Source organism: Ammodytes marinus (genome assembly GCF_949987685.1).
Source record: "Ammodytes marinus genome assembly, chromosome: 4".
Classification (NCBI taxonomy): Eukaryota; Metazoa; Chordata; class Actinopteri; order Uranoscopiformes; family Ammodytidae; genus Ammodytes; species Ammodytes marinus.
Genome location: NC_137233.1, coordinates 31,085,866 through 31,218,548, shown reverse-complemented (window position 1 = coordinate 31,218,548; position 132,683 = coordinate 31,085,866). Strand labels below are relative to the sequence as shown.

The 132,683-nt window shown below is 40.8% G+C and overlaps 9 protein-coding genes across 11 annotated transcripts in view; 4 read left to right on the top strand and 5 right to left on the bottom strand.

Moving 5' to 3' along the window:
- Window positions 1-5,054: 5,054 nt before the first annotated feature.
- Window positions 5,055-9,035, bottom strand: myl6 (myosin, light chain 6, alkali, smooth muscle and non-muscle; the record flags this gene model as incomplete). Its single annotated transcript, XM_080026640.1, has 6 exons — window positions 5,055-5,083; window positions 5,571-5,648; window positions 6,328-6,501; window positions 7,442-7,585; window positions 8,890-8,920; window positions 9,012-9,035. The coding sequence occupies 6 exons, from the start codon at window positions 9,033-9,035 to the stop codon at window positions 5,055-5,057; spliced, it is 480 nt and encodes a 159-aa protein (XP_079882766.1).
- An 871-nt stretch (window positions 9,036-9,906) lies between these two features.
- Window positions 9,907-16,583, bottom strand: tsfm (Ts translation elongation factor, mitochondrial). The gene is made up of 6 exons (XM_080026405.1): window positions 16,477-16,583; window positions 15,995-16,147; window positions 15,714-15,842; window positions 15,285-15,407; window positions 11,616-11,697; window positions 9,907-10,698 (listed from the first exon to the last, which is right to left on the bottom strand). The coding sequence occupies exons 1-6, from the start codon at window positions 16,522-16,524 to the stop codon at window positions 10,304-10,306; spliced, it is 930 nt and encodes a 309-aa protein (XP_079882531.1). The 5' UTR covers window positions 16,525-16,583; the 3' UTR covers window positions 9,907-10,303.
- An 8,184-nt stretch (window positions 16,584-24,767) lies between these two features.
- On the top strand, window positions 24,768-32,669 carry endou (endonuclease, polyU-specific; the record flags this gene model as incomplete). Its single annotated transcript, XM_080026402.1, has 9 exons — window positions 24,768-24,825; window positions 24,929-25,051; window positions 25,164-25,286; window positions 30,691-30,880; window positions 30,984-31,189; window positions 31,890-32,003; window positions 32,105-32,211; window positions 32,314-32,456; window positions 32,555-32,669. The coding sequence occupies 9 exons, from the start codon at window positions 24,768-24,770 to the stop codon at window positions 32,667-32,669; spliced, it is 1,179 nt and encodes a 392-aa protein (XP_079882528.1).
- Window positions 32,670-38,946: 6,277 nt separating this feature from the next.
- Window positions 38,947-39,951, top strand: LOC307249599 (neurogenic differentiation factor 4-like; the record flags this gene model as incomplete). The annotated part of the gene is made up of 1 exon (XM_080026403.1): window positions 38,947-39,951. The coding sequence occupies one exon, from the start codon at window positions 38,947-38,949 to the stop codon at window positions 39,949-39,951; it is 1,005 nt and encodes a 334-aa protein (XP_079882529.1).
- Window positions 39,952-52,337: 12,386 nt separating this feature from the next.
- LOC307249596 (zinc finger protein 385A-like) lies at window positions 52,338-75,548 on the top strand (the record flags this gene model as incomplete). Of its 2 annotated transcripts, XM_080026399.1 has the most annotated exons (9): window positions 52,338-52,445; window positions 55,877-55,930; window positions 62,140-62,285; window positions 65,699-65,809; window positions 73,348-73,516; window positions 73,890-74,210; window positions 74,819-75,006; window positions 75,095-75,181; window positions 75,327-75,548. In XM_080026399.1, the coding sequence occupies exons 1-9, from the start codon at window positions 52,436-52,438 to the stop codon at window positions 75,546-75,548; spliced, it is 1,308 nt and encodes a 435-aa protein (XP_079882525.1). In that variant the 5' UTR covers window positions 52,338-52,435. The 2 variants fall into 2 exon arrangements, with proteins under 2 accessions (XP_079882525.1, XP_079882526.1); XM_080026400.1 differs by lacking the exon at window positions 55,877-55,930 and having other exon boundaries at window positions 52,409-52,445.
- A 6,212-nt stretch (window positions 75,549-81,760) lies between these two features.
- gpr84 (G protein-coupled receptor 84) lies at window positions 81,761-82,990 on the top strand (the record flags this gene model as incomplete). Its single annotated transcript, XM_080026639.1, has 1 exon — window positions 81,761-82,990. The coding sequence occupies one exon, from the start codon at window positions 81,761-81,763 to the stop codon at window positions 82,988-82,990; it is 1,230 nt and encodes a 409-aa protein (XP_079882765.1).
- Window positions 82,991-99,052: 16,062 nt separating this feature from the next.
- On the bottom strand, window positions 99,053-111,681 carry stat2 (signal transducer and activator of transcription 2). Of its 2 annotated transcripts, XM_080026390.1 has the most exons (24): window positions 111,550-111,681; window positions 111,073-111,204; window positions 110,810-110,954; window positions 110,421-110,516; window positions 109,951-110,043; window positions 109,765-109,843; window positions 109,523-109,602; window positions 108,981-109,132; window positions 108,593-108,751; window positions 108,408-108,497; window positions 108,141-108,200; window positions 107,974-107,994; window positions 107,765-107,858; window positions 107,463-107,510; window positions 107,254-107,337; window positions 107,040-107,138; window positions 106,374-106,509; window positions 105,961-106,013; window positions 103,256-103,341; window positions 103,037-103,173; window positions 102,722-102,910; window positions 102,481-102,535; window positions 102,189-102,274; window positions 99,053-100,459 (listed from the first exon to the last, which is right to left on the bottom strand). In XM_080026390.1, the coding sequence occupies exons 2-24, from the start codon at window positions 111,201-111,203 to the stop codon at window positions 100,251-100,253; spliced, it is 2,382 nt and encodes a 793-aa protein (XP_079882516.1). In that variant the 5' UTR covers window position 111,204; window positions 111,550-111,681; the 3' UTR covers window positions 99,053-100,250. The 2 variants fall into 2 exon arrangements, with proteins under 2 accessions (XP_079882516.1, XP_079882517.1); XM_080026391.1 differs by lacking the exon at window positions 102,189-102,274 and having other exon boundaries at window positions 100,290-100,459.
- A 2,965-nt stretch (window positions 111,682-114,646) lies between these two features.
- On the bottom strand, window positions 114,647-115,960 carry apof (apolipoprotein F; the record flags this gene model as incomplete). The annotated part of the gene is made up of 1 exon (XM_080026638.1): window positions 114,647-115,960. The coding sequence occupies one exon, from the start codon at window positions 115,958-115,960 to the stop codon at window positions 114,647-114,649; it is 1,314 nt and encodes a 437-aa protein (XP_079882764.1).
- A 13,018-nt stretch (window positions 115,961-128,978) lies between these two features.
- The window catches only part of c1galt1lb (core 1 synthase, glycoprotein-N-acetylgalactosamine 3-beta-galactosyltransferase 1, like b), a 6,598-nt gene continuing 2,893 nt past the window's right edge, over window positions 128,979-132,683 (bottom strand). Inside the window, exon 4 of the mRNA XM_080026401.1 lies at window positions 128,979-132,683. This exon is cut by the window's right edge and continues 86 nt beyond it. Coding sequence (XP_079882527.1) covers window positions 132,470-132,683 — 214 coding nt within the window. The 3' untranslated portion in view covers window positions 128,979-132,469.

The window sequence follows — 132,683 nt, the reverse complement described above, 5'->3', positions numbered from 1 at the left end:
TGCACAGTTTTTGTACTAATCTGCATTGAGATGAGATTGTAATTCAAAGGATGAGCAATAAAGGTTCTTTGAGTTTGTTTTGCATTATTGTTAAATTCATACATGTTGTATATCAAATGTAACCTAAACGTCGTTTATGTGAACCCCTTGAGCCGATTGGAATTTTATTTATTTTAACCATTATTAATTCATTTTATCAATACCAGTATTTTTTATATGAAATTAAACTTTTTTCTTTTCCGGAAATCAATTGTTTAAACAGATAAAACAAATGATTTGCCAATTTCTGTATGTTCAAAAGTTTGTGAACCCTGAGCTGCATTGCTCAAAAGGAGCAGGTAAACACAATCGGGGCCAAATTGATTGAGGAAATGGACCAATGTAATGAGGGATCTTTAGGGAAGAAATTGGGCAGCACAAGGTAAAACAGAGATCCAACCAGGTCAGTTTAGGCCCAAAGTGAACCCATACAGGTCAGACATGCCAAGAGGAAACAAAAACTCAGAGGATAAATCAATTAAAAAAAAGTTTTAGCTCCATCCGTCCACCGTGATGCAAATCATCTACACATGGAGAGCTTTAATAGTGACTGAACATCTGCCTAGAAGTGGACTTCCCTCAAAAATATCCACAAGCGCCACAAGAAAAGTGCTTTTTAAGTTAAAAGCCAACCCAAACATTACATGTAGTGATTTGCAGACCTCTCTTGCAGCATCTGGGACAGATGTGCACGTTCCACAATAAGAACACTCAGTCAACATGGCTGTCATGGGAGGGTTGCTGAAGAAGCCTCTGCTCTCAAAAAAGAACAAAACTGCTTGTCACAACTTTGCCAGAGAGCACCTGGAGTGCTAAAGTCTTCTGGAAATCTATTTTGTGGACAGATTAGTCCAAAATTAAACTGTTTGGTCATAACCAAAACCGCCATGTTTGGGCAAAAACGCAACTCTGCCTACCACCAAAAGAACCTTCTCCCAAGTGAATAATGGTGGTGGTAAATAGTCTACAAATCTCCAGGTGTAATGTTGGCTTTCACCTGAGAAATCAATTTTTTGTGGCGCTTGTGGATATTTTTGAAGGAAGTCCACTTTTAGGCAGATGTTCAGTCACTCTTAAAGCTCTCCATTTGTAGATCATTTCTCTTACGGTGGACCGGTGGAGCTCAAACTTTTTTTAAATTAATTGATAGCTGTCCCCAGACAAATGTGCAACATCAATACTCTATTCCTGAGATCTTCTGAGATTTTCTTTCCTCTTGGCATGTCCGACCTGTATGGGTTCACTTTGGTGGGCCTAAACTGACCTGGTTGGATCTCTGTTTTATCTAGAGCCGCCCAATTACTTCCCTAAAGATCTCTCATTACATTGGTCCATTTCATCACTCAATTTTGCCCACTTGATTGTGTTTACCTGCCTGATATAAGCAATGCAGCTCAGGGTTCACAAACTTTTGCACATAAAAAAATTGTCAAATAATTATTTTGTCTGTTTTAACAATTGATTTCCGGAAAATAAAAACGTTGAATTGATAAACAAACATCTGTTATTTCATATAGAAAAATACTGATATTGATAAAAACGAATTAATAATGGTTAAAGTGAATACAATTACAAAATGCTCAAGGGCTTCACATACTTTTAAGCAGCACTGTATACTGTAGCCCAGAAAGTGATTTAAATGGCAACCTTAACTCAGTGGCGGACTTAGCCATTTGGGGGCTCCAGGCGAACAGTCATTTGGGGGCCCTTGCATCTAATGTACGCATAATGAGATGATACTCCATACTATACAGACAATGCGAACTGACGTTTCCCTTGGATGTTATTTAAAGTAATGTTACTTCAAGAGAGTAAACATGCTCATGAAGAAGTTGGTGGCAATAGTTATTTCTCTACTACAAACCGTTAGCTTAAGCTAGTGAAGCTAACACAATGTAGCATACTCCTCCTAATAACACAAGGTTTTTTGTGTGCTCTGTCGAAATAAAGGTGGTGTTTTGTCCGCTTTCATTCTCAGATATTGAATGATTTAGTGCATTGATGCTATGAAACGGTGAATACATTTTTACAACGTGAGTTTAGTAACAGCCACCCCACAACACTTTTTTTCAACCAAACATGTTGCTTGTATTTACGCCTAGCGACCAGTGTGGTTGTAGTAATGATTGATGGCCACAGGAAGGCGCCTGCACTCACACTCTGAATGATTTAACTGACTCCATACATTTCTGTGGGTGTAGTACCTCATTGTGGTCACATGAGGGCAGTAAAGAGGCGTCATTATAAAGACATTTATGTCTTATTGAAACGAGTTCCTCTCACTGAAAATAGACAATAAACAGTTCTTAAAAAACCGTCATAATAATATAAATTATAAATATAATCTTTCATTTTTCCTTCATAATTGTTTCATAGAGATTAATTAAATAGAAATTAAACATTGATTTTCTTTATTTTTATTACATTGGTCTTTATCAAGTGTATTGGGTGTATGTGTGTGTGTTTGCGTGCGTGCGCGCGTGAACTATTAATACTTCAGATATAGTATTTGTGATCAAATTTAAAATAAAAACATAATAATCTTAATTTTAGACATCTTTTGTTTTTATTATATTTTCTATTCTTATTTTTCGATGATCGTCCCTATACAGTCAGAATATTCAAGGCATTTTTTGCACAATGTACAAATAGCACACATTGCAGTAAATGCACGTTTACAAGCTCTCTCTCTCACACACACACACACACACACACACGCAGGAGTGTCAGCAGTTGCTTTAGACACTAAAGAGATACTACAGGTGTATTTTGCCGATTGCAGGTGAATTAATTTGTTAGCCTATTGTAGTTGGATGTCCCTGTGCCCCTGCCGTGTAACTTCATAGATAGATAAATGTGTATGTAATTACGTACCAACTCACAAAAACCTCTCGTCAAAAGTTAAGACATTTTCTAAAGTATTATGTCTTTCGTTTGTGTTTGTAAACAAATGTACAGTAAGTGAAAGTGAGCTGTTGGCTGTGCGCCCCCCGTGATCTTCAGTAGTAATGCTCCGTTCTGTCCGTTTGGTAGCCTACGCATCCGCAAGCTTGCAGGATACGTGCAGAAATACGGACGTAATGTAGCCTACGCAGAGTACGGACAGAAGGCTCCGTCCTCAGAAGAATTCCACATTGGCAGAATGGGATTTGAACGCACAACCTTTGGGATGCAAACCACACATTGATGTGACCTGTTCTCCAGGTGCTTTAAACTTTTTCTTTGGGGTGTTGAACTTAAAAATTCCCAGGAAGCGACACATTTAGCCTCCAAATAGACTGCTATCCAGTGGGATTCGAGCCAGTCACCACCAGGTTGCATCACTCCATGGCGCTGAAAGGACTATCTGCGCCACCGAGACTGTTCACTCTTGTACGCTGCCCCCTGACGCCCTCATTTCTGTGCTTTGGCAGAGGGACTTTTAAAAATGCCCAGGATGGGATTTGAACACACAATCTCTGGGTCCCGACGGCATCCACTATCAGACTGAGCCAGTAATCAGTTCACACCAGTGAGCTTTCTCTGGGCGATTTTATTTCTTTGATTTGGGTATTTGACTTAAAAACACCGTCAGGATGAGGTTTTGAACAATCAACCTTGCGGTCACTAGGGTGGTCTACTTACTGACTGAGCTGTTAACTCTTCTCTGGAGTGGAATTGTATTTGTTCTTGCATTTATTTGGGGTTTAAGATTGGAAAAATTCCAATGTTTCAAGGCACGTGTTAAGTTTTATATATAATACTTTATTTCAGTTGTTTGTTCAAGGATTTGATCTGTCAACCTCCTGGTATCCAAGCAAGCTTATATTCTCTTGAGCTACTCATGCAGGACACTAGCTCAACAGACAGACAAACTGAGCATTTCACAATTACCTTAAACATATGTATATGTATAAAAAAACATTAACACAATTCAAACAAATAGAGAGGGATTTTGAGAGAAAAAAAACATGACGTTTTTAATAGGTTTTCAGAGGTTGTGTGTTCATACCCATAATTTAAAAAAAGTCCCACCGCTAAAGCACAGACACCCCATATGTTCGCTTCATTTTGGTATCGGCAGGTGTATCTCGTATCTCTCTATCTTCTCCCGCTATTAAATTTATTTGGATTTTACGCGAGCGTGATGCGTATTGGAATAGTCCATGTAGTGCAGACTGAAGGGGGGTGCACGGTTGGCAGTAAGACCGTAAAAATGGTAATAAGACATCCTGATGATACTATAAAGAGATCTTTATAAAAAACAATAAATATGGGGACAAAATATAGAGGACATTTAGGGGGCCATGGGGCTCCAGGCTGGTTTGCCTCATAGCATGGCACGCCTCTGACTGGTTATATGGCATGATGCACCAAAGCCACCCTGCCACAACTTAATCCTTTTTATTTTTTAACACATTTCAATCAATGTTTTATTGTCCCTATTTAAAAACCATTTCTATTTAAAAACCTGTACATTTTATGTTTTTAACATTTACTAATACTCTACTACTTTTATATCATTTTGCATTTCCCCAGACTTTTCCCCACTATTTTCCTTGTTTCTCTAATATGTTTTGTGATGTTATTGAAAATGTGCTATGTGTTTGACCTATAAGGAGGTAATTGCAAAAGACTCACAAGGCTGAACAACACTTTGGAAACCAGGATTTTAATTTTTAACACTGTTAAATGTTACATGCCACATTATCGTATGCATCCAAACAAAATTAAAAAAAGCAGCTGACAACAAGACTGACGGGGTTGATTGATGAAGATGGAACGGGAGAAATCCTCAGGGGAGTGTTACTTCATATAGTTCGTACGCAGCTAAATGATGTCTGGAAAAATGATCTGAAAGGCTTTTCTTCACATTGGACAAAAAAGGCACTTTTGAAATGAATTAAAAATGGCAAAGAAAAGAGAAAAGTAAAACACAGACATCTTGGAGGTAGGACGTGATGGAAGGAAGGGCAAGACGAAAGCAACAACACAAATACAAAAGAATGTAAGCTGGAAGTGTGGTTCTGAAATCCTCAACCGCTCATCACCATCCGCACGAGTTCTGTCATGAGAGAAATGTAGAAACACAACATCAGCCCTGGAATCAACTAGTAGCTACACTATGACAGAGAATAAGACCAAAAACCTAGAATGGATTCAGACGATCGACTATACTCAACATTTGCCATGATTATAAAAAAGCAGGACTATTGTACAAGAGAAAGGTTAGAGGCCAAAGAATAAGCAACAATTCATGTTTAAGTTGTCTAATTGCTGAGGCTCCACTTTGTATTGAGTATGCAGAGCTGCATTCTTTTACTTTACCCCAGTTGACTTACACAGCTCTTCTACCCAAACATCAAGAAAGTTACTTTAGCTGCTTCTGTGTGCTGTGACGTTAACAACTGTTTACCTTCTTCACTCACTATCTACTGTAGATGAAGCAGAGCCCTGGGGGCAGTGGTAAGTTTTTATGCAGTTTTTTGCTTGAATGTCTTGTTTTTGGGGTTTTACTTTTTGCAATCCTTTCACATACTGTGAGGTTTTACCTTCATAGTTAATGCAGCCATTAGCATCTTCATGCCCCGCTAGAAGAGTCTCCACCTCGTCCTCTGTCATTTTTTCACCTGGAGCACAAAGAACAATTACTATAGGAAAGAGGGAATGTCTGAAAGAGACGACACCCGACCCCATTGTTATTCGTACTGATAATGGCATGAAGGGATTTAAAGGTGAAGTAAGCGGTTTATTTATGTTAATATAAGTGTAAAATCGCTCTTTATTCATACAGTGATCACTTACATAATGTGAGCGTTTCATAAAGCTGATCTCTCAGTCAGCTGCTTTGCCTGTAATCGGCAAATAAACTTATTGGAGTATCCCAAAATTTGTATCCAATCAGAAGAGAGAGCGCGACAAACCGACACTCGTCTCACTCATATATAGTATATACACTCCATGGTCTCACTGCCGGTGCACGCCAGAGCAACAGATGGGTGAAGTATGCGCCTACAATGGCGGAGCAGGTAAAAATCCTTCCCAATGTCTGTTTTGATGGTTTTTAATCACGTTTTATCACACTTATGGATCTGAGATGATGCTAGATAACTTTCTGCTTGAAGACCGCAGTGCATTAATGTGGTGACGTGGGGACGAGCGAGGGGACCGCTAACTGCAGTAACTGACAGGAAGTTAGCTAAAAGAACCATTCCGCTTACAGCACCTTTAAGTTGAGATATGCAGACAGAAAACAGACATACAGCAGGTCAGCTGTGATCATCACTGGATAAAGATAAATGCTTTTACCCAGTGTAGTAAGCACATGTCGTAGCTCTGCTCCCATCACTGTGCCGTTGCCCTCCTTGTCAAAGACACGCAGACCCTCTACGATATCCTCAAATGAGCCCTGTTCCTTGTTCTTAGCAATGGCCTGAAGCATGGGCAGGAACTGTTCAAAATCCAGCATCTTGTAGTTCATCTCTGCAGGGAAGAGAAGAATAACAAATGGAAACATGAAAGTGAAGTTGCTAATTGAAATGTATGGAATATGTGTACATGTTCAACTGACTGTTTCCCCCTCCTTCCACCAAAAACACAAGTAAGCCCTGATGCCTAAAGACAATACAAATATTTCAAATGATTTTAAAATGTACAAATATATCACCAATTCTGCTCATTGCACAAATACCAACTACTGTCAACATCTCGCAATACCTTAAAGATCTCCTATTATAGACTTTTCTGGTCTTAATTTCTTGTTAAAAACTGCTATAGACCAACCTGACACGAATCACATCACAAAAAATCATGTAGATTTTCGGGACACTCTTCCTCTCACCCTAGCGAGCACAGCAGTCTCTCGCTACACTCAGCTTTGTGCTTCTCCGCCCCTCCCCCCCTCCTCCTGCAAACCCCACTCCGTTGTGATTGGTTACCTTCCTTCTGGAACATTTTCAGCAGCGCACGGGGGAGATTTCAGAGCAGGAAGGTGGGGGCATGGCCGGAGCTTGCCTGAGCAGCATTATCATACATGGAAACATCCGCTTTCGTGACGACAAGAATATCCGGAAATTCTGAACCGATTTTTCACGTGATTTCTCGACCGGCTGCCCTAGTGTTTAGTGCTCTGCACAGCCACCCCAGACGGTCAGCAGGGAATACGTCTAAATGCATGTACGTAATTATTTGATACGCTAGTATGGTTAAACATGACTATAAATCATTATAACAACGTTTATAGGTCATAAAAGTCAAAAAGTATAATAGGTCCTCTTTAAGCATTGCATTAGGAACAGAGCAGGACTTATTTGTGAAGTGGATTTTATTGGTCATCGTTATAAAAGAAAATTGTCCACTCATGTCAGTACACACAACCTAACAATTAGCCAAGGTAACGCTCATTTGTGAATCTGAGGCTTGCCTTCCAACTTGGGGTTTCCCAGGACCTTGAGCACCTCTGCATTGACCGGGTTCTGTCCGAGGGCCCGCATTACATCCCCACACTGGCTGTAGGTGATCTTCCCCTCACCCGTCCGGTCAAACAAAAGGAAGGCCTCCTTGAACTCTAGCATGGAAACAGAGGGAGTACAAGTCAAGATTCAGCTGTGCAGTATGTTAGATTAAAATATACACATTACTCTCAAAACTTGCATAGCCAATGTACAAACCCACAAAGGGCTTATAATCCTACATGTGTCATTTCATTGCACAAAGTTGTGTTGTGTAGAATAGCTGCTACATCACTTGCAAAAGCCTGCAGCATCACTTGTTTTGACATGCAAGGCAGGAGACATTCCCCAGACGGATAACGCCTCACCATCATAAGAATATTAGGGACATTTCATCAGAAGTACCAATAACTAAAGCTACTGACGGCACCTACATTTAAAAACAAAAAGACCCATATACCATACAATAAAAGATTCTACCAGCGGGTAGATCGTGGAATGACCTGCAGAGGGGGACACCTTTCCCAGAACGATCGAAAGTCTTGTTTACAGAATCAATAACCAAAAATGAATCCCTCTATCATTTTTTTATCATGTCCTGGGAACATGAATGTGATAAAACATGAACACAGTAAACCAGAGAAGAGAAGTCTGGGCCCACCCTGATCCACACTGCTCTGCTCTGTCTTTATTATGACTCCTGATACATGTGTCAGACATTTAATAATAATAATGGATAGGATTTATATAGCGCTTTATTCCCTTAGGACTCAAAGCGCTTACAGGGTGCCAGGTTCCATTCATTCACACACAGTCATACCAGTGGTGGTAAACTACATTAGTAGCCACAGCTGCCCTGGGGCATACTGACGGAATAGTGGCTGCCATTCCGCGCCAACGGCCACTCAGACCACCACCTCAAACATACAGCAGTCATACACATTCACGCCAGCCAAGGTGGGTGAAGTGTCTTGCCCAAGGACACAACAACCATGACACAGGTGGCTGGGTGGGGATCGAACCGCCAACCCTTCGATCATTGGCCAACCCGCTCTACCAACAGAGCCACGGTCGCCCCAATTTGTAAGTGTATATTTCAGTCAAGGCATGCAAATAAATAACAGACCAACATGCTTTACCAAATTACTTTTTTTTTCAGGTGAGTGCAGCAAGTAGCGGATCGTGAGGAGATATTCACTCATTTTGACAACAAGCATTCTCCAGAATTGCTGACTCCACCTTTAAAGTCTCGAGTCACTTGAATGGGGTTTGCAGGGGTAACAGTGGAGCTACAGACTCATAGCAGCAAATGTATATTCCGGATAGGTATAGGCCTATATCACATTAGGATGATGGCATGGTTAAAGATAAAGAGATAAAGAGATAGAAAAAGCTTTTTGATAATCAGATGTTGACTCACCCATAATTTGGTCCTCTGTGAACTTGTCTGACTGGTTGAGGCGTGGTAATAGACAGAGGGGGAAAACAGTTAGACGGATAATAGACTGGCATAAATGTGTTTAATCCTCCATTAACGCTCACGTAGCCAATATCTGACAAAAGCATTGAGGCAAAAAGGCTTAACGGCAGACTAGAGCTTGAATGAGTCAAGCATGCAGGCCCAGGCAGAGAGACACGCAGCAAGCTTAACGTTAACTGGGTTGGATGCGGTTGTCTATGAATGAAGAACGAGGCGCTGTTTGTTATCACATAGCCTACATCTATCAAAAGTAGCTAATGCGATAGATGAAAACAGTACATTTGCTTACCATGTCTGTGTTATGTTGTAGCCTAGTCGGGTGTATATTCTGAGCCGTGAGGAGGACACCAGCCTGCGGCTTCAGCACATCACTGATGACAACGCCGTGGCTTGTCTAGCAACAGCCAATCACGTGCCTGGGCTTTAAATATGCATTGCTGGCATTTTTTATGCAGGGATGCAGCTTCAGGAACACCCCCTCTGTTTTATTATTAGACAATAAGTAAAGTAAAATAAATAAAAGCGTTTACTTTAAAAACGAAAATTAGTATTTTCTGTGGGTCATTTCCATGTGTACTGTATTGATTAGGTAACTAAAGACAGGTAATATTAATTTAATCAACAGAAATACCACAGATTCAATGCCATAGCTTCAGGCTACAATTCCTTTAAATTAAGCAATAGTTAATGCTTGGTTGCTTGACAGTTTCCTTGGGTAATGTTACAACAGTGTGTTCAAACTTATAGGTAAACGCATGGTTTTTCATATTAAAAAGGCAGGCCCCTTAACTCACACTACAACAGCACTGAGTACACGCACTTCTGCAATAGAAGGCGTTTAAGCCAGTGATGTGTTGAATATCTCCTTTAAAAGTCCACCTCAACATCCAATTAGAGGAGCTGCTTTTGACATTTCCTAGTAGAAAGGTTAGCGTCAATGTTTTGTTCAATGTAATTGTTTTATTGCATGATGCACAATTTCTTGGGAGAATGCATCAGGTTGGAAAAAGTAAATAAACAGATTAAAAGGAAATTCTTGTAGACAAAACAACATTTTAAAATAGTTACAGCTCAACAAGTTTCACAAGAAATGCACATTTCCAAAATAATGAATCTTATAATTCAAATACATAGCAGTACATATAAATTAATACGGACTTAAGATATCCAGAAAAACATTTTATTGTTGGATTGGTAAACAGGCACCAATGCTGGTATGCCTACATATTCAGCTTTTAAATTCATTATGACACTGTCTATGACTATCTGATTGTGGAAGGGCAATTGTGTTTCATCTTCATATGAAAAGAAGACATGATGACGGATCCTTTTAGGTTAATTATTCACATTTCTTTCATTTTGCTTCTTCATTGGCCGTTTCGCCACACTGAAATCGGACAAAGTCCAGCACTCTGGCTTGTTGACCTCTGAGGAACTGTGCCACAGTCCTGCTGGGGTCTCCCAGGAAGGTCTGAGGCAGGAGGCGTGTCTCGCTTTCGCCACAGGGCAGGTCATCCATGTTGCCCATGGCCACAGGGGCCTCTCCCACTACATGTTGCCCCAGCTTACGCCCTAGAACGTCCAGCTCTCCTTCCTTTCCCCCTTTAAATACGACCAGGGCTCCGTACCGACCCATGGCCACCTCAGTCTGGCCGCTCACACCGCCGTGTACATACGAGCCGATGTGCCACTCGGCGGGAACCCCCACCGTCACTGCCCGCTTCACCGACATGTTCTCACCCAGCCGACCTGAGAGGAAAGAGGGACACATGCTTTATCAATGAACGCTGAGCCATGGAAACTGGAGTATCAGTTTCGTCCATTGCGGATGAGAGTTGGTAACTAAATACCAGATGACTCAATATTCTGAAACTCAGAATAATGCAAGCAAGAGAGCCATCGCCAGCGTTACTCTGATATGTCATCAGATATTTGAACACATATCTGTAGACGACACATGCATATTCATGGCGTTATTCGACCTTGCTTCACAGGATCGTCATAAACTCTGTGTACAGTTCTTGCTAAATTTGTTTAATCTTTGATTTTTTCGCTGTAAACAAATTTAAATCAAACATGATATCATGGTTGATTTACTTTTAATGTTTGAATATCATTATTGTTCTTTTTTTTCTCAAATTTGAACCTTTTGACCTTGTGGGGTATTGGAAACAAATTTAAATATCTTGTTTCTGTCAACTGGACAAAGTCATATATTCACACTCCTTTTAGCGGTGTTGGTCTCTACCAACTCCTGAGGAGAATAGCTCACCCCTGGACTAACAAATGCCCCGTTTTTTTCTCTCCTGCTAGTGTAAAACTGTGTCTGCTGTTGAGTGCTGAGCAGGTGGTGTACTGTGGACATTTAGACTTTTTGTTTTTGCTGTACACAGCCAAACAGTATGCTATGAGCATGGTGAGAGTGAATGGAAACAGTGAGGTTTGCGGGACCAGCAGCTAAACAGATAGCTTAACCTAACATCTGTGCATGTAGACGACACCATCAAGGTTTTTTAAAACGTGTATGTTAAACCAGCACCGCAATCATGTCTGGGGAAAATCTCAGTCGGAGAAAAAAAAAACTGGTCGAAACACAAGGGAAATTGGTTTCAACCCGTAGAAACTGTGTTCCGGGGAAAAAAGTTGTTAAACATTTTCTTACTGACCTATTGTTAGTGCCACCCGATCTGCAAGTGTAGCTCCTTCAGCCACACTGAGTTTGCATAAGTCCTCACCTGCCAGGATACTCTGTAAACAAATATTGAATGTTAGGAGAATCAAAACAGAGCAAAGGGACCAGGGACCGGCTAATGCGTTCTGACCTCTTGAGTTAACTGTCAGTGCGTTTACATGCAGACTCATAATCGGGTAACTAAACGAATAAGACCTCAACAGGACTTTTAAACTGCATGTAAACTAGGGGTGTGCGGAGACGTCATTATCTGTATCTGTATCTGTATCTGTTCAACCAACAAAATTATCTGTATCTGTATCTGTATCTGTATCCGGATACACAACAAGAAGTGGGCGTGGCGTATACCGGAAGTTTCTTTTACATTAGCCTACATTAAAGGAAGTCACACCTAAATTGATTTTCTAAACTAATATTCATTGTCAATGCAATTGTTGTCCCTTCAAAGCATCACATTGATGTAATGTTGACATATAAGTCAAAAAGTCAGATATATTTCTACCTTTTCATCTCTCTCTCTCTCTCTTCTTTGTTCTCAGAATACGAAGAAATTCAGGGAACGAAAATATTGATAAATAACAGCCCAAATCTGTGCATAGGCTACTCACTGTTAGTAAATGAGGGCCAGTGTTTTACTTTTAACTTAATTAAGGTATCCCTTTAACTGGGGGAAATACAGCTGTATTTCATGATTATTTTTTATCTCTATCTCTCCCCCTCCCTCTTTTTTTACTTTTGTTTTACTAAACTAAGATTTAGGAACAATATATGTATCAACGTACCAATCTCATAAACCCTAAATAATATGTTAGCCTTTCCACAAAGCCACATGTGATTTTAATGTGTCAAGTTTGCAGTTTCCGATTTTATTGTATAGGTCCTGAAGTAGGCCTAGCCGTATACGCATTGATTGACAGCTGAACAAGTACAGGTCCTAAGCATCAGTTTGATGGAAACGTTGTGGTGTTTGAAAGAGTTTAAGCAGTAGGCCTAGTGAATGTAAATACATCGGGGAAGGGCTGACGGTGACTCGGGGTGCAGCATATTCCATCGGTTCGTCTCTTCTCCGCCACGGCAGCGGAGGAAACTCACATAAAAACGGCAGCGAATGCGACAGGTAGAACCCTCTATTCAAGGGAAAGGGCGAACGCGCTGCGTTTATCAGTGGATAAAAAGAGAGAGACCGCGGGTCACGGGACGCGCCCGGTCCTCTCATGTCCACCGCAGAACAGCTGTTAGTGTCATTCTACCTGTTGTGTCATTGAGGCGGAACGCGCTGCGTCAATTAGGCGCATAATATATAAAAAAAAAATCCCCGAATAATAACGGGACTATTCGGAAATTATCCGTATCCGTATCTAACTCATTATCCGTGCTTATCCGAATACATATTCGGATTCGGGCTCATCCCTAATGTAAACACCTTTATCCGATCTACTTCGGACACAAATCGGCACAATAACGGACAAGAGAAGTCGGATAAGAACACCTAGATAACTCGTTCATTGTCGGCTTTCTCTCTGCATGTATACAGGGATCGGACATCGCATATCGGACTTCTCGTTCTGTGCTTGTGTGCCTGCGCGTCATAGACATTATAATGTCTATGCTGCGCGTGATAGGGTTATTGACGGAAGGGAACCGGACGTGGCTCTAAAACCACTTGTTGAAAGCATGGTTGAAAGGGCTACAGCGCCACCTAGCATAGTGGAGACAGCCATGCATCGGACATTTATCCGATTTCTGAAAGGCCATGTATACTCAGACAAGTGACACGGTCCGTTCGAGTGTCTTGTTCGATATATGTGATAATCCAATCTAGTTGTGCCATGGAAACGCACTGAGTGTTGCATACAGCTGTACAGTATATAGTCACATATTCTTTTATTTCAGCATCAAGTCTTAAGCCCCATTTCACAGCTATCAGATTATACAAATGTGGTGAAAAAAAAAACAATTAATAGAGAATGGCAAGATTCTCAGGTCTTGTAAAAATGCATCATGAGGTTTGGTCAAGACTGGACATAATCACGTGACGTGCATCAGTGTATCATGTACATTGTTCTCCTGCTAAACAACTGCTCATGTAGGATTAAACTGTGAAAGGCTATAGAACCGTTAGATCATAGACCTTAATTATGTGAAGTTTTTGCACATACCATGGTTTAAAAGCAGGTTGAAGTGAGAGAAGAAAATTATTTATAAATAAAACAAAACGCAAAGTTCTGATAGTGTTGCTTTATAACCACCCCATGCATATTCAAATAGAAGAATTCATGCTGCAGCTTAAAGCAGCTACGAGTAACATTTAAATATCTTTTAAAAAGCCTCATGTTTCCTCTCATAATCATAAATTACCTTTAACAGCAAACGAGACCATCAGTGCAAAGAAAGACGATTTTATATAGTTTTTATTACTGCGTTTGGTCTGGTCGCACACCCAGTCCGATTTTCGGTTCGCGCGTACAGCCTCTATGGTCACATATCCGTATTGGTCGCAGATTTCAGTGTGGAGCAGCAACGCGATTTGAGAAGCCTATCCCTCCAGGTGAGGGAAGGGGAGCGGGAGCCTTGTTTGAGACAGTTATTTGTCGTCATAATGATTGATAACGGGGCTGAACCATCAAAGAAAAAAAAGAAAATACAATGAAGAAAAGCTAAAAGGGAGAGTGATAGGTGGGCGGGAGGGCGTTGCCAAGCAACGTATATACACAATTTCACGGGAGCGAATTAGACTGCAGTGTTTACTCCTAAATGAATGAGCGGTAGCCTACTAAAACAAAGTTTACTTTGCCTCACCAGCATCATCAGATGACCATTATTCATCTGAAATAGTCATTATTTACAACAACATAACACATTACCTCATCGTGATCCATACTAACTGCCGTCTCTCGTTCATTCGCTTTGTGTGAGGACACGGAATCTTTCAGCTCCGTGAGAGGTGACACTGCATCAACTCATTGCAATCAGGTGTGTGTAGCACTGACTGGCATTAGTTGATGCTGTGTCACTAACCACTCTCACGGAGCCGAAAAGAGTCCGGTGCCCTCACACTTTCAACACACGGACATGCACTATATTGCTTCCTGATCATTTGAATCTCGCACGCCCGGCACGAGCTAGAAAACAGCTTCACGACAGCTGCCGTCGTTAAAATACTAGCGCTTTTGTTCAAAGGGGCCGCCAACGGACAATGTTACTCGTAGTGGCTTTAAATAACAAGGATAGAGCTTGGCAGTTGACTGTCCACTACAATGAGGATGTTAAAAAAACAATTGTGTAATGAATAAATAGCTCCTTTTCACAGCAAAAACAGAAGTTACTCTTCTTTAATAACGTTGGCTCTGTTTTATTTACGCCATGACAGTATGACACTGAGTCTGCATGAACAATTCTAGGACCTAGAAATTGAAGCAGCTAAATGGAATTCAGCCATTATTGATTTAATTATTTACACCTGCACTTTTCCTTGTTTATCATCATGTCAAAATGGCCTTATACCTTTAGATGACTGTACTGACATAGAAAACCGTTGTCAGGACAAGAAATTCTCCACACATCACTGCAGCTAGCAACTTTGTGTGTCTCTTTACATATTAAGTAAAAAATTATATAAAATCAAATCAGTATGTCCGTTTACCTTTACATATCCTGTCCGGCTTTGTGTTTTCGTCTGGTGGTGAGCCAAGGTGGCAAAGGCCACATCCTTCACCAGCTGTTGGAACTTCTCATTGCGGGCAACAAAGTCTGTCTCACAGTTCACCTGCGTCAAGCATACAGGAAGAAAGACAAGGGATAATACTTCATGCTAACATGTCCTCCAAACTAGCCCTGCGTTCCAAATCACATACTTTTTCTTTTTACTACACTACATACTAAAGTACAGAAGAGTATACTCCAAAATACTATTGGAATTAGTTGGTCATTTATGTATTTTTTAGCATATACAATTGACGTGCATGTATTTTTCTGGCATACTAAATAGTAGGGAAGTATGGGGATTGGAACGCAGGGTAAAACATGAATCATAATCAGCTAAAAATAATGATGTCTGAACCACCGATATTACCTCCACCATAACTGCAGCACTATCTCCTATGAACAGGCCAATCAGACCTTCTTTGGCTTTGCGTCCCTCCAGCTTGTTTGCTTTGCTCCAGCCCTCCTTCTGGGCCTGATCGTGTAGCCAGGACTCTGCCTGAACGTATGGAAAAACCACACCAACACCACAGTCACACAGAGAGTAGTTTCAAGAGTCAACAAAGCTGATATATTGTGTATCACAGCTGAATTGTAAGTGCAGACAGACAGACAGACAGACAGACAGACAGAGATATAGACCGGTCTCACCTGTGCTATGTCATTGTCGAACTTCTCCAGTGCTTTCTTGCAGTTAATGAAAGTGTAGCCGGTGTTTTTCCTCAGTTTCATCAGAACGGCTTTGTCAACAGCCAGGAGCTGACAACCTGTGTGTAACGACTGGACATGCTGGCAGATGCTGACCTGAGGACGGGCAGGTGGGAGAAGTTGTAACATGCCAGTGTTTAATACAACTTCTAACAGCCCAGTGACCTCGGCTTACTCTGCATTCAGTCTCATGTGCCTTTAATACAACACATAGGCTACCATGTTGTAAGGCTCTACAGAGATAGATCCAGATCCAGTTGTTAAGAATAAATTAACAAGGTAACTTATTTTAAGTGGCACAGTAGCATTGTATGGTAACTCAGACAGCGATGAAGCTAACAAACCGTGCTAGTGACAGCTCAAGATTCAGGTAAAATATAACAACAATTAAAGAAATGGCTACTTTTAAGGCTTAATGTGCTCACCTTTGAGACGTCTCTTGTAATCCGCCTGAATAAAAAGGGTAACGACATCTTTACAGTCTGCAGAAGTGAAATGTCTTATGAAAGCTCAGAATGTCATTGAAAATCCACGCTGGGTAAGGAAGCCGTGAAGGGCCAAAAGAGTCCAAGTAACGTGTTCGTGTTGCCGCTCAGCGCCCTCTACAGGACGGGAGTGCAGCTGTATTTTCTCATTCATTTCCACTTCAGCTGCGATGGTCGCACCCAGCCGACCTGAGAGGAGAGAGGGACACATGCTTTATCAATGAACGCTGAGTCATGGAAACTGGAGTATCAGTTTAGTCCATTGCGGATGAGAGTTGGTAACTCCCCCCCCCCCAAAAAAAAAAAAATAATAATAATCTGCCAATCACGACGTGGGAGCGTCTCCCAGCGACCGCCAGGACGACAGGTGTATTAAAAGGTCTGCTGTTAAACTAGAAAGGATAAAAAGAACATGTAAGAAAGATTAACAATAGGCTACCTAAGTAGCCTATTGTTAATCATTTTGATACTTAACTTTACCAATATATTTAATGATTTTTAGCCTTAAACATTTGAAGGGCCTATTTATTTTCTTATTCTTTTATAAATCAGAAAGTTAAATGTTATCCTTAACAAATAGCCTAGCCTACTTTAGACTTGGTTATCAATAGGCTATGTAGGCCTTTTCGAACTCAGTAGTGGCTAGTGCGTTCGAGTAGACCCTAAACTGTGGGGGGCTATCTGTGGTTTAAACTGCATTGACAGACAGAAACTGCAATGGTGCCGTTCTACTGTTAGTCCCTCCTATTGTTTAGAAACATAGCCTGCAATCAATTGTCAATAGTTAAAACATTGTCTGTTGAAATAATCTGAAAGCCTCAGAATATACCCTACATTTAGAATATAATAGGCTATATCTCATTTCATTTAACCTTTATTTATTCTCGAGAGATCAATGGAGGGGTGACCCTCATTTGCAATGATGTCGAGTCAAACAATTGCAAAGCAAAAACAACAATAGGCTATCAATATACAATGCAAATACATCAAATACACAACAAGCTGATAAGGAGACAAAACAATTTAAACATTTAGACAGCGATGTAGAATGGCTACAATTAAAATGAAATGGGTGAAAGTACAATATAGCCTAATTAAAACAGTTACGATTTGGCAGATTTAAGATAATATGTCTAAAATATGCCAATGTGAGTCACGTCTTTCTTTAAGAGAGGACCACCCAAATGCTCCATATAAAACCCAATGGTGTGTGTCATAAGCATCGCCCGTGATGAACCTTAAAGCAGAGTGAAAAACAGAGTCCAGGAGTTTAAGAAATGAATGAAATGCATACCACATTTGGGTCATTCCTGGCTATTGGTGACTTTTCAAGGTGTACATTTTATTTTTTTTAAATGCGCATTTTTATTTTTTTTAACCTGTCATTAGTTAATGTCATGTTTAACCTTGAGGAACTTGTATTTTTGGAGCTCACGCATGTTTATTATCATATTTATGGATGGATTATTGAGACATAAACTGTGTGAGAGTTCCACCCTGTTACGGACAAATACATAAGCATTGCAAGTGTTAATAATGTAAATATTCAAAATAATGTAGCTATCCTTACAACTTATCTGTCCCTTATTTCATACCATATGTATTTTTTATTTGAATTATAATGATAAAGGAATTATTGAGAACATTTAATTTTTGTTTCAGAAAAGTAAATAATGGCATAACATTTGCACAAAAAAACTCATGTATGCTGATTGTCTTTAAAGCGTGCCAATTAACATAAAAATATGCAAAGTATTTAACATAGTTTTTCTATTATTTGAAAAGAAAAGGTGAGTAACAGGGTGGAAACAAGCTCAACAGGGTGGAAAGGACCGTAACAGGGTGGAATTATGTGTGAAATTCAACAAAGTATCACTTTTTAAAGATAACTTTATTCATTTAATTTGCATCCACATACAATAAAAATAGTGCATCAGTATAGTAGATTGTATAATAATAAAAATAAGACAGTGTAACTGTTACGGTTGGGTCTGGAGGACACAGGCGCAGAGACAGTGTAAGTAAAAGAAGATTTATTTCAGGAGAAAACCAGCAGGGTGTTAGGACCGTGATCCGGGGAGGGAAACCGGCTGGCATGGGGGTCCAGGGAGAGAGCAACGGGGCAAGTCCAGGGGGCTGAGTGGAAGCAGGCTAGAGTGGGCAGGCAGGAGGGGTCCGAGGAGTAGTGCTGGAGAGCTAGGGCTGGAGCTGGTGGCTGGAGTCAGGCCGGGAGAATGTGTGAGAACAGAAGCTACAATCTGGCAGTGTCTGGAAGGTAGGCCCGGGTATAAGTAGAGCAGTTGATGAGGATTGAAGGCAGCTGTGAATGTTGTTGATTGACTCCAGCACACCTGGCTCCACCCCTGCAATTAGCTCAGCACACAGAAAACAGGTGAAAAGGGAAAACACATATAAGGCCAAGGAGCCCAAACGGGATCATGACAGTAACATATTTATTTTATAACTGTAGAGTTGGCTAAGAACTTACAGAGACATTACTTTTGGTTAAGAACATACTGAAGAACATAACTGGGTCAATAGATGAAAATGGTATCTTTCCTGTCCCTGCCATATGTAAGAACATAACAACTGCCTCTGTGTTTATCACAACAAGAACATTCTGAAAAACATAACTGTCTGTCTGTCTGTCTGTCTGTCTGTCTGTCTGTCTGTCTGTCTGTCTGTCTGTCTGTCACAACACTGGCTCCATCCTCTCTCCTCTGTCTGTCTATACTGCCCACATCGATTTCTCCACATATCTCCATGTTTCTGCGTCCAATTGCACAGACCTTTTGTTCAGTGCCTGAGGCTCATCAATCAGGCACAGTACCTGACTGTCAAGATACCAGCTCAGGTCTCTCCGAGGCCAGAAGAATTTGTTTGTTCCATTTCTGTGCATGCAGTTGACTTGAATATTGTTCTCTTCAACTGCCATGATGACGCCAGGGTATGGGTCATCATCATACTGGACCACACACCACCTCCCAACTTGGTCACTCGTAATGACCTCTGGACGCCACCTCTGGGGCACAGGGACTTCAGGAAGCACATTGTGAAGTGTTGCTTCTTTCAGATCAAAGCATGGGCAAGCCAGCACCCCATTCTCCCTTTGGCAGACACAAGTTATGTCTCTGTACTTAACTTTGCCTGGTGAGGTGCTGAGGATCTGGTGAATCTTCATTGTCCCTTTTACTGCGGTCAAAGGAGGCAGCAGCGGCATTTCCTCCACACTGCTTTCAGAGACAAAGAATAGCTGAATGGTGGAGTCTTGCATGTTCAGCTTGTTGAACAGCACTTCATCATTAGGGATGTCTTCTCCCAGGCGCACAAGTTTGTCGGCTGAACGTTTCAGGGATCCACCAATGCCATCTGGGGCCCCCTTGCCATGACTGGCTTCGAAAAAGTTCCAATTGATGGAGTCAAACTCCCTTTTAAATGGCTCAGTGCAAAGATAGAAAAACATTTGCTTTCGTTTGTACTGAGTTGCTGGCCCGTCGCTGAAAAAGTGCAGCCGTCGCACTTGGGGGAACTTTTCCTTCACCATCTCCAGCACAGGGTCCAGATGGGCCCAGATGGCTGGTGGGTCATGTCTCCGAGAAGGGGAGATACTGCAAAAGCTCTGAGGGGACTGCTGTGACGTATAAAGGACACCGGTGTGGAGGGTATCTTGTTGATGGGATCCCCCAAAGTGGACTGCCTGAACCTCATTAGTGTATTTGCACCCATAGTTCTCACTGAAGTCCACATGAATTAAACATTCATTTTCTGCGAGGTTTTCCCTCAGCTCTCTGTATGCCTTGTACTGCCACCGGATGTTAAAAATATGTACTCGAAATGTGGCCATCCGGTTTTGAAACTGGTCCACCGCTTCATCTTCAGGCAGCATTAACTCTTTTTTTATGGTCACAACAGACGGTTTTTCATCTTTGCTGACCTCAGTTGACCACTGAATGAGAGACACTGGATTTCTTGTTGCGGGCCTAACCAATGGAACGGCAGTAAGTTGGCACTCTCCACAAACACCATAGGCACAATCAGGGGCGCAACTACCCACTTTCTGGGGGGTATGCAGGCACTTAGCAGGCGCCCCCCGCCCCAATTACAGACTTCCATTTTAAGTTGCATATTAGAGCAGGTGATCGGCTCAACCATGACATGTCTGCCTGCACTGATTCTCCCAAAAGTAAAGGACAAAGTGAATAACAGGTTGGTCATCAGAAATAAAACTATATACTGGGCATTTAGGTTTTTGTGGCCTCACTAGTGTCATGTCATAAGACATGAAAAAGGTGACATGTCCGAAAACACACCCCTTTAGGGAGGTCTGGGGTTTTCCCACCCAGAATTTTTTGTGATTTGAACATGTAAAATAAGCAATTTGGTGAACTCTGGTGAAGAGAATTAAAGAAAAATAAAAGTTTTATTTCAGTTCAAAATGAATAGTAAAATGAGCCAAACAAGTTAGTCAGCCAACCTTCTTGACTTTACCCATACAACGTGTGAAGGTATTTACTAAGAAAAACGTTAAAAAAACAGCTCAGAAAAAACGGTTAAATTGGAAAAACCAGCTTGTTGATAAAACAATTTTTTCAAGTGAATGAGAGAGAAAAGGCAATAAATAAGACAAAAAAACTTAGAGCCACCAATCTATCGCACCAAATTCCCTTACAATAAACTATTATATACTCTCTCTCTCTCTCTTTCTCTCTCTCTCTCTCTCTCTCTCTCTCTCTCTCTCTCTCTCTCTCTCCTGTAATACTGTATGTGTAACTTACACACTATTCAAACCGATCCTGAATTGTAATGCTTTGGGGGATTCTGAATTGTGATGCTTTGTGGTGCCCCCCCCCCCTTCCTTAGCCTTGTACATCATACTTAACATTGCACACCATACTTCAAACACTATACATGTACATAAGCCCTGCAGCTCACCCGCAGAAAACATTTCCTCAGAAACATTTTCTTTGTCGTTACACTCATAGCTCCAAAGAAAAACCTACTGTTCTAGTTGGGCTTACACTACCTGGGAATCTTATCTACTGTTTTATCAGGACCTTCAAATATCTCTTTATCATTCATCCAAGCGAATCCATCATCTTGTTCAGTGAATTGGAAACAGAAACTAAGACAAACTGTGTGTGTGTGTGTGTGTGTGTGTGTGTGTGTGTGTGTGTGTGTGTGTGTGTGTGTGTGTGTGTGTGTGTGTGTGTGTGTGTGTGTGTGTGTGTGTGTGTGTGTGTGTGTGGTGTGTGTGTGTGTGTGTGTGAGTGAGTGTGTGTGTGTGAGTGAGTGAGTGTGAGAGAGAGAGAAAGGGAGTAAGGTCTCCTTACAGAGGCAATGTGCCAGACTCACAATTTCAGTTGATTAAAATGTATAAATAACTAAACATGAAAAGTTGAGGTTAAGTTTGTCTAAACACGCCATCTTTCTCCATATCAATCTTCCCGTTTTCGGTTTTGTGCCCCCGAGAGCTTTCTTTTCTGTCTCTCCAACTTTAGGTCCGTGTCATCAGATGACAACACGATTCAAATGAAAGCTCTCGCGCTCCAGCGCGTGCTCGAGGGGGCGCGCACTGGAGCGCCTATAGTTTGGGGAGGAGGAGGCGAAGGAGCGGGGACGCCTTATCACTGACGTGCTTCTGTTATTGATCATATCATTTACACAAACACTGTTAAATACAGAAAAATGCCGACTCCAAATAATTTTCCCCCGATCGCTCTGGCGCCCCTCTAGTGCGGCGCCCCTATGCGCCGCATATAGTGCACCCACTTTTTGCGCCACTGGGCACAATCCTTCACATTTGAATCACAGACAATTGTATCCACCATTTTTTCTAAATCTTTAGAGGACAGAAGTCCACAGCTGAATAGGCTGTTGGACATAAACTGAAGGTTCTCGTGTGTCTTGTACTGACAAGTTTCCCTGTCCGCATCAGTGGGTGCTACAACCCAAAATGGCCTCTGACTGCAGAAAAAAGAGTATGGCACCTGGTGTGTACTTTCAGAGATGAATTTCCTGAATATGTTTTGGATGGTGTCTGTCAGCAACCTCTTCTGCATCTTCTTTTTCTGAAGAGTGATTGTCTGCTTTTTGCCAGTTGTCATTCTGCTAACATCATCTCGCAAGTAAAACAGTACTACTGCCTGTCTTTTATCCTGTCTCTGACGTGTTCCTCTCTGGTAGCTGCAGAGGTTTCCATGCAATTGTGCCCGTTTCTTTGAGAAGCCCAGGGTTTTCTGACTTAATCTCTGAAGCCTGTATTGTTTGATTACACTCCCCATGGTGGCTCTAGCAAGCACCTGTTTATCCTTTTGTTTTTTTTGTGTTGAGGTACTTTTTTCGTAGTTCATCAACCACACAGACATGCAACAACAGTTGTCTGCGTGAGCTGGTAAGCCGAGGATGCTGTAGCAATTGATTAAGTTGTTTGCGAGGGGATGGGCTTTGTTTGTTTTTTTGGCGTTGCCACTTTTTCTTGTACTTCTCCTTTTTCCTTTTTTCCTCAGACAAGGCAGCTTGGAGTTTTTGGATTTCTCTTTCTAATATCTTCTTCTTCTTAACGTGGATACGCTGGCCTTGTTTTTTTTGCCTGAACACATAATAAAGACAGTTAACACACACACAATAGTGGTAGGGAAAGGTAGTGTAGAGTGAAGGGGGAGATAGAGGGGTAAAAATGTAATTATGTCCTGTTACAAGTCTGTATTGTGTTGTTGTGCAAGAGTTTTTACATTTCTAACGTGGAGGGACATGCCACTGGTTGCACCCCTAAAGGTGTTACAGGTGGAGATGGTGTTAAAGGGAGAGGGCCTACAGCTGCTTCTGGCCTGCGTTTTGCCTCCCTCTTCCTTTCTCTCCATTTCTTCCTCCGAGCTCGATGCTCACGCTCACTGAGGTCCTTAGCTTTTTTCTTTTTCCCTGTCTCGTGATCTTGCTGCCATTTCTCCCTCTCTTTCTTGAGATACTGTGCTCACCTCTCAGGATCTGCATCACGCTTAGCCCTGTATCTACACTGTCTCTCTGCTGCACTTAATGCTGGAGCCATTTCCTAACAAATAAATACAATTTAACTTAAGCATATATATATATATATATTTATATAAGCATATTGTATAAACTTTAGAATGATCAATTACTTTGTAATGCATTTACACAGGATGATTGCACGCATGATTTATAACAATTAACTAACAGTTTATTAATAGTCTATTAACTATCTATAAGGGAGTGTTATAAATCCTTAACAAGTCATTAATAACTCAATAATTAACAGTTTACTAATGATCTATTAACTAGTTATAACGGATAGTTATTAAGTGTTTATGTGTACATGATCATGGCTATTGGCTACGGTGTGGCATAATAGAGCCCAATAAATACCCAAATTCCCCCAAAATGATTGTATATGCTTTATATGCTTTATATTGGTAAAGAACAGATTACAATGTATTAATGACAACTCAATATGCACCATATAGAATAGAATACATTTTATTGTATTCTCCTTACATATATAAGTTAAAGGATGTACATGCATCTTTGCTGCATAGTAGCATATGTTCAGTGAAAGCATGTTGGCTCAACTTGTCCCGGGACAGAGAGGCAGGAGTTTTCTTATGTAAACCCTGTGAAATACAACATCTGGTATGGGTAGGACAGCATAAGAAAGGGTCTTCGTGAGCAAATCTATTTTTGTAAATCTAATTTTGTATTGGAACATATTTACTAAACATGCAGCAGGTTAAAATACAACTTGTTTGGATTGAGTAGAGATTATATTAATGGTCAAACCACAGTATGACATCGTTATTTTTAGCATCAATATCTCATGTCATGTGCACCATATTGGTCTTATTCTGACAAATTAAACCATGGGCTGTATGCCAAGCAGGTGTGAAGTTTCACATAGAAAAGATAGAGGGAATGTTTATTGATTTTTTTTTATAAAAAACAATATATATTTAAGAGGCCCTGTTCTACATCATGTCAACGTCTAAAGCGCTACAAATGCTTATTATCATTATGAACAACAGTTTACATTCAAAATGTCAAGTCAAGGGACATCTGAGGATATTAAAACCAAGGCACATGTTCACAATGAATTAGGTAAAAATCTGGGCGGGGTTAATGTGAGTGCTGCGTTGGGATTGGCCAGGGGGGAAATTTACTATAAAAAGGAGACCGTGCGATTCGCCTGTTCACCTTATTCTTCAGGTTGCAGCTGAGTCAGGATGAAAGTCTTTGCTGTCCTTGCGCTTTGGGTGACCCTGTTCCACCAGGGCTACAGCAGTAAGAGATTGTTTCATGCTCTATTAACCTTTTTATTGCACGTTTGTATATATAACCATGTAATACACTAACAAATTGGGATTTGCGTCCTGTTGATTCTCAGACAGCCTGGACTCATGTCAGGCCAGGTGTGGTTATGATGCAGACAGCAGGTACTCCTGTCAGTGTGACAAGACCTGTGAGCCTTTCGGAGACTGTTGCTCAGACTACAATGCCATATGCAAAGGTGAAACTCTCGGACAACTATAACTGACCATTAATGAAGACTTGTGTAGAAAATGTCTTAATTGACCAGTTTGTACCTTTACCTCTGTGTGTTTCTGTTTTCACTTCTATAGCTGGAGCCACGACCTGCAAAGGCAGATGTGGAGAGAAATACAACTCCCAGAACGAATGCCACTGCAACTCCAAGTGTGCCCAGTACAGCAACTGCTGCAATGACTATGCAGATCAATGTAACGGTAAAAAAAAAAAAACCTGTGTCACCTATAGCTGGCTATCGCTCTCACGTGCCACGCAGCATTGTACAACTCTATTTCAGATTACTTCTAACTGCACTCTAAAAAGTATATTTTTGAAAAGTTGAAGTAACGCACTTTTTTGAATAAGTCTGACTCAGTTTTCTGCTTTAGTGATGGCAATGTACTTTTGTGGATTACATCAAATTGAAATTGTACTTTACTACATTGACCTGACATTGACTTGATTTTCTTATGCAAATTAAAGCGATTCAATTAGGTTTTCCTGTCTAACGCCCCCTTTCCCACAATGACTTGCACTGGTCTAAACCTTTGTTATGTTGCTATTTGCACCCTCAGTGAAGGGGATGTTTCATTCCATTACGTCACTATGCATTTTGTTTATATAAAATATCTCTTTGTGAACTAACCGTGATTTTATTGGTTATAACAGAACGGTTTGTGGAACTCTTAAGCCAGATCCCTAGTTCAACTCAGGAGACAAATTACAAAATAAATTAATCATTCCATTGAACTTTATATATTGTAACAAGTGTGTTGAAGTAACAAACAGAAGCTGCTGTCTATGTTTAGAATTTTAACAAATAGGGGACATAGTAAACTTATATAGGGTTGAAACACATCTGCCCAATGAAATATAACATCCCCTTCGCTCACAGTGCAAACAGCAACATAACAAACATTTAGTCCAGGTTGCCTTTATTCAATTAAGTTGGTCCAACTATTTTCTTTTAGGTTCTACAGAAGCAATATTTTACTTTAGGATTAAACAAGAAATTGATTCAGAAAACACTGACATTTTAAGTTGTCGTCCCTTAATTATAAGTTGGATTAATGCAAACTTTTGATTTGAAAACAAACAAACTATTAAGTTGATCTGACTTGAAACAATTGTGTAAGTGTAACTTACATTCTTTATTTCAATAAACTTAATTCAATTGTGTGTTACCGGTTGCCCTAATTCAATTAAGTTGGTTCAACTATTTTCTTTTTAGAGTGTGATTGTGTTCGTCTACACCTGGTCAGTTTCCCATGGTCGATACAGACTTAAAACAGTAAAAGAATGAGCGCCTGATACTGCTCTGAATAAGCTCCATTTCTCAAAAAGTTCATTTCTACTCATTGAGTTGAGTTTAACACCCTTTAGGCACCAAAGTCGCAAAATTGCGACATGACGCTGTACTGAATCAAACAGCTGTTTTCTCTAAAGAGTGTTATATTTTGTTCAAACTCCCCTCCACTAGTTGCCAGACATCCCGTACCTAGACCTTAGCTCAGAAAAATGTCATGCTTGAATGCAAAATATTCGAGGAAAACCGGAAATCCCATCCCAAAAAAAATTCAAATAAAAAATAAGAAAAATTCAAAAATCCCATCCAAACTTTACTTTTTTTGTCATATCCTCCTAGCGATTTTTTTCTGGTGTTATTGAAGACTTTTGTGGTGTTTAGAGACTCTTACGTGATAGCACGTATCACTCTGCAATTACTGTGCTCAACGAGCAGCTGGTGCTGCTGCGAGCCCCTCCCCGACCAAAAGCACTGACAGGCGGTCAGTCTCGGAGCAGCCCATGCCCCTCGGAGCAGTCCGAGCCGGTGACTTGACATTTTCTGCTACCCGTCAGATTTTGCTCCCTAGTGGTTCTGCGCATGCGCATTCCGAAAATAACAATCCTGCGTGAGCAGCCGTCAGATTCTGCTACCTTTTTTTGCTACCGAGTATTTTCTTCAAAACATGTTTTTAACTGCGTAATTATGCTACACATATGTTTAAATTGTGCCTTTTGACCTGTGAGCATGTAGACACTGGCTTTGCTGCTGAATATAGAAATTAAATGATGGCTTTTAACTGTGTTAACTTTACCAGACTCGGAGTGGAGAAAGTTTTCGCCGGTGGTGGTGGGAGGGGGGTGTACATAGGTAGTGGTGTAAAATAACGTGATTCTGTAGTGGGAGAATTATTTGATAGAGACAATTGATCTCACATTATACCCTACTAAATCTATAATAACGTTATAAAGTAGCATAAAAATATACAGCTTTCATTGTAGGCTACATGGGGTGAGTACTGAGTAGTGGTGTCCTGTGAGCCTTTCGGAGACTGTTGCTCAGACTACAATGCCATATGCAAAGGTGAAACTCTCGGACAACTATAACTGACCATTAATGAAGACTTGTGTAGAAAATGTCTTAATTGACCAGTTTGTACCTTTACCTCTGTGTGTTTCTGTTTTCACTTCTATAGCTGGAGCCACGACCTGCAAAGGCAGATGTGGAGAGAAATACAACTCCCAGAACGAATGCCACTGCAACTCCAAGTGTGCCCAGTACAGCAACTGCTGCAATGACTATGCAGATCAATGTAACGGTAAAAAAAAAAAACCTGTGTCACCTATAGCTGGCTATCGCTCTCACGTGCCACCCAGCATTGTACAACTCTATTTCAGATTACAACTGATTGTGTTCGTCTACACCTGGTCAGTTTCCCATGGTCGATACAGACTTAAAACAGTAAAAGAATGAGCGCCTGATACTGCTCTGAATAAGCTCCATTTCTCAAAAAGTTCATTTCTACTCATTGAGTTGAGTTTAACACCCTTTAGGCACCAAAGTCGCAAAATTGCGACATGACGCTGTACTGAATCAAACAGCTGTTTTCTCTAAAGAGTGTTATATTTTGTTCAAACTCCCCTCCACTAGTTGCCAGACATCCCGTACCTAGACCTTAGCTCAGAAAAATGTCATGCTTCAATGCAAAATATTTGAGGAAAACCGGAAATCCCATCCCAAAAAAAATTCAAATAAAAAATAAGAAAAATTCAAAAATCCCATCCAAACTTTACTTTTTTTGTCATATCCTCCTAGCGATTTTTTTCTGGTGTTATTGAAGACTTTTGTGGTGTTTAGAGACTCTTACGTGATAGCACGTATCACTCTGCAATTACTGTGCTCAACGAGCAGCGGGTGCTGCTGCGAGCCCCTCCCCGACCAAAAGCACTGACAGGCGGTCAGTCTCGGAGCAGCCCATGCCCCTCGGAGCAGTCCGAGCCGGTGACTTGACATTTTCTGCTACCCGTCAGATTTTGCTCCCTAGTGGTTCTGCGCATGCGCATTCCGAAAATAACAATCCTGCGTGAGCAGCCGTCAGATTCTGCTACCTTTTTTTGCTACCGAGTATTTTCTTCAAAACATGTTTTTAACTGCGTAATTATGCTACACATATGTTTAAATTGTGCCTTTTGACCTGTGAGCATGTAGACACTGGCTTTGCTGCTGAATATAGAAATTAAATTATAGGCTTTTCTGTGTTAACTTTACCAGACTCGGAGTGGAGAAAGTTTTCGCCGGTGGTGGTGGGAGGGGGGTGTACATAGGTAGTGGTGTAAAATAACGTGATTCTGTAGTGGGAGAATTATTTGATAGAGACAATTGATCTCACATTATACTCTACTAAATCTATAATAACGTTATAAAGTAGCATCAAATTATACAGCTTTCATTGTAGGCTACATGGGGTGAGTAGGCTACTGAGTAGTGGTGTTGTAAGTAACGTGATTCAGTAGTGGGAGCATTATTTGATAGTTAATGGGTCTACAGATCAAATACGCTACCAATTACGTGAGGTAGCATTTTCTGATAGGGTAGCATAATTTGATATAGGCTATTAAACACTAACAGCATCAATATGCTCCCCATATTCCTACAGTGTAGGCTACACTGTGTGTAGGCCTACATAGGGTCAGAACAGAGAGGTGACACACCTCCGCGTCCAGGCTGCAAATGAATCGCGCTGTTGTTTGGTGCGAAATCGGAGACAGTGTGCCACTAAACTATTTATGCTGAAGCTGGATTTAGGAGTTATTGAGAGAATATGGCAAGCAAAAAGTTGACGAGTAGGGAGTTAGTGTTCACTCTTTCTACGGCCCCGGTCACGGTGCGTCCATGCGCAGCAGTGGTGCAGCCATGCGACGCAGCATTATATATATATATATATATATATATATATATATATATATATATATATATATATATATATATACATAAATATATATATAATATTCTTCATTATTATTATTATCATATTATAATAATAATAATAATAATAATAATAATAATAATAATAATAATAATAATAATAATAATAATAATGAAGAATAGAAGACAAAAGTAAATAAAAATGGGTAAAAAAAACAAACATAAAAAGTAATAATGAGTTTTGTGGTGCAGTTCTAGTTCTAGTTTACAACTGTTGTCTTACAACATAGTGGACATCATAACAAATGGATGGAGGGGTGAATCTGATGAAATAAATTCAACTCTCTTTCAAAATATCAGGTATTTCATGGAAATTACGTAATCCAACATGGCCGCCGCCATATGACGTCATAATATGCTAATTAGATGGGAAAATTTACTCCCTAGATAAACTTTAGGTCATTCTCAATATTTGTCTCATTGACACTTTGTCTCTATATCAAACCACTTTCAATCCAGAGCCTTCTGAAATTTAGGTGTCAAAATCTAGTATTTTTAAAAATAAAACCCGGCGCCTGCTCAAAGAGGTCAAATTAAAAAATATTCCACAAAAAAATCAAGATTAGAGAAAAGTACATAAAGAACAGAACCTCTCAGAATGATCATCTCATATTTAATATATAACCCTTTGGAGGGGCCTGTACCCCAGACAGACAACCACTGAACTAAACTACAATTGTTAACGAAAACTCCACCTCGAAACCAGCTATACCAGTAAAATGATAATCAAGAACCAATAATAATAATGTAATTGATATAAGGCATCAATCATAGGGGCCCATTTTTGGTACTTGAAGTTAATTGTGTGATAATACATATTTTCTTAAGCATGATTTTAAATTTGAAGAAAATGCTTTATCCACCACTATTGAGGCCAGCCTCACTTGGTCAAATCTCCATCAGTTTATGACCAGCGGGTGTCACTATTGCGCTTACAATACTTTTGAAAGCAAATGAAGGGTTCGGTTGGTGTTTCCCATAATTGAACATGCTCCCTCCTGCAGTAACAACAGGTTGTGATTAACAAAAAATATATACATAAAGTGTAAGTAAAGTAAATGTACTTATTATGGTGAACAGCTCCTTAGAGTATTATACATTCATTTGACTGATGTGACGCACCACTATAAAGCCCCTTTTACACTTTGTTATGTCCAATTTTATTACAATAATTGCTAGATACAAAAATCATTAAATATATAATCAATCGTTAGAATGGGTCTAATGGATTCTTTTTTTCATAAAATACATTAAGAGTTGTGCTGCGTCTTATAACTGTTACAGTAACATGATAACGACATTATCTGTCTCTGTGTGTGTGTGTGTGTGTGTTTGTGTGTGCTCTTGTACAGGTAATGGAGGAGGTGGAGACGAAGGTGGAAGTGAAGGTGGTGTGATCACTGATGCAGAGATCAAGGCTCTCTCAGAGGCCCTCTATGCTCTGGATTCAAACAAGGCTTCAGCCTCAGAGTTGATCATTGACCCTCAGGCTCGTGTGCCCGACTCTCAGACCAGCTCCAAGAAAGATCTCTCGTCTAAGCGGTGGGAAGACAGTCTCCCTTTCATTGTCTCCTCTTCTTCTTGATCTTGATTTATATGCCCCCCTAGCTCACGCACAATTTGGTGTTTGTGTTTGTGCCTCCAGTTTGTTCAAGTACCTGGATGAGGAGGCTCTGTTCTCCAAACCCACCTACGCTGCTTTCCTAGCTGTGCTGAACAACTATAACAGGATGACCGGACAGAAGGAGGACTTCAGCTCCCAGCAGCTCGATGAGCAAGAGAACTTCATCAGAGAGACCATGTCCAACACTGAGCTGGGCAGGGAACTGTACGCCTTCCTCTACACCAAGGGTAACTAGGTCCACGTGTACTGGGACATCCTGATACTGGTGCATCACTGCACTCATAGGGCAACCCTTCGTCAGACCAAACGTAACAACTGTGCCCTTCAATATCCAAAATGATCATCTAATTTGAATGACTATGTCTTACTTCAACTTGGGGAGGATCATTAATCATGCTCTAAGTTTTGGAAATATGGTTCCAATAGTGTAAAAAAATAGACGTAAAGTATAGTGTTTTCATGAAGTCAGTGAGTGAGCTGTTGGCTTCAATTGTCAAGTGTCATGTAGTCCTGTAGTGTTTAGTCCTGCAGTAGTAGGTAGGGGACTGGACAGTTGCAGTTGAAGAAAAAGATGTGATTGTTGCCTGTATTTATTTAGACCTTTTCAAACAAGTACACTTAAAAGTTCATCGCATTAGATATTTGCAGTGTGCCTAAGGATGTACAGAGAAGAATCGTCACTGGATTACTTTGAAGCAGGATAACACAATTTTTTTTTAAAGATGCTTAGAAATTTCCTATAGTTATTTTTCTGTGATTTACTTTATTTGCGATGGAAAAGGTTATCCATGGAATGTATAGGTCACTTTATATCTGAAAATGCATGTGCCTCTAAAGGGCAAGCAGTATCTTTACGCCAAGTCTCTCCCTCACATTTGTGAAACCTCTGCTCTCCTGTTTAAAGTGTGCGTTCTTCTGTATTCTAAGGCGTCTATGCATCAGAGGAAGAGTTCATTTACGACCTGAAGATGATGTGGTTTGGTCTCTACTCCCGCAACAACAATGCGATGGACTCCAGCGGCTTTGAGCACATCTTTGCAGGTTTGGAAAAAAGATTCAGATTTCTTTCAAACACCACAAATGTTTTGCAATTGATTTTTGTTTTCGCCTCGTGATTATTAACAAGCACAATGGGTTATTAGGCGAGGTCAAGGGAGGAAAGGTGTCCGGTTTCCACAACTGGATCCAGTTTTATCTTCTGGAGAAAACAGGAAAGCTGAACTACTACAGCCACAGCTTCGACGGGCCTGTAAGCACCCTCAACATGAACACCTCCATATGCTGATTAATCCTGTGAAATGTGAAGCGCTCCCTTCATTTTCCCATCTGTGTTTCTTTCACCTTATCTCAGTGGACTTCTTACCCCGATGTCTTGGGGATGCAGTTCATGTGGGATGGGTACTACAAGCAGGTCGGTTCTGCGGTCATTGGCTGCAGCCCCGAATTTGACTTTGCCTTGTACAGCCTCTGCTACATCACTCGCCCTGGAAAATCGTGAGTATATATCTACACGTCCAATTATGTTGTCTTATGTAGGAAACCTTTTCTGATTTAATTTTTAATTTTTTTTCATCGTCCCTTTTTTTCCGCAGTTGTCGCCTGAGCCTTGGAGGGAAACAGCTCAGAATCCAAACTTACACCTGGGAGAATTCTACCTATGGTAATGGAAAGAAGTTCATCGGCTCTGCCTTCCCAGCAACCCCCTGAAGCTGCCATCTGCTAAACAACAAGCGGCTCGCGGAGGAATCTGCTTCTGTTTGATGACACTCACAATGTAAACACATTAAAAAAGATGTCCTCATTCAGCAGGCCATATCAATGTATCACAGCAGCTTATTTTCATTCATTCGTGGTTCAATACAGCAGCCTGGATTATTTATAAAAAGGAATGTATCTTCTTGTATTGCTTCTTTTCAGGAGTGGCCAGCTCAGACACATGCATATCCACTTGTATGGGTAAACAGTAAAGCAGACAGTGTATTAATCCGCAGTTTAACCTTCTTTGGAGCAAGAGAATTTGGTGCTCTCCCAGGGGCCTGATCAAACTGTGCCTAATGGGGCAAAAAAATGCATTTCCACACCCTGAACGGGCACAATACTGGCACCAACCCCTACAGTACCAAGAGCATGTGTGCATCTGAAACAATCGCTTATTGTCTTATAAAAGAGCTAAACAAAAAAAACTAAATGCGGTCTTTTGCAGTATGAACTATAGAAACAAAAAGACATTAACAGATCATGTTCTGCTTGACCTGCTTCAAACAGTAGCCACCCGCTAAACCTGTTCTTATCAGCTGTCCATAGTCCAAGCTGCATGCGTAACTCCCCAGTGTAGGGTTAAGTGTGTGTGTGTGTGTGTGTGTGTGTGTGTGTGTGTGTGTGTGTGTGTGTGTGTGTGTGTGTGTGTGTGTGTACATTGTGAATGGCTGCATCTTTGCGTGTGTGTGTGTGTGTGTGTGTGTGTGTGTGTGTGTGTGAGTGAGTCCAGCTGGGATGGGGGTTGATTTTGCTCTTTCACTCATCTAGGGTGACTAACAGGATAAATTCTGGTCTGCCGAGAGAACAGGGGACACACTTGCAGGCCTGTTTGAAGAAAGCATTACAGGAGATGGATCTGCCACTGATCCTATTGTCCACCAGTGTGTGCATTCATGCAACACAAGAGCACAAGTTTAGTCAGTTCGCAGTAAAACGGTGGCCGTCAGTGATACATCTGATTTGGGCCTCCCATGCAGCCAAAAAGTAGCAGCGACATGACAATAAAGTTAGTCCAGTGAAGAATTTCTCTCCCTATTGTGTCAGACCACATTACATTTTCTGAGCTGGTGACTAGAAATTAGAAGAGTAAATATTCTCTCTTCACACTGCCCCCTTTTTTCAAAACCCTGGTGGAATCAAATTAAATAACAGTGGGGCAAATAAAGGGAAAAAAGATTCAATTGTTTCTTTTGTCACTCACACAACTTCATAATCGAATTATAGCTGGCCACCCGCCAGCGTGTTCTCGCATCTCCCCAAATAGGCTCCCCCATGGCAGATCTCGTGAGCCACCTGACTTTTGTTTTGTAATTATATTATCCCGCTCTCGCTTTAGCGTGTTGTGGCTAATGGCTGCGCGGTCTAGCCCAGCTGCACATGCAGAAACAAAGCTGCTTATGGGGCCAGACAATAGGCCCGTGGAAAAGGGACGCCTGAAGGCGGTCAGCCAATGAGCACGCTCTACAGGGGGGCATCAGAGGGCTTAGGGAAGGGTTAAGGGGGTTTAGGGGTTCGGACAGAGGGGGGGGGGGGATTTTACCCATAGACGGGTTCCTCAATGAGATGGTTAGTAGGAGGACACATGGTCAACATCACCCCTGACTCCTCGGGGTCGGTGCTGGGCTGACAGGGGGGTTCAAGTTTGGCTTAGATGCTGGCCATTTCTAAAGTTGATGGGGGACCATGAAATACTGAGCAACGTTCATTCTCTGGAGTATTAGCTGCTTTCAGAACAATTTGATGGCCGTTTTGTCATTGCTGTTACCAATGGTATACATTTTGAGGTGGATACTAGAATGTGAAGTGAAAGATACAATTATGGTCTACCTATCTATTAGTGGCCTATCGCTGCAGTAAAAGTACACACAGGGCTGCTGATAATTGCAAAATAAAAGATTTTGATTGCTGCACATATACTTCCCTTAAAACAAACAGAGAAATATAAACATGCACACATTCCTCATGCTAGTGACGTTGACATCTGTCAGAGGACTTCTAGTGTGACAGATGGACAAGCCCACGTTCAAACCCCACTATCAGCACACAGAAACTCAGGGGATTCAGAGGAAGGTCATGTTTGTGTCTGTTATGGAATGAAGTTTTATCTGTCCCTCATATTTTCGTCATAATCAACTAAATTCCCATACCACGAAACGTAGAAAAGGCGAGGGAGGGAGGCAGCGTCCTCTGAGCAATGTGAACATGCAGAGTGAGCTGAGAGCCAGTGGAGGATAGATGAGCATCTGAGGCACAGACTGTTAGAGAGAGAGAGATACAGAGAAGACCATCTGTGGCAGGACTTCATCGTGTGCGGTCAGCACTGAGGGAGCTAGGGACATCATGGCACACATAAAGTGTTACACTTTAGCACCACTTGTTGAACAAGGAGAATGGGTGATATTCAATAAGCCGGTTGAATTGAATTTTTTTTAAAGGTGCAAAATAAGTTTGTTTTTCTTTTTTACGACACAGACGTTTAGAAGGTTGCAACTCATATACCTTAAATCAATTTAACACTAATTCAGATTCATTTCAGTCGCATAAACAGTGTTACGAGTTGAGTGCATGCAATGGGGACTCGAGGCCTCGGCTTTTCATATTCCCCTGCTGGTTCCACTCTGGGGATGGCCCCCGTTCTGCTATTCCCATTTCAGGCTGCAGGTGTGAAATAGGAAAGGCAGAGACCCAGGGGGGAGGAGCAGTGAGGAAGGTGGTCGGCCTGGGAATGATAGACACATAGTTGGGTTGTACAGATCACCTCGTAACCTACCTCCAGTTTCTCTCTCTCTTTCTGTTAGAGCATGTGGGGCTCGCTCACTAAATCACGCATCATTATTCTCTGCCCCTGGGCCTCAGTGATGATGAGCAGCAACAAGATAAGATATCCTGTTGTTGTTAACCTCTTTTTCTCAGAATATTAGTGTGGTTCAGGGCCGGATTATGACCATTTTTTATCATGGTGCTTTCCTTCTTCTTATCTGACCAATCTGGCGTATTTTATGCATTATCAGATTATTATTTATCTTTCAAGCTATTTGAATGAATCACGGTCTCGCATAACTGTCCTACACCAACAGGTACGTTTTACTAAAATCATTAATTAGTCCTGTTCAGGGACGCAAATGTCTTGTGTTCCATAAACAGCAAGTCCCTATCCCTTATTTATCAAGTGTCGGTTTTCTCAAAGAAGAGCAATGTTATATTGAGGGTCATCCTAACCATTTCTGTCCTTTCAATATGCTCTGAAACATAAGAAAGTTGATTGAGTGGGTGCTTACGTAAAGATGATTTTACCACCCTTTTAAATATTTCTACATTTTCAGAACAAACTCAAAGGATACTAAATTGAAGAAAAAAATCACATTATTAAATCCAGAAAAGGGAACTCAGTGTTTCCTTAGCATAGTGCAGTTATTGGCCTATTGAAAATATGTATTTAAATTGTATGATACTTTATAATTCTGTTACATTTCAAATGGACGTTTGGTACTTTTTACTCCACTATGTTTTGCAGCTGTATAAAAGGTTCAATTTCACTCAGAAGAACCATTTTAAGTTCCAGTTAGCACATTTACTTTTTTGTGTGCAGCCTTAACTATGCATACTTTGCAGATAGAGATTTTGCATGCAAACAGTATGAACAAATAATAATCTAGCTTTATATTGTGTTCATACATTTGCAAAAATGTGCTCCATCTCAACTAGCTTTAATGATGCACCAATAGTATAAGCTATATCAAGAATCAATAACTAATCATTCATAATAATATAACATAATGGAGATGTACATTCACATAATGAGTTTTGATACTTTAAGTAGGCTACATTTGCTGATAAAGATGCAAAATCCAATATGCATGAACCTACATACTGCAGAGAGAAGAGGCTGAAATGAGTCCATAAGGGTACTATAACTCTATAACTGCACACCTCATATGAGAGAACTTAAACCTCGTCTGGTCAGAGCAGTCTCTTGGGGTAAATGAACTTGTTCAACAGTCTGTCTCTGCAGAGTGGAGGGATGGACGGCTGGAAGAGGGGATGGAGCAAACACCTGCTCACATGCAACTTCAAGCTGTCACATACAGTTAGGATCAGCCGACTGAGCGCGTCTCCCCTCCGTCCAACGTGCGGCGGATTTGGCGGCCGCCAAGCAACAAAGGCCTGGGCCTCTCCTGTTTGTCTGGAGTGTTTCAGTGAGCTTATGCACATAGGCCTACCCCTGACCCCCCACCCACACCCATCTACACACACACATACACACACGCACACACACACACACACACACACACACACACACACACACACACACACACACACACACACACACACACACACACACACACACACACACACACACACACACACACACACACACACACACACACACACACACACACGAGCCACGGGCCAGCCACGCGCGAGCTTGGAACGGGAGTAGGAGGAGCTTAAATATGGAGGTTAAAACCCAGAGCCCCCGCAGGGTGACCCACGCTGAGACACTGTTGGACAGCGCTGCGCAGGGAGACAGCGCGCAACTTAACCACTGTTTGACAGAGACACCAAACTGTGATCCGTGCAGAAGGAAAACAGACATAATATCATCTGCCAAACTTCCTGAGGAGTCCTGGGACCAACGGGTACGTCTCAAACTGTTTTTTAAAGTTATTCAATTAACCACAGGACTCGTTTGTGTGCGTGTGTATAGGCCGGAATCAGCTATCAGCATGTTTTAGACAATTGTATACAGTATAGCCTTGTGCAGATCAATCTCATCGGTTATTTATTTTAATTGTTTTGGCACAGCCCTGCAGCTTTGTCATCTTTGGACTCCGACTAAAACAAATGATTGTCAATAAGCAATAAATGCATCAAATGAAAATGAATATGTCGACATTTACTATGCAGCTGCTGCTCAAACAGGCGATTTTGGCGATAAAATATTAATATTCCTGCGTTTTCAAATGCCTGATTTCAATTCCATCTGAGTCGTCTGTCGCTGATCTGGGGATGTCGATCTTTTCATTTTAATCCCATGGTCGTCGCTTCATCCACGAAGCAAATCCTTCGATGCCCCAGATTGAAGTCCTGTCGGTGACTTTATCTCGCCGGGGCATTACTAGTTCAAAATATGATGACCCTGGGCAAAGGGGCGAAGAATAGTAATAGATAACGCAAAGGCTATATATGGAAAGTTTTATAGTTGATCGCTTCCTTCTGCAATATAGTAGTTTTGGTCAGCACTAACACCTGTGGCATATGAGAGTCACCCGGCAGAAGGGAACTGTCCGGTGCTGAAACCTTCAGGCCGGTTTCAGGGCTGCTAGCAGTCAAAGCTTACATTAACAGTTAGGTTTTTGGTTACTTTTGGCGAATAAAAACCTACTGGATCCTTTACAGGGCCATAATCAAGACTTGAGATTTGCCAAGATCCCCCCACAAGCTCCCCCTGATGCAATTTTATCAGACAACAAAAAGTGGACACCTGAAGTTAGATTCATTTTACCTTAAAATGGTTCACTATCAGTGAAGAGCCTTTTCAATTCAAACCGGCATAAATTGGTTTATACACAACTCACTGAATACTACCAGTTCTTTAGATTGGTGTAAACCTGACATTGTGACAGTATGCCATACACTCTTAGTTTAATTTGTAGAGCATTCATAAACAACCTTTATTCGTGAGACAATATTTTTTATATTAACATGTGCTGTTGGGTTTTCTTTATTGATATAAAAGTAACAAAACCACCATCTAAAAAAGGCATAATGGTTTTTATTGAACTTTTAAGAAAAAACCCAAAAGTAAAAAGTAGACATTATGCAGGTTCCCCCTTTTTATAGTGTTACATAATTATATTGAATTATTATTACTGATGACTTGACATTCATGCAATATTTGAATGCATCGTTATTTTTTTTGTGACTGGTTGAGTTGGTTTTGGAAGTTGGACTTAATTCATACCCATATATAATATTTCATAAACGTCTGTATGTGATATCTAAATTTCAACAACACTGTTAAACCAAGTTGAGCATTAGGGAGAAAGTTGTTATCACTCATAATGCCCCCGGAAATAAAAAAATACACATATTACGGGATTTTCTCTGCGAATCTGAATGCACATCATGTCTGTATTACAGGTGCTACAGTGGTAACTATTGAACACCTGTGTGCCCTGCTGCACATGTTTTTGACAAACATACTTCTTGTTTCTAGAGTACTATGATGATTAAGCCGTGTGCGAGGCAGGCAGAGGGCGAGGAGGTGGTCAGCCCTCTGCAGTGGATGGATGGAGACATGAGCTCCCCTGATGGAGATGCGTCGGGCGCCTCCCACCGCTACAGACTGGACCAACAGGGCAGAGAGATGGGCAGTGAGGACGCAGAGGAGGATGAGGAGGACGAGGAAGAGGAAGAGGAGGAACAGGAACAGGAGGATGAAAACGAGTCCAAGCGACGAGGGCCCAAGAAGAAGCGGATGACCAAGGCACGGCAAGAGCGATTCCGTAACAGGCGCGTGAAGGCCAACGCCAGAGAGCGCTCACGCATGCACGGCCTCAACGACGCCCTGGAGAGCCTGCGCTGCATCATGCCCTGCCACTCCAAGACCCAGAAGCTGTCCAAGATCGAGACGTTGCGGCTGGCCCGCAACTACATCTGCGCCCTGTCCGAGGCCCTGGAGGGGGGCCTTTCCACGGAGAGCAGGTCCTTCATGGATACACTGTGTAAGGGCCTCTCTCAGCCCACCAGCAACCTGGTAGCTGGCTGCCTGCAGCTGGGACCAGTTTCTGGGGGTGGGATGAGGGCTGAGGACAGACACAGAGTTCGGGCAGCACCCACACATCTCGGTGGCATGGTGAACTACTCCTCGCCGGGCCTGCCGAGTCCGCCGTACGGCACCTTTGACTCTGCTCACCTGCTTCACCTTAGGGCGGTGAAAGGGGGAGTGTACGAGAATCACTCGCCAAATGAGTACAATGGTGGCGGTGTGGGGACCCCTCCATATGACGGGCCCCCTACACCACCTCTGAGCATCAGCAGCAACCGGGTTCCCAAACAGGAGCCTTCACCTCACTACCAACTTCCACACCACTACTCCCCCTCCCCTGCAGACCATGGCCTGTATCAGACTCAGACAGGCTACGACGTACATCTAGAGGGGCCGTATGACTCCTACCATCCACCACACATGCCCCCCCAACAGATAACCTCCGTCTACAGAGACTAAGACGGATCAGGAGGGTCCATTGTGCTTCAGCCATCAATACAATCTTTTACGACGTCATGAACACTGACTGATGCTGACATCTCCAGAACTGTAAGACCAAAGGATGAGTCTTTATCCGTAAGCACAGTCTAGTCTGATAGTAGAAGAAATGTACAATAAAATGGTTAACGTATGTTGTGCACTTAGACTAGCACTGCTGAACATTGTTAAAAAATTTAAAATACTTGACTAAAACAAAATACATTTTCAAAAAAATCTTGGAGACTTGAGAGTCCTGTGTTGCTTTAGCCATTTTGTGTGTTCTGTTACATTTTGTATGTCCTGTTACTGTGGTGTAAGCACTTATCATTTAGCTTTGGCAACATCAGATATTCTACATAAATGTAAAGTATTTCTATTTATTCTCTTATTTAATACAATGTATATAGACTTAGTTCTGATGTGTAGTTTTCCTTCTGTAAATATTTCTGGTCAAGGCTTTTCTTTGTTTGTTTCATAAACTGACAGTTTTTTCTGTAACATTTATTTTCTGTCCACGTTTCTTTGTTGTTCATCATAGTGTTTCATTTTTTGCACTCGAAAAAACAAATCCAGAGGTAGATTTTCCCTAGCATTATAGCTGATCCTTGGGAGGTGTCAGCTATGGAAGGGATGGATTTTGCAGAGAAAAACAGTGGGAGGGGGGTGGGGGGGGGGGGGGGGGTTTGGGTGAAGCAAAGGATCAAGATGAAGAAGCAACAAAGACATTCTCAGGTTAACATTGTGGAAATTAACAATTTAATTTCCCACTGGTTTTGCATTGGGCACAGTGTTTTTTTCTTCTTTTCGAACATTTGATGTTAATAAAATATTTAAGAAATCAATCAGTCGTTGGATTCTACGTTTCCTTTTTTTGTTGATAGATAGATAGACAAATTAATAGACAGACAGACAGACAGACAGACAGACAGACAGACAGACAGACAGACGGACGGACAGACAGACAGACAGACAGACAGACAGACAGACAGACAGACAGACAGACAGACAGACAGACAGACAGACAGACAGACAGACAGACAGACAGACAGACAGACAGACAGACAGACAGACAGACAGACAGACAGACAGATAGATAGATAGATAGATAGATAGATAGATAGATAGATAGATAGATAGATAGATAGATAGATAGATAGATAGATAGATAGATAGATAGATAGATAGATAGATGGATAGATGGATAGATGGATAGATGGATAGATGGATAGATGGATAGATGGATAGATGGATAGATGGATAGATGGATAGATGGATAGATGGATAGATGGATAGATAGATAGATGGATAGATAGATAGATAGATAGATAGATAGATAGATAGATAGATAGATAGATAGATAGATAGATAGATAGATAGATAGATAGATAGCATCACAATCAGCACCACGGGATCGTGATCTCATTTTTCTCCCCAGATCTCAGTGGTTTAGCTGCACTAATCCTTTGGCCGTCATTTAATGAAAGGGGCGGATGTGCGCCGCAGGATTGTAAGATAAAGATGTATGATTAACATGGCTGCCCCGGGCCATGCACACTTTCATCTTCACTGACATTGCAACAGCATAATCCCATCTTGACATTTGTTTAGAACAACACAACTCGTCACTCACATATGTCTATAAACACGTGTGTGTACATTCACACCTTTGACCTTTCATATGCACACACAAAGAAAGGTGAAGGACAAACACTGAACGACAGCGGGTAGAAAAGAGAAAATATAATAAAAAGACCAACGACAGAAAAACAGTGGCTTGAAAATGTACTGTCAAAACGGACAATGAAAGAAAAAGAAGATCTGATCTAAGAGCAGCCACTTGTGTTGATTCATGGTCCAGGCTGGTCAGTGCATGGGCCACCCACTGAGAGGTCAGTGAGATGGGGTCACAAGGTCACACTGGGTCACGGCTCACTGGTGGGAATGGTCTTAAAGAGCCAATGGCGGCCAGTGGTATTATTTTTTTTAGCTGGCAAAATGATCTTCATGTGTATTGCTGCACAACATCTCACGGTGTCCTTCCATTTACAACAGTGAGTGTTTGGTAAGTATGAGGGTATATTATGGATGAAATGCTTGTAATCCTGATAAACATGCTGATGAATATCCCATGCTTGACCTGCACTGGGAGAAATATATCACTTTGTTTTCACAAGGATTAGTATAAGCTTGTGACTGAGTGTGTATGTGTGTGTTTGTAGAGCATTTGCACCACTAAGCAGGGAAACCAGGGACTAACTTTGAAGGCAGGATGAATAACAAAAACAAGACATCTCCCTGCTCTTTGGAAGCACAGACTGTCCTCAGACAGGACATAAGACCCTAGATAAGTGGGACACTCCTTATTTCTCCACATGATAGATGATCAACAGTTGATGGACCAATGTCTTAACGGGACAAAAGACTTTCCTATTGAAAGGGTGCTTTTGCACCCAGGACAAATGAAGGGCTGCATACGCCATCACCCCTTTTGACCCTTCACCCCTATGACTGTGATCAGGATGAGCCTGTGTTGGCGGCAGACATGATATATGTGTCTAATGTACTGCTGCCGTGCACGGCGCTTCTTTAAAGAAGTTCCAATCTCAGCAAAACACATTTCTTGTTTAATGAATATCATTTGACAGGACAAGTGTTTTCAGTATAAACACACATTTTCAATAAATTTCCTTGTGAGGATTATATCATTTGGGAATAAAGACAGTGTTGTCAATATCAATGTCAAGTTATTTAGCGAGTGCACAGGTTCATTAGAACATACAAAAATGTGAAATTAGTCTACATTCATACACACAATTCAACATATCTATGTAAAATAAGGTGCCAAATAAAGAAATACCAAGGAATAATTATCTACTTGGGTTTAGAGCAGTGCTTTCAAGCTGTTTCATTTTTGCCCCTGGAATGTTAAGTTTAACAGGTTACAAATTTTCTACACATTTTTTTAAAAATTACAAACCCATAACATGATGCATTATTGTTTTTCTTTTGTTGTTGTCCGGAAAGCACCTTCGTACTGCATGAATATTATCTGCAAATCAGCTATATGATACTGTATATGAAGATTGTGTGTTGGATGGAACTATATGTACGGTATATCCATGTCAGTGCACTGTGTGTCTGTGGAAGTGCACACATTGTGCGTGTGTGCTTGTGTTATTTGGGATAAAACAGTATTAAGCAGCATGATCAGAGCTCAGTGTCTGAATGGTTGCATTAACTCACTAATCCGGAGGGGAGAGGGGCAGTCGGGCAGAATCTCCTCTGCTGCACAACAGAATGCAGCTATTGTTCACAACAACAAAGCATGTGATACTGAGCACTCACTCAGGGACCGATAAAAACATATTCACTCAAATTAAGTTCAGGAAAAAAAGTAATATCCCGCAGTGCACTGTACTGTATATGCTTATGAGGAGTGCTTTAGCCTTTAGCCATAATGAGATGCACTTGTCAGTACTGAATCTGTACACAAGGAGAGTAGAGTTGCACTGCCACCAAGTGGCAGAAGTTTTTTGCTGATTTCAAATCCTCAGTTGAATGAGAGATTAGCATTAGGCCACGAGGTGTCACCATCGGACAACCTGCTGTAACTGTGAAGCCTGGCTAAGGCCTTTTGGAAATACTGGGTATTTGAAATAGGGAGACCTGATCTTTCACCGCTTGAAGAATCTGTTCAAGCGGTGAGTGATTGAAATTCAATAATCTGTTAAACACATTCTGCCGGAAAAAGATGTTACAGCATTTGAAGAGTGCAACTGATGTTTGACAGCAATGTTGCACGATGTGGAGCCTGCATGCTTGAAAAAGATAACATTGAGTGAGCTTTCATCTGTTCAAAAACAGCCTGCTGGTGGAATGAGTGAGGGGTGGGAATAGAATTAACCTATTTACATGTAAACTGGTTGGTGGAGTGTGTTTGGATCAGAATAATCAGGCTAATGAAGGTACCTAGGGAATCGGTTCTATTAGGAATCCTCACGCTGTCATCTCTATCCAGCGAGCGATCGTATCAAACTCTGCAATTATTTACCATGAAAGGACGCGAGAAAAGGATTAATCAAGGAAATCTGACTGATTAGATCTTCAAAGGCAGCCCTGAAGAGCAACGGCTAATATTGAAGAAGGATGTGGTGGGCCCTTTTTATCCTTGAGGTGGTAAAAACACAGAGCTAACACAGACACAGTGAGTTGAAAAGAGGCCAAAGACATTGTTGGAAAACAACACAACTGGCAACATTTAGGGGCTTGAATGGTATTGTTGGTAAGGAAAAAATGTATATAAAAAAATATATAATTTATATATGTAATTCTGTTCACACACACAACGCAGACATTCCCCTATAATACATTTCAGGAAAAGGCAGCTTTCTCTTGATAAATCCCTGTTCTAATAAATAACAATTTTTGGTATGTATTAAACATATTTCAATCATTTCGGAGAAGACTGTCAAGTGTTAATGATCTTCCGAGGAAAGTGTGCAGCAGTTTCCTTGTTTGACCTTCCTCTGAGGACAGACATTGCCCGCCTCGATGTATAAGGTGTCCTATTTCTTATGGACTATTAATTGCCTGAGACAAAACGCCAACCTAGGCAACAAAAAAGACAGAGAGCTGTAAAAGTGTAACTGCATGATTGTGGCCAACAGTGGTTTATGTTGTTATATCAGTCCATGCAGCTCTACATGTCGACAGTAATGGAGATGTACGTAAACGTTGATGAGCCACATAAAGTTCAGAGAAAGAGAGGAATGCAATGTCCTGCATTACTCTGTCGGAAGCAATGGTGAGCAGTCTTGTAAAAATGTTATCGTAGAGAGCTAGAGAGAGAGAGAGAGAGAGAGAGAGAGAGAGAGAGACAGTGAGAGAGAGACAGAGAGAGAGAGAGCTAGAGAGAGGGAGAGAAGCGACCCTGAGAAGGGGAGGGAATATATGTGTGTGTGTGTGTGTGTGTGTGTGTGTGTGTGTGTGTGTGTGTAACTCTATCCCCCTGTTGAAATGTGCTTACTGCTCCAGTTTGCTGTCCTTCCCCACTGTCCCTTAACCTAACCCCTATGTGGCACATTGCCAGACGCCGTTGGTGTATGTGTGGCTGTCTATATTACACTAATGAAATAAAAGTGAAGTGTCTGTCTTAAACTGAACTATGAAACGAGTATACATGGGCAGCTCTTCCTCAGCTGTGTCACTGTTGGATCCTGCCAAGCTACGCGCTGCCATTACAGCTTTTAGTGCGGGGCCCTAAGCACTTTGTTTTCTAAAACAGACAATCTCATTAACACGAGAGCACTTCACATGCTGAACGACCTTAAACTGTTCATATAGCGTATGGCCTCTTCGCAGGCCTCTTTAGCATGTCAGAATTAGACTGACATTTGGTTGACATTGCGCCATGCGTCAATCTCACCTCAGGCCTGGCCTCCTGCTCCTACCGAATACTATCCTTCCTCTCTGAAACGTCACTTGCAAGCACATATGTGACATCCGATCTGAATCCACACATCAACCGGCAGCTGCATGGAATCGACATGTTGGCACCTTGGCACACATGTGTCCAACTGTGTCATGTTTTTAAATTTTAGTGCAACTCCCATGGCAAACATTTAATTACATTCATCGTTTGATTCTTCGCAAAATGCGACCGCACCAACATGCCATCATTCTCAGACAGCTGCTAAAACTGAGTTGGGAGTTTTCTAGACAATCGGTGCAAACTATTTTAAACTATACATCAAATTCAGTATTCTTTATTAACCCTATATAGTGTCACAATCTGTTTGACAACCTGGTTGATGTCTGGAGGGACGTCTGTTATCAGCAGTAATTAAAAAAAAGGAACATTTAAAATGAAATGATTTCATGGGTGTCTGTTTAGAGTGGGCAGTATGTTTACAGTAATATCCTCTACAGGGCCTTTGTAATCTAAAGATGAACTAACTGATATTTTTAAATGAAAGGATCAAATTACTTTGTGTAATGTGAGATGGGTTGCTCGTGTTGATAAAGCCAAAGATACATATCAGCACAGCAGTGTGGAGCATTTGACTGTCTTTCAGCTCATTGTTTAGGCTGTAACTTTTATTTTTTTCTGTTTTGATCTCACAGCATAAGCTAGTTCCCAGTTAGCAACTAGCTGGTGAACTAATTGGAGCAATTAATAGCTAAAGGGTCCGTTATTTCCCTCAGGAGATGTCTGAGACTAGAACCAGAGCTTAAAGAGGTGAAAATCGGACTCCAATACAGTGTTCATGTTGCTCAGATGTGTAACAAACTTGCCACAACAATGTTATTTATCAATTTTACAAGGTGAAAATTCAGTATGTCAGTGTGCTAACAGCTGGTAAAGTGTCCACAAGTGACCAGAAATAATGCTAATGCAGGTTTGAGATTGCAATATTGATGTGTATGCAGTGATAGTGCATTTTTAGGAAAATCAATTGAGAGACAGTTAATAGACTAAATGGATAAAACAGGAAATGTTGTTTGTTGGTTATTAAGAGAGATATAAAAAGTATAGTCAACGAACATGGAAAAAGATCATACTGTATATCCCAAATGTAGCGTCTGATGAGGTTTTTGCTCTGTAGAATCTCTAGAACAACTTTATAACTTAAGTTCTGTCATTTGCATATGTATTGCGATATAAAGCCAATCTGATGTAGCCTAAAAATGTATGGTTTCTCTTTTGTAGTTATACAGGTTCAACTTATTTAAAGTGGTTATTCTTTTTCCAAATCCCTTTTTCAGTCTCCCGACTACCTCTTTCATCTGCCTTTTCAAGTCACGCATGAATCAAAAAGTGCCATGCGACCTTTTCCCCCCTCAAACGTAATGTAGTATTTGAGTCATAGGCTAGTTGTGTGACTAAGGACCTTTTTATCTATCATTTATTAGAGCCATGGACTGTTTGACATATTTGAGAGAGAAACCTGTTTGCCAGAGCCATTTGTGTGTAAAATCCATTTTCAAATCAAACAACAACAAAAAAACCTTCTAAAAGATCTGCCTGTAAGTCATCTGTTTCATCTGCCAATCATAGTTCCCTATGATTCACCATGTCAATATATTCATCCTCTCCGTGTATCTCGAGTTTCAACGGCTGGCTTGCCACCCTCCGAGCTCGACAACAAACACACACACACACACACACACACACACACACACACACACACAACACACACACACACACACACACACACACACACACACACACACACACACACGCGCACACACACTCCAATCCATGTCTTCCTCTGATCTGCCATCCGTCGCTGTGCCCCCCTCCTCTCTTGTCCTGCCCCTCCTTTTTTTACTGACACTCTCTCCCACAGTTGTCCTCACATATTAGGTTCCCCCCCTCGTCCTAAGCAGCAGAATTAGCCTCTGGAATCTTGTGCACTTGTTTCCTCTGCTCCCAGGACAGAGGTGACGACGTGAAAGGGGGAAAAACACGCAGAAAATAAAGGAGAAACCGCAGAAAGGGATTAAAAAGGAATCTGAAAAAAGACAGACAAAAAAAAAGAGAAAGAGAGTGACTGTGAGGAAGATGAAGAAGCCGAACATCAAGCCAGCCGCTGTTTGATGCAGCGAACACTGTGGGCATGTGGTTGCCTGCGCCGAGCATTTCCCTCTCCACCCTCCAGCTGACTGCTGCGAGCTCTCCACTCCTGTCGCTCACTGCTACTTTTTTTATCCCTTGGCAGTAACGCGAGCGTATACTTTGATTTTTATTGCACTCGGAGAGAGAGAGAGAGAGAGAGAGAGAGAGAGAGAGAGAGAGAGAGAGAGAGAGAGAGAGAGAGAGAGAGAGAGAGAGAGAGAGAGAGAGAGAGAGAGAGAGAGGGTACTTCTGTTCAAATGACTTTACGCTGGCTGACACTCTGACCTTTTCGACTCTCCACTGGAACGCAGGATCACTAGGAGGCTGGTGAAGGAACAGAGGCCACCGATGTGGGGCTCAGGTAAGCTCATCATCATGTGAAACCAACCACACCACTCTGAGCATTCCTCCCTTTGATCACCTTAGAATGAGCTGAGAGGGGGGTGGAAGGCGGCATCCCCTCATTATTGCAATATTCGCAGCAGAAAATAAAGAGCGAGTGACAGTGCTATATGAGGCTTTGAAGGTTTTTCCCTCTTTGATGAAAAGCAAAGGGCCGTCTCCAAAAACAAACGTCTCAACGTCAGACAAGAACTTTGCACTTAGATCTGGTTTGACCCCCGGACCTTCCACTTCCATCCTCGGTACGATGCAGGGCAGGAATGATGGAGGGAGGGAGGGAGGGAGGGAGGGAGGGAGGAGGGGTTTAGAGGGAAAGAGAGGCTTAAATAAAGAGGGCACTGTGTGTAAAACCTGCTGTCCGTAAACTTTGTGGCATTCCTGAAATTGTTCTATACTTCAGCAGTGTCGCAGCGGGATAGACAGAGTTTGGCAGATGCAGTAGAAAGAATGAGCAATGTGGGATACAGTGAGAGGAGGTTTTCTGTTTAAGAGGATCTGGATTGCAATTATTGTTGTTGGTGCAGCCCTGAGCACATGCAGAAAAACCTGGGTTGGAAGGCTGCCGGAGACAATTGTACCATGGAGAACTCATTTTAGCCCAAAGAAGACATGCAGTTGGTTAAATCATCGTTAACAACATTGAGCAGTTAATGTTATTTTTACGGTTGGTGTCCAGTGTCAGTTTCGGGACAAGATTTTGTGCTTTATTTGCATGTTGCTTAGTGTTAAGGTTATTTAAATCTAAGGTTCTGCATACGTATGTGGAAAAGCTTTCTGGAAAAAGAGATGCCAGTAAATGAAGTAGAGTAATCTGTCATCAAAACATTTGAAAACTATTAAATCATCAGTGCTTTTCCATACAACATTAGTTTTTTGAGGTTTCTACCTGTTATTAGGCGTAAATGGACACCGTTTCCTTATGTGTAACAAAACAAAGAATACATCTTGATAGAATATTCACTTACAAGCTTGATACTGGAAATGTAAACGGCCCTCAAGGTCTTCTTCAGGAGTTGGCTCAGTTTGTGATCATGTGATCTGAATATGGAGCCCTGGTCATGTGATGAGAGCTGATTGTAAATGGGGGTCGATTGAACACCCAAGTCTCTGACGGGGGTTGAAAGTTCTGGAGAATTATTATAATAACAGAAAGAGGATTACTGGCAACAATCGCTAAAATGTAATATTAAACTTAAAAAGAGTAAAAGCTGAACAGTGGAGCCCATTACCCAACAAAAGTTGTGATGACATGTGTTGAGCCCAGTGTGTGTGTATTTCTGTATAGTTCAAACAGGTCAGTCCCAGTTTCCAGCCTAGCAACACCCATTTTAACCTCTGAGGTGCAGTAAACAGCCGCTCTGCTCTCTGGCTTGTGCCTTCACTCAGCCACTAAACACACTCTGACATGGTTTTTCTCTTTACATCAACTATATACAACCGAAAAAAGCTGTCCACTTTAAGTTTATGTGTTTAGACCATAGCCGCAGTCCCTGACCACAATGCAAAAACATTCAAAATTGTTATCATCTGTCCAGTTTGCCCTGTAGTGGCTGATTTAGCACATGCTCAAAGCCCTTTCATCTGTACACATCATATGAAGACTTCATTGAACGTTGGCAGGACTCCTTGGGACTCACAGCTAACAATCACGCTTAAAATAAGAGCTCAACGAGCCTGTCGACACAGTTATGGCCTCCTGGGGCGACACTAGAGAAGTATAGGATGGTTAAGGTCTCATGTGTACATTATGGAACACACACATGCATGCATGCACACACACACACCCATGCATGCACGCACACACACACACACACAAACACAAACACTCACTGCCTACAATGCAAAGTATTTACAATCCCAATACAAACATATTGGGGAACTGTTTTTATGCAAAAGAAAGGTTGTAGCATGGCGAATACAATCCCTACTCTATGTGTTACGTGCTTTTGCAAAACATGGTTATAGTGCCCACCACCAAGTCCATATTTCAAAAAACACTCAGTAAAATTCTGTGAAACGATGATACAGTAAGCTTAATCCAAAAGCCTGATTTAAAACAATACTGTATACTACAATTTGTTTTTTCTTTAGTCTTGTGAAAAAGCTGTTCCTATGAAGTGGGACAAATGTGGCCTTCCAACAAAAACAGTTTCTGAAAGTTTGAGAGTTTTCCCTTTTATAATGTAACAAGACTGTAGACTGTATCAACTGTGGATGATAATAGCAATACAAAACTCATCCAAATCCTCATAAAAGAGAGGCATGCAAACCACAGCACTGTACCTCATCCTGTACAACGTTATGTTGGTGATATTATGAACTGTGCAAGGTGCTGAAATGAAATTGAAATCTATGAAAAATGTCAATCCATCCAAAAGTTATTTCATTCTGGACCAAATATGTTGACAAGTAAGCCAACAACCTTCAGTCAGTTTTATACTTAAACAAATTAAAATAATAATAAAGACAGAGGCATGTGTCTTCATAGCTCCTACTTCTACATTTGACATATAACGGTAAAAACTTTCAGGCCATAATTAAGTGTACTGTAATCCATCAACATCATTCAACTCCAACACTGAGAAACAGCCAAATGTTTTAACAAATGAGCAACCTTAAGTCTTACAATACATCCCCCAGGATACACAACACACACACACACACACACACACACACACACACACACACACACACACACACACACACACACACACACACACACACACACAAACACACACACACACGCACACAAGCACAGGATGGTGTGTCACCCGAATCCAGCGGTCCAGTTTCAGTTTCCCATGGTGACATCCATTAAAGTCATGCTCTGTCTGACCCTCCACCCTCAGACGGCCACATTAGCACCTGGCCCATTGGCCACAACAATACACCTACCTGCATTATTCAGCCCAACTCAACTAATGAGGAAACCTCATCTCCCACACACACACACACACACACACACACACACACACACACACACACACACACACACACACACACACACACACACACACACACACACACACACACACACACACACACACACACACACACACACACACACACACACACACACACACACAGAGGCTCAGACCCACACACACAGGCTGTTTTACAGCGTTATCAGATTTACTGTGTGTATTTTTGGTTATGAGTGTTAAATGATGTGGACACTGTGGGGTGACATGATCTTGTCATATCCGAGGTCATCCAGGGACAGTGTTGCCTGATCATGTGGAGAGTTTGGAGTAAGTCTTGAATAAACGTTAGCACAGCACTGTCACTTAGAACATATCACTGTGGTGATATCACGTTGGTGCAGACGTACGTGCAGGAAGCTCCTTTATCCAGCTCATTCAGCACTCTGCCTGTCAAACAGCTGTCAGCGTCTGCCTTCACCCTGCTGTTCCAACACGTCTTACACATTTCCTCACCTTACTACTTTCATCCCCAGTCAGTGAGCGTTAACCTCAAACATCCCACGCTCCATGGAGTGTCTCGGGCTGTCAGTCTCCGGCGCACCTCTGTGTGTCTGTGCTTATCTATTTTGCTTCTGCTGCTTCACACTGTCGTCTGGAATTGCAACTAGAGCGTGAACTTGCTCAGCATTTTTTCACAATGTAACCCTGCTCTTCGTACAAACAACCCCTACGCCCCAAAAACACAGGTAGAACGGGGGAACCGAGCAGATGTCTGTAGGGGAGGGGGATGCTGTGAGAGCGGATATTTCAGATTCCCCCCGGTGTGAAGCATGAGGCAGACTATAGCGCGAGACAAAGGGAGGAGAAAAAAAAATTGTCAATTGTAAACAGCGGGGAGAGGGTGACAGAGGGAAAAGGAGAGCGGAATCGACAGCAGCATTATCACTCCTGCCTCCTGATTCAAAACACCCCAAGAAAAAACACTCAGCACAGGCATGCTCTCATTGGTCCAGCCTCCAGCCAATGAGAGCTCAGGAATGCAAGGTGCCTTTAGGTTATACCCAACCCCAAAAAATATGAGAGAGTGAGAGAAGGGAAGGCATGCTGCGGTGCGGAGGTTTCCTCCAGTAAGTCAGGGCTCCATCTCTCTCTAAGCTGTATCCTCCGGTGTGGAGTGAATATAGAACAGGGAATACATTACAGGCTCCCCTTTGCAGTAGACTGAGTGCATGTTGTGTCAGGGCTGCTGCTGCTGCTGTGCTCTTCCTCTGGCAACAGCCTGCTGAACAAAAGAGGTGCGTGGAGCATCTCCTGTGGCAGAGCGGAGGAGACCCAGCGTAGGGATGCAAAGTGAAGCTTGTGACGATGGATGTCCTTTTTCTTTTCCGTGTTGAGTATTGAGAGGCAGAGAGGTGGGCGCTGAAGGTTTGGAGTCAAGTCAGCAAGCCGATCGAGGGTGAGAAGAGACCAGCAAGGAGGATAGCGTGGGAAACTGAAGTTGACAGTGGAAGGATACAGGATGATTTTGGGTAAGACAGTGGCAAGAACGCTTTCTTCTCCCTTTTTTTTCCTCCTATTGATCCAATTGATTTGTTTCTTTAGAGTCTGTCAAGGTGATCACTCATCTGTGGAAGAAAGTTTTGGTTGCATGTATGACGTGCTGCTGTCTCCAACTTAGATGTGTCTTGAGGTGATCTTTTAACTTTGTAATTGCGTGCATGGGACAGGCTAGAAAATGAGCAGTGCACGGATGAAGCGTTGCAATCTTGTGGAGAATGTGTATGGACGGTGTGAACAAGTCTTTCCTTGCCATTCCTGTCCATGTGATGATCCTGGAACAACATTCATAAGTCAACATGATATTCATATTTTCACTTTTTTTAGGCCGACCAAAATCAGAAAAGACTGGGGAAAAAATTAACCAAAGAGGGAGAAGGTTAGGTGCAATTTTTTTTGTCACAGAAAGATCTAATCATTGTTGAACTCTAAAACTCATCACATTCAATTATTCAGAGATTTCAGACATGTTAGAAAATATGCCAAGATTTAAATGAAAGTATAGCAACAAGAGGTCATACTTCATTTTAAGTATTGTAATCTGACCCTTGGTCAAGGCACTTCTTGATTATAGTCTAACCTGCATTTCATGGTCAGTCTCCAGTTTCCTGCTGTCTAAAGTACAAGTACACTCACCGCTTAGAGGACGCATGAATGTCCTTCATCAATTCAATCCCCTGCCTCTTCATTATGAAGCAGAATTGGGAAAGCAGACACCTCTCAGTTCTCACGCTCAACGTCCATATGTTCATTTAGTCTATACAGCAGGCATTACTGGCTAGCCCTTACCGACAAGTCTTCCCTGCTGTCTGTCATTCAATATGTGTCAATACAGGGCTCTAAAATACCGTATTTACTCAGGTAAGGGAGACGCACGCAAACACATTATACACATGACTGTCTGTAGATTTTATGGCACAGACATAAAATAGCATTAACTGGAATACCAAACAGACAGAAGGGGTCAAAAAAGCCACGTGCTTATTTATACAAGGAACATTCCCTAGAAAGCTTTGAAGTCCAAATGCTCTGTACTTAACCTGTTGGTTAAAATCTAGTCAAGCGAGGTGATTTTTATCAAAAATACCAGATTCCAAATTTTTTATATTTTTTAATGTGACGCAGTTCGATACACTAGCACTTCACCCATTTTATTTTAGCATTTTTTTAGATTCAACATTTTGTCTAGTCACTTTTACCGATATCAACACTACAGCTTCTAGTCTTACATTTGATGGACTGCTACGACCTTGTTCCGTGTACGTGCGTGTTGACTAAATATTTGAGCACTTCATTTTTGTTTGCTTGCTCTTCCCCCCTTGCTCGAGCCTACCAGTGAGTGTGGGTTTGAGCTTGTGGTAATCCGTCCCCTGAGCTGGAGCTTTAAACTGTGTGCGCAGTAGACATTAAACACACTGTCACAAGATCAAAACAACACGCGGTGATGGGGTTTTAGATACTGTATTGGTTTCATTTTATTGAAACAGAGATGGAGGGTCCAGAGGCCTAAATAGTTTCTACGAAAGGTGATTACAGTCAAAGTGTTGACAAGAAAGTACGGACGGATACAATCTTTTCTCTTATCTGTCTGTCCATCACTTACAAAAACCCTTTTTATTGGCTCTCCATCCACACTAATCTAAACACTGTTACTTTTAATGAGAGGCCACATCCAAACATATGGAGTCGGACCCAAATGTCAGTTGAGTATGTATGAACTGTGCTAAAGCTGGCTCATCTCTGAGTGCAGAGCATGGGCAAAGCAGTTGAGTAACTCTTGTGTGATTTTAATGATGAATATTTTAGACCCAGAGGTTTGAGCTCTTTATTTATTTAAATAAAGGGCCAAGACCTCTTCTTTAGTCTGACGAAAAGACCTCACTCAGCCAATATGAGAAAAAAAACGGTTTGTAGCTTATCACTGTTCACTCGACCACTACAAAGTAAACCATTGGTGTGTGTGTGTGTGTGTGTGTGTGTGTGTGTGTGTGTGTGTGTGTGTGTGTGTATATGTGTGTGTGTGTGTGTGTGTGTGTGTGTGTGTGTGTGTGTGTGTGTGTGTGTGTGTGTGTGTGTGTGTATGCATTCAACCATAACATAACACACACACACACACACACACTCGCTCCACTCATCAATGTCCTTCAGCAGAATTACAGGTGCTTGTTTTCCCTGATCGACAACATGACCTTTAAATAAAGCCAATGTAGTGGGGGATGAAAATAAGTGACATTTAAAATGGAGGAATGTGCCTGTCAATGTAAGTCTGACAAATGACACACATTTTGTACGTCTGTGAAGCCCAAACCTTTGTATAGAACAACACCAGCACTGGTTAAGACAAGAAAATAAGTATACACTTACTGTCTCTTCTGACAATAACAAGCTTTTGTAGTATATTCAAATGCCTAAAACAAGACGCATATATAATGTTAATCTGAGGAGGAATTGAGGAGAGCATGTGAGTTACAACTACCTGCACAAAAGTTAAGAGGAAAAAGTTAAGTTACTTTTATTTGCAACACAAAACCTTTGCATGCAATGCAATTAGTGAAAGATGGCAAGCTGATTGGTCAGCACATGTAGGCTACAGCGTACTACTATTACTCTTTTGTAAAAAAATATTGGGGGGGGATATGAAATTATTGTATATAGTTGTTGAGACACTTTCCATAAAAGCCAGTTCAATGGAGGCACTAATGTCTTTGGAATTCATCCAGCAGATACTTGACAGGTTAAGTGAAATGTCATTCGTTTTTTTCCTCTTTGGCATCTTAGGCACCCAGATATTAACACACAACAATCTCAAACTGTTGTTGGGCCAACAGATAAACGATGTCATCCAAGTCCCACTCCACTGCATCTAATAGTTTTGGGAGTAAAAACTATGCCAATATGCGTCTCAACTCATACATGTTGTTCTGAAAGGCCGTGGCAATGATATGTTTGTCATTCAGTTTGGAGGACCTGTTGACCTGTACACAGCCTGAGTGTAGAGTCTCTTTGCTGTTTGTTGTAATGGTGCTGTAGTTATGCAGACCACAGCTGAGCCAGCAGTCTGACTCTTGACCCTGCACAACCCTCACGTGTCACTTCAAGACTGAGCTATAGCATACTCAGCCCTTGGACTGCAACAAGCTCCAAAAATATAGCCTGTCATTTCTGCCTGTGCGTAACCAAACCATATGCAATATGTATTTAAGCTGCATACATCCTCTTTTTGTTCTATTCTGATTTTTCTCTTTATTGAAGACCAGTTATTCTTTGCCTTTGTGTGTTCTCTATTGTAAAAAATAATAATAAGGAAATGCACCTGGTTGTTTCTGTGCATCTGACGCCATTGTTGCGTACGTTTTTGTGTTTGCACATGTGCCATTGTGCCTTTGTGCTTGTGTACTTTCAGGTTGCGGTTGTAGGGCCTGTATCTGCAGTAGTGTGCTCTCCCAGCTCCCAGCAGGTGTGTAAATGGCTTGACAAACTGAATAATAATGTGGGGCCAGGGCTTTGGGTCATGTTGACATGGTGGATCTCTTAATGGCCCCTTACTCTTGCTCTGCATGGTTTCGTGCAGCGGTACTCTCTGTTTGCCTCAACCTGTGCTAACTCACGGCCGCAGTGTAATATGAAAGACAAAGTCGGCAGCAAAGGTTCAGGAGGTTCCAACCCCCCCTCCCTTAAGAGCTGCTGCCTGAGAGAGGAGCTACAGTTAGGCAGACTTTCATGAGCCTCTTTGGTGATTAAAAGCTTTCTATGATCCATCATGTTAACATTCAAAGAACGGCCCAGAGCTTAAAGGCACAGATGGATTAGATTGATATAAATATGTTTAGTTCATGTACTTTAAAAACCAAATCATTACCGTCTATCATCCTTTCTTTGCCTTAAAGGGAAATTCCAGTATTTGTTAAGTGAGGTGCTGACCTGCATAATGTTGCCTATTTGTAACTTTTGGTAATGGTAACATTTTACTCTCTAACTTTTGCTCTGGATATTTCAGTAAGCATAGAGTCCAGCAAGAGCGATGTTGATTAGGGCAAGGTGAGAGCTGGCCTTCCTTCAGATTTCCCAAATAAATTCCCTTAGAGAAATACTTGTCTTTTAGATGGAGTGTTAAGACAGAACACATGGCCAAACAATATGGACGTGGCACGATAAAATACAAAGCTAATGTAGAGAATAGGACCTCCTGCATTTGCGTACTTTTGCACACCAACATCACTTGACTTCCTCGTTTGCTCCCGTCATAATTAGGCTCCTATGGCCTTCAGTGGGGTTTGACACTTGAACGTAAACGGGTGTCTTTTTGCTTAAACAACCGATGCTGTCATTATTCACTATTATCCTGAGGCTTCATGAGTCAAATTCATAAATACACAGAGATGAGAGGAAAAGAAGGAGAGGCGCTCAAAGAAAAACAACAGTTTCAGCAGAACACACAATGATGTGTACTTTGCTAGCTCGCTATACGTCTTTACAGGTGGCCCACAGGCAAAGAAACACATTCTGGCCATCAAAATTCACTTAACACAAAGCAAATATTTCCCTATCTTCTGTTTGAACACACCATGAGTCCAACACAGGAAGGCACTGGAAATCCAATTTGAACAGAAACATTGCTGTGTTTGTTTCTATATGGTGAATTGTTTGTGGAAATATTTGTAGAAAAAATGCTGCAATCTCTCACACACACACACACACACACACACACACACACACACACACACACACACACACACACACACACACACACACACACACACACACACACACAAACACGCACACATACACACATAATGCTGGACTAATTTTTCCAAACGGCAAAGCAAAATAACCTAAAATTGTTGACAGTTTGACATTTGACATGCGACGACCAAACATTAACTCTTACAAGCAGCTGTACCAACTGGACTGCTTTAAATGGTGTGCGAGATGTTTTAACACATGTGCAGCACAGTACGTCGCCTGTCGTTGCTTCTTCCTTCGGTTAACAGACAGCAATCCGCCTGCACATTAACCCGCAGGTTAACAGGGCTCTTTGCCTCCTCTGTTCACCTTGGACTCACCTCAAAACATGCGGCTCCCTCCCTCCCCCCTCCTCCAAGCTTTCCCTCTCTTTCCACCTCATCACCCACTCCTCGTCCAGACCTCTTTTCCTCGCTCTATCGACTCCATCCACTCAAACCTCCACCGCCATTATTTTTCTACCAAGCCCCCTCTTTACCCGTCACATCCAGTCAGGGAGATATCGTCTCTTTATGATATTTCATAATCTGTTTTATGAAATACAAACCCTAATAGGAGAGACGGACATCATTTTCACGAGAAATTGTTTGCAGGGAAAAGTCCAAACAAGGCAATGTGCTTTCGTGATTTCATAATGATTTGGAATGTTTTGATTTGATTCGATTTATTTTGAATATGTAAAAAATGAAGCAAAAAGGTCATGCCGAAAACCACAAGTATTACACAAATAGAAAGCAAATTGCAGACCTGAATTGTCAAACACTTCATCATTCGGAGTGGGAATAATTATACACTTTTTGAATCCCACGCCTTCTCCATATAGGTATAAATGATCTAGTTTCCTTATGATCATATAAGAATTTTAAGGGGAGTGCATGGTGCAAAATATGTAAGGGGAAAAACAGAAGGCTTTATCATTACAAAAACTGCATGGAATATAAGGGACTGTATAGCTGCAGAATGACTAGCTGATCTCAAGAGCCCTGCAAAAACACAGACACACAACACTCGCAGTGAAAGGGGACTTTGAGATTTCTCTGGGAGGTGGGTGGCATTTAAAGTCTGGCCACTGGGGCGCAGAGCATCTATCATTAAAACAAAGTGCCTACTGAAATCAACTGCGTTCCCCCCACTCTGCTCTCCTCAGTATCACGTCCTCTCCTCACTTTACCCAGACCTCCACCAAGACAAACACCACATTAATCAGCGTTAAGCTTTTTTAAATGACTGCTTTTTTTAAGAGCATCGTTCATCCACTACTACAAAGGTTAGAGTGTGTGTGTGTGTGTGTGTGTGTGTGTGTGTGTGTGTGTGTGTGTATTGCAGTGTGTGTCCCCCCCCCATACTTATAGGTTGAAACAACTGCCTTTGACTCAAGGCTAAGTTGAGCTGCAGTAAATTGGATTTCATGCATGGTTCCTCCCCAGTTGCAGTATATGCGACACTAAGACAGAGCCATCCCCCTCCTCCCAGCAACCACGCAAAAGTTAGCACTTTTTTCTTCAAAGGTTAGACCCTCTAACACAGTTGCATTACAATTACAGTCCATGGAAGAGAGCTGAAGTGACATATCCTTTACAGCGCTGTGGATATAACGTCGCCTAATGCCAAAATGTGTCAGCTTTCCTCTGCCACAAAACAACCAATGGGAGTCAATAATCTTTTGAAAGGAAACGTCAGCATAGGGATGGGAAAAAACGAATGATGAACTCTGTTTTTTTTAAAAATTGGTTTGTACACAAAACCTGTAGGGGAAAGAATAAGGAAAAAACAGTGGATCCATATAGGCTTTTGGGTTAACAGACACACTGCTGCCAACACAGACTTGTCCCTCTCTCCACTGCAGTGACAGTGAGGGGGGATTTTGTCGGAGGAGGCTAATCTGCCACAGGAACTCATTTCAGGGTTGTCTGTGCACAGCAGCCCATTTAGATGCACATGTGATGCGACTGACATCGTTTGCAGAGCCAGTTCTCTTGAGCGTGGGCCTGGAACTGAAGGTTGATGCGAAAATAAAAGATATTTAAAAATCTAATTCTATTTTTCCTTTTTCTTCGGCGGGACCCTGCAATGATTCTGCCTCTCATCAGACTTCATTGTGTTAGACAGCATGTCATCACAGTCTCCTGTCTCCCGTCCCTCCCCAACCGGTCCCATCGCGGGGCACAAAGAAGGGGGGGAGGGAGGCATGGAATACAGAGAGGTTTTCGGCGACATCACTGACATTGGCATTACCTCTGTGATCATTAAGGCTAAATTGGCTAAATGAATTGCCAATTTGAGAGGCCTTAGTCACAGCATATTGGTGTGTGCACACGTCGGGGGTTTGGGAAATCTACTGTGACGATAAGACTCTGTCTCTCGCCTGGCCACCCCCCTCCTCCCCACCCCACCCCCTCCTGCGTCTCTTCATTTTCTGTCCAACTACCTCTCTCTCACAATCTACACCAAAATTCAATAAGCTATTACACAGCCATTGATCTTTCTTCTCGTCCAAACATTTGCATTAGGGGAAAAAAGCATTCAGATGAGGGGCTGGGTGAGACGGTTGCTGTCAGTTCATTTTAGAGGAGTGAAGGTGGAATAGATGGCGAGGCTTCTGGATTTATAGAGTTTGGCAGAGCTTTAACACTTTAACGCTCCTCAGAATGTGTCCAATCAATGTGCTCCCTCTCCGCGTGGCCGCTGTGCAAGAGACGTGGCGTTCACTTATCTGATGTCATTGCAAATCACTCAGGAGGGGAGGGTAGGTCAGGGGATGCTGATGCCGAAAACACACAGTGTGCATCAACGTTAAATACATTACTGTGTGTGGTGAGTGAGTGAACAGTAGCTACAGGTTTTTTTTACGTCATAGCAGACAGGCTTTGACCTTTACATTGTAATATGTCATAGAAATTTGATGCAGATCACCTGCAGCATGTCAGGCATACGCTTCACTACTGCCCTCAGTGTGCCTTGTCAACCACATCTTTAGTTGGCTCTAGACATCCTCCACATTTTTTAAAGCAATAACTAAATGCAAGAAAAAATCCATGTTCCTTTACTACCACACACACACACACACACACACACACACACACACACACACACACACACACACACACACACTGTAGTTTATTTTGAGTCAGTCCCACATGCTCTGCCCTGTAAATACTCACAAGCACTCGAAATGTATATTAAACCACAGCTAAAAAAAAAAAGGTCCCCAACAAACGTGCCATTTACTCCCGTCTGACTAGGGGTTTCAACAAACTACAGCTGTTCTAGGGAAATGATGTCGCCCATTTCTTCAACTATAAAATATGTATCTACGACCCATTTTAATAGACTAACATCTTCAGTCGGAGAAGACAAGATTTGGTCTGAGGGAGATTTGTTGCTTTCATATCCTTTAAAACAGCATACATACGGTCCTCCTCATTATCCTTTAGTATTTAACATTTTGAACACTCAGATACAAAAATACATCCAACTCTTTATGATGATATAATAAGGAAAGTCTCTGGATGATTTTCAATATAAATGTATATATTTCTTAACCAGTGTTCATCTACATCTTGCCACTACACTCATTCCTTCAAGATATCTGGTTTTGATCATCACTCATTCCCTTGTATGTGTGTATCAGTTTTTTTTCACTCTGCACAAATCTTGCCATGGCTGGATGGTTTGAAGAGGTGTTAATCGCTGGCACTGTGAGCTGTGGGATTCATGGCATGTCTGAAGGACATTTAAACCGTGACCACCACTTTTGAATCTTGTTTCTTTCCCTCCCTTCCTTCTAAACTACCTCTTTCTCACACGGCGTATATACTGTATGTTACAGTGGCCACACGCAAATGACAATAGCTACAGCTGAGCTTGGGCTGCCACAGCCTCCCCAGGACTGATACCATCTGAAGAGGAATGCCAGAAGGAGAAACTTTCCCCTCCATCTATTTCCGACCTTGGCATCATATTTTTTTTTACATCTCCCCTGCTGTCAGTGAAAGGAGTCTATTCTGCTCTTTCCAAAATAGCCTTTTCTTCCCCTTGTTTCGACGTGTGACCATTTTTTTCTTTAACAAAACTGTTCAGTAGTCATCACAAAGTGGTGGCAATAAAGGATGACGTATAATCTCAGGAGAAAAGATTATACAAATTCCCTCTCTGCGTAGCCAGATTGGGCCTGAAGCAGCCTGCTGCTTTTGCGCTAAATAAAAGAATAACCAGGGGGAAGCAGGAGTGTAAAGGAGAGACAGAAACAGACAGATGATGAGGAGAAAGAGGAACAAAACAGCTAGAAGGCCCAGTGCTGGAGGGAGGAGTACAGATGAGGGATACAGAAGCAGACAGAACAAGCAACCATGAAATGGGGATGAGAAACTGGGCCTGGTGAAAGAGAGACAGAGGGAGAAACGGAGGGGGGGGAAGGCTGATATCTGCAGCACCCCAGCTGCGAGGCTTAAGGAGCTTAGCCCCCCTACCCATCACAGAAGACTCCTCGAGTGTAGGCATTCACTGCTGCTGAGCTACAACTGAGTGTGAAGTGAGCAAGAGAAGCAGAGAGAAGAGAGGTGTGGGCGGGTAGGAGAGGATGCAGAAGATGAGGCTTTAGATTTAGAGAGGGAGGGGGGGGGCAGTATTATTTATTCAAACGGTGAAGGTACTTGTTCTGATGTGATGCTTAGCTTTGAAGAAGTAGGTTTACATTTTAGGAAATATCCTGCTTCCCTCTCTTGCCGAGAGTTGGATGAGAAGATCAAAACCACTTGCGTGTGTGTGTGGTAACTATGAAGCTGTTACCGCAGCATCTGTCAAAATGTAACAAAATCCACGTACCAGCAACTCTCAAAGGCTCACTAACGAAGAGGTTAGATCTGGTGTGTTACTCTCTTTTTTGATTTTAATGTGTTATTGCCTGTGTTTATGTATCTGCAGGAAGCGTAAACCGAGCAGGGCCGGTCCCTGCCTTCCTCCGGAGCCCTCATGTCCTCCCATCCCCTCTGGACATGAAGCCCTTCCTCCAGTTCCCCATGGAGTCTCCTCACCCGGCCAGCATCGGCCTCTTCCACAACTTTAACACGGTGAGAGCTGCGCAGAAAGGCATACCTGTATACGAGCGCCAGTACACGTGTGCACACATGGCGTCTGGGATTCGTTATCATCCTGTTTCGCTTAACAGGAGACAGAGCAGGTATTCAGTTTGTGTTTATCCTGGTGCGCTGCCTCACTGATATGAGTGAAGACGAGTGATGAAGTGCTGGGGATTTATACTGTATAATCCAGAACCATAAGGTGACAGCTGTTTACTTATTATTTGACGGACCGAGCTTGCGCATAATTGAGAAAATGCCCAGGCGAGTGTTTTACTGCAATAAAATGAGTAACAGCTAATCAATTGTATGAGAGGTGCAGGCTATGTTCTCTACAGTCAGCGTTTTCTGTGGCTCCTTCCCATTCCCAGATTGGGTTTCAAGTGAAGGTCAGCATGGCGACAAACACACACGAGCCGGCGCACGCATGCGCGCACACACACACACACACACACACACACACACACACACACACACACACAAAGAAAAATATAATCGTCAAGCTCATCTTCATGTGCTTGTGCAAAATGACCCTTAACAGATAACGATTCATACTGCTCCCAAAAGGACATTGTGTGTGTGCCACTAACGCCAGAGCTACTCAGTCCAAACCCTTCTATTTCAGCTCTGTTAAATTTAAACAAATGTACGATGCTGCGGCCAGCCTTTCCCTGGGAGCACACAGGACACACAAAAGAAAAAACACTCGACTACTATATTTATTGTTTCAAACTAAGTTATGGTCCAGTTTTGGGTAGACACTTTTTTGGTGGAATGTGGAGTTATCTTGAGGTCTCATATCATATCTGACTCAAACAGGATTACAGGTCATTTCCTGACACACAGGCATAGTGGGTGCAGAGGGAGAAAATGAGCCTTTCTGGAATGTTTACTGTTCTGTATAGGACTAACATTCAATGTACAAATTATTAGTCTCATCCTCAGTGAATTAAGATTGGGAAATAAATGCAAGAAACGTTTCATTATATCAAAGCCCATTCAGATACTATTTATGGTTTTTGCTTTTTTCAACAACAGAAATTCAATATACTGTATTATGTGTAAGCTATAATTGCCTCTCTATAGAGTGGTTTCCATTGTTACTATCCACCTTTCACACTGTGCCCCAACTGGCTGAGTAGTTTCTCTAACTGGGCGAGCACTCATCAGAGACCACAGCACAGATTTAGAGGTCTGGAACCAGGCTAAATGTTGTCTCTATAGTCTTCCTTATTAAACATGATCAATCCTCTCACTCAAGCCCACAATATCTCACAAAAGTGAGTACACCCCTCACAATTCTGCAAATATTTCATTATATCTTTTCACGGGACAACACTGAAGAAATGACACTTTGATACAATGTAAAGTCAGTGTACAGCTTGTATAACAGTGTAAATTTACTGTCATCTCAAAATAACTCAACACACAGCTATTAATGTCTAAAGTGCTAACTCTAGGTGTGGCAGAGGATTAAACTGTAAAATAAATGCAAACACAATCTCGGACCAACAGAGAACTCACGGCGTTTGAGAGCTTGGGTATACAGTATAAGAAATGGATCTTCTAATATATCACTATAGACTCGACATGTCCATATAACACACGGACTGTGTACTCATGGTGCAACAAAAAGCTCCAGTGTTTGGGGCGAGGAGAGAGTGAAAGAGGAGACAGTGGGTGGACTAATAGGTTAATGAGGTTAGAACAAATGTATAGAAAGGGATCCTCAGGAGAACAGGTGGTGGCAGCCAAATGCACACAATGACGAGAGAGAGGGAGAGAGAGAGAGAGAAAGAAAGAGAGAGAGAGAGAGAGAGAGAGAGAGAAAGATAGAAAGAGAGAGCGAGGGAGAGAGAGAGAAAGGGAGAGATCAACAGTCAACAATAAGAGTGACCGGACAGCTAGAGAGAGATCCTCCTTTTTTATTTACCTTGGGGGCACACCAAATCGACACACACACAAAACACACTCACCCACACACATGCTTTCATACCTTCAGCCACACCCAGTATTGGCACAGAGACAAGTGTGCAGGTGTAGAAGCAACAAATTGGAAGTGTTACAGGTCTCCTAAGACAAAGCTGAATAGGAGAGATGAGTTAGAGACAGGAGCAAAACAAAAGAAAAAGCAGTCTATTGATATGTCTAACAATACACTCAGACAAGGTTTAGGTTTCCAGACCAATTATATCATTGCCTGGAGCATGAGAGGGTAAACAGTCTCTCATTTGGAAGCATACGTTTGCATACTGTCTAAGCAGGAGATGAGAGGCTGAGTAAAACCGCAGTGTACTTTTGGCTGCTTAATGAGTGCAACACCCAGCGCTGTGGTTGTTGAACCCTGCCAGTGGGTCAGAGAGCTCGCACGAGTCTGAAAACCACACAGTCAACATTTCATCGGAGGATGACGTGGCATATATATGTGCTTGATATTCGAGCGAAAGGCCTGGTTGGTATTTTTTAAAGAGAAAGTCACGGGCCAGTGTTTTCAATTTAGTTTTAGATATCTTAAATATGTCCGTGATCATACTGTAAGTATTTTTTTACAATGTATGACTGTTTTACAGTTTAGTTTTTATAATCTCATTAAACAGTTTTTGTTTTCTGATATATCGGTATACTGTTGGCTACATCCTAATTTGTTTTAATTCATTGTTTAAATCATTTAATGTGACTCATAATAAATTGGAGATAGTATAGGTTGCATTTTCGTATGATAGGATTTATACTTCATTTGGATTAATCTTTTATATTTCAACCTCCTGTTCATTGTATATGTATCTCAAGTTAAGTCAATTCCTAAATGCTAAAAATACAATCCTCACTTCATTTTTAAAAAAAATTTACGACCAACAGCATTTGTAATATTATCAATACATTCCTCTAAGGTACATACAGCAATCAGATGAATCTTAACCAAAATACCTTTTTATCTGAAAATATCTATTTAATTTAGCAAATTACTCGATTCCTACTATGATGTTTTGAAAATCTGAATTTTCTTAGCACATAAACAAAGTTCCCATATTTGGAGGTAGGGAGTCTGTAATTAGGCCCTTCTAACCCCAGCATGAATTAAAGCGTTTGAACAGCACCCAAGAACTCCATCACAGACAGCAGCACCAGCTGCTGCTGAGAAAACACACAGGCTCCTGTCCACATCAATCACGACTCCCTCTTCAATGCACTCTTCCCTGCTCCTTATAAATCTCCCGGCTTTCTCCCCCTTTAGCGGCTCCCCCTGTCATTCACCTGCCATTTAGCTTGAACACCTTTCTGTCTCATACATTCACTGCACTGTGTTTAAGAGGAACGCTGCCCCCTCCCCCCCCCCTCTCCCCCCCTGTGCTCCTCCTGTGTTGTTGAATCTTTGATGTGACCTCTGGGTTGTCTCTCCTCAGATGGACCCGATCCAGAAGGCTGTGATGACGCACACCTTCGGGCCACCCATGGTCAAGACAAAGCGGCCAATCATCTCATGCAATGTCTGTCAAATACGATTCAACTCAGAGGTATGAAACCTTCAATTAGTTTGAATAGATGCTTTGCTTTTACAGACAGCATCCTTCTGGATGGTGCAGTAGTAAGAGTGATATATTTATAGAACTTGGAGGGTGGTGTCTTTTTTTACATTTTCTCCAAAACCAAAACCACAAAAGTGTACAAAATAAATATCTCAAAGACTGTCTATCTGCTTAAAGGAAATGTTAGCATGTTTGGCTAAGTAGCTACCTAAGGGGTTACAGATCATTGTAAACTGGTTACCCTGTCCACAGACAGGTGCCCCAATAATTCCTAAAAAATGTGCTCAGTGGGCGCATACGCAGAAAAAAGCTTGCTCCTTTTCAAATGATGATGTATGATGGGAAAATGCCTTTTGGGAATGAGGTGGTGATGATGGCATTACTTCGTGCAGCCACTACTCCAAATCGCTGCACAGCCCAGGGCCATTCCTGGGGGATAATTGTCGGCAAAATAAACAAATGCTTGCTAAAAAGGAGAAGCCTACTTTTACCTCTGAAATCAAGGACACATTGTTCCAAAACATGTGTATGAATTTGTAGTGGTAAATCTGCCAGTTATCACTGTAAACTGCTCACGTCTGCAAGAACAGAACACTTGACAGGCGTTGCAACAGGAACTTAAGTTTTAAACTGAACGTGCACTCTGGACATATTAAAGCATGACATAGAAAATGTGTTTGCTAGTCCATGAGTTAGTCGGCGATTGACTTTTCAGCTAGAGCAGCTGAGAGCTTCATTCACAGTTTCTTTTGCACTTTAGTCATGAAGGAATGTTGTTTTATAAAAGCAGATAGAAATACAGCATGCAAGATTTAGTAAGTGTGAAGATTATTTTATATTTGTGCTCTGATATGTTGGAAACACATTTTTAGGCGTTAAAAGCGAGTCTCTGAGTGTTTGAGGCCCTCAGATGAGGTTTTAATTAAAGAGTGTGAGACATGTGAGGATAAACCGTAGCTAACCCGGGCTTGTCCCCAAAGCTACCTTTGAGCTGACAGAGCACATTTTCTGCATTTCAATCTTGACAATCGTGAGGCAGAGAGACTGAAATAAAAGGCGTGATGAAACTCTAGAGGAAAGATTTGAGTGTCCCCATTAAAGTGGCAGGGGCATCAACTTAAAGCTGGGGTATGTGATTTCTGATTGGTCAAAATTAACATGAGCGGTTCACTTTGACCAATCAGAGCGAGGCTCCGATTCTAAAAAAATAAATAAAAAAAATCCGATTGTCTGTTCTTATTGGCTGTTGGGACTGTCCATTCACTTTGGCACCGACGTTGTTGGTGTAGAGCGTGTCAGGGAGCGACCATAGGGGAGGGACCAAAGAGAACAAGTGGAGCGGTTGAGGTATTTGGATTCAAATCTCTATCCCCACTGCTATTTTCTCACCAAATTCTCCACTACAGCTTTAAGTCAAAAAGCAAATAATAATAATAATGTGGACATCCAAAACTCCGACGTTGTGATATGTGTGTCAGAGGGCTGGGCCTTTTTACAGTGGATATCTGTTTGTGAGTACATGTGCAGTGGAAATATTAAGACAGTCTGTCTTTGCATGGATAAATGATGGGTCACAACCATATATAGTACATAAAATGGATGTAGCATCCGGGCTGACCTCAGTTATTCCAACTGCATCCAATTCTCCTGGCTTATGCGCGTCGCCAACTTGTGAGATTTTTACTCCGCCTCACTCCTCTTGCCAAAAAAGGGCATTGATGTGACGTCGGGGGTAGGGAGGTACTTCCATCTAGCTGACGTATACCTCCGAGGCGAAGTGAGGGACAACGGGCGGATAGCTGTCACTCAAGTGTTGTCATGGAGATATGAACTAAACATACAGACTAGAATGTTTTTTTGGACCAGGCTGTAAATAGGTTTAATAAGACTGTGAAAACGGCCTGTTTAACAAGTGAGTCAATGAAAAATTGCTCACTTTTGGTACCACCTCGTAGTGGCCACCCGGTGCTACTGCAATGTTTGTCACTTCCGCATTGGATGCTGGTAGAACTCGGTGTGGTTTGGGCTTGGCCACAACACACTCCACAACATTTCTGATCACGCTGCCTCTCCACATTTATCCACAGTGTGATCTCTCTAAGTTTATTTCTAAAGTCAATCAAAAAATACATAACTCCTGAGGTGACTTTCTCACGAAGTGCAACTGAACATCTTGATTGAGTTTGAGTGTACTCATCAATATGGAAAGGGCTTTTTAGGGATGGAATTTAAAAAATAAATAAAACATTTTATTAGACAGGAGATACAGAGATGAAATGGGGCAGAGAGGGGAATGACTTGCAGAGAACGACCACAGGCCGGATTCAAACCTGCTGTCGGCTGCTTCTGAGGACTGAGCCTCTATGGGCCTGCGCTCTAACCACTTCACCACAAGCGCTCCCCCGGAATAATCTTTGTGTTTACGACCTACACTGTAACCTCTAACCTAAACATGAGTGGAAATCAAACAAGCTAAAAATATAAATGTGTTCCAGCAATGAAGTGCTAAATACTTGCGCTCTAAATGCAATGGTGTGTAAAGGACATAGACAGGGAGGGAGTCATCTAAAACTTGTGTACCGTTGCCATGTTCTCTCTGGGAGGGGCCCCGCTAAATTATGTATCTCTTGCTCAGTCCCACTTGTTCTCACATGGTCTACACAGGAAGGGGAGCTCATGAGCCTGGGTCGCTTTATATTAACTACAGCCATGCTCATATTTACATACTGTTTGTGTGGAAACATGAGCGTGCATGTGTGAGAATGCATGTGCGTGGGTGCATGAGTGTGTCTCACTGGTGTCACGCATGTGTTGTGCGGTGAGAACTCTTAGACCGAGCCACCTGTTTGTCCTGCCTGCAGTTTTTCACTCGTGAGCCGCGGTGTGCATCTGCTCCGATGCGGCTCTACAGAAGTATTTTCCACAGTAACCTGAGAGACATGGGAGCTTAACACAAGATGGACATTCTTAAATAATGAAGCAGAATAACCTGCTTACTAATGGTACAGTTCTTGGCTTACTCGCACCGTCTGGTCTGTGCTGTGATTCAAAAGGCAGAAAAACAATTCATTATCCTCCATAATGTTCTCTTCAGGCCTTCATATACGGCACCAAAGCACATAACAAAGGTCTAACATATCCTTCCCCTTTTTATGTCCGTGGGGCTCTGGTGTTAAATGGGAGTTCCGGAGCACTTACACAAAGTGAAGGCCGGATTGATTGATTGTAGCCAATCAGAAGCAGGTTCTTCTCATTGCTATTTCACCGTAGCCACACATGTTGTTATTTTGACACTGCAATTCATTTCAGGCCACAGAGGACAGATTAGCCTGAGCAGTGTTTAGCTGGCCTCTGCTGCAAGGCTGACGTCACACCATGCTGCATTAGCCACCGTCACCACTGCAGCAGCATGGACACCTCTCTCTCTCTCTTTCTTCCTCTCTTTGCTTTTTTTTCTCAGGCCCACATCAAACCTTGGCCCATTTATATCTGTGTGTGTTTACAGAAGGGTTAGTTTGCCCTCCGTTTTCCTAGTCAGTTTTCATGTTTCTGCTTCTACCCTCTGTGGGGTATACTGTGTCATCTGTCCCCCCAACTCCATCTCTCCACCTCCTTCTCTCTCCACCCCCGCCTCCTGCCGCTGCTGCCAGTACCCGGTATAGTAGATTTGGCTGCTAGACCCTCTTTCTCTCTGCTTTCTGTGCCTTTGTCGCTTTATAGATAAAACATCAAAGCACATCCTGCTTAGAGAGAAAAAGGATTTCGGGGACATTCACTTGCTCTCATTTTCTCCCTCTTAAGTCCCATCTCTGCTTCTTCATTCATCTTAATCCCCATTTTTCCATGAGCTCTTTTGCAGCTTCTCTCAGTCCATTTCACCGACAATGCCAAACATCATTTATATTTGATAATTTTGCCCCCTTTTCCTCTCAACTCTGAAGATCGGATGCTTCATTTCCCTTATACACCCTTATTGTCTTCTGCATCCCTCTTCCAAGGCTGCTAAAGATTTTCGTGCTTTTTATTGATGGCATCCCATCGATTGCTGAGGACATGCCACAGTAGGTCACAGTGTTAGTGGAAGTATCAAAGTCCAAGCAGAAAAAAGGCAATTTGGACTTGCAAGAAAGGGAGAGGAAAACCAGATTAGGACGGCAGCGTGGCAGAGTGTGGAAAGGACGGAGCATTGGGTATTTTTTGCCATTGGAGCTTCCTGCTGTCATTTGTTTGTGGAGTTGTCGGGCTTCATCTTGTCTAATTGCAAGGCTTTGGGCCAGCAGCAGGCCGAGTACTTGGGTTACACCGGCAGAGCTATATCTGCCCTTCTGTCATCACCAATCAGGATGTGGGCTATATGGGTAACTATCATTGGCAGTTAATACCTCAGGCTTACAGAAGCATCCCGAACACGTCCCAGTGGTCCATGTTCCCTTAGTAAAGCATCCTACACCAGCAGAGCCCCCAACATGTACCTGTCAAGTGCCTTATGCGGCTCTCTCAGCCTCGCTATTGACATAATGAAACCAAACTAATCACAGCAGGTGCGTACACATGCACATTTAGTCACACACGTTCTTGTATTACTGTATTAATAAGGAGGAGCTTATAGGAACTATATTTGTGACCTAACATCTTGCCCTGTCCATTGATTTCTATTTTGGCTTGGACAGTAACACTGATTTCCTAGATCACTAAATCTTTTTATTACTTTCCATGTTGGACATTTCCGCTCGGCATACCTTTTTACTTACTATCACCGCAATTTTTCCCAAACTTTAACCCTGTGTTTTAAGTTACATAACCCTAACCATTTCTTGACCATAGTTTATTTTCTAATAACCAAAATCCCTCCCTAATCATTAGGGATGGCTCAATACCACTTTTTCTTTTCCAAAACTGAAACTAATATTGATAATGCAACCTTGAGTTACTGAAAAAATGCCAACCAATACATTATCATTTTGATTTCATGTCAATCTTCGAGGATTATGACAACTCTCTCTCATCATTACCTAAACCTTAACGCTGATAAACTAAAACCCATTTCCCAGGTTTAAACTGATCCTTTGAAGTGCAATCAATAGGAAGGGCCAGGGAAACACACTCTCGGACACCAACTCCTCTTGATTTCCTCCCTCTTTTTCTCTCTCAGTTGCTGGGAACTGTCACTAGGCGCCCACAGCCCTGAGCCCATTTAAAATAATCCCACCACTCAATAATCATCATCAGCTCAGCATGCATGTCCAGTGATTACACGAGTAGTCAAGGAAGAAGAGAATATTCTAACGGCTAATCTTCTCGGACAGCCTCATCAGAAAATCAGATCCGCAAACCATCAGCTCAACGGCCATTTGCTGTAATGCACCGAAAGCGCAGTGTGAATATACTTTATATCTGAATTTGAAAGTAATTTTTGGATAGTCCGTAGGGTAAAAAAGAAATGTGGCTGTTTGTTTTTTAAATGTATGGTATGAACTACACAAGGTGCCCTTGGTTAGAAATAGACCCTCAGTCATACAATTCCTTCTCAGTTATGACACATCCACACCTGGAAGTTGCCCTTTACGACCACCGACTTAAACCGATGGTTATCTGAAACTGGAAATCGTCGTTGAAATTTGTGACAACGACGGGTGCTTTGTTCACAAATATCTCATTGTTGGATTTGAAAACATACGGCAAAGCAGAGGTACTTGCAAGTGAAAATATTTTTTTTGAATTGTCATGTCATCTTCAACTGCTTACCCTGAGTCGGGTCGTGAGGGCAGCAGCTTGTGCAGGGGACGACAAACTTCTCTTTCCCGGGCCACATTGACCAAGTCGGACTGGGGGATCCAGAGGTGTTACCAGGCCAGCTTGGATTTATAATCTCTCTAGCTAGTACTGGGTCTTCCCCGAGGCCTCCTCCCAGCTGGACGCTCCTGAAACACCTCCCTAGGGAAGCACCCAGGGGGCATCCTTACCAGATGCATGTACCACCTCTACTGGGTCCTTTCGACACAAAGGAGTAGCGGCTCTGCCCTGAGTTAGACCCTGTTTCCACCTGGCATTAATATGTGGTTTTTAGGATCCGATCGCACTAACTACAGGTGGAAACACGCTCAATGCGCATTGAATGCGCATTGAAATTATCCACATTCGGAGGTGGTTTGAGACCACTTATCCACATACCCATTAACAGTGGAAACGCGTATGCGCATCTCATACACATTAGGCCCCGCCCACTCAACTGCGGCGAGTGACTGGGCGGAAACGCGTACTCATTCACGCGACAATTCACGTCATAAAAGCGCACCGTTGCAGGTAAACAGCAGGCCCCCAGGATGCTGCCTTCTCCGAGCAGCCAGCATGGACATGTGGCCAACCCATTGGTATTGCATGATAAGGGGTGGAGCTTATTTTCATGCGGCCCGTAGGCAGATGTCCCTGTCCACATAGTACAAGCAGCGAACAAGATTGTGTCTCTGCACATTTTTTCTGGATATCAATCATAGGCTCATACTTATCTTTAGACCATATACTATTAAAATGTAAGTTTTCTCATTTCAAAACGCCACCTCAAGCGTTTTATTAGCCCAACGGCTTTTAACGGCTTTCAGTTTGTTTTCGCCAGGCTAGATGCTACAGAACGAGACACCCGCCTCCAGTCCGGTACGCTTGCCGCCCTCTTTCTTGATAGGTCCATAATGCCGCTACGTCCATGCTACGTAATGCTTTGGGCCGCATGGAATTTCCGGATTATACTTCCTTGTTGCTTCTCTGCGCCTATGAGCAGCTTTCATAGGAATGAATGGGCGCCATGTTTCAATACGGTGTCCATTTCTTTATATGTCCATGGTAAACAGACAACAGAAAACAGAAAACATTGAAGATGGAGTGTATAAGCGGAAATGATGTACGAGCTGATTTCCATACAGCGCGGGGAATTCGAATCCGGATCGCAAACGCGCATAGAAGACGCATTGTTAAGGCCAGGTGTGAACAAGCATATTACATTTACATATAACGATCGGATTCCTCAGAACCACATATTAATGCTAGGTGGAAACAGGGTCTTAGACGTGAACAAATTGCACCGAGCACCTTTTAAATAGTGACTTTCAAATTAGCAAAAGGGGAAATCCGTTTTACAGAACACTTTCATGTTTTAATAAAATATCTGCAATTTGCACTGATGTATTGACAACGTACAGCAAGAGAAATGACAACGATATGTCGGCATATGGATTTTTTGTCCAACCCCTAGTGAAGACAAAGCAGACTGGGGGGAAAAAAAGACACACTCTGCTACTAATAGCACACAGCTCATTGAACAGTACAGTGGAATCTGCTATGATAAATCCACTGCACATGGCAGTGTGGGTTCACTTCACTGACCCCACTGGCTATACGTAGTTAACTCAATATGAGTGTGGGAAAATGGGATAAAAGATAACCGACATGGTAAACCATGTAAAATGTTTTGTTAAAAGTGGAAATGAGAATCCAATATCTCTTATGTGTCTTGTTCTTCTGGCTTCTTCCAGAGCCAAGCAGAGGCCCACTATAAGGGGAACCGCCACGCTCGGAGGGTGAAGGGGATCGAGACATCCAAGACAGCTCGTCTCCAAGATGGCGAAAAGCAGCACCCTCCCCCTACTACTTCACCCTCCCCACCAGGGCCCTCGCCATCCAGCCCTGACCCTAATAAGCAGGGTAAGCATCACTTGTGACAAATGATGTTAAACACACACACACACACACACACACACACACACACACACACACACACACACACACACACACACACACACACACACACACACACACACACACACACACACAGTTGTTGTATGAAACAACAGGATAGTATCTAGAGCACAGTATTGGTGCTCCTGTACTAAGAAATGTAGTGTCAATATAATTTCATCCAAACAGAAACATAATTAAACATTAATTCCATAAATAATGGAAAAGCAATATCCTTATTTTCAAACTTTTATACCATTATCATAAGAGTTGAAACGGTAATGCATGGTTGACTTTCCACAATTAATTCACTTACCTGAAAACGTTGTGCTCTTTACAGAGGACACCCAACCCTTTCTCAACTCTATCATGTCACCTTTGGCACCTAGCTGCCTTCCAACACCCACACTGAGCTCAGCAGACACAGAGTGCCCCCTCTTGCCTTCTGTCAGCATGCCTTTGCCATCCTCTCCCTCCCCCTCTGTGGCGCTCAGTACCCCCCCTGCGGATCCATCAGTGGCTGGTCTTCCTGAAACCCCGTCCCCAGCACCCAGCCCTTCATCAGGAGAGTCAGAGGAAGAGAAAGCCAAGAAGCTTCTCTACTGCGCCCTGTGCAAAGTAGCTGTTAATTCTCTCTCACAACTGGAGGCACATAACAAAGGTACAGCTCTGTTGGAGTGCATAAGTGCATTCGAGTATGCATAATCTTCAGAAAAACAAACCTCTACAAATTATAGAATTAAGCAGTGCAACTTCAAACACGCTGAAACAGGGCTCTTTAGAAACACTTGTTCTACATTTTAAGTCTGAAAAAAATTCTAGCAGGTACATTAGTGCCACTTAGTGGTAGGAATGGCACATTAAAAACTGTATAGTTTGACACTGAATATTGCTAATGCATGCACAGGCAGGCATTCCCCTCCCATCTCAAGTTGATGTATTTTCTTACATTTACAGAACATGTCCTCTGAAATTCTTAACAGCCAGTTGAGTGAAATTTCTCATCCCATGTCCATTAAGTAGCTGATTTGGATATTTCTGTCAGTCACAATCCTTGTACAGTTTGACAAGTTATGTGGGAGAAAGTTTGGATTAGCATTTTTCTTTTTTCTTCTTCTTTGTTTCGCCATTTAAGGACTCCTCGTCAATGTTGATTTATAGCCAAGATTCAAAGTGCATGTCAATTGACCATGTAGTCTTTAGTAGTCTTTAGTTGAGAATATGCACATGGTCAACGTACGATTACACCTTTGTTTTTATTGTTTCCAGGTACCAAACACAAAACCATTCTGGAGGCTCGTAGTGGACTGGGGCCCATTAAAGCATACCCACGTCTGGGTCCTACACCTAGCCCGGAGCAGGGGGGGGAGCTGTCCTCTGACCCCAACACTCAGGAACGCACCTTCCACTGTGAGATCTGCAACGTGAGAGTCAACTCAGAGCTTCAGCTTAAACAGGTGAGAATCCCACACAGAGATCCAAAGACCAAGTCTGAGGTACTTTCCTAGGCAATCAATATCAAATATCTCTAATTTTCTGTTTCAGCATATATCCAGCCGAAGGCATCGGGATGGTGTTGCAGGGAAACCGAACCCTCTTCTCAATCGGCACAAGAAGCGCACAGACTTCATGGTAGAAACTAGTAGTTTGTCTTTCTCACAGTCATATTTAATATTTCTCAATTCTCTCCCATAAAAGAAACGTTACCAATTAGGTTTTAGAATCACTCTTACATGTCCCAATACTTAAAGTTGTGTTTTCTTTGACTTCCTAAAAGGAACTTCCAAAGACTCTGGGGGCCGGACTTTTACCAAGTCCTCTGGCTGTTGCTGCAGCGATGGCAGCTGCCTCCAATCAGCTGGCACTACGTCACCCTGGCCAGGCCTCCCTACATCATCCCCATCACCACCTACTACAGGGAACTCCCCTCAGCCTCCTGAGGCCGGCCCCGGGTCCCATCCGCACCACGCATGGGCCAATCCTGTTCACTCCTTACTGATGTTGAGAGAACGAGGACGAATCAGGAAGAAGCACACTGTGAAGTGGAGGTCTGCAACCTGCTTGCCATCAAGAGCCCAATCAGCTGGTGTGGCCCCAGCTGGTGTTTCATTATGATTGACAATGAACATAAAATATGACTCTACACTCATGGTGTATACTGTGGTTGCAGACCGCTACTGTTACGTTGACAGGGAGAACCAGAGGTAACTGTCCATCCTCCCTAGTTTCCCTTCATCACTCAACTATCAGCCATCATCGAGTCATCTGCAGAAATGTTGAAGAGGAACTTCCAGGTTTTCAACAAGTTTGGACTTATTTGAGTATCCCCCAATCAGCTACTGACTAATTATCTTTGTCCAACATATGATCCACTGTATCTGACTCTAAACCCTACCTCTCTTTTTTTTAAGTTCACCTCAGCAAGGATTCATGACATATCCAAAGCATTAATAATATCAAAAAGATGACCACTGGGTTAGATCTAGTAGTTTTATGTTAGTTGGTATCACACTGTAGCTGTCACAGTATAGTGGATTTTACCACTGTTAAGTTCTGTTTTTGTGGCCTATAAATACAAAAGGGTACAAACAAATTCTGTTTTGCATTTACTGGCAAGCATTTCTCTGTACTGTTTGTCAACCTTTTTACAGCTGGCCTGTTGGTCTATATTTACCTCTGTGGGACAGAAAGGGGAAGTCAAGGAGGAACAAAAGGGTAGCACTTACCACGTCTTAACTGTACTGATACATACATCAAACACATTTATGGTTTGGCAGAGTCCTAATAAAGAAGTAAATGCTACTAGTGCACTATGCAGCTATCAGTTGTTTATTCTAACAGTCTGTGTAAAACACTGTAAGTTTAGAGTAAACAGGAATAGATCAAGAGGGGAAAACCATGCAAAATTAGTTTATTCAGTGTTTCTTTAGTTTCTGTAGTGAAATGGTTGCCCTGATGATTCCCCAGATTCTTTCCGAATGGCCGTCAACACCAACCACGTAAAGTACTGCAAAGCACATATGTAAAAGTTTGCATAACAAAGGCAACATGCAAATGGTTTCAGTACATTTAAAATGAGGATCTATCACTTAAGGCCAGGACACACCAGCCCATTATTCATCTGCACCTCACTGCGCAAAAACAGAAAGCTTTCAGCGTCTTAAACAAATAGCATCAACACTGTGAGCACAGCAGTTAAATGGCAGATTTATGACTTTTGTGGCAGTTATACACATTATGTGCACATTAATGGTACAGACCACATTCTTCCCATACAATGAGTGTGACAAAACAGAGGGATGAAAGACACCAGCATTGTGTTAGAGAAAGAAAAGGAAAAGGACCACATACAGAGATGAGTAGTAGTATGCAAAAAATAAATAAAAAATGAAATTAATAACACTGTTTTTGGTAGTATTATAGGATTGTATTGGGATAAACGTGTTTGTCCTCTTGTGCTCCAACTTCTACATGACCCTGAACTACTCCAGTGCAAACTGTCATGATGGCCTATGAAACCTTAGAGGAAAGCTTTAGGAAACAAAGACTGTAGCAATACTTTAAGCACTCCTGCTAATGTTTCTTGTTAACTGCAATAAAAAAAAGAAAATGTCTACAAATGTATGAAATGTTGCCTAGGAGAGATGTATTGAAAAATTACTGTTACTGTAGATTATTAATGATAAAAAGGTCAATGTTGGGCTTCCTTTTTGTTAAATTAAAAGAAAACTGTAAGCAGTATAAAATCATTAAACTGAGTTGATGGTTGTAAGCAATGTTAATTGGTGATTTAATTTTCTTTAATTTTTTTCAAATGTAATGAGATATGACAATGACAATAAATCACAAATGCAAGTGGTTGTATGAGTTTAGTAATGTGATCATGTGAGAACACGCTGTGCCCAATGTAATGTTTAAAACATTTCAGCTCACTTTCTGTTGTTGACTGACAAACATAGTTGACATACTTATGCAACATAACACACATTTTGGCTTTGTGATAAGAAGTTCATATTTGTATTAATGTTTGTTGAGTTTTTTCACAGGTTAGTGCCATATAATCATTAAGATATTGAAGGGAAGAATATAGTGTTTGTAGAATGAAACAACATGTAAAGAGAGACAACTACAGTACGGGAGTAGTAAGTAATCAACATCAAAGGGAGAAATTGAACACCGCACACTTTTTTTCAATTCCTAAATTATTACATAAAAACTGAAAAAGAGGAAGGGCTGAAGGCTAATCTGACATTGTTTGGGTTTCTGACTGTTGGCTCAGTTGGCCCCCTTAGAACTTGTGTTGGGAATTGTTTCCGAAATTTCTACATTAATGGGTTAAAGTAATAATAAATCAACTTATTTGAAAATTAAACTTTTCATTAGTTGCAACTCTTGTCTAGTATCATAGCGTATTACTAAATGAGAAGATTCAGATGTCAACTGATTTGTGAGCAGCAATATGTGCTGATGTTTGCCTTTAAACATCACTTAGGGTGTATTCACACATGGGAAGTCCGTTAGTTCACTTGCTTTGGTCCAGACCAAATAGAATTTGGATTTTTTTGTTTGGTGTGGTCCACTTTCATATTGCCCCTTTTGCAACTGAACCAGCATTACGAAGCAAAACCACACGTGATCTAAGGTCATTCATTCTTTGGACAGACATTCTGGGGTGGAGAGAAGCAGGAAGAACGAAGTAAAAACTGCGAATTTATCATTGATATAATATGGGGTTAAAAATAATAAAAATGCCTACATCTAGCCTATAAATAAAGAAGAAAAACATCAAATTATTGTTGTTTCATATGTTTATAATATGTAGCCCTATGACAATGCCACGTTATGTGGCTTCTAGCCTACGATGTGAAACATAATCTTTACTGTATTTTTGCTGCTGGACGCGCGGCTCGCGTGAAGAATAGGCTCAAACTGAAACACAGCTGATTAAGCTGTGTATCAGCTGGGTGTCAGTTCGGCACAGTTCAGCACCAAACTGACACGGGGACAGTATTGACGGTCCCGTTGGGAAGAACAATAAAAACACACACTTCATGCAAAGCGCAGCGTGAACCTGTTGGCACTGTAGGCTACGGGAGACGCTCCTCTCCATCTGATCGCTGATCCGCACGCGTCATTATCAAATGTAATATTTTCGCTCGGGGCTCCCGGTCAAACCACAACTAATCTTCCTAACAATGGCGACAACAACACTTTCCCATAATGTGAAGCTGATGGCGATTTATTAAAAAAGAAAAGAAAGAAAAGGCGCAGTGCTTCCTGCAATTGGGTCGGATCGAGTCCGGCCAAATTCACACCACTAACGAACTGCAGCAGAGTGCGTTTTGAAGCGCATCGAGACCACCTCTTCAGCTGGGTCTCGGAGCGTTTGTTTGGTCCGCCCCCGAGTGCGATTGCTGTATTCACACCTGTCTGAAAGATGCGCACCGAAGGTGGAAGTGCACCTGAGTTCGTTTCAACCGAACTAAACACAGCATGTGTGAATACACCCTTAGTATGAAGGCTACAGACAAGGGTGCATTCTATAACTTTTAAAGTTTTTGTATCTCTTTGTTTGACAAGTGGGTGATAAACTAATGGTGCTCCAACACTGTTTCTCTTCATTGGTATGTTTTTCAGTGATGAAGTTAAGGTGTACATTTCAGGGAACTCAAATACAGTGAAACAGCTTACTGCAATGTTTTCTACAATGTAGTTTCTGTGCTTGCCATGGCCTGTTCACTTAAAAGTCAGCCCACCCTCACTCCTGTAGAGAAACATTTGATGTGGCAATCAGCAACCATTTCCTGTCTGAAAACCACTCTTGATTCCTGTTAGGTGACCGAATGCCAAGTGAAGAACACAAACCAAACAGAGGAAGTCCTCCTCTACCATATAAGCAAAGCATTGACATTATCAAAAACAAGCATAACACTATGTCTACATGGTTACAGACAGTAGCTGCATTTTCAGAAACACTTTAGCTCTTTTATTGTGTCCCAAAGGGAATGAGTCACTAACAATTTCAGTACTTTTTTGTTATTGGCTCACATTTAACCTAATTCTTAGTATGTATAGATTTCCACACTTTGGCCTGTTTGTAACGCTATAATTACTCCTGTGTGACAAACAGGAAGTCTATGCGCAACTGCAAAAAGGTCCAAATTACATTGTCTCTTCACGCAGTTATTAATTATTGCAGTTGCAGTGAAGAAGTAATAATGCAGCCCTCAATGTTTGACACAATGACAAGGAGAAAATAACATGAATGTGGTAAATATTATGGGGAAAATAATGTTATTTATTTTCTTCTGTTTAACACTTAAGGAGCAAATGTCAGCACATGAGATGGAAAAGCAATCTAACACACACCATTTAATTGTGTAATGAGTACGCATTACGTTATGCAACACAATGCACGTGAGATGAAACAACCAGCAGGAAGCCATAAATTCAGTGCACCAGATCCGAGAAATGACAGTTACATATCAGCCACTAGACAGACTAGGAGAAATCTACCGCTTTAAGGTGAGAAATTTGATTTGCCTCATATATTACGCTATAAATAAAATGCTACATTTGTTTTGAATGTTTTTTTAATCATTTTATTTTAATCTTTGCTATATTCTAGATTTCTTGTATGCAATGTAACAGTTTGAGAGTGAATGACAGTTTAATTGTGACAGTAATGTGACCATATTCTAAAGGAGATGAATATAGATTAAATAATCTTCAAATCATTTCTGAATTATTTAGTCATACAGAGACAGCAATTATTGTGTGGTAATTCTGTACAGGATAGTATATACAAAAAAGGTATAATTTATTTATAATAGCTAATGATGAGAAAATATATGCTTGTTGTTGGACAACGTATTTCAGGTTACTTGAGCCTCGGCAAAAGTTGTAAATGAAATCAGATTAACCTCAAACTGCTGAAAAACCCCTTGAAAATGTTTTTACACTTAAACTGTGCTCTTAAAAATATAATGGCACAAAATGATGAACAAAAATTGAGGAAATACAAACCAGCTCTTTGTTAAAAAATGAAGTGAACTATTTAGGACAACTTCCCTTTCCTGTGGCACTTCATATAACCGCAAACAGAGGTGGGAATGTTCATATGATCTCAAATGATAGAATGCTTATATCTGCGATAGGAAACATTGTATGTATCGAATATTGTAAGCTCTGCTTAATGCTAAACTGTTGCTGTTTTAACCGTCTGCATTTTGAAACTTCCAAATCCCCCCCTCTCCACGTACTATGTGTATTCCACACCTACACCCAGCCTATTGTTTTCAGACTGTCCCTCCCTCCACCCCCCATCCTCAGACACACCCTTTAGTGTTATTTAGGACTCCTGTCTATTGTTTAAGTGTAAACCAATCACATGACAAAGATGGTGTCATGTGATTGATGCTTTGTCTAAATGGTTTAAAGAGATCCTATTATACTACTTTTCTGGTCTTAATTTCTTGTTAAAAACAGAGCAACCTGACACGAATCACATCACAAAAAACTATGTAGATTTTCGGGACACTCTTCCTCTTACCCTATCGAGCACAGCAGTCTCTCTCTACACACTGCTTTGAGCTTCTCCGCCCCTCCTCCCCCCCTGTTGCAAACCCCACTCCGTTGTGATTGGTTACCTTCCTTCCAGCGGCGGGAAATTTTCCAGGAAGGTGGGGGCATGCAGCCGGAGCTTGCCTGAGCGGCAGCATTACCATACATGGAAACATGACAGAAACGACCCGAGCGTGACAGAGAAAACCCGGAAATTTGAACAAGTTCGGCTCGACCGGCTGCCATAGTTTTTAGTGCTCTGCATAGCCACCCCAGACGGTCAGCAGGGAATACGTCGAAATGCATGTACGTAATTATTTGATACTCTAGTATGGTTAAACATGACTATAAATCATTATAACAACGTTTATAGGTCATAAAAGTCGAAAAGTATCATAGGTCCTCTTTAAATAACTTGTGTTTTCACCTGAAGAGGATCTTTTCGTTCTGTAAGCTCTGGCTGTACACGACGAAAACATCCTCGCGAGAAACCATTGATTTGAATTAAACTCTCATGCTTAAACTTTTTAACAGCTTATGTTGACTGATCTAACTTTCACACTACACTGGGTTTGTCCGTCTGAATAAAACTTGTGATTCCAAAGAAGTTATACTATAACGTTTTGCTTCCTGTTAGTAATCGACAGAATGCTGATGAACCACACAAACCAAACAGAGGATGGCCTCTTCTCCTGCTACAGCCCTTCAGTCGTAGGCTACCGGTACTTTGCAGTACTGTGGGGATGTGCTGTGACTATCACTGGTACCGTGGGGAACCTGATGACCATCCTAGCCTTCGCCTTGGACCCACGTCTGAGGACTCGCTTCAATGTGCTCATCGTCAACCTGGCTGTAGCTGATCTCCTGTACTGTACCATACTGCAGCCCATCTCCATCGACTCCTATCTCTACCTCAGATGGCGCAGTGGTCAGCTCTGGTGCAGCATCTTTGGCCTGCTCCTCTTCCTCTCCAACGCTGTCTCCATTATAACCCTCTGCCTGCTAGCGGTGAGCCGATATCTCCTGGTGTCTAAAAGGGCTGTGTTCGACCGTGTCTTTTCAAACCGTGGTCTTCTCCTCCTCCTGATCTCTGCCTGGGCACTAGGCCTGGCCAGCTTTGGCCCACTCTGGTCTGTTTATGTGTTTGTGCCTCAGGTCTGCACATGCAGCTTCCATCGTACCAGGGGTCGCCCCTACAGCACCATCCTGCTCTTCTTCTACTTCTTTGTGGGCCTGGGATGCGTTGGAGCCTTCTACCTCCTCATTTACAGACGTGTCCGGATTGCATCAAAGGCTCTGCTGCGCTACAGGTTCAGCCGCAGGTCATCCAGGAAGAAAACAGCTTCTTCAGTACAAGGGACCGATGACAGTGGCATGGAGAGTGGTACGGCCAACACATGTAGCTGTGAGATGAGTAGCCAGGTGGAACAAGCCCAAAATAAGGATGAGGTCGCTTGTGAAACAAGCTCTGCCAATCCCTCAAATTCATCAGCGGCCAATAAGTGTCACCCTGACATAGTCCCTGCATCATCTATATCCAAACCTAATCCCAACGCTGCAGAGACCTCCTCCCATTCAGCAACTTCAGGGGATGATGGTGAATTTAAGCGTGTGACACGCATGTGCTTCACCGTTTTCCTGTGTTTTGTGTTCTGCTTTGTCCCCTTCCTGTTGCTCAACATAGCCGACAAACATAATCGTGCCCCACAGGTCCTGCACATGTTCTGTGCAAACCTCACCTGGCTCAACAGCTGTATCAACCCCGTGCTCTATGCTGTCATGAACCGACAGTTCCGACAGGCATACCATATGCTGCTCATCAGGGCTGCAGCACCTTTCACTGGCCTCTGGACCTGGCCACCAAGTCCGAGATCCTGACCTCCTGAACTCTTAACTTGCCTGATGTGTGTCCTCCTGTCCTGATATTAGCCCAGCCAGCCTATCTTTTCTTAAGGATTACAAGTAAGATTCATTTTACACAACAGCTTAAGTTGGTTTTGCTGTGTGATTGAGAGGGAGAAATAAGGCAAAGCAGTTGGGCGTGGTGTCCGCGTTACAATAATTTTGCATTGGCAACATTTCAGGCAACTTAATTTCCTTAACACAATCCATGTATTCCTCTCTTGTGGTTTGATTTTACAGTATGTAAAATGTGTGTCATGTATCTATTTTGTTATACATAACACAGTTGTATTCAGGATATTGAGCAACAAGTAATAACATGGTGATGACTAAAAACATCATCACCACTTTTCTAGCCGTCTGTTACATCATGAGAAAAACACCAATGTTGCAAAACACAAAATGCTTTACGTCAGCAATTCAGGAACGTGTGAATCCCCTCTGTCTCACCTCTGTATAGGCTCTTAAATTATGATACTATTACATGACTAATGATTTTTAAAAAGGGGTTCAGGTGCTCTGGACTATAGCTTGACACGTGGGTGGAGTCTGCTTGGGTGAGCTGTGTCCACAATTACATGTTGTAAAAGTACTTTTGTTTCGTATCCATGTCTTATTCGTTTCAATGCTAAATGACATGTTTCATAACTTTTGCTCAGGACTAAATAATACAGTTGTATAAAACAATATCCTGTTCACAAACACATAAGCTCACACATACAGGTGAAACTCGAAAAATTTGAATATCGTGCAAAAGTTCATTTATTTCAGTAATTCAACTTTATAGGTGAAAATAATATCTTATACAGACTCATTACATACAAAGTGAGATATGTGAAGCCTTTATTTTTTATAATTGTGATTATTATGGCTTACAGTTTATAAAAACCCCAAATTCAAAATCTCAGAAAATTAGAATATTACATAAAATCAATAAAAAAAGGATTTTAAATACAGAAATGTCGGCCCTCTAGAAAGTATAATCATGCATATGTACTAAGTACAGTCATATGAAAAAGTTTGGGAACCCCTCTCAGCCGGCATTATAATTGACTCTGCTTTCACACAAAAAAGATAAAAGTGGTATGTCTTTAATTTACCAGGAACAGCTAAGTACTGGGATGTTTTCCAAACAAAGATTTTTTGAAAAGCAGTATTTAGTTTTATGAAATAAAATAAAATGTGAAAAACTGGCTGTGCAAAAATATGGGAACCCTTGTGGTCTTGCTGATTTTAATGCATGTAAAAGCATGTAAAACTGAGGACTTTAAACACAAAATTGGTTGGATTATGTTGTTAAGCCTTTAACCTCATATAAAGGTCTGTTTAATCAGGATAAAAGGTATTGTAGGTGCCTAAATGCAAGTTCTACTTCTCTTTGACTCTCTGCAGAAGTGAGACAGAATGCGATCATCAAAACAGCTCCCAAAAGATCTTAAAAATAAAGATTATTCATTGTCATGGTTTAGGGGAAGGCTGCAAGAAGCTTTCCCAAAGGTTTCAATTGTCAATTTCTACTGTAAGGAACGTTGTCAGGGAATGGAAGGACACAGGCACAGTTGCAGTTAAACCCAGGTCTAGCAGACCAAGAAAAGTACAAGAGCGGCATATGCGGCGGATTGTGAGAATGGTTGCACACAACCCAAAGATCAGCTCCAAAGACCTGCAAGAACATCTGGCTGCAGATTGTGTATCTGTATATGGTTCTACAATTCAGTGCAATTTGCACCAAAACATCTGTATGGCCGGGTGATGAGAATGAAGCCCTTTCTGCGCCCACGCCACAGATACAGTTGCATGGAGTATGCAAAAGCTCATTTAGACAAGCCAGCTTCATATTGGAAGAAAATGCTTTGGACTGATGAGACAAAAATTAAGTTATTTGGTCTTTATAAAAAGATGTTTTGGTGCAAATTGCGCTGAATTGTTGAACGATGTACAGATACACAATCTGCAGCCAGATGTTCTTGCAGGTCTTTGGAGGTGATCTGTGGGTTGTGTGCAACCATTCTCACAATCCTCCACCTATGCCGCTCCTGTTTTTTTCTTGGTCTGCCATGCCTGGGTTTAACTGCCACTATGCCTGTGTCCTTCCATTTCCTGACAACGTTCCCTACAGTCGAAATTGACAATTGAAACCTTTGGGAAAGCTTCTTGCAGCCTTCCCCTAAACCATGACAATGAACAATCTTTGTTTTTCAGATCTTTTGGGAGCTGTTTTGATGATCCCATTCTGTCTCACTTCAGCAGAGAGTCAAAGAGAAGTGCAACTTGCATTTAGGCACCTAAAATACATTTTCTCATGATTAAACAGACATTTCTATGAGGTTCAAGGCTTAACAACATAATCCAACCAACTTTGTGTTTAAAGTCATCAGTTTTACATGCTGTTACAGGCATTAAAATCAACAAAACCACAAGGGTTCCTATATTTTTGCACAGCCAGTTTTTCACATTTTATTTTATTTCATACAACCAAATACTGCTTTTCAAAAAATCTTTGTTTGGAAAACATCCCAGTACTTAGCTGTTCCTGGTAAATTAAAGACATACCACTTTTATATTTTTTTTTGTGAAAGCAGAGTCAATTATAATGCCGGCTGAGAGGGGTTCCCAAACTTTTTCATATGACTGTACTTGGTTTGGGCCCCTTTTGCATGAATTATTGCCTAAATGCGGCGTGGCATGGATGCTATCAGCCTGTGGCACTGCTGAGGTGTTATGGAAGCCCAGGTTGCTTTGATGTGGCCTTCAGCTCGTCTGTATTGTTGGGTCTGGTGTGTATCATCTTCCTCTTGACAATAGTCCATAGTTTCTCTATGGAGTTCAGGTCAGGAGAGTTGTCTGGCCATTCATGCAGAGTAATACCATGGTCAGTCAACCAGTTACCAGTGGTTTATGGTACCGTGGGCAGGTGCCAAGTCTAGCTGGAAATGGAAATTGTCATCTCCATAAAGCTTGTCAACAGACAGAAGCATGAAGTGCTCTAAAATCTTCTGGTAGATGGCTGTGGTGACTTTGGACTTGATAACACAGTGGACCAACAGCAGAAGATGACATGATACCTCAAATCATCACTGATACAAACACAATGTTTCGTTTCATTTGGAAATCAAGGTTCCACGGTCTAGAGGAAGAGTGGAGGGGCACAAAATCCAAGGGGCTTGAAGACCACTGTCAAGTTTCAACAGTCAGTGATGATTTGAGGCACCATGTCATCTGATGGTGTTGGTCCACTGTGTTATCAAGTCCAAAGTCACCACAGCTGTCTACCAGGAGATTTTAGAGCACTTCATGCTTCTGTCTGTTGACAAGCTTTATGGAGATGCTGAATTACTTTTTCCAGCAAGACTTGACACCTGTCCACAGTGCCAAAACCACAAGTAACTGGTTGACTGACCATGGTATTACTGTGTTGATTGGCCAGACAACTCTCCTGACCTGAACCCAATAGAGAAACTATGGACTATTGTCAAGAGGAAGATGATACACACCAGACCCAACAATACAGACGAGCTAAAGGCCACTATCAAAGCAACCTGGGCTTCCATAACACCTCAGCAGTGCCACAGACTGATAGCATCCATGCCACACCGCATTTAGGCAATAATTTGTGCAAAAGGGGCCCAAACCAAGTACTTAGTACATATGCATGATTATACTTTATAGAGGGCCGACATTTCTGTATTTAAAATCCTTTTTTTATTGATTTTATGTAATATTCTAATTTTCTGAGATTTTGAATTTGGGGTTTTCATAAGCTGTAAGCCATAATAATCACAATTATAACAAATAAAGGCTTGAAATATCTCACTTTGAATGTAATGAGTCTATATAATATATTAGTTTCACCATTTAGGTTGAATTACTGAAATAAATGAACTTTTGCACGATATTCTAATTTTTCGAGTTTCACCTGTATATACACTCAAATTGTTCAGTTTCTTATATCATTACGATTCTCATAATTGTTTTTACTTAATACAGTATTAATTTATCTCCAATTTAATGTATTAATTTATTTGATGTATTACGTTTTGTTATGACATTTTTAAATGATTATGATTAAGGGGGCTTCAAATAAGCCTAGTGTTTGTTTTTTTGCTTCTACCTGCACTGTATTTGTTTGTTATCTTTGTCATTCTGTACATTTTAAATTGTGCAAATATTAGTAAAAAAAAAGAGAAAAAACTAAACCCCAGGCCTTCATTAATTGATTGTGGAAATATTCATGCTCATTCTGATCTTAATAAAATACCAACACAAAACGCTTACTGGGCCCTAAAACAAAGGAAAGCTACACACCACTTCTATTGTTAGGCCTTCTTCAAATATTATTGTCAAAGACACTAAACATCACTGCAGCAATATCTTGGGTGACAATAACTTTGACTTTATGTTATGAAACATACAAGATTACAGATATCAGTAACCTGGAAGCAATGGTAATGAGAACTCTGTCTTTCAGGGTTAATAGAAAAATACTACACAGTACAACAACCCCTTCAAATGGGGTAGGGCCTACAAACCAATTAAGGAATAAGAAAAACGTAAATAATGACAAGAGTGGCAAATACCAACTCTAAACCTTGACTTTAGACTGTGCTTTGCATCTTACCAGGCTTTGGCACCAGGGGACAGTCCATGTTGGTACCTAAAATACACTGTTAGACTTTTCCTTGCTATTTTACAGTAATAAGCTGGCAGCACGGTTGCCAGCTTAATACTGTAAAACATATTACAGTATTAAGCTGGCAACCGTGCTGCCAGCTTATTACTGTAGAAACATATTACAGTATTAACCTGGCAACCGTGCTGCCAGCTTATTACTGTAAAAACATATTACAGTAATAAGCTGGCAACCGTGCTGCCAGCTTATTACTGTAGAAACATATTACAGTAATAAGCTGGCAACCGTGCTGCCAGTATCTTATTGTAAAAACATATTACAGTAATAAGCTGGCAACCGTGCTGCCAGCTTATTACTGTAGAAACATATTACAGTAATAAGCTGGCAACCGTGCTGCCAGTATCTTATTGTAAAAACATATTACAGTAATATGCTGGCAACTGTGCTGCCAGTATCTTATTGTAAAGCTCTAGTTATTTACTGTAAATAATTTACAGTAGTGTACATTCATTTTACAGTAACATTCTGTCAATTAACCTTTACAGTATTTTGCAGGCAACCGTGCTGCTAGTATCTTACCATATAACAAAGTCTTAACAGTGCCCTTACTGTTTAACAATAGGAAAAGGTTACTGAAATGATTGTTGTGCAAAACTGTAGTGCAGTGGCTTGTAGAAAACTGTAGAAGAAGAAAAAACATCTACAATGATATGCAGTAAATACATTTTCTTTTATTAATTAATTCACCAAGTCACAATACAAATACTCACACATCTTAAGAAGATTGGACAAGATAGATTTAAAATTACCACCAATACCAGGAAAATAGTTCAGGGTTCGGACAGCTTTTTAAGAGTAAAATGCAATAACTTTTCCAGCACTTTCAAGATAAAATGTCAACTTTTTCAAGGAAGCCAACGCTTTAAATATATACAGTATATACAGTGGCTTGCAAAAGTATTCATACCCCTTGGAATTTTTCACATTTTATCACATTAAAACCACACACGTACATTTATTTTACTGGGATTTCATGTGATAGACCAACACACAGTGGTGCATCATTGTGAAGTGGAATGCAAATAAAATATGGTTTTATTTATTTTTTAGAAATAAAAAACTGAAAAGCGTGGCGTACATAAGTATTCAGCCCCCCTGAGTCAATACGTTGTAGAACCACCTATCGCTGCAATAACAGCTGCAAGTCTATTGGGGTATGTCTCTGCCAGCTTTGCCCATCTAGAGACTGATATTTTTGCCCATTTTTTTGGCAAAATAGCTCAAGCTTCAGATTCAGCATCAGATTGGATGGAGAGCATCTGTCAACAGCAATTTTCAAGTCTTTCGAGATATTCTCAATTGTATTGAGGTCTGGACTTTGACTGGGCCATTCTAACACATGACTATGCTTTGATTTGAACCATTCCATAGTAGATCTGGCTGTATGTTTAGGGTATTTAACCTTCTGGAAGGTGAACCTCCACCCAGTCTCAAGTCTTTTGCAGACTCTAACAGGTTTTTCTGCCCTGTATTTGGCTCCATCCAGCTTCCCATCAACTCTGACCAGCTTCCCTGTCCCTGCTGAAGAAAATAATCCCCAACGTATGATGCTGCCCCCACCCTGTTTCACAGTGGGGATGGTGTGTATAGGGTGATGTGCAGTGTTAGTTTTCCACCACACATTGCACTTTGCGTTAAGGCCAAACATTTCCTTTTTGGTCTCATCTGACCAGAGCACCTTCCTCCAACACTTGCCACAAGCCATGCGGGGGACACAGCATATTCAGATGAGACCAAACTTGAAGTTTTTGGCCTGAATGCAAAATGCAATGTGTGGCGGAAACTAACACTGCACATCACCCTATACACACCATCCTCACCGTGATACATGGTGGTGGCAGCATCATGCTTTGAGGGTCCTGTTCTTCAGCATGGACAAGGAAGCTGGTTAGAGTTGATGGGAAGATGGATGGAGCCAAATACAGGACAGAAAACCTGTTAGAGTCTGCAAAAGACTTGAGACTGGGGTGGAGGTTCACCTTCCAGAGGGACAGCAAGCCTAAAAATACAGCCAGATCTACTATGGAATGGTTTAAATCAAAGCATATGTGTTAGAATGGTCCAGTCAAAGTCCAGACCTCAATACAATTGAGAATCTCTGGAAAGACTTGAAAATTGCTGTTCACAGACGCTCTCCATCCAATCTGATGCTAAATCTGAAGCTCAAGCTATTTTTTAAAGAAGAATGGGCAAACATGTCAGTCTGTAGAAGGGCAAAGCTGGTAAAGACATACCCAAATAGATTTGCAGCTGTATTTGCAGCAATAGGTGGTTCTACAAAGCATTGACTCAGGGGGCTGAATACTTTTGCACGCCACGTTTTTCAGTTTTTTATTTATAATTTTTTTTTAAAACCACGTTTCATTTTCATTCCACTTCACAATTATGCGCCACTTTGTGTTGGTGTATCATATAAAATCCCAATAAAATAAATGTACGTGTGAGTATTCATACCCCTTGAAATGTTCGACATTTAGTCACGTTACAACATTGCCTTATCTGTAAAATGGGAGGGTGTTCATAATATAATGTATATGGACAATCACCAAATTGGAGAGTATGGCCCTAAGGAGACCTTTATCAGTTTAGTTCATATGCCCAAAATGACCATTTATCAGGTTAATAACAACATGACTATACTTTTCAGGTCTCCCTTGCAAAAGAGTATTCGGTCTCAATGGGATATACCTGTATAAATAAAGGTTAAAAAAAAAAAGAAAAAAGAAAAAAAAAACTTAAGCAATATCACATGAGAGGGACAAATGTTGTCACTATATCAGCGCTGCAGTGCTTCTGTCGAAAATGCCATAGCGATAATCAATAGGTCTAGATGTAGGAAATGGTTACTAATTAGAAACATATTTCACTCACACACACACATGTAAGAAAAATTAAAGAATAACAAAGGGCAAATACAGCCTTTGCACTCCTTTTTTTCCCGGGCTGAATTTTAAAAATATGTATAAATGTATGCCTAGATATTATATATTTAAATACATTCTTGAGCTTGTGTATGACCAGACACTTTCAATATTGCTAGGTTGCCAGATTACAGTTTGTGTATCTTGGTGTGTTGCCAAAAAGTGATCCTCCCAAAAAGGTCTTACAGTCAAATAAAAAAGGTATTTAAGCCAATATACGTCCATGATTTCAGAACGTAAACGGGACTAATGGCGCTTTTCCACCGCATGGTATCAGCTCAACTCGACTCGACTCGCATTTTTGGCGTTTCCACCGCAATTTCATGGTACCTGGTACCTGCTAGCGGCTGCTTTTTTAGTATCACCTCGCTCTAGGGACCAAGTGAGCTGAGTCGAGCTAAAAGGTGACGTCGGCAGACGGCCGGCCGCTGATTGGCCAGAGACTACCGTCTGTCGGCTTCATTCTGTTGATTATTCCCCATGATTCTCAACAACTCTCAGGGACTTTTATGTGTATTTTGTCTCGCCGCGTGCAGCCTTCTTTGGCTCTCTTTCATTTGATTTGCATCACAGACCCGATTTTTTTCTCTCCATATATTCGCTAAGCTCACAGTTGTGTTGGCTGTTTTGGGGAAGTTACTTTGAACATACGAGAGGAGACATCGCAGCTAGGCTAATAAATAGCCTATAGCAGCCAGCTGGGACAGACATGATAGCGAGCGATTACATTACAAGCCTCGGACTGCACTGATTACCTCAATAAAATATTCAGGCTGAGACACGGCTTGCATTTGAAAACACGTATCCTGAAACAAGCACTTAACAGTCAACTTTATCATGCCCGTGTTTACGTGCATAGGGATGTACGTGACGCATCCCTACAGCTGACTGTGTGGCAGTCACACATCAGGACACAAACCCTCCCTTTTAATGGCCCGTAGCAATATTCTTCTACTTCTTTTAGCAAACAGATACAAGGGGAGTATTTTCTTAAACATTTTTCATCCGTGTTTTTGGCGGTTGGTTCAGTTAATAGTGCAACAACTGCTCGTAATTTCTGCTTTGCTACTTGACTCCGGAGTTGGCTTTCAGCCCCTTACGACGACCCCGCCCACGTTCAGGAGGTACTATTTTCGGTGGAAAACGACCCGTGCTGCTACCAAACCAAGTTAAACTGAGTCGAGTTGAGTCGAGTCGAGCTACATTTGCGGTGGAAAAGCGCCATTAGAGGGCTCTGGTCCAATAAAGCATCAGTACAAATGTGCCGACATAGCGTTAACATGCTGGGACCGTGGACTGAAATAACTTTTTGGCAGCACACCGCAACGACTCTGACAGCTTCACAAAATTAAAATTTTGGATCTTGGTTCTGTAACTAATGTTACCAGTGATTAATGGATTAGGTTATACATTTTTTTAATGGAGCTGCATCGAGCTAACCCAGCTGAGTGTAACATCACGTTACAATGAAGTAACCCCCGAGCTTACGTTATCTATAGTCTAGGTCCTGGGTAAGATTTGTATGCGCTTCATTTAGCGTAGAATATCTCAACTGTTATAGACTAATATGACCCCAGTGAACAACATGGGATGTGTGACAAAATCTCTACCGGGGCGAAAGTCCTGAAAATGACCACAACAGGTTACACTAGTATCACACTACGTGGTGAATGGGACTTTTTTTTTCCTTTTTAGATATCCTCATACTTTTTTACCAGATTCATCTTCATATTAAGATAAATACTATTTATATACTATTTGACCTCAACTACTAGCTAACAACATGAATTTGGAGCAATAAATTATTGAGAAGTAGCTGGTCAGCTAATTGCTAACGGTGTTGAGCGTCAATTTAGCATGCTATTTCTTTGTATCTACAAGTCAATAACAAACACAAACTCGGGATTTGGTGTAATTTACAAAGGAGAACATGAATGAACAGTCAGAGTGACATTGTCCGATAAGTTTAAACGGAAAAAAAAATCTCAACTGATTAACCTTGGCATGACTTCTGAATTTTTTTTAAATTTACAGAATAAAAAATAAAAACAATAGTTAAATTACAACACTGCAGAGAAAATCCAAGCACAAGCATCTGTACGAACCCTGATAGTTGCATTTGGTGGGGTTCAATAAGAAGAATGGAAGTAGCTGATGGAAGAAGGATTTGTCCAGCGTGGGGTGTCTTTCTGATGCACATGGAGGGGAGAGTAAAATTAAGAGAATGTCAGTAAACAAAATCAAATAAACTAAAAAGGCGTACATTCACATTTTCAATTTACATCCATTCAGTGTGTGTGTGTGTACTTACCTACTTTGAGGTCTTCCATTGAAACTTAGTCAATTGGTGAGGAAAGTCGTCATCCAAGGGTTTTGGGAATACAGCTTTTTGTTAACCAGGCGGCCGTCTTTCTGATGGTTCCGACTTTGGCGGCGCACTTAGTTCCCTCTACTGGGTTTATCCTGAGAAATCATTTTTAACACACAAAAGCAATAAATTAGTTATCTAAATATTTTCTTGACCCACTTCATGGTTTTGCTTTTTTCTGAACTGATACAGTACATGACATGCATCATGGTACTCCACAAAGGAAAAATGCAAGCAAACAAGTTCACAAAGAATGTATTCATACTAGGGATGTGAACAATGTGTCGATTCTCGGCTCGATTTTCGACACGTGCTTAAGACGACTCGAAAAATAGAAATCGATAAATCGGGTGTTTTACTTTATTAGATGTTTTGGGGACATGGGAGACGTCCGTCATGCGAGTTCATGTGTGGTCGCGAGCGCGCTGCAGGTCCGGTGTGTGTCAACAGTGCAGTGCAACATATGCAGCATAAAGTTAAATTAACATCACGGTCGTAGACGAATATTAAAAGGTTATGCTTTATATGTTGCACTTTCTGTTTTCAGCCGAGTAAGTTACATTCACCTCCGACGCATGGACAGCGTTTTTAAAATTAAAGCCTCTCTTTATTATCAAAAAGCTTTGATGCAGATGAAGTCTGAACACACACAGCGGGCGGCAGCAGTGTGTTTAAAGGAAAGTGCAGTTTATCAGCACCACAACTACGTGATGCTGCCGCAAAAAAAAGGAACACTGCCTTTTTTTATTTATTTTTTTAAAATGGCACAGTAAATCGATCGATTTGTCGATTCATGCCTCCGACACGTCGACACGCAAACAATGACTCGTTTAACATCCCTAATTCATACATTTGAGCCACTTAGACAAAATAGTATGGCAGGAGTTTCTGTATTAATAAAAAGGTTTCGGTGCTCACCTCTGTATCAATTATGTTGTGCAGGCCGACCCCCTTGCTGTAGAGATAGAAGCAATCGACATAGGAAGCCAAGGCAGCAGCAAAGTTGTGTTGCTGACTGATTTGATATGCCACCTTTCCCTTGATGCTGACCATCCACTGGTCAGCGGACAGGAGCTTTTCACCTGAAATAAACAAACAAACACAAATTATAATAAATGTATTCAAAAAAAATGTAAATGCAACCCTTTGTATTTGTCTTTGCTCCCATTAAGAGTTAAGATAAAACACAAATTAATAAAAACTTTCTGTTAACACAAAAGGCTTATTTCTCTCGAGACGGAGCGCTCTCTCTGGTGTACATACCTGTGGTCAGCATGCTACATGGATTTGCTATCTTTGCATAAGATCATTTTAGGGTGGCATATTTTCAATATAATTTGGTAACAGAATGAGAGAAATAATCCCTTTGAATGTATAGAAAAGGCCTGAGATGTTGTACTTAAACTCATAAAAAATTGAAGTAAAAACCAAAGTGTACCCGTTACTTGTAAACCAAGGTAGAACGCCAGTCCAGCTCTACTATGTACAGGAATACAAAATCTTAAGGAAGATGCCATATTTTGGAAAATATCGCCTATTTGACATCCTTTCAATAGTAGGACGAGAAGAGAGATGCCCTTATATTTCTGTTCAGCAGAAATCTAGGAACACACATCCAGAAAGCTTAGCACAATAAAAGGTAGTCTCTAGTATACACAGCCTACCTCCGTCAAAAGCCATCATTTTAACATTCCTAGAACCCCAAAACACACTCATGTACATGATGACTGGCACATTTACCCCACTATGAAATAATAATCTCAAAAATGATCTAATAATTTAAAATTATTTTCCTAATGTAGGGTATGTGGAAGTCACAATATGTAAATGGGGCGTTTTGGAGTACTATTCAGCTAAGTACAATGCTTGGCTGACTAGCAGGGGGCACATTTCTAAAGGTCCCTATTCCCCAGAGAAGGGCACATATATTCTTGTTTTTTGAGGAAAAATGGAAAATAGGTACATTACATTTTAATTTAAAAACTTGCTTAACCTTAATAAAAACCCACAGTGTGACTTTGCTACGTTGCATAGCTTTGCACGATGCCATACGATACTGGTTACCTAACCAACAAACCTAACACAACAACTATTTTTATCTTACCAAGTATAATGAGTCTCTTCTTGACATTAACAGTGGTTTGGTTGGCATTGTCTGCAAAAAAAGGAAGAAAAAAAGAATGTGAAATCAAATGAATGGCTTCATCAATAAGTTCAACATAGTGTGTCACATAAATCACCCAAACAAGCTTAACAAATGTAGTGTGAAATAAGAGTGTACAAGTTAGCTTTTTCCCTCCCAAATTTAAAGTTAGCTAGGCTATATAGAAAGAGAGCAACCCTGCTATGCTACTTCTCATTCAAATTCCCCAGTGAAATAATAGTTTAAAAAGCCTACTAACTATGTTTGCACCCAACTCCAACACTGCATGCGGTTAACATGTGAGTTAAAATGGTTAACACAATGTATCATCGACAAACCATTTTAAACAGCAGTACAATGTTAACCTGGCTAACACCAACTGTTACCTTGCTAATGCTAGCGCAACATATGACTTTAGCAATGGAAAACAATCACTGAAATCCCTATTTGCGCATTGCGCCGAGCGTTAATTAACAGAGCGTTAATTATACGAATAATCTCGTCAGCCGATAAAATATTCAAAACTTACTGTGGGTTTTGTTGTATGCTTCCAGCCATCTCACTGGAGACATTTGAGAGGCTTTTGAGGATCAAGTTCTTCGTCTCCTTCTCCATCTAGTTATTTTGCGCAACGGTTATGCTGCGTTCAGGGACACAGGGAATGTGAGACTTTCTTTCCATTACAGAGACATCAAGTGTTTGTAATGGTTTGTAATGAATGTCCGCCAGTAGGCTACAATGTCAGTGCCAAAGAGCCTATTTTACCACTGATAACTTAATTTTCATTTTAAATCAGCACTTATCCAAATTGATCTCAATGTGGGTTATGTAGGCTACAAAAGGAAGCCCAAAAGGCTGTTTTAAAGCCAAACACCTTCTTGTTCTTCTTTTTTTTAAATTCTTAACATCACCACGCTGGTTTGAATGTGTGTTACAAAAGAACACTACAGCTAATATAATAATAGATAATGTTTTTGCTTTACTGGGAAGTAATACAATTCCAATTGACCGTTTTTTATGAATGCAGCATCTGTAGAAGAAAGTTCTAGAACATGCATACATTGGTTGCTTACTGTAAATAGTGTTGTAAATTACTGTACTGTATGTGTGTACCCATAATGCATTACAGGAAAACAGTATCCTACCACATTTTTTAATTATACAGTAAATAACTGTAGTTTATTAGAAATTTCCCATGGTGCATTGCAGGAAAACAGTATCCTACCACATTTTTAAATTATACAGTAAATAACTGTAGTTTATTATACATTTCCCATGGTGCATTGCATGTTACAGTTTCATACTGTAAAATGTTTTAAAAGTATTTTACTGGGCATTTTCTGGTAATTAACTGTAGCGTTTACAGCAAGGGCTAACAGTGTAGAGTTCATCTTCAGTACCATGGCAGTGAGTTTTAGGGTCATCTAGGGTCTGGGGCTGCATGAGCCACAACTTTCCTGGTCGCACCTTTGTTGCTCTTTTGAAAGTAGGCCTATAGTTATAGGTAGGCTATATTAAATTAATTCAATAATAAGGCCTACAATTTGATGCCATAGACATTTCCAGGGATCTCAACCCTCACGCAATGAGAGTGAGACACACGCATTTCAGGCAATTCACACGCTCCACGCCACACCTTGCATTTCTCACGCAAATTATAACTCTGCCAAACAATTTTTTTTATATATAGCCTATAGCTTCGATAAATCCTGGCCTTCACCACCATCACCTAGTGTTGCCACCTTATTTATACTATCTATGGTTGCCACCCGTCCCGTTTTTCCCGAAATTGTTCTATTTTTTCACCAGCTGTCCCGGAAAGAAAAATCTCTCCCGGGACACAATTTGTCCCGTTTTTGGGGGAAAAACTCATTCGTTTTTTTGGGGGAAAACTAATTTGATTTCCTTCGTTCAGTAGTTAAGGCCGTTTCACACGGGCCGTGGCGTTTGTTGCGCCCACTAATGCATTCTGCGAGAGCCGAGCGGGCAGAGACAAGGCGCAGCGTTTCGTCAGGCTACACGACAAGCGTGCAGGGGCGGTCCTAACGATCTCGGGGCCCGTTTCAAGACCCTGTGTGGGGCCCCCCACATTTATTTTTTATTTTCTTCTATGAATAATGCTTGTGCATGCTCCCCGCAAAAATAAAAAAGATTGTGGAAACTAGTTGGTTCATAGACGGATTATGAGATAATAGGCCCAGACTCTTAAAGCCCCCCCGCCCCCCTCCCTATCCAGTCAGTTACATTGACTTTTCCGCAAAGATACATACGTTTACTGGCATAAACATATTAAGGGAGTCAGTGTTTCCCACAGGATGTTGGGATACTGTGGGAGATATCCTGTACCTTGTTGGGGGGTCCGGGGGCATGCCCCCCTGGAAGAAAATTGGTACAGTTTTAAAGTAAAATGCATCAATCTGAAAAATCAATCTGGAAAATTTAGATTTAAATCAAATCTTGAGCTGCAGAAGGAACATTATTTTTCTTAAACAGGCAGCACTCTTTACTCTGCAACTGTAAAAACATTTCAGAAGATTGGTCTGCAGACCCATGTTATATGATGGAGGGGCCCATTGCAACAGATACAGGGTGGAAAGCTACTTTTTATGAACAGTATATCATTTACATGTAGAAAGTTTATTCCTGTATGTGTGTGGGGGCCTTAGAGGCCCCTCATGAAGCCCATAAGACATAGCTAATAATGCTTTTGTTTTGCACTTGCTTTTTGATTTTTCACCTACTAGTTGAGGGGCCAAGTTGGTTTTAGTGCTCCCACATTCAAATGCGGACGCCGAAAGAGTCTTCTCCATGGTTGGTCTTCACCAGCACCAGAAACAGACTAGCCCTAGAAGGAACATTGTCCTCCATTATGATGGTCTAAATGGCTGGTGTGGAGCCACAGTGCTTCAAGTGGGAGCCAGAAAACCCCTATCCTGAAGGCCTCAAAATCTGCCACTCGAAGCTACAACAGCGAGCATCAGTAATATCCAGTATCCATATTTGCTGAACTGAACGAAGAGTTTTACTGAAATAACTACCCCGAACAACTACCCTAGGCCTACACCCATCTCACTAGTCTGGCATTTGGTATTAATCCAGTTATACTTTCATCATAAAATTACTACAATAGGCTATATTTTAACTAAAACAAAGAAATTATATTGAACTGAACTTGTGTTAAAAACCATTATTATGCTTTAAATTAATAAATAAACACAATAAAATTTCGCTTGCGCGCATCGCGCGCTCGCATGGGAAATCCGCTTCTGTCTCACTCTAAACAATTTCCAAAAGTTGAGAACCCTGCATTTCACTGGAGCCAGCCTACCAAGATTGCTAAATGTCGAATGTAGGCCAGAATTGGGCTGTCATATCCTAAAAACAATGCTAAAAACAGAAACTGTTGGATTAATTGACATATTAGCATTAGCTGCCAACTTTAATTAATCGACATAGTAGCCTACAGAAACACAGTAAATATATCTTATTTGTTTGACCACCTGGAGAAATAAATGCTGGATTCACTGAACTTTTAAATCTTGTTTTGTCTCCACAAAATCCTGGGCAAAATATCGAGACCTGTTCTTCAGTTTGCTAGCCACTAGCTTATTTACCGGGCCGCGCGGTAAGCACGCACAGGTTGTTGGCTGAAAACAGCTGTCAGCTGGAAGAGGGTGAATAAAATCAACCATACTGTAGGCCTAAAACCCTATGCCTAAAACCTTAAAATCTCCCTACAGCACTTGTTTTCAGTTTTAACATACAACAGAGAGTATGCAGTCTGAAATAGGCTGTGAATTTGAGTCATTAAACCTCATGATATAAAAACTTCTCATAATTTGTTATATTACAAGATTCGATTATAAATACATGTATTCAATCAGTCATTTTCTTTAAAATTATAACATTTATTTATTTATTTATACCAAAATGAGGGGTTAATGTACAAGTAGCACATTTAAATGAAGGAAGTGACATGTTACAGACAGTATAGCCTACAGGTTATCACAAGTAGCAACATTATAACATCAAAAGGACTTACGACAATAAAACAAGAAATGATGTGCAGTCTGCGCATTATACTATAGCCCACATAACCTTAAAGAGGACCTATTATACTACTTTTCTGGTCTTAATTTCTTGTTTTACACTGCTATAGAGCAACCTGACACGAATCACATCACAAAAAACTATGTAGATTTTCGGGAAGCTCTTTCTCTTATTTTGGCGATCCAGCACATCCTGTCAACACTTGAGTGTGTGTGCTTCGGCAATCTCCGCTCCCTCCGCCTGTGCATCGGCCATCTCCGCTACCCTCCCCCCCCTCCTGCAAACCCCACTCCGTTGTGATTGGTTACCTTCCTTCCGAAACACTTTCAGTGGCGGGAAGCGCGAGCATGGACCTATAAGGGCGCGAAGCAGACGCGAACAGGGAAGTGACAGCATTACCATACATGGAAACATCCGCGTGGTCACATCACCAATTTTTATGCGACGTCACCAATTATGAAAGGGTAGACCGCTTTGAAGACGTGACTTCTCGACTGGCTAGAATAGTGTTTAGTGCTCTGCACAGACACCCCAGACGGTCAGCAGGGAATACGTCGAAATGCATGTAAGTCATTATTTGATAATTTAGTATGGTTAAGCATGACTATGAATCATCATAACAACGTTTATAGGTCATAAAAGTCAAAAAGCATCATAGGTCCTCTTTAAATAAACCTTTGCCCACCAGTTTACTTTGTTTTACAGGATTCCTTTAATTTATACAAAGGTTCACTGAATGCATACTTTTTGTTTGTTTGATTGAGTGTGCATGAACTCATAATGTATTTAGAATGCTTCATACCTTGACATGGTCTCACTGAATCAATTTTAACAGTATACAACATAATAAAGGTTATTGTAATGTCAATGTGCACGAAAATACTGATTGCAAAAGCTATTCTTAAATATAAACTATTGGGATAAGCAGAGGGGCTGTTGGGTATTTGAGATAAAATAGCATTCAAAGAAAACCATTATGTTGACACTGGATTTGCTCTATGTTGACGTGAGCTTAAAGAGATAAATGATACAGGAGTTTGGTCAAATATGCACAACATATAGGCTTATTGGAAAATGCTTCCGCAGGATTGTGGGGTCAGGCTGTTCAATCCTTGAAGACTGAAATCAGGCTGCTCCTCTTCATCTGGCAAGAAGTCAGAGCAAAAGAAGAGACTGGGGTTGTTCTGATACAGCAGTAAATCGTCCTCTTGGGCCGTAGCAGCGCCAGACAGCATGGGATCAGGGTGAAACATTTCAAGATTCCCGTTTAGTTCTGAGAGAAGCGAGAGGGAGAAGAGAAAGACACTGTTTCTGCTGTCATGGCTTAGTTTATTCTTGGTACTGCTTTCACTGAGGAAATGAGAGTGACAAAAAATGTGCAAACCACCAAAGTACAGCCTGATGCTCTATATCGTAGGTACAAACCAGAGGGATTTCATTTTTTGCAACTTACTCAATCAAAAGTACTTAGTGTACTATTGCCCTTAGTATATCACTGTAATCAAAAAGGAATAGTGCAACTTTTTGGGAGCTACAGCATTACTTACTATAATTATAAGATCAGTAACACAACTCGTATCTGTCCATGCAATATAAAGCTTCAGTACAGCAAGCAGTCGGTTAGCGTAGCTTAGCTTAAAAACTGAAAACGGGGGAAACCACAAGCCTGGCTCTGTCAAATGGCAACAAAATACATCAACTAGTATCTGCCATGTGCCATGTGACTAAAGAGACTCCAATAAGTTACTGGTCATGGCCAAGAAACAGACCATCACACAACAATCCCCAACACAGTCTGTGTATGGATGCATATACGAAATAAAGATCACTTATTAGTGATTTTTGTAGGTACAGTTGGGTAGATTTTGTTACCATTTGATCGATCAGTGTATTCTCAAAACTTTTGCTTCGACCAAAATGGAAAAACGGTCCCCATGCAAGCTCAATATACAGTATCTGCTGGACTGATGGAGAAAAAAAGGATATCCCAAATATTCATTCCCATGCCACGAGGAATATAAAACCAATGGTCTTAAAGGTGGAGTAAGCCATTCCAGAGAAAGCCGGTTAATATTTGAACTGATCACCAACACAAAAACACCCCTCCTGTCATGCTCTGTCAGAAAACCTGCCCCGCAGATGTGCCTTGCCTTGGCAACAGAAGACTTAAAGCTGGGGTATGTGATATCTGATTGGTCAAAATTAACATGAGTGGTACACTTTGACCAATCAGAACGAGGCTCCGATTCTAAAAAAAAAAAAAAAAAAAAAATCAGATTCTCTGTTCTTATTGGCTGTTGGGACTGTCCATGAGGGACCAAAGAGATCAAGTGGAGCGGTTGAGGTATTTGGATTCAAATCTCTATCCCAACTGCTATTTCCTCCCCAAATTCTCCACCCCAGCTTTAACTAACTACCTGTCCAATAGCATTGTTGCATCTAACGTCTGTCTGAACGCTGCCTGAAGCTGATTGGATAGTTTACGGAGCAAGGAAACGGCGAGTAGATTTTCGATGATTTTAACAAAAAGTGATTGGATTAGATTAGAATCAATTACTCCACCTTTTATATTGAATAATTATATGATTAGATGGCATTGTTACCATTATAATGCCAAAGGACATAGCTTCTTATTTTTTTAACAGTGTCTTTTAATGATTTCATGACATACACCAAGAAACGTGTTGATTATTCAAGCATCAGAAGGTAGAAAAATTTAAAATAAATGTGTTAAGAGTTTTGCTCACACCAATCACCTTCACACCTGTTAGATTTTATGTTCAGTAGAAGCAGCCAACAGCCCTGCGGGGTTATAAATTAGATGTTCAACATTATCATAGCGGTCTTCTGACATCTATAGACACCATCTTCCCCATTGATTTCCTACACCACAAGGCCACACTAGAGAGGGCAACACAGAGGCTCTGTGACAAAGGAAGAACAATTTGATTTTGTGAAGGTTTTTAAGCTGGATGGGTTCAGCAAGGAGAGCCAGGACTCACCGGCTGCCTCTCCACACAGGCCATTCAATGCCTCCAGAGTTTCACCCTGTGACATGTCAGACAGTGACCTAGCCTCCAGGGTGTTCCTACATGACCAATGACAAACAGTCATTACAACAAGTCGCAGAAAAAAAGGGCATGGGTACACTACTGTAGATGTAGAAGTGTATTTTTAGTTTGCTGTTAAAGTAGTTTTTCTGTAGAAGGAGCACATTTAGAATAAAAGGGGTCAATTTTGTCAAACATGCAAGACACTGTAAAACAGCATTGAGAAAATGAATAATATACTTACTCCTTTGAAACAAACATCAGCTTGGTTTTGATGTACTTAATGTAAGCACTTTCCTCTGAAAGACAATGAGTTTGGATGTGATTTAATAATTCAGTCATTACCCACAATATAAATATAGTCTCATTTCACCCGCCAGTACAGCAAAGTATCGCACCAAAAGAACAAATGATGTGTAAGGTGTGGTTTTATGTTTGGCAGATTTATTAAGTGGCAAACAAAAAGTATAATTTGATGCCCTTACCTCCACTCTTCTCAGAGTAGTATTTTCCAAAAGCCTTGTCTTTAGGTGTGTCAGGATACAGGTAAAGTAGAGGATTTTCTGGGATATTTTCCTCTTCAAATATTTGGAAATTCCTGATGATTTCTTGGAAGGGGATCTGGGAAAGGTCAACTTTGGTGAAGGGCTGGACTGTCTTTACTTCAGGCTCACCTACAATAGACAGAGGGTGATAATGGGGAAAAAAGTGAGAGGAAGTGTGTAGTTTGTATTCTATCATCCCTTGACTGCCATTCAAAATATTTTCCAGGATCAGTATGAAATTTAAAAAAAGATCACCATTCATGTCAATGTCCACCCAAGAAAAGGTGATTCCTCCAATGACACTTTCACTGAAGCGCAACAAGAATGTGCCTCTCTGTTTCTTCTTCAGGAGGGACTTCTCTTTGCCTTTGCTCACAAAACCCATGATGAGGCTATAATACAGAAAAAAGTCTCATAACGTATTCCCAAAGAAATGTATCGCATGAGCTAAACTGCTTTTTATTGACAACATACCCATCCCTCCACAGGTCTTCAAGGTATGATTTCACCATTACCAAGATGCCATCAAACCACACCCAGAACGTGTCAGGAGTATTTTCCTTTGAGAAAGAGAAAGTCATCAATACACACCTAAAGAGTACATATATTCATGATTAAAAACAAGCTACGCTAAGGCTCCACAGCGATGCCAGCATCTCTGTAGGTTTGTAATGCTCAAGGTTAAGGTAACCAAATTGTAAGACGAATTAAAGTTAGGGGTCATTTGTTTTTTGATCATAATCTGTCACAGTGGATTTGAAGCTGCTGGGGGTATGTGATTTCTGATTGGTCAAAGTTAACATGAGCTGTACACTTTGACCAATCAGAGCGAGGCTCCGATTCTCTGTTCTTATTGGCTGTTGGGACTGTCCATTCACTTTGGCACGATGTTGTTGGTGTAGAGCGTGTCAGGGAGGGACCATAGGGGAGGGACAAAAGAGAACAAGTGGAGCGGTTGAGGTATTAGGATTCGAATCTCTATCTCAACTGCCATTTTCTCCCCAAATCCTCCACCCCAGCTTTAAGGTGGAGTTAGCGATTATGGAGAACGCTTGTTGTCAAAATCAGTGAATATCTCCCCACGCTCCGCTACCTGTCCGTACTCAATTGAAAATCCGCCGTTAATGCATAGCGTAGGCTCTGTTAAAGGGTATGTAGACAAAGTGGCTCGGCCTACCCACCATAGCTGGCAACAATGCTATCGATATGCTAAAGTTTATCGCTATGAAAATATAGGTAGCATGTGTAGCAGGTGTGACAATAAGCCGGTCAATATTTAAATAGGTGTTGAAGACAAATATTTTTTCAAAGCCTAAGTTTAAGACAATCAGCAGGTAAGCCTATATACAGTCATATGAAAAAGTTTGGGAACCCCTCTCAGCCGGCATTATAATTGACTCTGCTTTCACAAAAAAAATATAAAAGTGGTATGTCTTTAATTTACCAGGAACAGCTAAGTACTGGGATGTTTTCCAAACAAAGATTTTTTGAAAAGCAGTATTTGGTTGTATGAAATAAAATAAATTGTGAAAAACTGGCTGTGCAAAAATATGGGTACCCTTGTGGTTTTGTTGATTTTAATGCCTGTAACAGCATGTAAAACTGATGAATTTAAACACAAAGTTGGTTGGATTATGTTGTTAAGCCTTGAACCTCATAGAAATGTCTGTTTAATCATGAGAAAATGTATTTTAGGTGCCTAAATGCAAGTTGCACTTCTCTTTGACTCTCTGCTGAAGTGAGACAGAATGGGATCATCAAAACAGCTCCCAAAAGATCTGAAAAACAAAGATTGTTCATTGTCATGGTTTAGGGGAAGGCTACAAGAAGCTTTCCCAAAGGTTTCAATTGTCAATTTCGACTGTAGGGAACGTTGTCAGGAAATGGAAGGACACAGGCACAGTGGCAGTTAAACCCAGGCATGGCAGACCAAGAAAAAAACAGGAGCGGCATAGGTGGAGGATTGTGAGAATGGTTGCACACAACCCACAGATCACCTCCAAAGACCTACAAGAACATCTGGCTGCAGATTGTGTATCTGTACATCGTTCAACAATTCAGCGCAATTTGCACCAAAACATCTGTTTTTTATAAAGACCAAATAACTTAATTTTTGTCTCATCAGTCCAAAGCATTTTCTTCCAATATGAAGCTGGCTTGTCTAAATGAGCTTTTGCATACTCCATGCAACTGTATCTGTGGCGTGGGCGCAGAAAGGGTTTCCTTCTCATCACCTGGCCATACAGATGTTTTGGTGCAAATTGCACTGATTTGTTGAACCATGTACAGATACACAATCTGCAGCCAGATGTTCTTGCAGGTCTTTGGAGGTGATCTTTGGGTTGTGTGCAACCATTCTCACAATCCGCCGCATATGCCGCTCTTGTACTTTTCTTGGTCTGCTAGACCTGGGTTTAACTGCAACTTTGCCTGTGTCCTTCCATTCCCTGACAACGTTCCTTACAGTAGAAATTGACAATTGAAACCTTTGGGAAAGCTTCTTGTAGCCTTCCCCTAAACCATGATAATGAATAATCTTTGTTTTTAAGATCTTTTGGGAGCAGTTTTGATGATCCCATTCTGTCTCACTTCAGCAGAGAGTCAAAGAGAAGTGCAACTTGCATTTGGGCACCTAAAATAAATGTTCTCATGATTAAACAGACATTTCTATGAGGTTCAAGGCTTAACAACATAATCCAACCAACTTTGTGTTTAAATTCATCAGTTTTACATGCTGTTACAGGCATTAAAATCAACAAAACCACAAGGGTACCCATATTTTTGCACAGCCAGTTTTTCACATTTTATTTTATTTCATACAACCAAATACTGCTTTTCAAAAAATCTTTGTTTGGAAAACATCCAAGTACTTAGCTGCTCCTGGTAAATTAAAGACATACCACTTTTATATTTTTTTTGTGAAAGCAGAGTCAATTATAATGCCGGCTGAGAGGGGTTCCCAAACTTTTTCATATGATTGTATCAATAGCATTGTTGTTAGCTACGGTGGGTAGGTCCGAGCACCATTGTTAACATACCTGTTTACGGAGCCTAACTGTATGAACTGATTTTGATAAAAAGTGAATTTCACAACAATCGTTCTCCAGAATTGATGACTCTTTAAATGTAAAAATGGTAATTTGTAGTCGATTTGTTAGGATTAGAGTCAGTATTCTTACCTTGCTAAATTTTGACCAAGCCACTTTGCAGGTGTCGTACTGCTGCTGCTTTCCTGGTGGGATAGAAAATAAATGTTGCATTGTGCCTAAATGCCATTAAGGATGTTGAATTATGGTGTGCAACGCAATCGTTACCATATTCTGACAAAGCAATGTAAACAGTGCACAAGTCCAGCTGATTGTCATCCAAATTAAAATACATATAATTAAAGCACTTTACCAAAGGGATAAGCAACAGTAACGGCTATACATTAAACAGCTAGTTGTTGGAGGTAACGGTGCAACCACACTTTTGAGCTTGACGTCATTTTTGTCTCACATATTAAATAATTCAGCCCCGATTGAAAAACAGAACAACCACAAAAATAAGGAAAGACAAGCAAATGAAGCAAAAAAACAAAAGCCGACTTTACCAAAGAGTCTGTGTGCAATCATTTCCTTCTGAGCATCATTCAGACCAAGTTTAGTGGCGGAGAGAAACTGCCAGCTCAGCATCTCTCCAAACTGTGGCCAAGGGGCTGCAGGAGAGTTGGCGAAGAACGTGACGTCCTGGAACAAATATGCAAGATCAATTTAAATGTCTTATAATAGCACAACTTAACCGCAAAGTACTACATGGTAGGGCTGTGAATCTTTCGGAATCCCACGATTAGATTCAAATAAATTCGATTTCGATTCCTCAGGTCACGATTCGATTGAAAATAGTTTTTTCGATTCCAAACGATTCTCCAAAAATGATTTGTGGATTCAGTTTAAAAGAAGATTACAGGATCTACAACTCCAGTCCACTGTGTGCTGAGAGGCGTTGTGGCAAATTATGGCATGAAATCAAATTAAAGTCCATGTCTCATTTATCTTCATTTAAGTCCATTTTAATGCAAAGCTGGTAATGTATGGGATTTTAAGGCAAGTCAACATTACCCTTGCTAGCAAAATACATATTTTCTTTTAATCGTTTTTGACAAATAATGAATCAAATTAAAATAGCAGGAGTTAGGAATCGCGATGTGTACATGAATCATTTCTTTTTTTATCACCCCTACCACATGGCATTTGTGTTCAGTTAGAGGGTCTCTCACCTTGGTGTCCTGACTGAGCATGTTGAACCAGAGTATAGACGCCCAAGAGTTCTGCTGCTGGCTGGAGTTGGAGATGATCACCACTGGGAGGGACGAAGCCTATGTTGGGTGCCATAAACTTTTATTTAGTTTTAACAAAACAATATAAATAATTAATATTAATACAGAATAGTCACATAAAGTCATATAACAAGAAAAGTAGTAGAGACTCCACCTGCAACTCAACTGACAAGCCTTTCATGTCAAAAACAGTGTCAAAGTAGATCATGTGCAGCTCCTCGGTAACACTGAGAGAAATCTGTCATACACAAAACACACACAGATCAATATTCAGTTATTCACATATTTTTGTAATAAGGTATGAACTACTGAGTTAACCGGGAAGGACACATGGTATTGTTAGGGTTGCCAAAGTAAACTCACATCACTGACTCCTTTGCCGCCACCTCCAGACTTCTGCTCCTTCAGAGTCTACAGACAAATAATAGCACACCAAAAAAGTCAAAAACTACATCACAACTTGAGATTAAAGAGCGATTTAAGTGAGGCTTTTGTTATTTTAAACTCTTCAGACTGCTTTATGTTTGTGCTTGACAACATCAATAGAAATTACATGACAGTCATTTTCCTTGGAATGTTTCAGATTCCGAAAATTAATGAATGGCTCTATGCGTAATGGTTATTCAGATTAAAAATATGTATATTTTAAAATCATTTTCACTCACCAGATGTCTAAAGTCTGCCACCATGCCTCCATTCTGGCTCTCTGCCATGTTCAAGGCTTTGGTTTTGGTCCCCAGAACATTAAAATGCCGATATCTACCGACATAACAGGTATATAGTGAAAAGGAATTCACATAAAATGTGAAAGTACAACTGTTAAACAACTCTGGAAATACCAATTGATATTGAAGCTGAAGTTATAAATACTCACCCTTTGATCTGAGGAGCTTCCCTAAATTCAAAGGGGAGTAAAACAGAGCAGTGACCACAGGGGGGCGACAACACATCATCCTCTATTGTTTGAAGTCGAGAACAAAGTTCTGCTACTTTGCTCAGGGTGCAGTGAAAGTAACTCAGACTAAAAAGAATGAATCTCACCTGTCCATGGATACATTCACCTTCATGGAGTGGTTCAGCTCAGGAAACTTAATGAGAAGTCTGAAAAAATGGAAAGAAAATAGAAAAGCAATACGTTATCCTCCTTATTATCCTTATATTATCGAGTTCAGAACTGCAATAGTGTACCAGCAGTAGTGTGTTATTGTACCAATAAAAGTTCTATATACATTATGTAACAAACACATACTAATGGTTAATTAAAAAAAAACATAGAAGTGCAATGATTGCCTGGAGGGGCACACTGACCTGGTTTTGACTGAGAACTGGACGTTTGTGCGGAGCACCAGGGGTCCTTTACCCTGAGGCATGGATGGCTGCGTCTCCACCACAAAGGAACTTCAAGAAACAGTCAAACAATAATGTCAGCAAATTTCCCAGAAGAATCATAAGAGAGCAATAGAGTGCAAGAAAGTGTTTCCTAAAAGAGAGACCTCTTGAGTAAGTCTTGTAGAAGAGTATCTGCTCTCCTCTGCAGTGCGGGTTTTTGGGCTTTCACAGGGTCGTTTTCATAGGACACTTTTCCAACCAGCTCCTCCAGCTTACCAAGGAACTCCCGTACCTGGAACAGACACACTGCAACACAGGTGAACCTACAAAACCAGAGGAGAAGAGCAAAGGTGAAGATGTTCCCACAGGTCTTAAAAAAATGAAAACATATACCATGGTGGTAAGGATAGTTGCTGTGGGATTGGGGAAGTCTCAAATCTAAAAAGATTAAAATAAGAACCGCAATTCATTGACAGAGGAATTTTTTGATACAACTATTACAATAAACATCAAAGATTAAAACTGATGTGAAACTGCCATAGATAAACACACCACTTTTCTAGCTGATTCAGACAAACATTGTCTGGAGAGCCAATGCAGGCTTTCTGCTGCCTCCTCTGCCAGTCCACCAGCTCATTCTTCACCAATAGGTTTAAAAGGTCCTCGGCCCGGTCCAGGAGCTTATTCAAGTCTGACAGTGTGCCCTGAGAAGGGGATTGTATGAGACAACAACAAAAACATTAACAACTCCAACTGTATCTGAAGTCCTCTTGCATCCACACTATTCACTATTCATATTTTACTTTGGTACTTCCATGTAAACATCTGGTCAATGATTTACCCCTTTGTGATTTTCTCTACTTATGACATCTATTGCAGGATGTCTGTCCTGGGAGAGGGATCCCTTACTCTGTCAACTCTCCCTGAGGTTTCTAATTTTTTTTAAATCCCGATAAAGGGTTTTTTACTGGGAGTTTTTTTCTCAGCCGAGCTAAGGGCAGGGTGTCATACTGTACGGAATGTAAAGCCCACTGAGGCAAATGTCTATTTGTGATATTGGGCTATACAAATAAAACTGATTTGATTTGACATACCTTTCTACATTCATCAAGTTTGTTGACAAGCTGCTGAAAAACTTTCAACTGTTCGTTATTCGCAGCCTCGTCTCCCACAGCTGCATATCAGTTTCCACAGTGGGGTTATAGTTTCCATGAAAGAAAGACAAAAACAAAAGCATGGTGAACATGGTGCTGTGATGCATGTCCCTTTATTACTCATTTGTCACATGACATTATCAGAGAATGCAAATATAATCAGAACTAAGCAATATTCTTACCTTCCATCTTGAAGGTTTGGAATTTAAAATCAAACTCATCTTGCTGCTCCTCCAGACATAACATTGTATGTTCCATGCACTATATCCCCAAAGTACAGAGAAAAAACAGAATGTGTGAAAAGCCCTATATATATATATCTCTCTTAGAAAGCCAAACATGATGGCATAAAGCAACCTTATCTGCACCTGCACTTCATTCCTGAGGCCAGCCATTTTACGTTCAAGGTCCTGCTTGCTGCTTATCTCCATGGCTTCCTGTGCTACTTGCAAACACTGGACCTGAGACAAGGCGAAGGAGTAGGAAGAGGAGGTATGGTGATATAGACATTTTCAGATGTCATCGCGGGTAATATTGTGGCTGCGCAACAAAATATGTGTAATTGAAAGTGGCAGTTAAAACTATTTATCACTGCTTTGTAGCCAACACTGAAAAAGTCCTGTAGTTTGTATTCAGTACATGAGGCCCTTTATAATTAAATATTTAAAAGTTATGAATTAAGATAGAGTACTGCAGACACGCAACACATGAGCCATATGGGCAAAAAAAAACAGCCACAACTTGTTTACCAGGTATGTGTATAATGTTTTTCATTTGCATGATGTTTCCATTGTAATGTCATGAGAAGCAGGTGAATGAAATAAATATTCCCCCCCACCTGCTCCGCTAGATCAGCACTCTGCAAGATTTCCTTCTCTTTGTCCAGAAACCACAGGATTGTGCCTGCCAGGGTACACGGCTCATCCAGGTACCTCTGTCAGTGGAAAGAGGTCAGATGGATATCAGAATCAAAGTCAATTGAAAAATTATGGAATGCAGGATGATATTAGCACAGCTAGTTAGCTTGCTTTACTGTAGTGAGTTAATCTCACAGGAAAGTAGAGGAAACTCAAAATAATTTCCTTCACTCAAGCAACATGCGAGTATTTAATGATCCCATGCTAATCGATGAAAAGGGAGCAAATTCGAAAAAGTATGGACATCATATTCAAAGTGGATCTTTCACCCGATGCTGTAGTAGTTTAAGCCAATCCCAGCCAGACAAACCTGAAAGTTGTGTTTATAACGTCTGATGTTGTGCTGCAGTAAGAATTCCTCCTCCTGGACAAAGCGGCTGTGCTGGATATCCAGATTCTCCAGCAGGACCTGGAACAGCACCATAGCAAAGTCATATTCCCTTTCTGCTCGTTTCCTGAGAGGAAAAAAAGACAAAACAAGATACTTAACAAACAGGATATTTTACTGTCGACATTCAATTACATATTGTGGGTGGAACGATATAAGGAGTGAAAGAGATAGTGCTGCCTTACCACTCTTGCTTCTCTATCCACACTGACAAGTAGTGCCGGACATCCATAGGCAGAGCATCCCTGTCATAGAGCTCATGTAACTGCTGTCTGTACACAGCAGGCAGCAGCCTCAGTCTATCCCACTGAGCCATCCTGAGGTTGATCAAGCAAACAGAAACCCCACTTAATTCGCGTGTGCATGGTATGAACGCTTGTACCGACTTGTCTTAAAACTATCAGTATAAAGACAGTGCTGCTGTATTATGTATGAATAGTTAGTAAACGTCTAATAGCTGATTCAGCAAAGTTCAAATTCTGGTAAAAATAATTTCTTGCTGTGACTGCTTTCTACGTATTAATTATGACATGCAAGTAGGCATACAGCAAATACTGTTATGTAGGCCTATAATGTAAGCTACACGCCGAGTGTATTTTATTTCTATGATAACTAGCTAACAGCAGAGCGCTCGAATCATCAGTAATAACAAATGTACTCACCTTACTATATGATATCGGTTCGAGTCACTTAGAAATGTCTTGGTAGCTAGGCCTACCTGGAAAATTAAGACAGGCGCATAGCTAGTTGATTTTTCTCTCGTATGAAGTTGCTGTTGGACCTTGATAAGGAAACATAACTTACAAACAGAATGGAGGCGTGTGAATGTTATTTACGTAGTGTTGTTTTACTCGATTCTCTGTTTCATTGGATAATGTACTTCTCCCGCCCAAGGTGTCCCTATCAAGCTAAACACGGGCGCCATGTTGGCTCTGTTACAATTGTCTTTAAAGGACTAAATAGCCGATATGTCCGACTCGGGTGGAACAGTTTCCTCGTGAGTTCAATACAGACAGCTCATTGGTCGAGCCAGACGCCGAGCCGCACATGTTGTTGGTTCACGTGCATGTCAATCTCCAGTGACGGGAGTGGTGAGGAGCAAAATAGAAACTTATGGCCCAGTCTGAACGTTTCCCAATAAATGAACCACGATTTTTTTTTCTTTCAGTTCTTTGTCATTTCTAACGTGAAAAAATAATCACGTTGTTAAAGTTGTGAAGCGAACATGATCACGTGATGCATCATCGATTTGATGATGCAACACAAAACCTGGTTGTAGGCTATGTCCCGATAGTAGGCTAAATAACAAACGCTACAACGACTTTATTGTTTATTTTTGTGGCAGAGCACTATATTTTTTAAGTAGGCCTACTATAGCAATAACACAATGGTAGTAGGCCTACTCTCAGGTAAAGACCACGTTGAAAGCAAACATTGGACTTCTGCTAGTTAACTATAGGCCCAATATATAGACTATATAATTATTTTAGACATACCTTGTTTTGTGTAGGCCTAGAATAATGTTACTAGTTGTTTTTTATTTGTATTCATCCCTTCAGTTTCCATCATCACCAGTAGATGTCCCCCCTGGTCACATTTATAGAAATGAGTTTGTATGTTGATCTGATAGAACCTGCCTGTAAGATTGAACTACTACCATTGTTTTGGACTAAGGCAGTGTAATGGTAGCCTATTGAATGTACAATTATCATAATTCAACCAATTGTTACTTAGATGTAGACTCGTTGTCAGGTTGATAAATTCCTCTGAAAAACAGGACAGGACCTCATAGTCCTTCAACCAGCCGCCTGAAGTTTTCTTGATGCGTGTTTCCCAGATCTAGGCTACCTTCGATTTTTTTTTATGAAAACGTGAAAATTGTTACATCAAGATGGGTCAAATCTGAGAAAGAGATTATGAGGTTTTAGAAAATCAGACTTGTAATGTAATATTATTAAATAGATCTTAAACTAGTTTGGCTCCTTTAATTTAATCAAATCCCATTTTGCCATTAGCAGGAAGCAGACTGTTTGTTCTACTGGGCTTATCTGATTAAACAAAAGCCAGCTTGTTTCTTAATTTCTTTCCATTAGACTTAGAGAGCTAATGTGATAAGTAACCCTGTATACTCTGTATTTGTTTATTCATAATGCCTTGCTGAGATTTAGATTTAGATTGATAAATGCAAAAATGTGTGTGTTTGGCAAAATGTGTAATGAGAGCAGAGTTTACAGGACAGCGCTCTCAGAATCAAGAGAGAGGAGAAGGAATACTATTCAGCCCTTCAGCTGTGTCACTCATTACTCAGCTCTGTTATGCTCTGTAACAAAAAAAATATATTTTTAGAACGTGTGCTGAGCTACACTTTTGTTCTGCATGCTAAGGAGGAATGTAGTCTGAGGAGTGGAGCAGGTTTTGTTTTTTTATGTTCCTTCAGCTCTTTCTCTGCAGGGGACTGTTTATCTTTATTTTTTATAAAACATTGTCTATTTAAAAAATCATATTACAGACATGAGATGTTCAATATGTTTCATGTTCAGTTACTTTATTCACACTGCGTTACCTTGCTCTAATCCACTAGCCCCAACCTTTTCAGAATTATAAAGATTGTTGCACTCCCACATCGACAGATGAGTCAAAATAATAGACTTGACATAGATTTTCTATTCCAGTTTAAACAGACCAAACTGACAATGAAGGCTGGCTCTGTGCAGGGGGACAGGTCTGGAGCCCCTACAGTTGGTTTGGGAGAGAAGGATGTTACTCAAACTGAGAAAGATATTGGAACGCATGAAACGCCATACACTATGTGTTTCTATCCATCTATTTAAAAAAAAAAACAAGTTTAAAATATACAAGATCAGTTTAACAATTATCCTACAGTGACAATGTATTTGTGGTACAGAAGGTTCACCTTTATTTAGGCTTTTTTTAATGTGAATATGCACATTAAACAATATTATCTTTCTGTTTCTCACTGTGTCATTTAAATCAAATGTCAGTTACAATACAGTTAATATGAGTGTGTGCTCAACTACCACAACTCTTTGGACAAAGATGTTTTATACAATTTATTGGCAGTTTAAGACAAACTTATCCGTCAACAACATTTAGTTCTCCGTCTATCGTCCCTGCATTAACAACACCAGAGGTGGGAAGGTGACACTGAACCAACAACACCATTTGATGGGATGGAACAAAAACAACATGAGTGATGATTGACAGGGAACAGAAGAAAATAATCTATTGAAGGTTTGATTTCCTGAGACCAGTTCTTTAAAGGCTGCTGCTTGATATGATCAATTGTTCAACTATTCTATCCATTGTACACTCGAAGAGCTATTGAACTAAGAGGTTACAAAACTTTATTCATGACCGCACCTATTTCTGTATATTGTCCAGACATTCACAATTCATGTGCACCGTTATCAACTTTAGCAATATTTTCTTTACATTTTAGATGTATTCTTTTGAATTCAATTGAAATATCAATGAAATAATCTCTTTCAAAGAATACTTTTTCTCTCAAATTGTCCAACATGATGTTTGTGTGTGTGAATGCACAAAGGAAAAAAGTGTTTTTCTCCTTTGTGAAACTTGATCCACAATACAATAGGGAGTAATCGTTTTCAAAATAATCTCTGGTGAAACAATTTGTTATTTCTTAATCCCAGTCAGTCTGTCAAACAGAAAGAAGATAAACTAATGACAAGGATATTTATGGCTAAAGCTTCACATGCTGAGTAATGATCCTTAAGTCTACTGGATGTTGATGACGCCGTCCTCCGAGCTGAACTGGTTCACTAGCACGTCGTCTTCCTGCTTCATGTTGTTGAGCAGATACCTGACGCCTGCTTTCACACTGGTCTTCACCCCAGCACCCAGGGCGTAGCCGGCCACCCCGGCGGTCCCCCCTGTGGCAACCATGAGAGCATCCGTACTGAGGTCCACTGCACTGAGGATGGCTCTCTCCTTGGCTGTTGCGGTGCAGTTGACTGAGGCGTAATACACAGCTGTGCCAAGGTTGTAGAGGGTGCTGACCGCTGGGATCCACTCCACCACGTTGTACACACGCTCCTCCCTTTTGTTGATGCAGTTACTCTGGGGGCTACGCCTCGGCCTTCGAGGAGCAACAGGGATCCAATCACCCTCCTCCCTGCTACACTGACGGATCCAACATTCAGACTCCGAGGATGCAGAGGGCAGGATGTGACTACCTTTCTTGAACACTGCCTGGTATTTCAAAGGTTTAATAAACAGTCCACTGTGGGTCACACCAGCACACAGGACACCCAGTCTCTCGCAGGTGCTCACAGCCTCCTCTAGATCACCAGTGGCTCCTTCCACGACGGTTCCTGCCAGCCTAGTTCCATTCACCCTGGTCCAACCCTCACAGTGCCCCTCCTGCTCTGATGTGCCTTCTCCTAAGACGGCCAGCTGCCGGATGTTAAACATCACAGCCTCCATGTGGCGCCCTGCTCTATCCCACTCTGAAGGCAATGCTGCCGATGCAGGTGAAGGTGTGGATGCAGACTTGCTCATACTCCTCTCTATCAGACCCTCCACCTCCATGAGGAGCGCCTCCGTATCCCCCACTCCCAGCAGGTCGTACAGCCTCAACACAAGGGTCTGTGCCTCCTGTGTGCAGCCTGCAACCGCCAATACGGGCACTAAAGAGAGACCTAGCAGCTCCTTGGGGAACATGGAGGATAAAGGGTCATCCAAGGTGCTGGCAGATAGCAGCTCCTCACAGCTGACGTGTCCCTGAATGTGGAGAGGATCTTGAATCTTTCCCTGAAGCTTGGCCCTGAGGACTGATATTATGAGTTTGGCAGATCCCACTCTTTCTTCTTCTTGAGGACCAGATTTTCCTGCAGGTAGGAGACCAAGCTGGAGTTTGGATCCCAGCAGAGACTGATCATCCTGTTTGGTGGTCTCCTCTATCTCTTTAAGGAAGTCATTTCCTGGAAGTGCAGTGTTTCTCTGCACCAGAGGAGGTGTGACCCTGCACAGAGCCTGTTCATTAAACAGGAGCTGGATCACAAACAGCCACTTCAACTTGGATGACATCATACCGCTCTTGTTGCAGCTCTTTATTCCCGAAGCCACTACATTAAGCATAGGAGTAGATCAGAAACAAGCCAACAAATGAGTTATTTGTGAACATTCTGAAATCACGAGTTTCCATCGTCTTAAAGTGCCATCGTTCTAAAATAAAAAGTGCCATTGTTCTAAAATGTTCCAAGTATAAACTAAAGATATAATAAATCATATTTGGTCATGTTTCTAGTGTCAACATTGGACATGTGTCTATACATTGTGACACAAGAACCCTGACCAAATGAGAATTTAATATTTTTCGTTTCAATTTTGAATACTTTATCATCAGCAAGAACTCTGATCTGAGTTTGTCCCTCCATGACTGAGCAGTGGTAAAAACACTTGTCCAAACTGCCAACACATTTTTAAAAATCTACATTGTTTTTGTTTGATGATTTTCTTAGCATAGCCTCCACTCTTAGCTGAGACCTTTGTACACGTCCTTGTACATGTTGTTCTTGCACTGACTACGACTTAAGATAATAAATGTACTTCCAAACACAACTTAATAATTTCATTACACATTTTGATCTTGCGGCAGCTACATATCCAGCACCTACCTCAGTAGTCATCCGTTCTGGAGTGCGAGAATGCTTCAGCATGTAGGATGCTTTTAGTTTTCCTTTATTCCCTTTTCTTTTACCTCAAAAGATGCATAGCAAATCTTCTTTCTCTTTGCCTCCAATGAGAATCTCCTTCTTTACACGACAGCCCTCCCTCTGTCTCATCTGTCTTTCAGCCTCCTCTTCCCTTTGGCCTCATTGCTTAACAGGGAGACCGGGGCTTGAATATTGATTCAAGTGGGGAAAGTCCATGTGTTCTAAAGCAGTTTTGTTTGCCTGCCCTGCTATCCTTTCATACCCCCTCCTTCGTCCCTCTGCTCCGTCCCTCTCTCTGGGTCGGTAGGTTTTGTTTTTGTCCCAAATACTTAAAAGAAATCTCTGCTCATGCCGTGAGCACATTCTATCTCTCACACACAGCCTGGACAAGTAACAGGGTTATCTGAGGTAAAGGCTGGAATAGGATTTGAAATATAAACTAAAAGTCTGGTATATTTTTTGTTACTGCAGACCTGTTCACTGTCTGTGTATTTTTACATTTTAATGCAGCACTTTCTTGTACACCCGTACAAGGAAAACACCAGGTCACTAAGTATGATAACTTTGAACACACATACTCTTTATGCTTATCTCAAATATACCGGTCACCATAATATGAGATTCTTGGTTTTAATTGGATAACAATTATACATTGGCGTCGGTAAGAAGTGTAACCTGAGACTCAATGTGATGATCCAACTTTGTAAGATTTAAATCTACATCAATATTCAATATATCTTTTATCTGCTTTAATGCACACATTCTACCGAATGAAAACTAAGGATGGTCATGTCTACAAATTCGCAAGCAGCATTACTTATCTCTCTTTATAGTTGTGTTTGCTCTGTGACCAATACTCGGTACAAAAGACCACTCTCATCTTATCTAGATGCAAAGGATTTCTCCTCGTCTCTCTCCCCACTTCTACTACATCTCCCTTTCTTCTCTCCCTTCCTTTCTACTCCCTCTTTCTTTTGCCCTTTGATACACACACACGCACACGCACGCACGCACGTACACACACACACACACACACACATACACACACACAGACACACACACACATCCTCTAACTCCCCTATCATGTGAGAGCCCTCCAGCGCTCTTGTTCTCTCCCTTCTACACAGAAAGGATGAGGCTCATTGAATGGTCCACAGTAGCCAAAAACAAGCATTAAACAAGAGAAGTCTTTTATCACCTGAGAGTTGTCCTACATTTCAAGAAGCTTTTGTAAACTGCGGCTTCTGCAAGGGGACTCTTCAACTACTTTGGGTTCAGTCTTACTGTATGTGTATAGCCTTCCCATTTATAGTGCGGTATGTATGACCAGATACTATATGAATGCAAAGTTTTAGGAGAGCAGTGCCCTAAAACAAGCAATAAAGGAAGAAGTATCAAAATATATTTTATTAAAAGTAGAAAGTAGCCAGTAGCCAGTTTAAGCATTGAGTAACTGGCACCATCCCTTGTCAGTGCTAAGTCCCTTCCAGTGTGTCCTGAAGCTAAAGCTCCACTTCAAATGAGAAACCACACAGACAAGAGATTGGTCATCTGTACGGTATGAGGGTGTGTTAGGGAAAGTATCATTGTGTTATTAAAAATAGGTGAAGTTTTATTGTTGGATGATTGTTGTTATTATTGTTGTGAATAACTAAAAAGAAAGGAACTGGCATGAGTTAAAGCTGGGGCGGAGGATTTAGGGAGAAAATGGCAGTTGGTATAGAGATTCAAATCCATATACCTCAACCGCTCCACTTGTTCTCTTTGGTCCCTCCCCTATGGTCCCTCCCTGACACGCTCTACACCAACAAAGTCGTGCCAAAGTGAATGGACAACAGCCAATACAAACAGAGAATCAGAGCCTCGCTCTGATTGGTCAAAGTTTCGGCTCATGTTAACTTTGACCAATCAGAAATCATATACCGTAGCTTTAAGCACATCAGACTTTTGGTCATTCTTGGCTTTTTTATTTGCCTGCCCTGTTGACTTCAAAATGAGAGAAGGATGGAAATGAAGGGATAAGGAGGAATCTTATCGCTTTCATGGAATCCTCTTGAAAGGGGAAATGCTGGGGAGATGCTGCTCCTTCACTGCCCCCTGCTGGAGGCGGAGGAAGTGATCTAACCAGGAATAAGAGGCCTGACTAGCAGCTGACCTATACGTTATACAGAAAATAAGCTAAATTTAAGCAAGCTCGGATACACAGTGATGTAGCTCTCAGTAGCTGTATGTTCTCACATGTTTCATGCCTGGATATGATAAAGCAGCCCACCTGATTTCAACAATTAAGCTTTCCAAGAAAGAACTTGCTGGTATGGTTATTCATATATAGCCTAGTTGTAGCACATCTTACATCGTAATTGTTTTAGGGAACTGAGTTTAATGGAGACTAGTTGTTGGATAAGAGTAGGCTACCCCCCAGAGTCCAATCAATGACTGCTTTACTCACAGCTGCATGGTTTGATTAACCGGCTGCGTTTTTTGCTTCAGAGTAATGGCTTATTTGAGTCACCACTGTGATTGATGATCACACTAACAATCCCAGTGCAATTATCACAAGTCTATCACATCTATAAATATAAAACAAGAGTGAAAGGAGTGACATTGCAGCCCCCTGGTATTATGATTTGGATGATCATAACTGCGTTATTTAGAGTGTGAAAGAATGAACTGCTAGTGATGACACGCCCCTTTTGAACCCTTCAATCGGGAATAAGCTGGAAGTTACTCCTGATTGGAGAGGTCAAAAGTCCAACTTGGATTTACTCTACTAAAGTAAATTTGTCTCTAAATCAATTCCTAAGTGTAAGGAGCTATATGTAGAAACTGCTATTATGCATAAATGTCTGGGATTAATTAAAACTATTCTGCAGGTGTCTTGTTTATATATATATATACACACAAAACAAGACAACAAATGGAAACCCTGCTTGTGACCCTGACGCAGGCCTTTGTGAATTCAAATGAGCTGTTTGACAGGTCAAACAACATACTGACAGAGGTCCTATAACAAGTTTGTTACATGATTCATTAATGATTCAATTCAAACTTTTGCCTGATGGTTCCTGTCCATGTGAAATCATGACACACAACGTCCGTCGGCGAAAGAAACCCAATGATCCAAACAGCTTCTGAGGTGTTAATTAAGTGTGATTGATTCACTCTGTGGTTAAAGACCTGTGAACAAATCCACACACACACACACACACACACACACACACACACACACACACACACACACACACACACACTAGTTCATGAAGGATTAAGTTTTCCTTCATGGGTTGAGAATATCATCTTATAGTTCTTAAAAACTGGAAAACTGGAGCATTTATTAAGCTATAGTTCAACATATGTCATCTGGCTTCACTATATCACAAACAGGATAAGCAGTGCGCCAGTGTCACAAAAATTAATTTTACGACCAAGGTTTATTGATCTGTCTCTGAGCAGATTCATATAAACCACTAAATAAATATGTACAAATCAGGTCTGCAGACATTACACAAACTAAAGCTTTGCATAGTGGCAAGCTACAGTGTCAATGACAAGAAAGTACAAATAAAAGTTAGTATTTAAAATATGTGTTTTTCATTGCTCAGCAGTTACATTCTACCTTAATGATTAACATAGGTAGAATGTCAAGGCAACTTTGCCTAGTGTGACTTGTTTGACACATGGTCACAAAAGTGTTAAACATACACTTCTCTGTAATTTGTCACTAACACTTGTAATAAACATCATTAGAATTAGAATGTGGTGGATAACAGGCAACAGTTGGAAGTCTAAAAACACATAGGCTACCTTTAGTCCCCAAGGGCCGGTAACACTTTACAATAAGGTACACAAAAAAGAGTAGTTACTGTTTTAAAAAAGAGTAGTTGCTCTTCAAAAAAGAGTAGTTACATGTTCTTCAGAAATTGTGAGTTGGTGTTGATGTATCATGGGCCTAGCAAAAAGAAAATGCAAGACCATTTCTAGAGACTGCAGGGCTGTCAGCACAAGCTTTGACGTGTCACACTGGCACTTATTTTTTTAATATTTTATTTATACAACTTTTTAATACAAGTGTGTTAACAATACACAGAAAGACAAGTACATACAAAAGACACAATTTGACAAAAACAATAACAATAAAAAAACAGAAAAACAGACAGCAAGCACTCACTCAGTACAAATAACACTCAGGATACAACACAAGTCATTGAGGTCTTTCCCTCTTAATGTATTCAATGAAAGGGCCCCATATGTTTTTGAATTTTGAATTGGAGGAAGACAAATTAAACTGAATTTCTTCAAGGTGTAAACAGGAAACCATATCATTCAGCCACTTTTGGAAGCAGGGAGGAGAAGATGACTTCCATTCTCTTAAAATAACCCGCTTTGCAATGACCACACTGGCACTTATGCTGCTTTCAGAACATGACAGACAATGTAAAGCAAGGGAAAGTGTCACAACCTACAACACCAACCTGGCTCAAAAGAAAGTGAGCAAAGAGGGAGGCCACTCATCGTATTTGAACAATGCTAGATGTTTTGATTTAAATAATTCAATGAGCCTTAAAATAGGGTGTGTGTGTGTGTGTGTGTGTGTGTGTGTGTGTGTGTGTGTGTGTGTGTGTGTGTGTGTGTGTGTGTGTGTGTGTGTGTGTGTGTGTGTGTGTGTGTGTGTGTGTGTGTGTGTGTGTGTGTGTACGTGAAGCATGTTTAATGCAATGTGTGGTTGAACATCGCAATCAAGGATGTGTGTATTGGCGGTTGATCTACGGTAAACACAAAGTGCAAACAAATGACATTTGGTGGGCAAGAGGAAGAGCGACAGCTGTTTCATATAATAGCCTCCTGAGCCTTGGACTGTAGGTTTCACAATTGTTGCTATCTATATGATCACTGTGTTTATAGGAATTAAGCAATACTTATAACATTGTGATGTAAGATCTTTAGAGGTAATAGGCAGATCATTTAGAAAGAGCCAGGCTGTTTCCCTATGTTTCCAATATTTATGCTAAGCTAACAGGGCTGTAGCTTCATAAATAACAGAATTTCCCAAAAGGTCTAATTCTGCCTTTAATGTTGTGGCTAGGTTACATTTAACAAAGCCTCAATTGTAATATGCTCTCTACACTTTATTCTGCAAAGTAACTGAAGCTGTAGGAGGAACTATGTGGAGACCAAAACAGGGAAGTCAAAACATGAAGTCTTATAAAATGAAAATAGGCTACTAGTACTTCCAAAGTACTTAAGTAAATGTACTTTTGTTCTACAAGTCTGAGTATACACAGACAAATCCACGCATGCTATACAGCGCAAACAAACTGACCCTATAAGGCATTAAACAGGATGAGCTACTCTACCGCAGTGCAATAAAACAGTTAATCATTACTCTCCACTATCTCTAATGTGGCCAAGTCAAGTTTTTCCACAATGTTTCTAAACACCTCCACCACAGTGAACATGCAGTTTCCTAATATTAAAGCCTTAAAGTAATGAGGCATTTTGAAATGAAGTCCCTCATTGTCCTTTGAATTCAATGTGTGTACGTGTATGTGGGTTAGCTTGCCAAAACTGCAATGGAAAAGCAGCATTTCTGAGTAAATGTAGAGAGTGATGGGGCAGTGAAATACCAGTTTGTCTAGTTAGGATGAGAGTCGGCAATGAAATACCAGTTGAAACAATGTTCAAGTAAAATCACTTCATCACTTGCAAGCAGAGTGATCAAAACAATCATCAATGGGACTGTAGTAATGACTGAAGAAAAGGCAGTCTTGCTTCAGTAATTATAGTAAACTTTATCTGTTACATGAATAGAACATTTGTAAAACCACAACAGTTTATCAGTGGTAACATAGTGAGCCATAACACACATACTTTGACACGATCTTAGTCTCCAGTACATACTATCTCAGTTATAAACAACCTTACTTTATCTTACACAAAACTAAGGTCAGAACATCTTGACAGTTAGATTACTTGTATGAAGATTCACAATTTATGGCAATATGATATATATACACATACACATACGTATATATACACACACAACATCCATTTCTATTACAAGGGTTAATATGATGAAGATGGAAGAACAGATTCAATTATCTTCTACAGAAAAAAAAAATTCCATTGAGGAACAATACCATGCAGTTTGGTCCCCAACAGTCTTTTTAAAAATAAAACCGTTGTTGTGATAATAAGCTGTCATGAGTGCAGTCTGTGTTAACACTGTAGGGAAGAGCTGATTTGCGGGTTCAAATATGAACTTAGAAAATTCCAGGTGGGTGGAATGAAACTTTTGAGTTTTTGTCTGTGGGAGTAAATGGTCAGGACAGGAGAGGCTTCTTCCGTTTGTCATTTGACTGCTCATTGATTCAGAGAGTGTGGGAGTTATTTGGCTCTCTGCTGCCTGTCACACACCAGTTAGTGACAGTGTAGACGGAACAGCAATATCCTCTTGCAGGGCGTACGCTGATCAAAATGTCCATCCTTGTCACAGGCACACACTGTACATCTATGTTCATTTTCTCATGAACAACATACACACACTTTTTTTGCAGTTAAAATAAGACACAAAAACTACAATGTTTATAATAAATAGACCAATATAAGGCAATATTAAAACCTTTAATGCTTCCATGTAAGAATTCTTTATAACCGGTTTCCATGTCTTTATAAAAAAAGAGATGGTTTCCACTTTTCAGACTCACTGGATCAATTGGTACAGAGTTGTTACGTCATTAATTAATACTTAGTCACATATGTACTATTTAAAAAGGTTTTGAATGTGTATTTCATTAAATAACCGGTGAAAAGATAGGCTACTTGCATGACTTTTATTTTCCTATATTAGATCATTGTAGCTGCATACAAAAAGCTTGTATTGTGCTCTAGGATGCTACATTGTGCATGTGTCTGTGTTTGTGTGTCTGTGTGTGCACGTAGAGAGGGGTGGGATGGGGATTTTGGTGGCGTATAGAGCTCTAATTGGATAACAAATGAGCTCAAGGACTATAATAAATGAGGTAGAGAGGCTGCTTAGCAGGAGAAAAAAAAACATATTTGGAGTTGGTGTAGAGCTCCTTTAATACCAGTAAACCCCCGGATCTGATTTAAGAATTTTCATCACTGTAAACAGGTAAGCCTTTTAACAATGTTTTCATTCATTTGCAACAGATTGTTGTGATAAAGAAGCCTAGACATGATGATAGGTTACTCTGTTCATTCAGATAAGAAATACAAATACTGTTTGTTTTGTTATTTGACACTTGTTGTGTTATTGAAATAATGAACAGTGGTGGTTTGAAATGGATTACATATCTTTACTGGAAAAAAAACAATGTTCTGCATGTTAAACCTTCATACTCATAATGCTGATTTATTTGATTTGATCTCCGTTGGGCCATTTTATTGCTTATTGGCACTATGTGTCCACTATTTCCTTGTTGTAGTGTCCTTACAATTTGGTGGAGGTATCCTATAATTTAAAGAACTTGATACTAAAATCGACTAAAATTACTTTTACAAAGCTTATAGTTATTAATATGTTTAGAATTGTATGCTGAACTGAATAAAGTTGCAAACAATCCATTTCATTGGAAGAGCCAAACAATTTTTTAAAGATGTGATTCTCCCCAGTCGACTGTACAGACTAATGTAAACAGCATCAAAAGAAGAGTCTAAGCTACATTTGATAGGCAAGGCAAGGCAAGGCAAGGCAAGTTTATTTATATAGCACAATTCAGACACAAGGCCACTCAAAGTGCTTTACAGGGGCAAGATTAGAATACATAAAACACATTATAAAACATTTAAAAGTGAATAAAAGAAGCAAATAAAAATAAAATTAAAATTAAAACTCGATTTAAAAACATAATAAAAGAAGCAAATAAAATTAAAATTGCAAGTTAAAAAGGAAACAAAAAAGTCTTCAGACTCGATTTAAAAGAACTGAGAGTTGCAGCAGACCTCAAGTTCTCTGGGAGTTTGTTCCAGATTGTTGGTGCATAAAAACTAAAAGCTGCTTCTCCTCGTTTAGTCCTAACTCTAGGGACTGTAAGTAGACCTGTCCCAGACGACCTAAGGGCTCTGGACGGTTCATAATAGAGGAATACGCTGTCATTCTGCATGCATTAATCACATTAAAATACATAAATCATTCAGTTATTGATGCAATAAGAGTAAATAGAGGCTTTAAAACATGCATTGTGTGGGCTATCGATTCATCATTCAGCTGATAATAGCTAACAGGGTGGCCCATCATTGAACTGTTAGTAGCCTATAAATGGATGAGATTAATAAAAAAAAATGTGGTTCATAAAAGAGTATGAACACCTGAGGCAAGGAAACTCTCCCTGGCAATAAGATAATGAAATACTGTGTACTTCCAAAAAAATCAATCAGACAGCTTCAGCTAATTCAGAACGCTGCTGCTCGAGTCCTCACTAGGACCAAAAAAGTGGATCACATTACCCCAGTTCTGAGGTCTTTACACTGGCTTCCTGTCACTCAAAGAATTGATTTCAAAATACTGATGTTGGTTTATAAAGCACTAAATGGTTTAGCGCCAAAATACATTACTGATCTGCTGATACGTTATGAACCGTCCAGAGCCCTTAGGTCGTCTGGGACAGGTTTACTTACAGTCCCAAGAGTTAGGACTAAACGAGGAGAAGCAGCTTTTAATTTTTATGCACCAAATATCTGGAACAAACTCCCAGAAAACTTGAGGTCTGCTGCAACCCTCAGTTCTTTTAAATCGAGTCTGAAGACTTTTCTGTTTCCATTTTAACCTGTACTTAATTATTTAATTTAAATATTTTACTTCTTTTCATTCGCTTTTAAATGTCTTCTAATGTGTTTTATGTATTTTAATCTTGCCCCTGTAAAGCACTTTGAGTGGCCTTGTGTTTGAATTGTGCTATATAAATAAACTTGCCTTGCCTTGCCTTGTACTCCCAGCTGAGCTGAGCCTGTCTGCTCTCATTGCGCATCCAATACGAGGAGCTACTTTCAAACAAATGAGCATAGCTCTAAATATTTGAAGGTATACTTTGCAAAAAAAAATATATATTTCAGTGTATTTTTTTTCTAAATCATTACAGTTAATTCATTTCAGGAAAACTGTTTCTTTGTAGTAAATAAGGCTTTGCTGAATGTATCAACATGTAGTGTGTCTAAAACTTGAAGTTGCTAAAAAGAACAATTGCAATATATATCAACTATGGTAAGATACACTCCTTGTAACTACTTTCTTCTATCACAACTATCAAAATATATTTATTTAGTAATTTTTGCTGCTCTCGCTGTGATGATTAATTGGGATTGGTTACAGAATATGTTTATGTAAAACACAAGGGAATAAAATCCAAATCAAGGGACATCTTTAACACAGGGGCACATGGATAAAAAAAACTCCTCAGTTTAATCCCAGTGAAGATACAGTACATCCTAAAGGATTTGAGGGATTCAGCCTGACAAATAACAGTGGAGATAGTAATGTGCCATTGTGTTCTACTTTGAATTTGATTAACATTTTAGAGTGATGGAGAGAACTCCAAATTGCGGCACGGCTGCTTCGCTGGTGGCTTTAGTGATCCTTGCCTTACTGCCTGTGAGGTCTTGGTGTGAGGAAGAAGCCTACATATCCCAGCCAGGGGTGAGACTATACCTTCAATTATTTAATATTATAATACAGGGGTTTTCAAACTGTGAGAGAGTGAGCCCCCCCTCAGAGAACACATTTCAGCAGAGCCCCCCCCCCCCAACATTTTTTTTTCTAAATCCCTGTGTGTTTTGAAAGATCTTTTCATTATTTTACAAATTTAAACATATTTTTTAAAAATGTTTGTGCGTTTTTAAACACATTTATTAATACATTTTAACATCTTAATCTAGTGTTTTAATCCTGCTTCCTTTAAGCATGGATAGTAGTGACTGAGTGAGAAGTGGAGTGAGAAAGATAGGCAGACAGACTTTCCCAAATTATTGACTAGTTAAATATCATTCACACACCCAGTGTTTTTTCACTAGTGCCTCCAATGTCCTGCTGGAGGAAAATAGTTGCCAGTGGAGAACCAGACCCTCCTAGGGTGGTCCGGGGGCATGCCCCCCCGGGAGATTTTTTTCACCTTTTTAAAGTGAAATTCATGAATCTGGTGCACTTTGAGAGGAAAATTAAGAGGCTTATTATGAGGAATTTTGTGTGAACAAATAATTTGGAGACACTGGGTCAGATGAATTAGAAGCTATTGAAGAAAGACACATGGATTTTCCATAAAAATATTAATTTAAAATAAAGAAAATTATGCATGGTCCTCTGGGTTTGGCTTGGCGCTCTTTTTCTTTAACGAGACCTATTTCTCTGTAATATAATGAATGCTAAGAGGAACGAAGCAGAAGAACTCTTGTCCAGCTATGCCGTGATCTTAATATAAAAAACACAAACTCTCACACACAAACTTTTTTTAGTTTTTTTTTCACATATTCATCCACGCCCCCCCCCCCCCCCCCCCTGCCATAACCCCGCACCCTCCCCACAGTTTGAAAACCACTGTTATAATACAAAGTCAAATGATTTACCATCTGGCCCTGCAGGTCAACACATTTTTTTAAAGCATTTTAAAATTTGGAAGCTGGAATTATGTTTTTACAGGCCAGGCCAGAGTGCCGCGTTACTGAAGATGCAAAGTTGAAGAGGTTTGATGATGGCATCGACTATGACAGCTTTGTGAGTCTAATGGGAAGGAGGAGGAGTGCTGCTCAACCAAACGGTGAGATTTGTTGTTGTTGTTGTTGCAGGAAACACTTGTCTTACCGAACCGTCACTGGAGCTATAGCTTTAAAGTGTGTGGCATTCTAATACATATTCTGTTCACACTATTTAGGACACATGGATCACATCCTCGCTGGCCTGTTGGGCAGGAGAACAAGTAAGTGACTGAAAACACTGAGAGAAAGTGATACAACATTCTTTTGTATCACATCAAGGTGTGGCTAAGTGTAGAACAAATACTGTGTGTGCATACTGTTTGTTTTTCTCTTAGTATTACAAACCAAACAATTTAAAAGTTTCCCCCCAGGTGACCTTCATACACAGTATAATTAGCGATAACATTCAACAGATCCACAACAATGCAGGACATTTTAGAGTTTAAAAAAAATATATGAAGACAGCCGCCATTACTTTTAGTGATGCTGTTCTTTTTAAATCCACATTTATCGTTGTAAATTATAATATATCCCTTCTTGAGCACTTTTGCCAAGCCATCTGACCATCAGATTTGGTAGTACTCGAAGTTTGATAATATAGTATCAATAATATTGATTGGGGAGCATGACTGTCACACAAAGCAGACGGCATGACTTTGTAAAACTATTTTTTTTTACCCATAATCGCGGTGAATTGCTGCCTTAACAATTTGATATTGATTAATCGTTCAGCCCCATTGTGTAATTTTGGAAGGTTGTCCTTTCTTAATGCTTCAATTCAAGCAATGGTCAACCCAACAGTGATTGGCTGCAATACTGTCAATTAAATATAATAATGGAAAGATAGATGGAAAGACGCTAAAGTCTACTCAAAATGTCCCCAGATGATGCCAAGAAATAATTTGCATATCAGTAATGTACATCATGTAACTATTTACATAAAAGTGAAGGAAAAAAACCACAGTTAACAGAAGCTGTATTGTCTTATCTTTAGCCCTTTTCAAGCTGCTATAATCCCATCCAAATGCATGTAAGCCTCTGATAGGTAATATCGGCTAATAAAACAGCAACTGTTGGACACTATTTTTATACAGTCTATGAATGGACCCAATTATCAGTTGAGTTTTTCTCAACATTCATAATGGTTGGTCAAGACTCGAATGCTAAAATCAGCGTGCGTTTAAAGTTTCGGGCCAACTTGAAAAGCCACATGCCCTCTTCAAGTGTTTAAAGTGAATAAAGCATGCAACGTCAGTGGTTTACTCTGTATGCACAGGAATGGCTTGTCCCCTTGCCAAGGAGTATTTACCGACAAGGAGAGGCCCATACATCAAACAATGGAGGCAGTGGTAAGACATTTTTACCTAGATCCTAATCCCTGAAATGAAAAATTAAAATAAATAGAAAAGATCTAGCTTTTTCTTTTTCCCTCAGGTTTCAACGCTTCCTGTAGCAGAGACGTCACACCTCCACATCTTAAACACAGGATGTCAAACCTTCCGTATCACTCTAAAAATCCTCACAGCTATTGTATTAAGAGGAAAATGTATCAAAGTTATTAAAACACACAGAGAGGGGGGGAAAGCAATATTAACTACGCATGGAAGCTTTTCTACTGTCGCTGGGAAAATATTCTGACACATAACTTTGTGATATTGTGTGGACAAATGAAAAATAAAAAACAACTATACAATAAAATATGCATTTAATTATAGTGATTAAAGTACCATTGACTGGGAAATGATCCTGCACACCGATCACGTGTTCACACTCACACACACTCATTTATGAACTAAAAGGTATGAATTCAATTAAGACATCAATAGCAACATATATACATTTCAGATATAAATACTACATGTACACTTAATACAATTTGAATGTTGGGAGTAGATTGTTTTGGACTTGATGTGCTGCAAATTAGCATTAGCAGATGTGGCCGTTGAACTTAAGCGTTTGGGTTCTCAGTAATATCTTTGAACGGAACAAGGGAAAAATAAGAAGAGGTTTTGAAACTTCTTTTTCAAACCACGCTATACCTTCAAACCGGTTATCGTTAAATGCCCATGTCTGATCCACTGATAGTACGGATGTGCAAGGCAGTCCTTTGCCGATCAAAAGACCGCTAATTCACTTGAAATCAAATAAATGTATACATTTCGGGAGTAACCATTACGTAAAAACATGCCTATTTGGTTTAACTGCACTTTTTGTTATTTGAAGGCATGCTCAGCTATTGTAATCCAGAACACTATTTGACTAAATCAGCTAATATCTACTCACGAGGCCTACCTGTCCATCGTGTGTGTGTGTGTGCGCTGACAAAAAAGTATGGTGTTTCCGTTTACACACCACTGTGGCTTGGTAAACAACGATCTAAAAGCCTGGCTTGTAGACATTAGCCATATACTCGGCTTTGTATATACACCAGACTTTTTTCAGCTCTCTCTCTCTCACTCTCTCACTCTCTCACTCTCTCACTCTCTCTCTCACACACACACACACACACACACACACACACACACACACACACACACACACACACACACACACACACACACACACACACACACACACACACACACACACACACACACACACACACACACACACACACACACACACACACACACACACACACACACACACACACACACACACACACACACACACACACACACACACACACACACACACGATTGTGAGTAGATATTCACTGATTGACATAAAAGTGTTTTGGATAACAAACCATATACTCAACATTTCATGTATAAAAACAAAACAAACAGGACATGCTCTGTGTTCATGTACATAAGGGAACTGCAAACACTGAACATTAGTTACCTCCTCGACTTTTAACCTTGAAGAAGAATTAAAGGTGTAAGTGAAAGAAAAACGTAACTACAAACACTCAAAAGTACGGGGCCATGGAAGGGACATGGAAGATAGAAACTTTTGTGAGATCACGCAAATCTGTGAACCTTCTCTTTCATTCACATCAATCTGGGTGAGTTCGTCACCATTGAAACAACCACAACAACAGTGCAGTGGGAGAGGCTCCTAGTTATGTAAATATCTGCCTCAGGTATAAAGACACAAAATAGTGCCAAATGACATATACATAAAAAAATGTGGTAACACTTTATAATAACTATCCGTTGTAACTCGTTAATAGATCATTAGTAAACTCTTAATTAATGATTATTAATGAGTTGTTAAGTGTTTGTTAGCAGTTTGTTAAGGATTTATAACAATGGTAGATAGTTAATAGCTTAATAATTGAATCAGTTCATCTGGGACGAGGCTGAAATAGGCTATAGACTATACACAGTGCATGGGCAACTGAGGGCAGCCCCATTTTCAAATATTTTTAAATAAACTCAATACACACTGTGCATGCCATGGACTTGAACGTGACGTGATCAGTTAATCTCGGATTACCTCCCAGATGAACTGATTCAATTATTAAGCTATTAACTATCTACCATTGTTATAAATCCTTAACAAACTGCTAACAAACACTTAACAAATCATTAATAATCATTAATTAAGAGTTTACTAATGATCTATTAACGAGTTACAACGGATAGTTATTATAAAGTGTTACCAAAAATGTTTTGCGAGATCAGCAGTACTGCCCCCACCCCTCTATGTGCCTTCCAGGGCCTCGTGCAAAAGTGCATACAACTGTCACATTAATTGAAACGGAATTATTATCAAATCCTGCTCGATTACTAAAGCCATTTTATGTATTTGGTAATATTGTCTCCACAAATGTATAATTTGTTTGGCTACGAAGTAATAAAGGACCTGTATGAATACATGTAAATATACACACAACATACTTACTCCAAAAGAAAAGTTGAGGCCCACCCAGAATTAAAAAATTGCACATAATTGTAGAAACTGAATTCTATAAAAATTAAAAATTAAAAGCTGTCATGTCCATAGGCTTTCCCAAAGGCCATACTCATTTCAGTAGAAGGATTCAATACATCTATACTAAATCTGGTCATGGTAATGTCACAGTGCAAATCATGTGTGCAGCTGATGGCTCTTACAATCTCAATTCACAAGGCACAAGTTATTGAGTGCACTGGAGGAAAGATACAGGGAACTGTGAACTTTGTGTATGCAGTGCGGGAATTCGGGAAGTAGAACGTGGGCGTGTGCCAAGGATTGGTTTGAGTAGATCATGTTTACAAAGAAAGAAAGGTGTGTGTTAAGATGTATGACTAAGTGTGTCTAACCACCAGGCTGGAGAACAGCCAAATGTTGGTGTAAATGTGGGGCACATCATTTGTTTGCTTGTTTCTATTCCACTAACACTTGATTAAGACTGAAGATCCTGGTTTGAGTTGTAATCTCAACAATTTTGCTTGATGTGTGACACCATAATATTTCAACCTTCAATGAGGCAAAACCTCTTCTAATGCAACTTAACGGGAAGTGACAAAAAACTGCCTTCACATTCACAATTTTGATACTTGATCATTTTGGGCCCTTTGACTGTTGGCCAACAAAGTTAGCTATTTGAAGCAACCAAATCAGGTTAGAAAGTGACAAACACACACACTGGCTAAACACAGTATGCACAGGACAAATACCTTTGAAAGGGAGCGTTTGACTGAATGCATATGGTGAGGCACTTTCATTCAACACTAACTTTACAGCAGACTTGTGGGGCCTTCATGTTAGAATCCAGGTGCAGTACATCTTAGTCACTTTTAAACGTCTCACCAGCCTTCGAGGCACATAGTTTGTGTGAAATGAAGTTGAGGTACTCGTCAAGACCTACTTCACTGTAGAGAGTTGTAGATTAAGATTTGTTGGGCTTTTAACAGTCAAGAAAATAATACAAAAAATATTTTCAAAATCTAATCTTGTTTCCTATACTATGTTGATATTGATTAAAAACATGCTTTAGTTATTATTTTAAAAGAAAATCTGTTGTAAAGTCCACCAAACAAAACTTAAAAAAAAAAAAAAAGGTAAAAGTCACAAATGCCCTGTTAGCTGTCAGACCAGTTTTGCAAGCACAGTTTGCATTAGTCGTTCAGCTGGAGAAACCTTTGTAGAAATATAAACCAAGATCATCCGAGTGAAAGTCAAGAAGTCAAAGCTCACATTCCCTGTTCCTAATGACATGTTTCCTTCACACAGCGTCATAGTCCTGCAGTTATCCCCCTGCTGGAGCAGCAGGAGGGTCTTCACCAGCTGCAGGAGGGGGATCTGCATTTGGTTTCTTGTCCGTCCTGGACACATTGTCCCCCTCACTTTGCACGTTCTCCTGAAAAGCCCCCTCCTTGTTTCCTTCAGCAGTAGACTGTTCAATGTTGTAGCCTGCTGGAGTGGGGGGCTGGTATCGGTATCTGTAGCCAAAGGCACGCAGG

What these genes read in the sequence shown, in the direction of transcription:
- tsfm (XM_080026405.1), bottom strand. Translation starts at nt 16,524, where the DNA reads ATGTCGTTACCCTTTTTATTCAGGCGGATTACAAGAGACGTCTCAAAG. An exon ending in GTGCTGCAGTTATGGTGGAG is followed by an intron (nt 15,408 to 15,713) that starts GTAATATCGGTG and finishes TGCTTGACGCAG; the next exon opens with GTGAACTGTGAGACAGACTT. An exon ending in TCGGGTGGCACTAACAATAG is followed by an intron (nt 10,699 to 11,615) that starts GTCAGTAAGAAA and finishes CTTTCCTCTCAG; the next exon opens with GTCGGCTGGGTGAGAACATG.
- stat2 (XM_080026390.1), bottom strand. Translation starts at nt 111,203, where the DNA reads ATGGCTCAGTGGGATAGACTGAGGCTGCTGCCTGCTGTGTACAGACAG. An exon ending in CTGAATCAGCTAGAAAAGTG is followed by an intron (nt 108,752 to 108,980) that starts GTGTGTTTATCT and finishes CTGGTTTTGTAG; the next exon opens with GTTCACCTGTGTTGCAGTGT. An exon ending in CCTGTGTGGAGAGGCAGCCG is followed by an intron (nt 100,460 to 102,188) that starts GTGAGTCCTGGC and finishes CGCTTCTCTCAG; the next exon opens with AACTAAACGGGAATCTTGAA.